Source organism: Lepidochelys olivacea (genome assembly GCF_965140295.1).
Source record: "Lepidochelys olivacea isolate rLepOli2 genome assembly, chromosome: 4".
NCBI lineage: Eukaryota > Metazoa > Chordata > Testudines > Cheloniidae > Lepidochelys > Lepidochelys olivacea.
The window spans coordinates 50,171,743-50,315,921 of record NC_140414.1 but is presented as its reverse complement, the minus strand read 5'-3'; the positions used below and the strand labels follow the sequence as shown (position 1 = coordinate 50,315,921).

General features: G+C 40.6%; 2 protein-coding genes across 5 annotated transcripts; both read right to left on the bottom strand.

Annotated features, from left to right (window-relative positions):
• Positions 1-1,786: 1,786 nt before the first annotated feature.
• On the bottom strand, positions 1,787-16,626 carry SLC25A31 (solute carrier family 25 member 31; the record flags this gene model as incomplete). The annotated part of the gene is made up of 6 exons (XM_084627495.1): positions 1,787-2,026; positions 4,077-4,202; positions 4,480-4,634; positions 7,143-7,260; positions 12,656-12,783; positions 16,410-16,626. 6 exons carry the CDS (start codon positions 16,624-16,626, stop codon positions 1,826-1,828), a joined length of 945 nt encoding a protein of 314 aa, XP_084483621.1. The 3' UTR covers positions 1,787-1,825.
• Positions 16,627-24,278: 7,652 nt separating this feature from the next.
• INTU (inturned planar cell polarity protein) lies at positions 24,279-136,920 on the bottom strand. 4 transcript variants are annotated; one of them, XM_084626363.1, is made up of 16 exons: positions 136,442-136,920; positions 118,421-119,013; positions 94,964-95,049; positions 84,172-84,375; positions 78,193-78,311; positions 68,893-68,982; positions 67,297-67,374; positions 63,500-63,689; positions 45,097-45,150; positions 43,362-43,424; positions 41,574-41,795; positions 40,449-40,940; positions 39,053-39,150; positions 35,495-35,684; positions 26,680-26,837; positions 24,279-24,681 (listed from the first exon to the last, which is right to left on the bottom strand). In XM_084626363.1, exons 1-16 carry the CDS (start codon positions 136,552-136,554, stop codon positions 24,570-24,572), a joined length of 2,862 nt encoding a protein of 953 aa, XP_084482489.1. In that variant the 5' UTR covers positions 136,555-136,920; the 3' UTR covers positions 24,279-24,569. The 4 variants fall into 4 exon arrangements, with proteins under 4 accessions (XP_084482489.1, XP_084482491.1, XP_084482488.1 ...); XM_084626365.1 differs by having other exon boundaries at positions 40,518-40,940; XM_084626362.1 differs by lacking the exon at positions 136,442-136,920 and adding an exon at positions 123,666-123,861.
• Between the last annotated feature and the right edge of the window lie 7,259 nt (positions 136,921-144,179).

The following is a 144,179-nucleotide window of genomic DNA, read 5'->3' as shown; positions in this document are numbered from 1 at the left end:
GACAACTCTTTACACAATGTGCATGACAATCAAGCTGGGCTATTTCCTGCATAAATCCAGGTTCTCACATCCCCCCACCCCCATACACACAGAAACTCACTCTCCTGCTGGTAATAGCTCATCCAAACTGACCACTCTTCAAGTTAAAATCCAAGTTAAACCAGAACATCTGGGGGGGGGGGGTAGGAAAAAACAAGAGGAAACAGGCTACCTTGCATAATGACTTAGCCACTCCAAGTCTCTATTTAAGCCTAAATTAATAGTATCCAATTTGCAAATGAATTCCAATTCAGCAGTTTCTCGCTGGAGTCTGGATTTGAAGTTTTTTTGTTTTAAGATAGCGACCTTCATGTCTGTGATCGCGTGACCAGAGAGATTGAAGTGTTCTCCGACTGGTTTATGAATGTTACAATTCTTGACATCTGATTTGTGTCCATTTATTCTTTTACGTAGAGACTGTCCAGTTTGACCAATGTACATGGCAGAGGGGCATTGCTGGCACATGATGGCATATATCACATTGGTGGATGTGCAGGTGAACGAGCCTCTGATAGTGTGGCTGATGTTATTAGGCCCTGTGATGGTGTCCCCTGAATAGATATGTGGGCACAGTTGGCAACGGGCTTTGTTGCAAGGATAAGTTCCTGGGTTAGTGGTTCTGTTGTGTGGTATGTGGTTGTTGGTGAGTATTTGCTTCAGGTTGCGGGGCTGTCTGTAGGCAAGGACTGGCCTGTCTCCCAAGATTTGTGAGAGTGTTGGGTCATCCTTTAGGATAGGTTGTAGATCCTTAATAATGCGTTGGAGGGGTTTTAGTTGGGGGCTGAAGGTGACGGCTAGTGGCGTTCTGTTATTTTCTTTGTTAGGCCTGTCCTGTAGTAGGTAACTTCTGGGAACTCTTCTGGCTCTATCAATCTGTTTCTTTACTTCTGCAGGTGGGTATTGTAGTTGTAAGAAAGTTTGACAGAGATCTTGTAGGTGTTTGTCTCTGTCTGAGGGGTTGGAGCAAATGCGGTTGTATCGCAGAGCTTGGCTGTAGACGATGGATCGTGTGGTGTGGTCAGGGTGAAAGCTGGAGGCATGCAGGTAGGAATAGCGGTCAGTAGGTTTCCGGTATAGGGTGGTGTTTATGTGACCATTGTTTATTAGCACTGTAGTGTCCAGGAAGTGGATCTCTTGTGTGGACTGGACCAGGCTGAGGTTGGTGGTGGGATGGAAATTGTTGAAATCATGGTGGAATTCCTCAAGGGCTTCTTTTCCATGGGTCCAGATGATGAAGATGTCATCAATATAGCGCAAGTAGAGTAGGGGCTTTAGGGGACGAGAGCTGTATCTCCTGTATGTCTCTCCACAATCCATTCCAGACAGCCCTGCCCACTTTGTTAGCTGTGCCAGCCAGCTCTGACACACGGGAGAGTATCAGATCTAGGGCTATTTGCACTGATGCAAACCCACTCCTCCCTTGGCAATCTTTCCTTTATTGGAGGCCTACAAGCTGAACCAGGGAGGCAACTAAGCTCATTAAATGTAGCATTTAATCTCAATAATTATTCTTTGATGACAAAGGGGCATCCTGAAATATCTATATTTCATAGGTGATTATCTTTTTTGTGTATCATGCATGTTTTATTTCTCATTATAAAAATTGAAAGTTCAGTATTTTAAATAAAAGAGCACAATATGCACAATGATTTGGGGGAAAACAAATAACTCTTCAGTTTTTATTACAGCATTAACGGGACAATAGTGAACTACTAACATGTAATCCAAATGATGAGACTTGAATCATTATATGTTATACAAGCAAAATAGATTCTTATCCATTAATTTAGTCAGATGATGAACTCTTCGAAACATCCAAATTGAAAAGTTCCTTAATTTTGTCATAAAGTACCAACACTAACGCACCTCCGGTTCCACGAAGGACATTGGAAAAGGCACCCCGAAAGAAAGCCTTAAGTCCCTCCTGTTTGTATATCTTGAAAAAGCAGTCAATGGTTCCTTTATATTGACGTTCAGCCTCTCCACTCTGCATTCAAATAATAAAAACAAAACATTCATGCAATACAGTGAGGAAAATGTTTATGCTTAGCACACTGCAAATGTGTTTTTTTCTTCCCTCAATAGTAATGAACGTTTAGGTATGATAGTTTGGGAACACCTTTTCCTCAGTTTGCTTCCTGTCAAATGCGAGAACTTGAATTACTAAATACTTCTTTGATGTAATGCTCATTTAGCTAGTTCTCCAAAGCTACATTTAGAAAGGCTGCAATCCTTCTTGTGATGCTTCATTTCAGGTTTAGTTGGCAAGTGGATAGCTTAGGAGTTAAATGAGCTCTCTCCTACCCTAAGGGTGCCTTGAACCACTCTGACACTATCAAAACTTCTGTATCACATCTTTTTTTCCTCCTTTAGTGCCACTGAATTCTTGTATAGCAAGAAGACCTCAATTCTCTATTAATTAACAGAGGTCATCCGGTGTATATACATTTACACAAAATTCCTTTAAAAGAGTGGTAAGGTTCTGACTCACATAAAAACCCAGAACCACAGGGTGGATGACGAGGAGTGGAATCTCTGCTCCTGTGGCTCAGTCTGTCAAAAGGTGGAGGATTGAGTCAATATATGTTCATCCTCCAACCCTACAAAAATCCCTCTGCACAAACTCAGTATGAGCAGGCTCCCATGAGTTTCAACGGGTGAGGGCATGGGTGGTGGAGCCAGAAAACAGCTGATTCAGTATCCCCTGAAAAGCCACAGGGATTTACTGGCCTAAGGGATAGACCCTATAGAGGGACAGTATTGGAAAAGTGTAATCTAAACATGAGTCATGCAGTACAGCTTCTTCTCTTCATAAAGGTGCTGTAACATATGAAAGTGAAGCAAAAAGGAAGACTTGTTAAAGGTTTGCAGAGGCCTCAGTGCCACATTCATTGGGGATAGTTATAAGTGATTACAGCTGAAGGAGAAAGCCTCTGAGCAGTGAAAGATTACATAAATTTGTCCGACTGCTTGTCCACCTGTCAGTAGTGACAAGCATAACTCTCTCTGTATCTTCTCTAAGTGTCGTCATAATGGAAAATCATAGAAGTTTACTGATCAAGAAAGCATACCATGCAGATGTTGTGCTTCTCCATCTGATTGAAATGTTAATATAAGTTGTGGACTGGCTGCTATTGTAGACTTGTATATTGCAATATGCAATATAATAGGTGTAGCAGGAGGCATAATAGAGTTGCAAACACTGTTACCCTATCTGTACAGGATCTGAATCTACTTCAATATATTCAAAGGATACTGGTGGAGGATATTGATGTTGAGGTAAGAATTCTTCTCATTTTTAATAAAACAACTAACTTGCATTGGAAGCAGTAACAGTACCGTCCCCTAGTTACTCCAGGAAGTTGCCTTCAGAGCCAAATTTATTACTGGCTGGAGAAACAGAAAGTATTGTATCAAATGCTTGGCATTAGTGGGGTATTCTGAAGTGCCCGAGCAGGTTAGGTGCCTAACTCCCATTGACTTTTGATGCATCAAAATTTTCTTTGATGCTATGAGAAGAGCAAGTACTTTTTAAACTTTTTGGAACTGCCATCCTCTGTTCTAATACCAGATGGTCAAAGCCTCCCCAAAGATCTAGGGAAGGAGTTCCTGTTTTGTCAGGAGCATATTTAACATTTTTACTTTTTGGTTGAGGATAATTCCTGATAGTGAGGATTTGTTCTCTGAAGCATTCTTAAGAAGTTACTTCAATATCTTAAAATACCTGGGCTCCAAGGAGGAAAGAGAACGAAGTTTACTAGAAAAAATTTAAAACTATCTCGAATGATAATATATATTTGCCTGGATAATCACAAGTACTTTGAAGGAATCAATCACTACGTATCAGGTAAGCTGTCAGTAAGAGGGAGTAGTCAGACTTTTTCTTCAGTTCTTTGGGAGCTGTCTCATTGACTGCAGCTGATGAGAGATTTTTTTACCTCAGATGAAGAGTGCAATAAAGTCATGTAATAGTGACATACCAGATTCTTTTAATCCAACATGATTTTCAAAAAAGAATAGCAAAATATATTGCTTACTTGCATCATCATACGCCTTCTGACAGTGTCAAAGGGATAAGACAGTATCCCAGAGAATGTAGTCACCGCTTGGGCAATGAGAAAGGACAATATGAATGGTGTTTGTTTTGGATTTGGCAATAGCCCCTATAAAGAAAGAGAAAACCAACAGATGACCATGTAATTTCTGATCATCTAAAGTTAATGTCAAAATCAGTAGGTGTAAAGTGTCATTTTCCTAGATTTCTTTTGTAATTACTGGAGAAAGATTATTTGAAATTTTATACATCCTTTGTAAATAAAAAATTAAATATAGTTTTGAGTATTTAAAATTAAAGACAAAGAAAAAAATTAACATTTTTATTAATTCCTGATGAATACTTAAAATATCTTATAAGCATGTGCTTTTATCCACAAGAGTTACCTTAATGGTGTCATAACATCCAAAATAGGAAGCTCGGTACACAATGATTCCCTGTACTGAAACACCAAACCCCTGGTACAGGCCGACAAGTCCGTCTGACTTTGCAATTTTAACAATACAGTCACCAAGGCCCTTGAACTGTCGCTCAGCAAGACCTAATATAAAATAAGTTTTCTATTAAACAACATGCATATTTGTGTCTTTGTCAGAACTGCTTTAAAAGAATAAAATTTTGCATCATTTTGGGCCAAAAGACATTGCTAGACAGGAGAATCCATTAAATTTCTCTTTCACACAGTAGAAAAACAGAGTGCTGACAGGGGAAGGAAAAAGTACTCCTCCTCTGCCAATATGCATCACTGTCCAGAAAATGGTACAATAATATCTTCAAATTATCCAAACTTCCCAAACATTAATTAAAGTTAGCTGATTCTAACTGTTTCTTCCACAAATTCAACATTTGATCAGGGCACACAGGAGAATGAAACACAGACCCAGGGATGGATTTAAAGCAGCAAGCAACAACTTTATTAACTTTTAAATTTAATGGGAAGAGGGCTATCCATCCTCTCCAAAAAAATCAGACATTGACTAGTGTACTGTGCAGTGTTAAATGGTCTTCATGCCAAATATCCAGTATTCAAGGTTGGCCCCTTTCAAGCTAACCCTTGGATTCAGCCCACTCTGAATCCTCTTGCCCTTTCCCTGCAAAGGGGAATGAGGGTGTACCTGCAGGGTACCTCTCTTTGCAAAAACTTAAGGCTTCCTATTCTCCCTCCAGGCTAAAAGGGCCCAACAGTTATCTCCTGATAGTCATATTTATCCTCAGAGCTTATCCCTTTCAGCCTTTAGCCTGCACTGGGTTATTGGATGTAGGTGGTGACAAAATGACAAACTCCGCTTTTTAATTCCTTCCTTCCTCCTAAAACCAGGCTCCCAGAATTCTGTAGGGAAGGTGAAAAACCCACCAGACAGGCCCATCATTCTCTCCTTAAGGAGGAAATTCCTTCCTGATCCCCAAAAACTCTCAATCTGGACAGACCAACAGCTTCCTGATAACATACCTCAACTATGGGCAGGGAGGGCACAGCAGCAATCGGGGCAAGATGGCTGCTGCATGCCCAAGAACCCAGAACACAGCATGGGGATGGGGGGGAGGGGCGGGGGGCACAAAAACCCAGGTTCCTCCACAGCTTGGTCAATGGACAACAGAGAAACGTCTTTTCCTCTTATGTCCCCCAGGCCAGACACAATTTCCATATATGTTATGAGCAGGGAGGGCCCCCTAGAGTGGCTGAGCCTGCTCTCTCTTTTTCTGGACGCCAGTACTTGCCTATTCCATGATGATACAATCAAACATTCCTCCCATTCACCCCACTGAGACATGGAGAGGCATTTTCAGCAAGTATAGAAACATGAAGCTATTTTACGATATAATATGCCTAGGCCCTTCTTTAACATAACTCTATTGTGTTTGTCAATCATTTTCCAGCCTTCAGGATACTGAATCCTCAGACAATTAAAAATAGCAGTTTGGACATTACTGATGTTTATTCTTAGAAATCTTGTTCTTTTTCCAGCTTAAATGGGAGCAGCAACCATTTAGCTCTCCACTAAACTGTAACATTTCACACACGCTGTCTACGCTGCCTTGCAGTTTGGACTCTATGGGGGTGTGAATAGCAGTGAACTCCCCCCTGTGGATGCGGCAGGTGTGAATTAAAAGATTCCTTGTTCACATTAAGGTAATACTCTTTAATCACATTAAGGTAATACTCTTTAATGAGAATGAGGAACCTTTTAGTTCTCGTCCACAGAGTCCACACGGAGGAGTTACAACTGTGCAGCACTTTTGGTGCGCACTGCTACTCACACTCCTGTAGCCATAACTGTGGAGCTTGGTAGACAAGCACATGGTCAGAACACCACTGCAGTCAATGGAGTGATGCTGATTTACATAAATTGTGAATCTGACCCTCTGATTCTAAGGGAACATTCTTGGCATTCTGTTGACCGTAGCCACATTACTGAAGAAAAGTAGCAATTTGGGACATAGTGATATGGCACCCCAGTGTCAGTTGTCCACTTTTCTTCTGGAGAATAAAATCTAAAGGGGTATGTGAGTATACATCAGAGCAGAACTTAAACATCTTTAATTTAGTCTTTTGAGAGACTTCTAAGACACATATCTAGGGACACATGCTACCCTTAATATATGTACAAAATTCCCATTGATATTCTTTGTGTGGACCAGAGGTGCCCTGTGAAGTCTATGCCATTAGAGTTATAGGATTACAAAAATAAGATCCTACAATTGTTGACATTTATATCTGGCAAAATCCAGTGGAGTAGCTTAATGTGAATGTGAAAAATTAAGCAATATATAAAGGCAAAACTGTTGAAATTTAAGAATTATGCTCTGTAGTTGTCTCCAAAGATTTCCCTCTCCACACACTTTCTCTCCCTCATTTTCAATAAAGACCATACTACCCTGAAATATATTTTTATGACTTTTTAACTGTTTGGGGCATTTTTCTAAGTAATGCAAAAAACTGTAATGCACACAGCTGAATAATGATTTGGTTGTAATATACAGATATATATAAATAATCTGAAACGCATCTAGGGAAGAATTAGAAGGGTAATTTAAGAGAATTCACTACCTTTCCCAATGTCAGCAGCTAATCGAGTTCGTGCAAAGTCTAGTGGATATACTACACACAAAGATGTTGCTCCAGCCGCTCCACCAGAAGCTAGGTTTGCAAAAAACCATTTCCAGAACTGAAATACAAAAATTACTGCATACAGTTATGAAACTATAGAATTAGAACCCCAGCATAGTGATCTCTCCTATGGCTATTTAAAGAATTAATGAAAATGATTAGGGCTGTCTGTGATGTTACACTCCATATGAAAATGGAAGCTTTATGAAAATATACTTGTAATGTGAATATAATGTAACTGGAATATACTTTATGCAAAAGGTCTCTTGTAAGGTATCATTCCAAAGCTTATAATCTACTGAGTGTGTTCATCCTGTTTGTATGAATGTATCATTCTTGTATCTAAAACTAGAAATAAGAAGTGTTACTCTGAAGTCCTATTGTAATTATGCAAAGTGTGGGCCATTAATAGTGGTTTAGAATCTTGATGGCTCCCATTAACCAGGACAATTGGTTGTAAATGGCTCTGTTTACTTGTAAGCATTCCTGTGTTCATGTGAGTCAGGCCAGAAAGAATGGAGGCTTAGGATCTCACAGGACATGTGACTGTGTCACCGGGTACTGGAATCCATCTCAAACCTGGTGCTTTTCCATTTAGAAGGAGGGGTGGGGACCCAGAGACAAAAGATTCCCGCCTTGTGTCAAAGCTATAAAAGGGGTTGGAACAGAACAAAGGGGGCTGCCTGTCATGAGAAATCCCCTAGTTACCACCTGAGCTGATACAAGGACTGTACCAGGGGAAAGGATTGGGCCCAGACTAAGAAGGAGTCTAGTCTGTGAAAGAAGCTTACTGGAACATCTCTGAGGGTGAGATTTACCTGTATTCAGTTTCTTAAATCTATTAGGCTTAGACTTACGTGCTTTGTTTTATTTTGCTTGGTAACTTACTTTGTCATGGATTGAGAACTGGTTAAAAGACAGGTTTCAGAGTAACAGCCGTGTTAGTCTGTATTCGCAAAAAGAAAAGGAGTACTTGTGGCACCTTAGAGACTAACCAATTTATTAGAGCATAAGCTTTCGTGAGCTACAGCTCACTTCCTCAGATGCATATCGTGGAAACTGCAGCAGGCTTTATATATACACAGAGAATATGAAACAATACCTCCTCCCACCCCACTGTCCTGCTGGTAATAGCTTATCTAAAGTGATCATCAGGTGGGCCATTTCCAGCACAAATCCAGGTTTTCTCACCCTCCATCCCCCCACACAAATTCACTCTCCTGCTGGTGACAGCCCATCCAAAGTGACAACTCTTTACACAATGTGCATGGCAATCAAGTTGGGCTATTTCCTGCACAAATCCAGGTTTTCTCACATCCCCCCCACCCTCACACACACACAAACTAAAAGACAGGGAACAAAGGGTAGGAATAAATGGTAAATTTTCAGAATGGAGAGGGGTAACTAGTGGTGTTCCCCAAGGGTCAGTCCTAGGACCAGTCCTATTCAACTTATTCATAAATGATCTGGAGAAAGGGGTAAACAGTGAGGTGGCAAAGTTTGTAGATGATAGTAAACTGCTCAAGATAGTCAAGACCAAAGCAGATTGTGAAGAACTTCAAAAAGATCTCACAAAACTAACTGATTGGGCAACAAAATGGAAAATTAAATTTAATGTGGATAAATGTAAAGTAATGCACACTGGAAAAAATAACCCCAACTATACATACAATATGATGGGGGCTAATTTAGCTACAACAAATCAGGAGAAAATGTTGGAGTCATTGTGGATAGGTCTCTGAAGATGTCCATGCAATGTGCAGCGGCAGTCAAAAAAGCAAACAGGATGTTAGGAATCATTAAAAAAAGGATAGAGAAAAAGATGGGGAATATCTTATTGCCCTTATATAAATCCATGGTACGCCCACATCTTGAATACTGCGTACAGATGTGGTCCCCTCATCTCAAAAAAGATATAATGGCATTAGAAAAGGTTTAGAGAAGGGCAACTAAAAAGATTAGGGGTTTGGAATGGGTCCCATATGAGGAGAGATTAAAGAGGATAGGTCTTTTCAGCTTGGAAAAGAGGAGACTAAAGGGGGATATGACAGAGGTATATAAAATCAGGAATGGTGTGGAGAAAGTGAATAAGGAAAAGTTATTTATTTGTTCCCATAATATAAGAACTAGGGGGCCACCAAATGAAATTAATGGGTAGCAAGCAGGTTTAAAACAACGAAAAAGAAGTTCTTCTTCACTCAGCGCACAGTCAACCTGTGGAACTCCTTGCTTGAGGAGGTTGTGAAGGCTAGGACTATAACAGGGTTTAAAAGAGAACTGGATAAATTCATGGAGGTTAAGTCCATTAATGGCTATTAGCCAGGATGGGCAAGGAATGGTATCCCTAGCCTCTGTTTGTCAGAGGGTGGACATGGATGACAGGAGAAAGATCATTTGATCATTACCTGTTAGGTTCACTCCCTCTGAGGCACCTGGCATTGGCCACTGTCGGTAGACAGGATACTGGGCTGGATGGACCTTTGGTCTGACCCAGTATGGCCATTCTTATGTTCTTATGTTCTGTCTGTTATTACTTGAAACCACTTAAATCTTACTTTTTATACTTAATAAAATCACTTTTGTTTATTAATTAACCCAGAGTAAGTGATTAATACCTGGGGGAGCAAACAGCTGTGCATATCTCTATATCAGTGTTGTAGAGGGCAGACAACTCATGAGTTTACCCTGTATAAGCTTTATATGGCATAAAACAGATTTATTTGGGGTTTGGATCCCATTGAGAACTGGGTGTCTGGGTGGTGAAGATAGGTAACCCGCTGAGTGGTTTTTGGTTAAAGTCTTTAGCTTTGGGGGCGTGGGCCAAACCTGGGTCTGTGTTGCAGCAGGCTAGTATGCCTGGCTCAACAAGGCAGGGTTCTGGAGTCCCAAGCTGGCAGGGAAAACGGGCTCAGAGGCAATTCCAGAACGTCAGGTGACAGTCCCAAGGGCATCTCTGTGACCAAACCCAGTTAATGAAAATTATTAGGGCTGTCAATTAATCACAGTTAACTCATGCGATTAACTCAAAAAAATTAATCACAATTAAAAAAATTAACCATGATTAACCACACTTATAACAATAGAATACCAATTGAAATTTATTAAATATTTTTGGATGTTTTTCTACATTTTCAATATTGATTTCAATTACAACACAGAATACAAAGTGCACAGTGCTCACTTTATATTATGATATTTGATTACAAATATATGCACTGTAAAAATGATAAACAAAAGAAATAGTATTTTTTCAATTCACCTCATATAAGTACTGAAGTGCAATCTCTTTATCGTGAAAGTGTAACTTACAAATGCAGATCTTTTTTGGTTACATAACTGTTCTCAAAAACAAAACGGTGTAAAACTTTAGAGCCTACAAGTCCACCCAGTCCTACTTCTTATTCTGCCAATCGCTAAGACAAACAAGTTTGTTTACACTGACGAGAGATACTGCTGTCTGCTTCTTATTTACCATGTCACCTGAAAGTGAAAACAGGCATTCACATGGCACTTTTTTGCAGCTGGCGTTGCAAGGTATTTACATGCCAGATATGCCAAACATTCGTATATCCCTTCCATGCTTCGGCCACCATTCCAGAGGACATGCTTCCATGCTGATGATACTCGTTAAAAAATAACGCATCAATTAAATTTGTGACACTACCTCTTGGGGGGAGAATTGTATGTCTCCTGCTCTGTTTTACCTGAATTCTGCATATATTTCATGTTATAGCAGTCTCGGATGATGACCCAGCACATGTTGTTTGATTTAAGAACACTTTCACAGCAGATTTGACAAAACGCAAAGAAGGTACTGATGTGAGGTTTCTAAAAATAGTTACAGCACCTGACCCAAGGTTTAAAAATCTGAAGTCCCGTCCAAAATCTGAGAGGGATGAGGTGTGGAGAATGCTTTTAGAAATTTTAAAAGAGCAACGCTCTGATGGGAAACTACAGAACCCAAACCACCAAAAAAGAAAATGAACCTTCTGCTGGTGGCATCTGACTCAGATGATGAAAATGAAAATGCGTCAGTCCGCACTGATTTGGATCATTATCAAATAGAACCCATCATTAGCATGGAAGCCCTAAAAATTATCTAAAGAATCAGATAATGTTACAAATTAACATATAATAAATGTTCATGCAAGGCTCAGAGAGTATGTGTAGTAGTATTTCATCCATATCAATTTGACAAGATTCCATTTCTGTCCTCCCATTCACTACAAAATATTTATCAGGTCTTCCCATGATTTATTTTTAAATTTTGAAGAGCTTTTGTTAATTCTCAAGAGCAAGCAAAAAAACACTTTATAATATATTAGAATACGGTTCTGGTCAATGATTCTCCAAACCCACATTACTGCTGGCTTGATGAGACTTTCTGATGACGGTACAACTGTGCACCAACTCCACTGGTGCTCAGTTGGTACCACAACAGAAAAAAGTCCCTATATCTCATGGGCCAAATTGAAGTCAATGGACTTACATCAATTTGGTTCAGAAAGTTTAAGAGGTGCAAGGAAAAAACTAACAGGCGGGGAACAGATTAAAACATTTTGCGTCAGATTGGTGAAAACTGGCTTAATTCCATTGATTTCTATGGAGCTACAGCTAACGATCTAGCACTTTAATTCCCACAACCTCTTTTATTGCTTTCAATATATATATACATATTTTAACAGGTTTTAGCTCGCAAGGGAACTATAGCTTGTAGTTCCTCTTTAGGTTTTCCCACAACACAAAACATATACAAGGGCATCCCAATGGACTGAGCTTCAAAAAAAGAACACACTGATTGTTTAAAAATGTGCTAATTTTTAGAGAACTGAATCCTGAGCATTGTTTCATTTATAGAAATGTTTGTAAAATTTGAGTCCCAAAAACATGAAAATGCATCCCAGCTGGGTACATTTTTATGAGAAGGAAAAGAGATTTAAAGAATTGTGAATTCAATATAATTTACACCAAGCATAGCTCAGATTTTTTCCATTGTAAAAAGGTGAACTTGCAAACTGAAATTTCTTATATATTTATTCATTTTGAACAAAAGGGACCAGATTAAGAATTACCATGCAATACAAAGAGACGAATCAGAGAATAGTGCATGTCCAGAGTTCTTTCAGGTCAGTACCAACAGGAAAGCCTGAAGCTGGAATTGTTGCTGGCACTGAAGAAAAAGCTGCCAGGAAGAGAAGCAGAGAACACCATATTTTTTTGAAATTACAGAAACCCACTACAGAAATCCTAAAAAGATAATGTAAGACAGATACAGATAAAAGGGATGTTTGAGCTATTTTTTTCACATGAAACAAATTAGATAACTAATTTCCTGTCAAACATTTAGATTTAATCAAATCAGCATTTTCCATTGGAAAATTTTCAATCCACTCTAGGCCATACCAAAACAGGTTTACTTATTAAAGTGATCAAATCTGCTAGAGCACATTCACCTGTTTGTCTTTATCCACTCCAGATAGGAAAATCTGTTTGTATTTGTCTTTAAAAGCAAAGTTTAGAGCCTGTGTTGGAAAATATCGGATAACATTTGCCAAATTGCCACGCCAGAAGCTCAAAAATCCTGTAGGAGAAAACAGATTATTAAATTACATTTACAAAGTTTGTATTATATCACCCTGAATAGATTATATTACATTACTGTTGTTTCTAGTTTATGATGAGTTGTAAAAGTGGCCAAAAAAATTCCGATGGCACTGGAAATCTGATTTTTTTTCTAACATTAACCAACAGATGTCTGTTTTAGTAGGCAACAATGAGAAATCTCAACTCTTGAGACCATAAGAGAAATGACAGTAACGCTCAGAAATGCTGAAGGTTCCTAACTTCCTTACCTCATAAATAAAATTTGGGATACATATTTTTAATGTATTTAAAAAAAATCTCATAACTCTTTACTGGGATATACATACCAATCATGTTCTTTATCTCATTTAAGTGTGGCTGCATGTGTATTTTAATCACCACAGAAGGAGCTCAGGCTCCATGTACATGGAATGGTGAAATGTTTATGAAACATAGTGGGAACTCAGCATGTACAATGACCTTTTATCATTAGATTCCTGAAAACATTAAAAAAATGATCCCTTTGGACAATATAATTAAGTTGTTAAGGAGACAGGCAAGTGTGTCAACTTACAGCACTACCAAGGTGCAAATCCTGTCCGGATGTGTGTAATTCTATTTGACATGTGGAGAAGTTTGCACGCAGTCCATTTGCACAACGAGTGCCTCTAACCAATGCTGTTAGTTTTCTCAGGGCAATGCTGCCAAAATGACCCCCACAATACCAAGATAGTGTCCAGCAGAATGAAGCTTAACGCTTTCCAGGAGGGATGGGGGAGGAGCGGGGAGCTGCGTGCTCAGGGGAGGAGGCGGAGAAGAGGCGGGGCAGGGGTGGGGATTTGGGGAAGGGGTTGAAATAGGGGCAGCTAGGGGACGGAGTTGGGGTGGGGACTTTGGGGAAGGGGTTGGAATGGGGGCAGGGGAAGGGGTGGAAAGAGGCTGGATGAGGTGGGGCCTCATGGAAGGGGTGGAGTGGGGGCGGGGCCGGGGGCAGCAGGGGCAGGTGGTGTCAGCGATGCAGCCCTTGGGCCAACGTACTAGTCCTCATGTGGCCCTCCTGGTGATTTGAGTTTGAGATCCCTGTTTTAAGTTTCTAACCTTCCAACGGTGAACTAAATGTCATTATTGTCTTGCTGGCAATCTGGATTACTCCTGACTGTTGCAGTTCCACAAAAAACTTTAGGGTGGAATGGGACAAGCCATCACAGTATTGCCAGCTTCAAGCATTCAAAAATCATGAGTCAAGACCCAAAATTTCATGAGATTGGCTTAAAAATCATGAGAATTTAAAAAATAGTAAGTTTGGGATTCTTTTTATTAGCCTTTTCAAGTCTTTAGATTTCATGCTTTTGTGCTTCTCTCTCCAAAGAGCAGGGTCAGGGACTTCCTTTTCAAATGAAAGTTGAGACTCACATAATTACATGACTCCAGGAGACACAGTTTCAAGAAAAAAAACAACAACAACATGAGAGTTGATGATCAGTTGGTCTCAATATGAAGTCAAAGGGACTACATACATATTTAAAAGTTAATCGTGTTCTTAAGTATTTTGTTGGACTGGAGCAAGAGTGCTCAGCACAGAAATGAGCCATAAAATTGAAAGCAATATGGATATAGGGACTGACAAATTTATCAGAGATCTGCCTGCTAGAATCTGCTCGGAAATATGAGGAGGTTGTGAGAAGGCCACTAACAAGAATCAGGTAAAACCTTCAGTGCTTTAGCTGTTGCTCCTGGCTTTCTTAATCACCAGCTGAACAGTGAAACTGAGGCTACGTTTACAGTGCGCAATTTACAACAGCATGGTTGTGCCCCTCCAGGTCTCCTGGCAACAAAAAAATCCTACCCCCAATGAAGGGTGGTAGTTCGTCGATGGGACAGCAGCTCCCACAGCCAAAACGCTGTCCACTCCGGTGCTCTTTGTCATTAAAAATGTTCTCATTCAGGGGTGTGTATTTTTCACACCCCTGAATGACAAAAGTTTTAACGACGAAAGTGCAGTGTAGACAAAGTCTGACATGCATCAATTCAGACTTGCCTCACTCATCTAGGTTGCTTTGGGATGGGTATGAAAGTCCATTCACAAAGGGGAACCCTCAAAGCTTTAGGCTTCCCAAATCCCTTTTTTAAAACGTTGTTTTTATGGGTATTAAGATTAGCATGCCAAATAGTTGCAACTATTGATAAGGGAAGAATATTAAAAATACCACCCAAACCTAAGATGTCTTATGCAACCCATATTTACGAACACACACTTTTGCTATCACACCATGTAAAGATGTGTCTGTAGATTAAATGAAGTGTCACTTCTGATTTTTTTATTACTTTTTTGATTTATAAAATACACTCAATTAAAATTGCTGAGCGTATGTACCTAATGTTATTGAAACATAACAGCGTTTCCTCAGAAAAATACAACAGCAGTGATCAATTGAAAAAGAAGAGTCAGTTAGGGAATCCTCAACTTCATTCCAGCAAGAAAAACAAAAGTTAGGGTAGGACACGGTGGACTGAGGCCTGGTGGACAAGGAAGTGGGAGGGGGCGGCAACAAAATGGGGGTGGGTTTGGTGAAGAAGTGCTTGGAGTGGGGGGATTGGTGGTGAAGTGGGTGAGGCGGACCCTGGAGCAGCAGGGAAGGACTGTCAGTGCTCTCTTCTTACCTTGTATTGTGGCTGCTGCCTGCTCCGCTCCTGCTAGCTGCAAGCCAGCAGGGGAGCAGAGGGAGAGAAGGCAGCCTGCACACCAGGCGTCACATCATCATCTAGTGACAGGAGGCTGAGCTACAAGGGAAACCCTGCCAGATGTCTTCAACTATGCTGGATGCATGAAATGCCAGTAATAGCATGATATGAGTGATAAATGCAGGAGTGTAATGCAGAAATAATAGCATAATATGAGTGATAAAAGCAGGAGTGTAATGCGAGATGCATGACTCCTGCAAACCCTAGAATTGGAGGAGGGTGTGGATCGAACAAGATTGGGCGTGAGGAATCTAGACAGTGCTCCATGTAGAATCACACAAAGTAGAGCACTATGGGGGCAGAGGGGTGTACATACCCTGCTCATTGGGGAGGTGCACAAAATGGGGTGGGGGGAGAAGGGTTGCTGGGGGTCCATACCCAGCTCCTTGGGGATGCGCACGAAGCAGGGGGCAGGGGATGCTGGGGGTCCATACCCTGCTCCTTGGGGATGCGCACGAAGCAGGGGGCAGGGGTTGCTGGGGGTCCATACCCCGCTCCTTGGGGATGCGCACGAAGCAGGGGGCAGGGGTTGCTGGGGGTCCATACCCCGCTCCTTGGGGATGCGCACGAAGCAGGGGGCAGGGGTTGCTGGGGGTCCATACCCCGCTCCTTGGGGATGCGCACGAAGCAGGGGGCAGGGGTTGCTGGGGGTCCATACCCTGCTCCTTGGGGATGCGCACGAAGCAGGGGGCAGGGGTTGCTGGGGGTCCATACCCCGCTCCTTGGGGATGCGCACGAAGCAGGGGGCAGGGGTTGCTGGGGGTCCATACCCCGCTCCTTGGGGATGCGCACGAAGCAGGGGGCAGGGGTTGCTGGGGGTCCATACCCCGCTCCTTGGGGATGCGCACGAAGCAGGGGGCAGGGGTTGCTGGGGGTCCATACCCTGCTCCTTGGGGATGCGCACGAAACAGTCTATCATGCCCTTGTACTGCTGGTCAGCGCGGATCTGCTTGGATGAGGCCTGCACCTGCAGCAGCAGCTTCACCCGCTCGATGGGCGCAACCGTGGTCTTGGAGACTGCGGCCGCGATGCCCCCAGCCATCAGGTCGGCCACGAAGGAGATGGGGTCGAAGAGCTGCTGGTTCTCCGAGGCCTGCATGGTGCAGAGAGGAGGGGGCAGCAGCACTGGCTGGGATGGGGCAGGAGCTCCAGACAGCAGGCTCCTCCCAGCAGGCCAAGGCCAACTGCCACAGCTCAGAACCCACCCCTGCAGGTCACATGAGCTAACCACACGGCAGCCAAGGGCTAGAGGCACAAAGGGAGGAGCCACGGAGAGGGACTGGAGCTAGGTGGCTGGGCCTGAGACCTGGAGCCTGGAAGTGAGGAATTGGAGCTGGGTTGGCCGCAGGCTGGACTAGGCAACAAGGACTGACTAAGGAACCAGGGTTGGGGAGCTCCTGAAATCATCATAGTCGTGCCGGGAAAACCTTTTCCTGCCCAGCAGAGAAAGCTTCAACCAATGATCAAAGGTTCCCTGGACAGCACAATGCTTCTCATGTGAAGCTGCAGGAGCCAGGCATCATGTTAACTCGGAGATTTACAAAGATCAAGCACCCAAGGAACCTTAACTCTGCTCCTGAATTCGTGTTCCTGTTTTAGTGCCTGATCCAATTCCCATTAAAATCAATGACTTTGACTTTACACTGCAGCAGTGTTTTTGTGGGGCACTCTGGAGCCTGCTGTGATAGTACAGTGACCTCACCAGTACCTAGATTAATAGAAAAACTCAGAAATAGATAGAGTGTAGGGAATTTGTCACCATTTTAAAAAGTTCTTAAATGCAGCAGAAGTGGAATGTGAAGCAGATTAAAGGGCAATTTGGGTGCCTATCTAGGCGCTCAAGTGGAAGTTGAACACACAGGAATTTTCAAAGCTGGTGTTTGTCTGCATCCATGTTGCCTGAGAAGAAGGGGCCAGATTTTTAAAGGTCCCTAAAGGCGCTGCTTTTGAAAACCCCATTAGGCACCTGTGTGCATTTTTAGGCACCTACATACCTTTTACAAATCTAGCCCCTTGTGCTCAGTGGGCGTTTCAGAAGCACCCATGCAAATTTCCTGGATGCTCTGAGCTGAGGAGCAATGCCAATTAAATGCATTTTAGCATAGGTAAAATAGCACTTTTATATGCTAATTAGATGTAGGTGCCCCGTAGTGAAAGGTGTAAAAGCAGGATATTTTCGGACACTATTGGGAGGTGAGCAAAGTCACCCTGTGAATATCAAGCATAATAATAATAATAATAATAATTGGTTGCTGTTGGAGCCAGGGTACTAGACAAGCTGGCCAGAATCCACAATGTTTGTATCACATGCTATTCTGAAAACTCAAGATCACTTTCTTAATGATCCGTAGGTTTTAGGCTTTTCAGATGTGATATTGTCACTATACCCACATGAAACCATAGTCCTTTTGTAGTGTTATAATTTTGCTCCTGAAAGGGCACCTATTTGTAAGGTACTTTCCTTGTGTTTCAAATGATAATTGGTTGGCTGCATTTTCATTGCAAGTCTCTGAATATAAGGGGCAGTTTGGGACGCTTTATATAATTCCTGACGTGTATGATCAATTTCTATTTTGCTATCAGTTGGTTATAACTATGAAACTTCTTAGGCTTATGTGTACTATCATCATTTGCACAGCTTGTGTAAGTAACTAAGCAACATTCTTAATGTTCTGAGGCTTTTCATGGAGGTATCCATAAGAGCTTTGAAGTGTATGACTGGATTAGAAAAATTCTAATTCTAATTCATCATACATCCTAATTCACTGATTAAAATTTGCATTAACTGGATCCACCCATGTTATGAATTGTCACTTTCCATAGCTTAGCATTGGCATACCACTATATTATTCAATGAGCTTTAATTAACTAAGCCTTATGTTCTTGCTTACAACAGTCTCAAATAGCATTAACATATACTTAGATGCCTTCATATTTATACCTTTCAATAGCATATCCTTCATTAGTTCTATGAAATATTTCAGTGCAGCACTGACACCAAATGATAATCTGTGGGAGGAAAAAACGTAATCAAATGGTATTTTGAATGTGTAAATCTTGACCCTTTGATTATTGAGCTTCAACTGCTAAAGCCACACAATGTCTCTCTTTCAGAAGTAACAAGCACCTGCCATTCCATTCACGGGCAGTATGTCTACAGCATGGCATGCTTTACAGACAAAGAAGGCAGAGCTGTACCCCAAGCAATTTGCAGTCCAAAAGCAACTCCTGCAAGGAATCGAAATGTGGAAGTTGCACAGTAGTCAGTGAGAGTTCCTGTGTGGAAGCTTTGCAGAAGCAGGCATCGCATCAGACAGCAAGGACTACCTCAGTAAAAAACTCTTATGTGTCATGCTCCTGTTACTCATACACCTTGATATCTTGTGTGTGTTTAAAGAATATTTAGCTGTGGTAGTCTGAAATGTTAATATGTTTGTAGAAGGATTAGAGTCCAGCAAGAGGGTGAGAATGGGAGACAGGGCAGCAATGGAAAGTGAGCCTTGTGGATGGTGGAGAGTGAGGTTATACGATACATAGGATGAGGATATGGTTAGTCCTGCACCTTAGGACCTTGGGTATGTACATGAGCAGCTGTCATGGCTTCATTGCTATTGTTACTCACTCTAGCTAGATCAAAGATAGATCCGGTATGTCTATACAGGCTGCAATCACCCCCCTTGATTGCTGTGTAGACATACTCTATCTCTGCTCTTCTCCCTGCTGCTCCTATGTGCTGATAATGTGACAGAAGACAAAGAAAATGGGCTCTCTCTCCCATCATGCCTCTGACCTGCTTGAAGTGAGGGTGGGGATGTAAGTAAATCCATTTATTCATGTCTGAACATTGGTGACATTATAACAGAATTTAACACTTTGCCTCTGTTCTGCCATATTTCTCATGGGAGAAAAGTACAGAGGGTGGTTTCCCATTGCCTTCCTCCGGTTGGTGGCTGCTATGCGTTAGATCCATTATTTAATTCTTTTGCCTTTTGATAGCATTTCCTCCATCAAGAGTTCCACTACCCTTCTCATCTGCCCAAAGCCATTGGCACTTCCTGAGGTTTGCTATGTTACTTGAACACCACGCAGCCAGTTGCAGGTGGTACCCTCTACTACCATTACAGTAGCAAGCTTCAATGTAGCCTACCCTGATATAGAGAAAGAGGATGCCAAATCCTCTGCTTGGTGGGAGAGAGAGAAGACAGGGACATACTACTGCATTTCCTCTCTCCTTCCTTGTAGTAGCACAAAAGGGTTGGCAGTGATGAGAGTAGAGGTAGATAGGCAGTCTTGGCAACAGGGTCAAGGGAACTAGAAAACCAGTACTTGGTGGCCCACTGATCTCTGCTGCAGAACTCTGCCCTATGAAGCATGAAAGAGAGACTGCAGTTGGGAACCTAAAGTTATAATTGAACAGGGAACAATGCAATGCTATGTGTATTGATCCACTAACAAATAATGCTGTGCTGAATAACGTGGAAGAAAGGCTGTTAAATCTCTCCCCCTATTCTTGGCTAGTCTATAATCATTTTAATCAGCAAGTGGACTTACCAGAAAGCAGGGAGTAACAGCCCAAAAAACGAATGTTGCTGTCTGAGCTGTTTCTCAGGTTCTTTCACAACAAGCTGCTCATGTAAACATTGCTTCAATTATGTCTATTTCATTTACAAGCCAGACATATCTATTCCTCTTAGGTTTACTACTAGTAAAGCAAGATTTTTAAAAGTGATTTTTACTACCTTTTCCCCAAGTTCCTGAAACTATTCTGGCTGATGAAGGTATCAACCAAAGAGGAACCACCATGTTTTTTTTACAGTCAAACATTTTGCTTGTTTATGGATTTAAATACTATTTCTAAATGCTGACAATTTCTTTTCTACTTCCTATAATTTCTTGAAATCTAATCATTTAGACCCTGGCACTTCACCAAATATGTTGCATACCTGCTCCCCTGTAAAGTTTTCTATAAGAAATTGTATAAAGGCAATGAGGGAGGATCACATTTCTATTGTGGCATGAAACTTGAGTTCTGACTCCTTTAGTAGCTACTTTCCATTTCTTTTCCTTTTGTCATCAACTTCATGTACCCTGATTCAAATCTATAAATTTCCCCAAAGTTACAAAAGACAAGAGCTGCACTGAACATATCTGATAAAGATCTTCCCTGCTGTGTTCTATATTATATCCTCCCCTCCTTTAGGGCCCTCCTTAAAACATGCTTCTAAAAAAATCTACAAAACCTAGTTCTGTACTCTGAGCAGTATTATCAAACAAGCAATAAAAACCCTCTAACAAAAATGGAGAATTTAACAAGTTCCATACTAATTTCAGCACTCAATCACATAATTGCTGTTGCTCCTCACCCCCCTTGTCTACGCAAGGTCTGTTTAGATTGTGCAGTCTTTAGAGCAGAAACTTTGTCGGAGTCTTGTTGAACACCTAGCATGCCTTGGGTACTATGAAATTATAAACGCCATCCTTCATAAGGGAGAGATATGATTAAATATCAGCTACAATTCCCTTGTTTAACTGCCATTTTCAGCTTCTTCTGAGTGTGCGGATGACTGAAAATGCCTTTTGACTTGTGATTGTACACAGGATGCTGGTTTTAATTTGTCAGATTCTTCACTGGTCCTGGAATAGGTAGAGATTTACTATCTGGTTCCGGTATGTTACCTAGGTAAACTATACTATTATCACCCTTACTTCTTTGCTGCAGAGACAAAGCTGAGTATTATCTACTGCAACACAGGAAGCACATCTATTCTTTAACTGGAATGTTGTAGCTAGGATTTAGCCATACTATTTCTTTTTGAATTTGTCTAAATGAGGTTGTAGGAAATGCCTATAACTAACTGGTATTTTCAAGAGGATAGACATTTTACATCAACAGTTTACACCAACAGCTTAGGGGTATCATAGTGCAGTTAATTATTATGCAATTATTAACACAGTTCAGAGCTCCATATGGCTTTCACTTCCATCTCCAACAGATACCAAAAGGCAATACATACCCCAACTTAAGCAAATTTTAGTATTAAAGCATTAAAGTAAAGCATTAAGTATTAAAGCAAAGTAATTTCCAAAATGCATGGAATGTGAAAAGCATATGAGGTCACAGTTAACGTTTCGCATTACAGTGCTCGGTTGTTGACGCTGGGGTATCTACTGCCTAGAAGTATCTGTTGGGGATGGAAGTGAAAGCCTTATGGAACACTGGAGTTCGGTATTGACAGTGCTGTAGCTAATATGAAGGTGGAAAGGAATGCAGTAGTCTTTCCCCTTAACTTCTTATTTCCATGCTTCTAAAGTATGGGTCGATGGGGTGTGTCCTGTTGAAGTCTTAACCTTAAATGTAGTTTTTGTTTGGTAATATGACATGGAACACACCACAAACGTGAACAGCAGTTTAAAAAGTTATTACACAGGCAGCCATCTAAAGGTAGCTCATTGTGTTGTTAAATGGAGATCAGATTGTGCTGTAAGCCTGGCTCTCTGTGCCTGGGCTAGCAGGGATTAGAAAGCAGCATGGCTAGCCTGAGGGTTTTTTCGGGAGTGACTTGCTTCATTTGTACAACTCTAACTATTATCCAAGTAATGGATTCCAAAGAGCTTTATGTCTAGTCTATGGCTGGAATGGGGGGGGATCCCCATGACATGGGTGGGGCTGGGTATATGGGGGGAACATCCCACACAGTAACTAAAAGGATAAGGCAAATGGAAACTGAGCTAATAGTTAAAAGGAGACCTTTTCTGTTTACATAAGTTTTATATGCAGCTACAGTTTGCAATAATCAACCAGATACTGAAGACTAATAAATATTTTCTGCACCTCTACAAAATGCTAAGATATGTATTATGAAGAATGTTTTATAGAAAAACACTGTTCCGTTTTCCAGCAGGACCCACAATATCAGCACATTTGAAAGAGTATGGATTATCATCATACCAGATGAAGAATTATATTTTAACTTTTATTTAGCTCAGGCACAGTCTTGTATACCAGCAAATAATTATGGAACTATTTGTCTTACTGAGCTAATACTTGAATTTTCCCTCTGTTTCCGTAGAGAGTATGTTTAAATTTATTCAGTACAACAAATGCAGCCAGATTTTAAAATGTATTTAGGTGCCTTTCTCCCATTGGTTTGGGAGTTAGGCACCTAAATACCTTTAAAAATTTTATGGATGGTCATCAACTGGGCTTCTTCAGCTGGAAGTAGTGCAGTAAAGATTGTTTTCCTTTTTTCTAAGCTCCTTCTTCCATGTGCAAAACAATCCCTCCAGTTTAACACTAAGTAGTTTTAAAGTAGTATTGAAGCATTTTGCCTTTCCAAAATGCTGTACACACATCAGTAATAGGATTATATGTACTTTATAAACAATAAAGTAGACCTCAGATCACGTCTGTGGCTATCATCATTCTGCAAATGGGGAACACAAATGCAGAGAGATTAAGACCAACATTTTCAAGATGGCCACTTTCATAAGTATCACCTGACTCTAACAAAGACATGCTTCTGTTTGTATCCCTCCTTTTATTTCAGCATACAAGTGCCTTATCTTGCCTAATATGAATCCATTTAGTTAAATTGGTACAATTTTCTCACGCAGACAAGACCCAAGAAATATATTTGATAGTGATAACCAACTGAAATTACCTTTGATTTCTTCAACATTTTTCTTCAGCTTGAGTTATCCAACTGTACTGCTTAAAATGCAACTTTAAGTTTAATCATACACTTTAATAGCTTGCTGGGCAAACCATGAGAAGCAACCAGCGATGACAGAACCAGAAAGAACAGTTCAACTGTTGACATGGAATGTGATGAGATGCTCCCCAAGAAGCCAGCACCAAGTGTTAGGGTTGGGGGGGAAAAAAAAAAGAGAAAAGGGGACTAAAAATATACATTCTAAATAAAACCAGCTTTTAAGAAATCTGTTGAAAATAGCAGGCCTGTGGATTACAAAACTTCCAACAGTTTGTAGGAAATATGGGCTTTGTAGAAGACATCTTGATTTTGCAAGAGTTTTGTTTCCATTTGCCTCATAGAAGCTTTTTTATAGGCTAGCCAATAGGTATATGAAGAAAAATATCCTACTGTAAACCATAACAAGGCTAACCAAATTAATATTGCCTAATGTGACAAACCAGAAAATGGATGAGTGTGTACAAGAAATATAGAAGGCACACTGTTTTCCCCCTACAAATATACAAATTTCTTTATTATAAAAGCATCAACATCATATAAAAATAGCTATGTTCGTGCCTAGCTTTCAGAAACAAAATTGCCAGTTAAAGCCTTTTTTCACATACTTTCGTACCTATTATACTTTCATAAGGATCAAAATTACTCTATAACAAATGTAGCACTTTGTTATTTACAATGCCATTCATGAAATCTATTAAAATATCAATATTATTATAGCCCTTGGCTGTATGAAAGATCACAATGGATAAAAAAGATAACATGCTAATTTTGTGTTTTGTAGCCCCTAATCCAGATGCTATTGGTTTCCCCTTCATTTTGATTAACAGAGGAGTACTAAAACCATCCAGCAATTGTTCATGCCATCAGAGCTTCATGTGCTTAATTACCAGGGAAAGTTATGTTTTTTCTACTGCTGACTGCCAAATATCTAGACAGTATATCAAGTGTAATATCTTGCAGTTGATATTAAACATTGGACATTACTGGAATGTACATGTTATGCTAATATTTTATGTAGTAAAGCTACACTCAGGATAAGTAATTCCATCTTTTTATTCATCATGATCCATTTGACTGTATCTAAAATTAATGTTTTTTGCTTCTCCCAAAAACATCGTCTCCCGTAGGTTGCTGCTGATGTAGTAAATCAGCAGTAACGTGTTACTTCAGTGTTTAACAGAGCTAGTCCACAAGGCAGATTTATTTTTTTAAAGCACTTCAAAATAACACACAGAAGGACATCATGATTTACTCAGTTTCTGTTTATATTTAAGTGCTTTAGATGGATTCCAGCAACTGTTCAGGACTGCTGCTTAGTCAGGAAGCACATCTATGTAGCTAAGCCAAAGGACAGTTTAAAAGCCAGTTCAACAGCAACTTCTGTGACTGAATCATGAAAACAGACATAAAACTCCTGAGGTTTTGGATGTAGGAAGAGTCTCCTGGAGAAAAACAAAAATCCAGTGTCAGAGGGAGGTGGTCACTGTTCTAGAAATTCTATTTGTGTTTGACAAGGTTTCAATAGCAAGTTGAAAGTAATTGCAAACAAAGACTAATAGCAGATTTCCACAGTTCTCCTGGAAATCTTTTAGTTCCCATTTATTAGATATTTAAAACAATTTAAATTTCACCTCTACACAGTTTTCTTCGAGACTCTGTCGGGCAAAAGTTCTTCATGTTCTCAATATTCATTCCCACGATACTGGGTTCTCTGCAGTATTTCAAATCTCAGTGCTCTCCAGCTACACTCACAAGAGTGCTTGAGAAGAAAACTATAGTATTCACGTCCTTTTAAATTTACTATTGTTTTAGAATTCCTACATGTCAGCTCTCTGGTTGCCTACCATGTGGGAACCAAAACCATGAAATTATTAATATGTGAGCACAGTAGTTTTCTCCACAAGTGGTACTGAGTTTCACTTGATGTCACACATTGAGCATGCTGAGACTGGAAAACTGAAGCTTTTCTTAACAGGGACAGCAACAGTTTAAACAGTACCCAGGATTTTAACCTGTTAAATCTTAATAGCATTACAGCTGCTCACACACTGTAGTTACATACACTTATTTGTCTTCAGTAGTATATAGGAGTTTTTCTTTTTTTTAAATATTTGAGTTGAAGGAAAATTGGCAGTACCATAAATTGACATACTTTGTAATAAAGATGAGAGTGGTTCAGGAGATATAAAGAATTTCTAAAATTATGATTCCAGACCAAATCCATTATTTATTAATTATTATTAATTATTATTATTTGGTTACATTCACCATAAATGCTTATAAACAAGAGTTTGTGCCACATACTGAAATGCGGTGTTGGGAAGATTATTCAGTGGTAAGTTGGTTTGTGGTCGTCTTCTCCCAAGCTAGCTGGACAAAAGTCTTTACTATTGGCTTTATAGCTCCACAATTGAGGACACAAATTCAGTGAGTCAATCAACTACAGTAAATAAACTCCAAGCCAGCCCCTTGCCCTTAATAATTAGCTGCTGGCATGCTGAAAGTATGGCTCAATGGGAACCTCAGTCTTCCTTCTTCTTCTTCTTTTTCTATCCTTCTAACAAGGACACCAAAGATAAAATGAAAGAGACAAAGAAGGAAAATTACTGTTGTTGATTAACAGATCGTGATCGTACTTTCTGAGTACTGAAGCTATAATGCTGACAAGTAAAGGCTGTGGCCTGCTAGGGTGGGAGAAGGAGGATATAGACAAGTGGTGGTTATAGAATATGGCCAAATGCCGAGGACCTAAACAATTATAAGATTTGCTATAGTCATAACTCTTTCAAGTTACACTATAATTATCTTCCCACTATAAAGTAGGTTTGATGTTTAATATTTACTTCACAAACTCTAGCACTATGTGGTGCCAGGCTATACAAATAAGCATGAGACAGTTGCGCAATAAGGACCATACCCACCAGAACTCAATTGGGGATCAATCTGAAAGATCACTTAAGAAAAAATAATTAACACTTAATATAACCAACAACAGAAAAGTAATTATAATCCATTTATAATGATAATGGCAGAGTTTAATTTCACGTGTTTGTATTTGAAAGCACATTGAAATAAAGACTGCTTTACAAAATGTTGCAAGTGGATTGGTAGTTTAATATCTCAAATATGTTCTCCCCAGTAATAGTTAAATTTGTTCACTTCTCTTTTCATCCCCTCTGAATTTTGTGCATTTCCATCGTTTGTTCCCCCACACCACTGAATAAGAGTTGTGTGCTGGAATAGGAGCACAGGTATGATTCACTTGCAAAGTGGGGACAGTGCACAGGTCTGAGAGGTTAGGAAGAGAACAAAGAATACACAAGATAGAGCAAGATACCAGAATATCAATACATAGCTACAATGGTGGTGGCTGCCATAGAAAACTCTACTATAGATAGATACATCTGAATTTAAACCTGAGTAAGTTTCTTTCTACTTACCCTACAACCCAGTAAGTCATAGTTGGTGGTGGTTTCTTCTGGTCAGTCCAGTTATCAGGAGAACACTCAAACAAAACCCCATGTTCTCTCACTAGATTGAGGTCAGAACTTGCCTTTCTGGAATCTGAATTGCTCCCACTGTCTGCATTTTTCTTTTTCTGTAAAATAGCAGTTTAAATGTTAATATAGTGTGAAATATTTTTTCTGCATAAACAGAAGGATAATGAACTGCAGTGTGATTCATTTGGGAGGAACAGGTAAGTTGCTGGTTCTGTGTAGGATGATCTTGATATCACAATTACTATATCCTGTAAAACAAGATTTGGAAGGTAAAATTAATTTCCTAATGTGTAATTTTATTTTCTCCAAGTGGCTACACACAGTTCTGTTAGCTTGACAGTGATAGTCTTTCAGACTTTGTTTCACATAGTGAGAAGGATACAAGCTCTGTTTTGTGATTGTTTTTCCTCTCAAAACTGAATGCTCACTCTCCCTGCTAGCGCATATGAGGTAATACAGCCACACTGAGAAGCAAGGCATGCTGCCAAAGCTAAGGAGAAGCAAGAACAACAACAAAAATGTGACAAAACAAATAATAAAACTAAACACTGCACCAGAAAAGGACATTTGAATGAACTTGCTTAGACAGGAGTTTCTTTTTTAAATAAACAATTGAAATAGGCAGCAGGTTTAAAAGGCAGCAGGTTTAAAACAAACAGGAAGTATTTTTTCACACAATGCACAGTCAACCTGTGGAACTCCTTGCCAGAGGATGTTGTGAAGGCCAAGACTATAATAGGGTTAAAAAAAGAACTAGATAAATTCATGGAGGATAGGTCCATCAATGGCTATTAGCCAGGATGGGCAGGGATTGTGTCCCTAGCCTCTGTTTGCCGGAAGCTGGGAATGAGCGACAGGGGATGGATCACTTGACGATTGCCTGTTCTGTTCATTCCCTGTGGGGCACCTGGCATTGGCCACTGTCAGAAGACAAGATACTGGGCTAGATGGACCTTTGGTCTGACCCAGTATGGCCATTCTTATGTTCTTAATACCTTGCTAAAAGCACTTTTTCTCTCTTGTTCCAAACATTCCATCAAAAAAGGGTATTCCTGTGCTCTGCCAAGTCAGTAAGAAAACCTTTGTAGAAGTGCAGGATGTTTTCTCATTGAATAGCTGGCACCCACATGGAGAAGATAAAATTATATGCAAGGAAACTAATTTTCTCTTTCTCCTGAGAGAAAGTACCCATTGTCCTGTTATTCCAATATAGATGATGGCTTCCCTCTCACAAAGGGGAGGCAAAACAGATCCCAGTGGGGATAAAACATTCAGGGTGGGAGTTTCAAAAGTGCTTAAAATGGCCTAACCCTGCTTCTGCTGAGGTTCCTGGGAGTTTTTAATAAGTAAAACTAGTGCTTAGTAAAGGAGTGCCCAAGGAGTGACTGAAGATCAAATTGTTACATGGCAGATCTCACTGTAAGATGCTCTGAGCTGCAATGCCCGTGAGGTAGACAAGAATCTGGTGAGTGGGCCCTTACTGTTGCAAAGAGTTTTAACTAGACCAGGAATAGGCAACCTATGGCACACATGCCAAAGGCGGCACGCAAGCTGATTTTCAGTGGCATTCACACTGCCTGGGTCCTGGCCACTGGTCCCAGGGGCCCCGCTGCTGTCCTGGGGTACCTGCTGCCAGCCCGCTGCCGGCTGCGGGTTCTGGCCACCGGTCTGGAGGGCTCTGCTGCCTGCCTGAGGTCCTGGCCACCGGCCCGGGGCTCTGCAGCTGCCGCCAGCTGTGGCCCACTGGCCCCAGCCTGGGGCAGTGAGGAGTGCAGACCGGGGCAAGAGGGGTCACAGCTCAGCACCCCCACCTTAAAAATTGTTCCAGCGCCACTGTACTGGGATATTTTTAAGTCCTGATTTGCTGCTTACATCACTCTCACGCCACGTGGAACAGTGCACTGCGTATGACGTTGAGATTAGAAATGTACATGAAAGAACTGGAATCAGAATTTTCTGACAGATTTCAAGATTTCCAGTGATTTGGCCCAATGCTTTCTTTTCCAATTAAACCTGAAAAGTTAAACGAAAATGACTTGGATTTGTCTGTATTTCAGTGGATGGGTGTTGAAGATTTTGAAATGCAGCTCACTCAGTTAAAAAGCTCAGAATTGTGAGCATCAAAGTTTGGAGATCTGCGGAGTGCACTTGAAACTACCGAGAGAGATCATGGGGCCTCTATTCTGACCTGCTGGACGTGCCTGCCAGTGAAATTTAAGTGTGAAGAAAATTGCGTTTGCAATGCTTTCAGCATTTGGATCCACATACCTGTGTGAACAGGTATTTTCACACATGAAATCTGTCCTCTGTCCCTCTTGGAGATCAGTTAACAACTGATCACTCAGAAGCCTGTGTGCAGCATAAGTATCCAAATACTTGCCAGACATTGGAAAACTCAGCAAGGAAAAGCAAGGATAAGGATCACACTAAACTGATAAGATCTGCACTTTAATTTAATTTTAAATGAAGCTTCTTAAACATTTTAAAAACCTTATTTACTTTACATACAACAATAGTTTAGTTATATATTATAGACTTATAGAAAGATACCCTCTAAAAATGTTAAAATGTATTACGGGTACTCAAAACCTTAAATTAGAGTGAACAAATGAAGACTTGGCACACCACTTCTGAAAGGTTGCCGACCCCTGAACTAGACAATCTGTAGGTCTTAAAATAAAAGTATAATGACATGAAGAGAAACTGAAGTGCATATTCCTCTGAACTGGGTTCTGCTTCAACAAGCAAGTAGTGTGGAGGAAATGCTAAGGTGGGGGGAATTCCCCAGTTCCCCTGGAATCTTGCAAAGACCTCTTCTCCTTCAGAGCTGTTGCTATGTTGAAGGCAGAGGAAAAGAGGCCTCCCTGGAAAGGAAAATATACAGAGGAAGCCCTGAGGAACTTCTGTTTATCTTAGGCAGAAATAGATGACAGGACTTTCAACTTGGCTGTAGTACTGCAAGTCTGCCAACAGGGGTGGAAGACATTTAACTTGCTGGGTGGGGCGGGGCTGGGGGGAAAAAGATTGCTGATGGAAAATATCAGAAGAGGAACCTCATATCTACCAGCAAAGGGAGGGACAAAGATGTAAAGTCCAACAGTACTGGATTAACAGAACAGTGGGTACCCATGTGGTCGAAAGGTTTTTAACTGCTCAAACTGTGCTGCTTTTCAAAGTTGATACAGTAAACTTCTGAAGCACTGCTCACTAATGCAATAGTGGAGAATGAAACAAAGAGTATGGGACGTCAAACGGTAGACACTCTAGGGAGGGGCTGCATTACTGCAGAGAAGAGCTGCCTCTCACAGTCTGGTCATGCTGATGTGCCAAGTCGAAGACCTAAGGTCACTAAAAAAGCTATAAATATATGTCATCTAGCATTCCAAATGCTTCTCTCAAATAAAAATGTGTAGTTGTCTTATCCAATTTTCCTTTTGACATTTGTCCACCATCCATAATTTAGCATCATTTACACTACTCATTCAGAAACTAACAAGGACAGGAAGAGCAGGGAACTTGTAAATCAGGAATAAGGCGCACTGGCAGAGCTATGTAGGCTATTAGTCCTGTACTTTCATGAGCATTAAAATTCCTTCCCCTTCACATTTATACACAGATCAGAACTGTGACACGCTATACCTCAAAGTAACACCCTAGAACCCCCATATTCAACACTGTGATATGATTATGATATGTTTTGTACAAAGTATGCCTTGTGAACCATCATTTAAGAAGTCTTGATTTGCTGAACATTAATACCCTGTTGGATTGTATGTACCATCATTGTATGTGAAGTTATGAAGTATTGCTATATGTATTACTGAAATATGTTGTGAGGTTGGAAAACACCCAGAGCTGGTCTTTCAATTGCAACAAAGGAGCAGCTATCACTGGCCAGACAGGCATTAATGGCCCACCAAGAAGAATCCACTCTCCCAGCGGCTCCTTAGAGGGGGCACTTATGCAACAGAGACTGCCTGACCAATGGGGACTGCCTGACCCCCACATCACAGCAAGGATCTTTCTAGCAGCTGGAAGAAGGTATAAAGAGGGACAGTGACATCATCACTTGGCCTCTCTCCCCTCCCATCTCAACACCTGGAAGATTGACTCTAGAAGACAAAGATTTTGAGCTAGGGAGATTGGTCCAGGCATAGAAGGGAGTCCAGTCTGTGTATTGAGGAACTGTGAGCTGCCTGTAATGTGTCTGTTAGGGTTAAGAGACTGCTTGATCCAAATCTTGCTTAGGGCAGGTCCACACTACAGCCTAAGTTGATATAACTTGCGTCGTTCAGGGGTGTGAAAAAGCTCCCCCCACAAAGCAATGCAAATTTCACACTGTCCACACCAGCGCTATATTGGCGGGGGACACGCTCCTGACAACACAGCTTCCGCTTCTCACTGAGGTGGAGTAATTATGACGACAGGAGAGCACTCTCCCGTTGGCATAGCATGTCTTCACCAGACGTGCAACAGCGGCGCAGCCTGTGCCGCTGTAGTGTAGACTTGCCCTAAGTCTGTTGAAGTCAGAATTTAGACTGCATTTCTATTTTACTTCTTAGGTAACCAATTTTGATCACTATGCCTGCTGCTTATAATCACTTAAAATCTATCTTTCTGTAGTTAATAAATCTGTTTTATACTTTACCTAAAAGTGTGTTTTTAGTTGAAGTGCTTGTGGAATCTCAGCTCAGGTTAACAAGGGCTGTTTCACATCCATTACCCTTTCGTCAGAGTGGCAAACTAGTTAATGAGTTTGTATTGCACAAGGGAGTCTTGAACAGTGTAAGACAGTATATTTCTGGGGTGCAAGGCTGGGGTGATTGACTGGTGCCTATCTCTGTATGATTCATGAATGGCTCAGGGAGCATTCATGCAATTTTGCTGGGTGTCAGACAGCCCAGGCTGGAGAGTTAAGGGAGCACAGCGGTCCCCCAGTTCCAGGTTGTACCCCAGGGATCCTGTACAAAAACACATTCATTTCAGATGCTGAAGAAAAACATCAGAATCTAAGTTGCCTGTCACCTACTGTACAGTATGTAGGGTTTCTAGTTTTCAGTGTTTATTTTTCCCCATTCCAGTGTTTATTTTGAATTTTTGCATACATTTAAAATAGTAAAAATCAGTGATTTTTCAGTGTTTAGAAAATGGCCCAAAATTCATTATTAATCAATTTTATTACCATCATTTTGGTCCAATATTGTGCATCTCTATAATATTCCAAACACACAGCAATATTTTGTTGATCTAAAAATCATACAATGTGAATACATATTTCTGTGTATCTTAGTTATCCATTTATCATGCACTGTAAACTAAAAAGTCACAGCTTCCAAATGCCAAGCAGACAGCTACAGCGTATGTTGCTGGACCAAATTCACAAAAACTGTCTGTAAATTTTCTCACAGGAATAGTCCAGTCCCAAAATGTTATAAAACTGGGTTACACGTGTGCCTGATTCTCCTCAACAAGAAAATCTTTGTTCTCCATAGCATATTCATCAGTTCTTTTTGACCTACAGGGCGTTGGGAGCTCAGCTGGTGTCCACTGTAATGACATGTGCGTGAAACAGGCAGGAAGGGTGCATGCTGATGTGGCTGTGGCCATAACAGATGTTTTCACTTTCAGACGCGTGTATCCAATTTTTATTGGTTACACCTGGAAATGCCTACGCATGTGTCAGTGGTTTCTTTATCCAGGTATTTTTGGTGTAAACTAAAAATTGGAAACCTCATGTACTTGTTAGTTGTGACCAAAGGCAATCTGAACTTAAAAGAAAAGGTTTTTCAACTTGTGTTATTTTAACTACTTATATGCAAAACCAACATTCTCCTTTTTTCAGCTACATTTTCTGCTTGCTTTTGGATTTCTGTACCTCCCTATAGAAGTGTCAAAGGTATAAACTAATTTGCAGCCAAGATTCCAGTCAACAGAGCATCAATTTATGTACAGTTGATGAAAAAATTCTCACTATTCAAGTATTATTCTAAGTATTAAGCAATCCTAACAGATTTATGTCTGGGTAACAGTCCAATCTGAAAAGACCTCTTAGGTACACACACCTCACACCTCCAAACTACAAACAAACTTGAAGGAAGACTTCACTGCTGTTTGCAAACTGTATTCATTCACTCTGTACAAGTGCTTTCCATTCCTCACCATTTGTGAGAATTAAAGTACAGTTTTGCCTACAGGCAGCATGGTGAGGAAATGCCACCTGGTCAATAGCTTGGGATTACTTCTTTCTCACTAACTGCTCTGTCTGCTACTTCTAAGAGCTTAAAAAAATGGTACACAACATCCATGTATATTTATGTCAAAATGTAAAGTTTTTGCCCCCAAAGGAGCTGGAGAGTTCAAGGAATTAGTCATGGATTATCAGCTATTTGGTTCAAATCAGTAATGACTGACAGTTGCTACAAACAAACCAGGACTGTAGAAAAAAATTGTACTGCACACACATCAGTGGATCTATTTATAATCCAAGTCTCTAAAGATGTGACATTCATTTATTTAGTTTTTTTGTGTGTGCATCGACTATTATCTTGCATCTAGGTGAATTATATACAAAGTAAACTAGGACTGTCAAGCAATTAAAAATATTAATCATAATTGTGCGATTAATCTTATTAAAGAATAACAGAATATCATTTATTTTAAATATTTTTGGATGTTTACTATATTTTCAAATATATTAATTTCAATTAAAACACAAAATACAAAGTGTACAGTGCTCACTTTATATTTATTTATTACAAATATTTGCACTGTAAAAAACAAAAGAAATAGTATTTTTCAATTTACCTCATACAAGTACTGTATATCAGTCACAAATTTAATTAATGCATTATTTTTGTAACGAGCGTCATCAGCATGGAAGCATATCCTCTGGAATGGTGGCCAAAGCATGAAGGGGCACACAAATGTTTAGTTTCAGAGTAACAGCCGTGTTAGTCTGTATTCGCAAAAAGAAAAGGAGGACTTGTGACACCTTAGAGACTAACCAATTTATTTGAGCACAAGCTTTCGTGAGCTACAGCTCACTTCATCAGATGCAACATGATGCATCCGATGAAGTGAGCTGTAGCTCACGAAAGCTTATGCTCAAATAAACTGGTTTGTCTCTAAGGTGTCACAAGTACTCCTTTTCTTTTTACAAATGTTTAGGATATCTGGCATGTAAATACCTTGCAATGCTGGCTAAAAAAAATGCCATGCAAATGCCTGTTCCCACTTTCAGGTGACATTGTAAATAAGAAGCAGGCAGCAGTATGTCCCATAAATGTAAACATACTTGTTTGTCTTAGCGATTGGCTGAACAAGAAGTAGGACTGAGTGGACTTGTAGGCTCTAAAGTTTTACTCTGTTTTATTTTTTGAATACAGTTATGTAATAAAAAAATCTACATTTGTAAGCTGCACTTTCACGATAAAGAGATTGCAGTTGAGTACTTGTATTAGGTGAACTGAAAAATACTATTTCTTTGTTTATCATGTTTACAGTGCAAATATTTGTAATAAAAATAATAATATAAAATGAGCATTGTACCCTTTGTATGCTGTGTTGTAATTGAAATCAGTATATTTGAAATTGTAAAAAAAATCCACAAATATTTAATAAATTGCAATTGGTATTCTATTGTTTAACAGTGCAATTAGAAGTGCGATTAATCGATACATTTTTTTAATCACGATTAATTTTTTTGAGTTAATTGTGTGAGTTAACTGTGATTAATTGACAGCCCTAAGTAAAACAAATAATTTGGCACCAGATTCCACCCAGATAAAGCTTGCAGTGACTCAGATAATCACAACTGCCACGATTTCACAGGGCAGAGAGACAATGTCTCAAGTGGACGAGGCCCATATGCACACAATACGATCAATGACAGTTGGTGCAATGATATATAAATCTCTAGGAGTGTGTTAAAAAGTCTCATGAAGGGGAAAAAAAATCCTATTAGAGTCGTAATAAATGCTGCTTGCAAGAAATTGGAAGAGCATACACCTTGTGTGCCTTTCTCACACCTAGAAGAGATTACTTGGCAACATGCCTGAAAGGAATTGGTAGTGGCAATGTGTTTTTTACTGGACAGATGTCCACATTAAAAACTCACCATAACAAACATTAGTGGCTGGCCAATTTGTTGGCAGTTTTAACAGGAAGGCCAAAGAGATTGAGAATGAGCTACCCTCTCACCTTCAGAGATAGTCTCTTCAGATGAGGGTTGAAACACAGTGGCGGGGAGGGAGGGGGGGAGCTTAAACTGTCACTGCACATGCCATACACTTTCTGTGAAGAAACAGAGAACTTAAATCTCCCGTGTTGTCAAGCTAGCATCCTTCAAAAGCACTACATTAACAACAAAAAAACCTGTTTTTGTAGAAGGCAGGAGAGGGTAAATGATTTTAGTTCCTATCTTGCCATTCTCTCCTAGAGGCCTTCTGTGAAACTCTTTGCTAAATTATAGACAGTACAGGAGTCATAACACCACATCCCACCGAGCAATCTAATTTTCTGATTCTCAGAGCACTGTCTTGTGGAGGTGAAGCCCTTGTGATATGCATGATTGGTTGGACAGTCTGCCCATATAAGTAAAACACTTAGTAAATTAAAAAGAAAGTTCACAAAGAATCTTCTACTGGGGGACTATTTAAATGCTGAAGTGATAGTAGTCTTGAAAATATTAAGTAGGAGATTAAGTAAAGAAAAAAGTAGAAGAAAACAATTCTGTTAGGAAGACAAAGTTTCTTACTTCTTTCATCACGGTCTGCTGGAAAATGGAGCGAATCGAAAGACAGCAACGATGAAAATTCTTGATTAGCTGAGGGTGGATGGAGCCACTAAGCTGTTGTACTTCTTTATGCGTTGGAGTAATAAAGATTCCTTGCATTGTTTCTAAAGAAATATAGTGGAAGAGGGTGTTCTCAGGACCAGACGTCAACCTTCAAAAATTAGAATAAGTGATTTTGAATTAACCCTTGTCTAGACAACACACTCTCTTACACTTGATTGCTTTCTGCTGGTGGTAACATGGTATGAGAATGGAAACAGACATTGTCAAGATTTTCCTATTTCTACACAAGATACATTTCCTTCTAATTAAAACTGTTAACACTGATTATTTAAAAAAAACAGTGATCATGGAAGTAAACTGGGGGTTACTGCCCTACTCCAAAGAGGTAGTATTATCCAAAACAAAAAAGAAAGCATAAATAAGTAGCTCACTCAAAATAGAAAAGACGTTTAAGAAGGACATATTAGTCACAAAGTCACCTCTGTGCTGTGGGTTATAAAGAACAAAGCTGTTCTTTAAACCAAACTACTGTTCTTGTTCTGTTTTTAAAGCTTGAAGACAACTGCACTTCTAATGTTATTCTCTAATATCACTTCTAATGTTATTTTCCATTAAGTATTTTCCCCACTAATACCCTGGGTTAGCACCCATTTTATTTTCATATACAAGTTTCAGTTTTGGTAAGCGAGACCATAGTCATACTTTCCTTGTCATACTATATTGACTGAAAACAGTGAGTTACTAGTATATATCCAACCATCTTAATTAAAAGAAACTGAGTGTGATATGTTTATATAAAATAATATTTATATATAAATGTGTACATTTGATGTTACAGTGGTTTTTTTAGTCATACAGAATAAAGGAGATGAATAGAATGCTGCAAACAGCCAGGAGGTTTCCAAGAACAAGTGAAAATGAATGAGGGAGGTGGGTGGATAGGACGGTAACATTTGCAAATAATCTGTTGACAGCGGTTATATTAAGCCTGAGGTAACATGAGAGACTAACAGAATAGGAGTTAAGAAACAAGACAGTGGTTACAAAGGAAAAATGTAATAGTTCCTCTGTCAGTCAGAACTTCTAACTCCTCAAGAGAGTCATCAGGAAGTGCCTTAATGGAAAAAATAAAATAAGATAAAAAAACCCTCCAAAACGCGGAGGCTGAGGCTGGATTTCCAGACAGAAGGCCAGATCTTCAGTTGACATAAACTGATGTAAGTCCACTAATGTAAATAAGAGCTACATTGATTTATGCCAACAGGGAATATGATGCAGAGATTCAGTTATAGTTACATTGTTAATTAGTAAAAGTACACACACAATTTAAATTATTAAATACACTTGGTCAAATTCTCTAAGCACAGACACAAAATTGAAAATATTGTGTTAAACATACTGTTTCATATTTACATTAAAATTGAAGATTATTTTAGATGCAAAACATCACTTATGACTTTTTTGTTTTTTTAAAGACTACATTTTCCTGATCTCCCCTTTTCACCAGGACACTCTTAGGCCAAAAGCATAGCACTAATGATATAGCATGGATTAAAAAATCATTGGAAGATGAGTAAATGGAATGTACACACTTCCTTGCAATTTTACATTTTACTGATGGACCTTCTTAACTAGAGTGGCAGAAGAGAGACGCTACCTGCAGTTTGGAGTTTGGACTCACCTATGGGATGGAATAATCATCACAGGAGAAATTAGTCTCTGTGGAAAAGGCCAGCACAAAGCCAGTGCACCACTTATGTTTTATTTTTGAGGGTGAGACTTAAGTGGGATACTGGCATTGTGCTTGGCCTCTGCACAGAGGTGAAATTCACTCTATCAAAGGCTAGTATTCAGACTGTAAAAAATTAATGTAAGAGGTGTGGCTAAATCCCCTGCACTGCTTTGAAAACTGGGGAGGGCTGTGATGAAATACACAAAAATTCAGAGATTCACAGAGTTTAAGGCCAGAGGGGACACTAGTCTGGTCTCCTGCATATCAATGGTCATTTAATTTAATCCAGTAACCCCTGCATTGAGCCCAGTAATTTGTGTGAACTCAGGCTTGTTTGTTCCACAGGCTTGATTTTTTTTGAGAAACTGTGCCAAATACTGGCATACAATAAGTAGCCCACTATTAATTTTGAAACATTCCTCTAGTGTGACAACTTGATTAGTTGACTCCAAAATCCCTCACAATAAGAATGCCCTCCTCACTTCTGCAGCTTCAGAGGTGGGGAGGCTTTGTCTGGGCCAGAAGGGAAAAGAAAACCTTGAGGTCTCTTTAAGGATTGTCCCCCTCTAGTGAGAACTCCGTTTCCTCATCAGTTTGAGGAGCAAGAGTGTGGAGGGAGAAGGGGAGCTTCCTAGCTCAGTGGCTGGATTGAAGGGTGCAGCAGGATTAGGGGAGGGTATCACCTAAAGAAGGTAGGGAGCTGGGCTGCAGCGCCTAATGTCTGGTAGGGGCCAACACCTCTCCCCTCATACCCTTAACCCTCAGATGAGGCGAGGGAAGTGGGGTCACAGCAGTGGTGTTGGGATCAGTGTAAAGGTGTGGAAGGAAGTGGTTAGGGCAGCCTTCCCCCAGATGGCAGGAATTACAGAAGGAAGAACAACCAGCACTAGATAAGTTATTGCCAGGTAATTTCTCAGAAATGTTAATAAAGTTGCAGCCTAGTTAAAATACATTCCTAGTGTCTTATCCCTATATGTGTGGGGTTCAGAATAATGCATTATGGGAGAGGTAGTGTTCATCACTAAGCATATTTAGATATATTGTAGGAAGTAAGGAAAACTGGTTACACAGTAATGTAAAAAAAACCCCCAAACCTTGGCTCTTACTTCAACTGTTCTCCTGCTTGACCACAGCGACTGTGTGTCCTCTATGTCTACGAATATGTCACAGAAGTTGCGGAAGTCATGGATTCTGTGACTTTCTGCAATCTCCATGACATTGGGGCTCTGCAGCAGCCTGGCCGCCACAGCAGCAGAGGACCTCCATAGCTCCAAGCCACTGTGGTGCCCGCCCCCCCCCAGCTCCCAGCCCTGCAGGGCAGCGGGGGATCCCCGAGAGCTTCCCAGCTGGCAGCGGCATCAGGGACCCTGCAGAGCCCAGCCCTACTGGTGGCAGGAGATTCACAGTTCCCAGTCATTTCAGGTGGTGGGGGGACCCTTTCCCCAGCTCCCAGCCCTGCTAGGCGGCAGGGGATCCCTCGCAGGTCCTAGCCTTGCGGTCAGGGGTCCCTCTCAACTCCTGCCACTGCATGCAGTGGGGCAGGGTGCTGGACCCTCCTTTCTCCCCATTTTGTCAGGGATGTTTTCAGTAAAAGTTAGGGATTGGTCACGGCTTCTGTGAATTTTTGGTCATTGCCCATGACCTGTCCATGACTTTTACTAAAAATATCCATGACAAAATTGTAGCCTTACATAGAACCTTTGGTGATTTGCATATGTCTTTGGACAAAAATGGTGAATGTGGTCTGAAAAATAAAATATTTAATAAAACCAATAATCTCTTACTTGACAGCATTATAGAGTTCCATATCTTTCTCTGAAAGATTCTTTTTCAGGTTTCCTAAATGAAAAGGATTTGGAAGGGTATGTTTCTTTTTAGTGACCTAAAAAAAAAAAAAAAGGCACAGTAAACTAACAATAAGGACATCTAATCAAGGACCAAAATCCAGCCAATGATATCATTTATTTAAAATGGAAGTATTAAAAAAAATTAAATAGTTTCAGCAATTTGTAGAATGTACTTTATAGGGTAAAGTCTATTTCAGGCTAAAACCAATTGGTAGCATTTGTTCAATGTATAACAAGTTTCCTTGGTCAATATTGCTTATGCTTTTATAATCTTTGGAAAAATTCTCCAATTACTTTTGTAGTTTTCAACACAGCTGTGCCCAATTTAGTCATCAGAAGGCCAAATATTTAGAAGAGATGATGATCCAGATGAAAAAAACAGGTGCTAATTGTGGTCCTCATCCAAAGCTCACTGAAGTCAAGGAGAGTCTTTCAACTGACTTCAGCATGCTTTGGATCAGGCCCTTACGCCCCCAATTAAGCAAGGTGCTTAAATGGCTGCCTAACTTTAAACATCTGAGTAGTCTCATTGATAATTTTAGTTCTAGTTTTAGTTAAGAACTGAAAGTATCCTAATGAAACTCAGGAAAACCAACACTGACTTCTTAAGCACCAGGAGTTGCATTATATAAATCCAAAACAAATAAATACATAATTATAGCACTAAACTAACTTTAAAGTAATCAAGCATAATTTATAAAAAATACAAAGAATTATCCTGTTTCCATTTATACAGAAAAAATAATTCCCAATGAATGAGTGAAATGCGTCAGTTTTTGTTCATTTTTTCATAGCTGTCTCCACGGTCACAGAATGCAACTAGAATCCGCAACCTTACCGTACATTTCTTAGGCTATTTCTACACTATGCACCTTTTAGTAACACAGCTCTGCCACTACAGCCATGCCGTTAAAAGGCATGCAGTGTAACTGCTGTTTGTCAGCAGGAGAGAGCTCTCCCACCTACAAAATACTTCCACCTCCAATGAGCGGCGGTAGCTTTGTCGGCAGGACAGCTCTCCTGCTGACAAAGCGCTGTTCACACTGGTGCTTTTAGTCGGCAAAACTTTTGTCATTCGGGGTGTGTGTGTATGTTTTTTTTCACACCCCTGAATGACAAAAGTTTTGTGATTCAGGTTCCAGTATAGAAAAAGCCTTATTAATAACTCTTTTTTCCTCAGTGAATATCAGTCCGCCTCACATTTATTAAAACATTTACCATAAGAGGCAAACATCCAGAATAGCACTGGTTAATTTCTGAACATTCCGTTGGCTGTACCTACCTTCAAAAGTTAAATAGTTTAATACATAACACATTGTAATAACAATAATACCTTGAACAAGCTACCACTTCCCTCAGACCCGCCAAAACCTTGGGATTCTTTTCGTTCGTGCTTTCGGACCTGATCTAGTGTAGCAAGTGGGTTAAGGCCTCCACCTTCTTCAGGACCTTCACTGCCATTGTCAGATCCTCCGCTGCTCCTTGAGGGACTGGGCTTACGTGTCCTTAAGGAGGAGTCAGTGAAGAGTGTTCTCTTGCTTGTTGTAGAGGTCGCAGATTTGGAAGTATTTTGCAGTTTACTAAGGATGGGTGGGGTTGTAAAGCTTTCCAGTTTGTCACGTGATGCAGGAAGGAACCAGTCAGCACAAGATAGACATGGAATGGAAGGAGATTCTAATCTTTCCTCTATGCTAGAATCTATGCCTTCCAACTGAAGTATAGTTGCTTTGATCTGATCAACGTATATACAATCTGGTCCTGGATTCCCAATGGCTTTGGAAGTGCAACCCCCTGTCTCCAGCAAAACACACAGCATAAAGTGTCTCTGTAAAACAAATGGGTATAAAAAATTAATCTTTGATTTAAAATACTGCATACTGTAGAATCCATTCTATATTACACTCCCTATCAAATCTAATATGGTATCTCAGCAAATTACAAAGATTTGCAAAACTGGACAGGTCCCCTGCCCTCCAACAAGAGCCACTTTATGTCAAAATCATTCCTTAGGGCTTTTTTTCCCCCGCATTACAATTCTCATGCAAATGAATGTTTATTTAATCACAAGTTATGAAAATTAAATTACTGTGCATATGAGAAACTGCCTCTTAAATAGTTATTTGCTGGTTATTTTTAAAATAATTTCCGCTCAAAATGGATGAAGTATCTGAAAAACATCAGATTATAAAAGCAAAAATTTCAACTTAAGTGAACAAAAGAGCATCAAAACCATGACAATTTTATTTATGCTTAATTTTATAAGCTTTATGAATATTAATAATAATTGTATTCCCCAGCTGAAAAATTCTACATCAATTCACAGCTGCAATAAGGATGTTTTTTAAATGATGAAATCAGTGCATGCTTAGTACTGGAAATATGTAATAACATTTTACAATGTAAAGGCAACAGCAGAACAGACAATCAAACCATGGGTGCTCTGGAAATTGTAACTTACCAAACCAACTATTAGTAAAAAGTATCTTGCTTCAGGCTCTCTGTATCCTGTAACACCTGAAGCTTCACTTGGTTGGAGGTGATTGTGTGGAAATACTTCTCGCCATATCACTAACTGGCCAATCCTCTGTTCTGCTGCCAAGGGTAACAGGCAATAGTGTCGACTATATAAAGCTATATCAATAAGATCCTCCTTTGGTAAGTGATTGCCAATCAAATAGCCCTTAATTAAATCACAAAAAAGAATGCACATTCAATAAAAATAACAATACTTTTCACTATATAGTGTCTTTTAATCTAAAGATCTCAGTGTTTTACATATTAAAATCATGAGCTCTTTGGGGCAAGCAGTGGGGATTATCTTTTATATTGTGTGTGTATAGTACCTGGTCCATGACTGGGGTTTTTAGGTGCTATGATAAAACAAGAACAAACCAACAAATAAGCAACACTCCTGTAAATTATTATTCCAGTTTTACAGAGGTGTAAAACTGAGGCATACAGAAGTGAAGTGGCTTGCCAAACACCTAGTTGCAGAATCAGTAATGAACCAAAGAGTTTTAATTCCCAGTCCCCTGTGTAACTACCACAAAACACTAGCTCTTTGACTGAAATTAATATGTTTCCCAGACAAGGACAAGAACTGAATATTACCAAAACAAGGATTTAAAATATGACCCTCATAACTGTACATCATAAAAATTACATAGTATTAATTAAGTCCTGCTATATTTCCCTTTAGAACAATAGCTTAAAAGTATTGCCGCCTGAAGGCTTTATTCTGCTAGCTACTGAGCACTTCCTGCAAGGTACTGAATATCTCAACTCCTAGGTGCCTATCACCTCATAAGATTGGACTGGAGTTTGAATGGTCACTAGCTTTTCACCCAAAACAGAGTTGAGATTTGTTGGCAGGCGAAGTCTTCTGCTAACACTGCCCTTTCTGTACCTCTTTTGATTTTCCACATTACATTAAAAAACACGCACACAGGAAACCAGCTGCATGAGTTTTTCTAGAGCAGGTCTGCATGACATGATGGTAAAAATGCCAATGGATGGTCTGCACTAGAGTTTCCATTATTGCTAGCATTTTGCTGGTATTGCACCAGTCTCAGTGTAGACAGGCCTTAGCCTTGTACTTTAGTCATGCAAGTAGACCTAATCCATGGGACTACCTGCATAAGTAAGGATTGGATGACTGAGACCTTAGAACACAAGCTCTGTAGAGAAGGAGTTGTATATTACTTTTTGTTTTGTATGGTTCTGAATATACTGACAATGCTCAATAAATAACATGTTTACAAATACCAGAGGCCAAACTGAAAGAAAGTTATTGATTCAGTTTCTCAAGTCTTATCTATCTGGATAACAGTTACAACCAGAGGCCTTCAGTTAGTGACAGGGATGGGCAAAGAACAATGGTATCAGAATACCACACAATTATTCTCTTATCAATTAATGTGGTAATTCATCACTGACTCCTGTACCTCTTCATTCATCTCTTCACACACACCACATTTTGCAAGATTGTTGTTACTGGTTTCATAAAGATATTTTAGTGCTACATATCATACAGTAAGAATTGTTTTAAGACTTTAAATATTTTATTTGCATCTGTGAAGTAAATGGTTTTGTTCTATTCTGTGAGTTCACTTATGTCTGTTAAACAGACAAAATGACCACACATTGTTCATATTTGTCAAGCTCAGGCAAGTGTCAATTCATGCTTGGCTTATGTTTCTGCTTGGTGCATTTTTCAAAACTCCATGCTGTACTCAAATGGTCTCACCTTATAGAAGAGACAAGATCCCAGAATCATATACAACCGTCTCATGTCATAGTAATCTTCAGACTGCAAACAAAAATATAGTACATTTATAACTCCTGATTGTTACATGAATGAGTGAAGGCAAGTGATACTAATTTCAATAAATAACAGTCAGTGTTATTTAATACTTCAATTTTTTGGAGTACCTTCTTTAAATATTAATTTATTAGCAGCTGAGCATCAGAGGGGTGAAGTTAGAACAAACAGCTAAATAAAATATGACACTTAGACTTTATTGTTGGTTTTCAAGTCACTGCAGAGTCATTTTTATAGTTATTTCCAGCACAGCATAACAGGTACTCAGATTTCCTACTCAGTTCTAATCTATCTGTAAAGCAGATGGCTTTTTTATAGGGTTCTCTAAGTTTCACAGGTCATAACAGCCAGCTAGCTGTTGCATAGCTCTTGCCACCAGAGGGACCTCATATAGCAAATCTAGGAAGACATACCAGTCCTTTTTCACAGTACCTGGAAATATGTTACCCAACATTAACTCGTTCCATTCACCTTTTAATTTAATTGACAAATGCTCTCACAATCACAACACAGATCTCAACTGGGCAGCTTTAATTTTAAATGTAGTGGATACATATAGCTCTGCTCATAAAACAGTATTTATAAATATAATTTTCAATAATCATTAGGAAATTATTTTATTTAAGAAACGAATGGCTTGGTTCCTATTAGACACAAACAGTAAAGTTTAACAAGAAGTGAGACTATAGACATCCATCTGCCTTGTATTTATAGTCCCGGACATTTTATTAGTTAAAAAAAAAAGACAAACCCCAAAATGTTCAGTATTATATATATTCAATAATATTTTCTTTACATGTGCGCATAACAGATCCAGCTATGACTTCATTTTTAAAAAAGTTTCTTCTGAAGCAAGAATTTAAAGAGGGACTTTCATACTGAGGAGAAAACTTTCAAAAGTATAAACATATTTACCTCTCACCATTTGATATGTAGTAAAGGAAATATACAAAAAATGATGCTTGAATGACTTGCTTCTTTCAAGTTTGTTCCAAGATAAAACTTATTGAAAACTGTGAATGTGTATAATTGTACTGTGTAGAGAAAAGCAGCCAGTTCTGTACACACACAGTCACACAATTTTATGCCAATGATATATTATATCATCATTCTCTAACAAGTATTAGGCTTACATCATTAAGTGTTAACACAAATGTGGTAAGAACAATGTCTTAAATTGCACCATATAGCTTTCTAGACTTTCTGTTACTGAGACTTTTAGTTGCTTTCTTATGATTGGTGAGTTTTGTTCTTAATGCTGTACAGCAATTTTAAGGACTATCCGTAACTACTTGAAAGAAAGAGAAAAAGGTGATTTTTACTATTAACTGAAAAAGAAAATATCCCTGTTACAGCAAAGAGTGGCTTTTTAGCTGAGCTAAGCATCAGTCAAGCTTGCAATTATATCAGATCTAGTTTCCACTCAGTGTCCCTATAGTTACTGGTGTAACTGCAAAAAGAAATTCATGAAAAAAGGAAAGTTCTTTAAACTTTTACTACAAATCAAGAAAAAATATGGATGACTGTTACACCATTGTGACATAGCTTTGCTTTGACTTTCAGTTGGTTAAGAAAACTTATGGGCTTTGATCTAAGATTTCTTCAAACTACTGAATGTGAACAGCACAAAGCGCCTGCCCTATAAAAACATGCTCCTTACCAGCTCTGCAAAATCAGCTGCCTCCAAATCACTCAGTGCTGTGTCAATTTCCATCTGAAATATTGAAATGGTGGATATGAACATATTTTTCCAAAAAATATACGGACAATTACAATAACATATATGACATAGTACTAGTAGTCTCACAAGATTAAGAGTAATTATTCGTTACTTTATAGGGAAATGGTAAAAAATTGTACATACTTTTTGCATTAATAATATCAAACATCACGAACATCTGAATTCTCCAAAAGATTAAAGAAAAATCTTTTCCGATTTCTGCATATTTCCCTCACTCTGCTTGTCTGTCTCCTGAACCCACTGTTTTATATAAAGGAGATGTCAATCTTACTTTCTTCATGGACTAAAACTTGAAGGCAGGAGGCTCCCCTGAAAGCTGGCAAAGCTTTAGTATCCAACTGAGTTATTAGAAAAATCTTTTTCACTTTGGATTTACTTTTTGTCTCTATGGAAGTTTCCAAAACTTTCTCACACTTTACCTTTGTTCTACTCAAACAGCAATAAGCTTGCATATTTTTTAGCTTCAGGAGCTGTTGATTAATATAAGTTTTACTAAAAATACTTTTAATTAAAGAACATAATAGCAGCCACCCAAGTTCATGACAAATATGCTACTTAATGAAAAGAATTTTTGAAAGGCCATGGCACCCCTTTTGGGCTCTGTAAACAAGCTGCCTCTTACTGAGATATAGTAAATTTTTCAGATTTATAGAAATGTTAACCATGCTGTTGTCAGTCAAGAAATAATCATGCCTCTCAAGTTCTCCCTTGGTTTAGAACTAAATTATACATCTATCCCACACAGAACTGATATTCTTATTTTTATTATTAAGGAGGATTGCCAGTCCTTCCCTAATTAAGGTTGAAACTAGCTTCCAAATATAAACCCAATTTTTAACCCACTCCCAACTTCACCAAAACCAATCCCCCAGAAATTTCAACTTGTTACACAGTATCACTTTTCTCAAAAATGTGGGCACAAAGAATTTCAGAAGCATGGGGGTTTAAAAATATCCTTGTATACTTTTGAAAGATTTTCCTGCTACTTTCTTGGCTCTCTCTCTCCAGAACAGAGTCACATAGAAAGTTCATATTTCACTTTCCCAAGAGTGTCAAACTCACAGAAATGCCTTTCATATATTTTCTTCAGGGAGACAGATGTCAGAATTAGAGATTAACATGAGAATAAAAAAACCACAGCTATATATACAGTGCTTGAAAAGTCTGTGGTAAGCAGAAAGCTTTCCCAAGTAAGCGCCTTCATTTCTGCAGAATCCAAGCTTTTCTTTAAAAAACAAAACACAACAAAATAAAACCCCAACAAACTCAAATTTCTAGCCCTTACAGTTGCAAAGATAACCTTCCAAATATGAACTGAATGTAAGTACTGCTATCTTCCTTAATTTTCAGATAGAGAACTACACAATATGTCTGCTGCTAGTCAGAGGTTTCACAAGTTGCAGGAGAAAGAAAACTGACCAGTATATTGCCAGTTTTCACTATTGATAATGGGAACCCAACCGGTAGCAGTGAAATTGGGAAGAATCAGGTCAGGTAAATTTCATTCTGTTGCAACAGAGACTGGCACTGAGCTTTTCACAGTGGAGGAGTACTGTCATAAATATAAAGGGAAGGGTAAACACCTTTAACTCCCTCCTGGCCAGAGGCAAAACTCTTTCACCTGTAAAGGGTTAAGAAGCTAAGATAACCTCGCTGGCACCTGACCAAAATGACCAATGAGGAGCCAAGATATTTTCAAAGCTGTGGGGGGGGGAACAAAGGGTTCTCTCTGTCTGTGTGATGCTTTTGCTGGGACCAGAGCAGGAATGCAGGTCAGAACTCCTGTAAAAAGTCAGTAAGCAATCTAGGTAGCTATGCGTTAGATTCTGTTTAAATGGCTGATAAAATAAGCTGTGCTGAATGGAATGTATATTCCTGTTTTTGTATCTTTTTGTAACTTAAGGTTTTGCCTAGAGGGATTCTCTATGTTTTGAATCTGATTACCCTGCAAGGTATTTACCATCCTGATTTTACAGAGGTGATTCTTTTACTTTTTCTTTAATTAAAATTCTTCTTTTAAGAACCTGATTGCTTTTCATTGTTCTTAAGATCCAAGGGTTTGGGTCTGTGTTCACCTATGCAAATTGGTGAGGAATTTTTATCAAGCCTTCCCCAGGAAAGTGGGTGTAGTGTTTGGGGGGATTTTGGAGGGGAGACATTTCCAAGTGGGCACTTCCCCTGATCTTTGTGTAACACTTTAGTGGTGGAAGCCTTTAACCTAAGCTGGTAAGAATAAGTTTAGGTGGTTTTCATGCAGGTCCCCACATCTGTACCCTAGAGTTCAGAGTGGGGAAGGAACAAATAGAGAGGCTGGGGGAGAGGTTGAATACTGGAGACACTCCTTCCAGGAGCCAGGAGAAAAGTAATAGAAATGCCCCCCACAACTGCAGCAGTCAGGACTAGCAGAAACATCCCACCTTGGCTGCAGCCAGAAGGCTCTTGTGGGGGAGAGAGGAGGCAAACAGAGACGTCTCCCTTTCAGAACCCATGGAGTCTTAGGTAGGAATTCCAGCAACTGGGAAGTGGTGGAGATTGGCTTTTTACTTAAATATTGCTCCTGGATGGTGGATCTCCCTACTCTTTTATCAGTCTTAACTAGTAGGTTTAGTCCTCTGAGTTTTAGACATCTGAAACATTTCCAACCCTTATGTATTTCTAAGGGGGTGGTTGAGAGAGTTGATGCAGGTGTGTGTTTGGGTTATGAGGATGGGAGAGAGAGAGAGAGAGAGAGAGACTGATGGGAGACATGAGGAAAGAAGAAAGGAAGAGAGATTTTTGGGGAGAAGAAGGAGATAAGATATAAGGGGATGCAGAGAACACAGTGAAGAGAAAGAAAAAAGAGTAAACAGGCCCTGAAAACAGCAGAAAAAATACATCTTTGTTTATTAGAGAGACGAAGTGGGTGAGGTCATATTTTTTAGGTTACGTCTACACTTGAGACCTTACAGCAGCACATCTGCACCGATACAGCTGTGGTCTATAAGGTCTCCTGTCTAGCTGCTCTATGCAGATGGGAGAGAGCTCTCTCGTCAGCATAATTAAACCACCTACAACGAGCAGCAACAGCTATGTCAGCGGGAAAGTGTCTCCCACTGACATGGCGCAATCCACACCGTTATGTCAGTCAGGGTGTATTTTATCGACAAAAGTGCTAGTAGTAAACACAGCCTTATTGACTAAACTTCTGTAAATGAAAGAGACAAGCTTTCAAGCTTTACAGAGTTGTTCTTCAGGTCTGGTAAATGTACTCAGAGTGTCACAGCTAAATAGTGGGTGGAACAGATAAGGAGTAACTATTCAAGGTGAAGTGGGCAGTTAACACCTATATCGTTATGGATCACTTAATTCACAGATCTAGTAACCACCCCAAACACATCAAGAAATCTGTTATCTACAGACAGGCACTCAGACATCACAGAACATCCTCTGAGGAGAAAATCTGGGTTACACACCTTAACACACTTAAAGTTACCTTCACCAAACAAAGACACTCCACTGAAGATGGAGATTGCATATGCCAGGAGTGGCCAAATTTACTGACCCTCCGAGCTGCATACAACAATCTTCAGAAGTTTGAGAGCTTGGGCACACTTGCCAGGACTCTGGCTTCAGCCCCGTGGGAGGTGCCTGACAGGGCTTGGGGCTTCATACCTGCTCCTGCTGAAGCCCTGATCCCCAGCAGGTGTGCCCCACAGAGCTGAAGCCCTGAGACTCCTCCCCACTCCACACTGGGCAGAAGCCCCAAGGCCCATGCTCCCCACTGAGCAGAAGCCCCTACCGACCACCCTGCTGCATGGCAGAGGTCACAAGCGCTCTCCCTCCTATCAATCTGGTAGGTGGAGAATGGGGGGGGAGGTGTAGGGGGCTTCGCAAGCCGCACTTTAAAGGTAAAAGAGCTGCATGTGGCTCACAAGCCACAGTTTGGCCACCCCTGGCATATGCAATGGGTCACCCAAATACTATGAGAGACCCTTTTCAAAAAGGGGGAAAAAAACCCCCTAAGACCATACATACCCCTCATTATCACCTACCACTCACGCTGGAACCCATATGTATCGTTAAACAGTTTCAACCATACTCAGTGGAGACCACAACTTGCAAGAAGTCTTTCCTGAACCCCCTTTTCTGGTCTTCAAACAACCCCCCAACCTCTCTAAGCTCACTGTCAGAAGCAAGCTGCCCACAGACCAAGACACATCAACTCAAAGAGGCTCCAGCCCCTACCAGAACAACAGATGCAAAACCTGCAGACATATCTTCAGTGCTACAATGATCAATATGCGCCCCAACGTGCCCTTCAAGATCCCTGGGTCCTACATATGCCTATCACAACATGGGGTGCACCTCATCCGGTGCACTAAATGCCCCAATAACAACTATGTGGGTGAAACAGAACAATCACTACACTTTTGAATGAACTCTATACCAAAAAATGATAAAAGACAAAGACCACCCTATCACACGTGGTTTTCATCTTGCAACATGTGTTAACATCTTATCGGTTCCACCCTTGTGACACATTTGAGTGCCTTTCCCAGACCTGAACAAGAGCTTTGTGTAAGCTTGAATGATTGTGTCTTTTACCAACAGAAGCTAGTTCAATAAAAAGACATTACCTCACCCACCTTGTCTCTCCAATATCCTGGGACCAACAGGGCTACAACAACACTGCAAATAACCATTATTTATTACAGAAAAGAAAGAAAAAGTGGTGTGAAGCCCAGAAAGGAAAGATTATAAAAACAAAAGAGATTCAATAAATTACCTTTCAAAATGTGTATTAGGTCGCTGATTGACCATGTGCTAGAACTGAATATACTACACTGCCCAGCATATAACTATTCTTTCCCTTTAAATTACAGGGGCATGGCTTTCGGAAGTGGGGTAGAGGGCAAAGGTGTGCAGCAGTACATATATTTTTCATTCTGGTTAACACGTATAGTTCTTGGTGTAGAACGTGTCAGATAAATTTTTCATGACCTGTATATATACACACTTCAAAAGATAACCCTGTATATATTATGTGAAGTGAAATGAACAAAAAAAGGGGGAAAAAATCAAATAGGTCCACTAAGCCTTACAGCTGTGCTTGGCTCATGGTATCAGACACTTCTTAAATCAAAATACAATGTAAAAATTATTACAGCATACCAAGTCCAGTAAAATGTGCACATTGATGAAGGTTATTTCAAGATTTTTTTCAACTGGAAATTGAACAGAGATAATTTTTCTACTAGCTGTAAAAAGACTGCTCCAAATTTGAGTTATTTTACTTAAAAATTATGTCTGTCTTTTAAAAAAAAACATTTAATTTATTTAATAGCCAGCTGCTTATGTGGCCATATTTTTGACTCCCTGGGTCTTGACATTCTTCCTACCAAAACAAAACCTTCAAGGTCTGCTTGTAAAAGTTAAGAATTTTTAAATAGGTGCTAAAAGAGGATGAGTGGGCTAGAAATATGCCCTTTTGTAAACATCAGAACAGGAGTTTTATTGAATTCACGCAATAAAGACCAAAAACAACAATCTTGATCTTTTGAAGTCAACATGCCATTTTCCAAGGTAGCAATCACCCTTCATTCTCCATTACAAAGGCTCTGTTTTGTCAATCTGATTCAGTGCAAGCTGCTGATTTCTTGTGGGCAGCTACAATGTTTAGGATCCTACAGGGATTCAGTGTCTTTAGAGCTTCATTCTAGAACCACAGTAAATACTCACATTTAAGCCTTCAATTCATTTCCCTAACAACATTTTTGGAAATTAGTGTCCAGTTGTATAAACTGAAACCCCGCACTCCAAGTTCACATAAGATTGTGTACGTGCGGCTGGTACACATCTTATCTATGAGCAGATCTAATAGGTAAATTCAAGTCATAATAAATTTTAAGGCCAGAAGGGATTATTATGAACAAATGCAGTATATAGTGGTAATAATATCTCCCTATTTCTACTTCATATTCCCCTGCTTATCCATCCACGGATCACATTTTTATTTGTTAGCCACTGCATCGTACAGGTAGTGCATATTTGGCTGGTTATTCATCATGACCCCTATGTCTCTGATTTCCAAAATACAGTCCCCATCCTATACGTGTGACCTGCATTCTTGGTTCCTGGATGAACAACCTTGCAGTTAGCTGTATTAAAGCAGATGTTGTTCCAATGAGCCTAGATCATGTGATCTAGAAAGATCACTCTGTAGAACAGATATGTCCTAATTAACTCTACCAATGTTAGTAGCACTGGCAAACTACCAGTAAAGATTTTTTATTTCCTTACGGATAACTGATAAAGATTTTGATATTGCATTTGTTCAAGAACAGATTCCTGTAAAATCCCATCAGAAATGCCCCACAGTATGATGACTCTCTATTTACAATTAGTTTGAGATCTATCAGTTAACTAAGTTTGACTTCATTTTATATGAAGTATACTGATTTTTTGCAGTGATAACTTTTTAATCAGAATTTTGTATGGTACTAAATCTTATGAACAGCACAAGCTACAAGATACACCTTAAGATCAGCCTCTTTAGTCTATGTCCCAGGCAGTGGATCTGCTTCTTGACCCAGGTAGGGACTGACAACTCCTCTCTTCCTTCTCAACCAGGGAACTTAAACACGTGTTCTGGTGGATGGGGATAAAAGACTGGCAGCTCTCAGCCTCATTTGTACACTGATCCCCTGACTCCTACAGAAAGCTGCCTTTAAATTTTGGCATAAGTTCCACTGCACATAAACAAGAAAGTGGTATATTAAAAATAATAAGGATATATCTCATTCAAATTTTCCCTACTACCTTTTCCTTTGTTTTCATAAGCCTATGGTTAAGTGGTAAAATAATATGCTTAATGGTTCCTGACATGTGTCTAATGCTGAATTAATTCCATGGTCCAAAACCTGTCAACTAATCAGATTCTCCTTTAATCTAGGTTATTTTAGAAATGCTTATAATATATATGGTAGATAGTGGAAATAATTGTTGAATAAGACATCCTGGAAGCCATAATCAAGGGGTTTAATACTATAATTCCATTGATCTGACATCAGACTGGATTATAATTTTTTTTAAACTGAGTAGGATTTTCAAAATCAAAACAATTAAAAGTCATAGCAATAATAATGCTCGGCATGATCAAGAATAAAGCCATTAAATGTATGAGTGTGTTAGTAAAGCTACATGTCTGGTACAGTACTCCTGCAGCCCTCATTGTTCAATTAAATAGACATTTGTTCAGTTTAACATTTCAGATAAAAGGTTAAAATACTAAATTAGATGAAGTGCTTTTAAAAATTAATGAGTTTCCCTGCTGTCAGGGATACTGCTTTATAGGCTAGCAATGTTATAGATGAAATATAGGAACTGAGATGCTTTAAGAGGTTATATGGTACAGTATGCAATTTTCACAGGTTTAAACAAGACTAAATTTATTGCTAAAAGTATCTCTATCATTTGGCATCATTATACTAAAAGAGAATCCATATTACTTCATCCACCAAGCCATAAAATCCCCTACAGCACAGGTGGGCCGTAAGCATCCTTATCAGAAGCTAGGGGTTAATGACTTGTGTAGAGCAGGAATGTCTTTATGACACAGGATCATTTTAGACCACAACATAGGATCATTTTAGACCATGTTCAATACAAGAAGTGTTCCTGTAGGTGGCAATGTACTGAAACACAAAAAAGATCTGCTTCTTCTCACTTGCATTCACGATGTGATAACTGCTCCAAAATAGCCTGCTTTTCGTCATGTAATAAGAATCTTTTAAAGTGTTTGATTATGTATTTCTGTATAATGAGTTTCTTCATATTTTAAGGATATACAGTCTAAACTGGCTTTATTTTGGAGATGCAAGTTATTTGACTGAAGATTTAGTAAATATTACATCCACAAAAATCAGTGAAACAAGACATTTTAAACTAAAGTGGAGACAGTCTCTTCTGTAAAGTACATGTTTTGGTTTGGTTTTTAATACAATTAAATTGTATTAATTGTTTTTAATACTTTAGTTCATAGATAGTAGTGTGTGAAGGAGCGCAAAGGAAAGAGGCTATAGCCCACAGAAGATATGCATGTCTTGCCATTACAGCACACCTATTTGATTGGATACAAAAGCGTTACATATTTAAAAATAAACATTTCCTACTTTACATATCTAGATATTCATTATTCAGGCTCTGAATTTGGTAGATATTTGTAGTTCATCTATACAATATTGGATTTTTTCTTCTTACAATTGGAATCTTTCCTTTGCATAACAGAATCTAAGAAAAGGTACAAAACATGAGAAAAAAGTGCAGCAGGCTGACGGGGGACAGAACATGACATATCTCTTCAGGGAGAGAGGCTGGGATTAGTGCTGGCAGGGAAAATGCAGTGGCTGTGCCTGTTAACTATGTAGAACCCAGTGATTCAAGGGAAATCTTGTCACCAACCCCACAGATGCTGGGGCATTATATGCAGTGTGCTAGCTCCTTGCACATTGTCCGGATCTCCCTCTAGTCCTATGGTAGCATGACTGGCTCTATGGACAGGGTGACATTGGTTCTTTGTCTGCTGATACATGCTATCACCTATACCTTCTTGCTGGGAGTAGAAACCAGACACTGCAAATTCATGCTACAAGGAGCAGATTTAACTCAATGGGGACTTAGATAGATTTCCAAGGGGAGCATGTGATCTCTAGAGTAACTGTTCCTCAGCTCTGCCAGGTCATCCCATCCCTGCCATTGAATCATGTATAATCTGGAATACCCTGTGGTCATGCAGAGGAACTGCTGCCATTCCAGGAGGAAGGAGAAGAATGACATATGGGCTTGTCTTTTCCATTATTGCTGCTCCATTGGCTTCTCTCCTCACTAGGAATGGGCAGTGGGTAGAGCCCCCCTTTGGGGAGGCTAGCCCCTGGCTCTACCCCTTCCACCCGCGCCCTCCCCACAGCTGGAGCCCCGAGACCCCCTGCCGCCCCTCCAGCAGATCCACAAGCCTGCCCCCCACCGGGAGTCCCCCCCTGAAGCACCCCCCCTTGGCTGGTGAAGCCAGGGCTAGCCACTGCCCAGAGTACCCCCCGCCCTGGCTGGCCGAAGTCCTGAGCTCCACCAGGAGGCCCGGGCTGGCCAAAGCCACGCCGTGCCTCCCCTCCTCTCCCCAGACCCAACCCACCTTGGGGAAAAGCTTCTGTTACCTAAAAGACGCTTTTGATATGCCCCATGCAGGTTCCGGGATGGCCGAGGAAGCGGTATGTGCCTCCTAAACCACCCTGGAACTTGCATGGGGCATAATAAAACAAAAACTTCACCGCCAAACCCTGCAGCCGGAGGTCCGGGTGCCGCAGCTGCGCCAGGGGAGGCAAAGCCTCCCCTGGCCTACTATACCCGCTGCCCATGTCACTAGACATGAGAGGCCCCCTGTTTATTAGTAATATATTCTTTCTATTGGTGTCTTTTTCTCTACTTGTTAAATTTAACCCCGTCTCCTGCCCCACACCTGTAGAATCAACAAGGCGCAATAGTGAATGTCTTCCCCCGGCTTGAAGTGGTTTATATCATGTACAGGGTTTAGTTTAGTTCAATGGCTCTCAGCACCTCCACTATACAAATTGTTCCAGCACCCCAGCTACATTGACTTGCTAAGGTAGCAGGGGGAAAAAATAGAACAGAGCCATGATCTTGGGCCTCTGCTCCTGGCAGAAACTAACAAGAATTCCTGGAGTTAAGATTCTTAAAGCCACTGAGACTGATTCCCCAGCAGGGAGTACAACATAGCACGCATTTCGTGAAACTACATGGGTCTCTTACCATCAGCTTCTTTTGAGTGAATATATAAAAATACAGCCAAATCAAGCTTTACAACTCCATGAGGTAATTAGGTAGGTGAGCATGGATCTGTAATTAAATACCTTCACGGGGGCAGACTGATAAGGGACTTTTTTTTCCAAATATGTAGTCAACATGTAGTCAAGCTCACTACTGTAGGGAAATGTGCTCTAGCATGGGAGAGCGTACAGGGTTGAAAGTCAGAATACCTGTGTTCCATACCCAGCTTTGCCACTTAGTTGCTATATAACCATTTGGCATTCATTTAACCGCTCTCTGCTTCCATGTTCCCATTTACAGATTGGGTATAATCATGCTTACCCATCTTTCAAAAACATTTTGAGGTCTGTGGAAGAAGAGAGGCATGTGCAAAATATTTTATTATTTATTATCTTCACAATGCTACCCCAAGCTGATTAGCAACACAACCATTTTATCCAGATTAATCTTAAACCATCTGTTTTAGGGCTTGCTGGCGAAGTGCATTAGAGGGTTGTGATTTGTAAAGTGCTCTAATTGGCCTGTTAGACCCTCTTGGCACATTCTAAAATGTGTTAACAGGACAATCAGAGTGCAACATGTTAGGGTATGTTACAAATCACACCCCTCTGGCATGCTTTGCTGTGCCATGTAGACAAGGCAATAGAATCAAAAGCTCCAGGAATGCTGCTGTGCGAAAGAGGTGCAGATACTAAAAGAAACCTTTGAAGAAGGCAGAAAGAAGCAGCTATTGATCCAATAAAGTGAGGAAGCACCTTGCATTGAAGCTAAAAAATAATTAGAAAAAACAATACAAACTCTAAAGGAAGGAAAAATTGGAAGCATTATTAAAAAACACCAAGCTAGCCTAAGAAGAAGGAAAAAATACACCCACGGGCCATAGAATTAGGGCATTTTCTGTAACACCAGTAAGCCACATTTAGGGTATGTCTACACTGCAATGTAAGCCTGGGCTCAGAGTCAGGCTCCTTCTGTCTATACACAAATCTCTCAGACTCAGGCTTGCACTGAGAGTTCTAGGGCCTCACAGAGGTGGAGGGTCTGAGCTCAAGTCCAGCCAGTACCCCAAGTTCAAGCCCTATTGTTTTGCCGTGTGGATGCAGCCACATTGGACTTGGGCCCTGGGAGTCTGCCAATGCTATCCCACAATCCCACAGGATGGTGTTATTTGTCCTCTCTATCCCACTTCCTATTCCAGGAAATGCAGACAACCTGCCTTTGCTGAAGAACAGCTCAGTGTTTAGGCACTTCCATTTTATTTTGGCAGCTGAGCTGCAAACATTTTGAGATCTGTGGAAGAAGAGAGGCATGTGCAAAACATTTTATTATTTATTATCCTCAGAATGCCTCTCTATGCCGATTAGCAACACAACCATTTTATCCAGATTAATCTTAAACTGACTGTTTTAGGGTTTGTTTGAACCTTTTCCTGAGTTTGCAATGGCCACTGACCAGAAGTCCTTTGCCAAGCATACAGATTCCTGGTTGAGGGAGCATAGTGCGATTTTGGTGACTCTCTGGTGTGAGGTGAGCAAAACATTTGATATTAGTAAGAGTGCCATGAATGATTATGCCTAACAGCAAATAGAGAAGAAACTGGTAGCATTGGAAATTTACCAGACTAGTGACCAGTGCAGGGAGCAATTAAGTGGCTCAAGACAGAAAGCTGCAAAGTCAGGGACCAGAATTGCATTTCTGGGAACTCATCATCATCAAGCCAGTTTTACAAGGACTTTGGCAGTGCTGGGTACTGCACTTCAGTACATCATCAGTACATCATCACAACAGTGATGTATGATGACCTAGTCAGCCAGGATGGTGACCTGCTGACCCCAGAATCTAACATGGGAAGAGATGGGATCCAGCAGCAAGAGCCGGATGAGGCCACCAAAGTGACTCTGGTGATGAAACTGGTCCCTGAGGAGGCTTTGCTGCAGGAACAGCTGCAGCACATCCTGGGCCATACTTGAAGGAACTTTCTGATGGCTCACTGGAAGAGCAGTGCACCGTGGAACTGGCAGCAGAAAAGGAAGAGGCAGAAGTTTCCCTGGATCTGGTAAGTTTTTGGCTCAGTTTTTGTGTTTATTCATATAGTTACAGTATGAACCAATGCAAAAAGTTATCACAAGCCCTAGGTAGCAGTGTGTATCTGCTAATGGCAGATTGCATACCAGCGCCTTGGTGTTCCCTCCCCGACCCACCAAATGGAATTCAAAATCGAAACACGCGAACAATGAAATAAGCCTCTAAAAGTGAAGTTTTACTTGAAAAGCACAATTTTAGCAAGGAGATTCCGGTTTGTTAAAAATAAGAACCTTATACTGCCTTTCTTGTTAGCACGGTGCTCCATACCTACTTAATGGTGTAATAAGCCACCAGTGAACTGGGGGAGGGAGGTTGAAATGTAGTCCATTTATAACTGTACAGTAGTCCATTTCAGTTAACTGTAGTCCATGTGGTTGATGTGTGATGAAATCATTTGTCTGAAATACATCTGGGGGTTTGAATACAGTCCAGAAATGTGCCAGAAATGGGGGCTTGGGGATGGGGGGAGGAAGGGAGTTGCCAGCGGAGTTCTATATGTTTGCATGCAGTCATAACAGTATATACCAGAAGCTGTGGAGAGGCACCAACCCACATGGATGCTAAAGCAACATCTTGTTGATTCCCTCATGAATTTTGCCCCAATCCCAGGTACTGATAGCTGCAAACTTTTCCTGTAGCGGAACCTCCAGATAAGTAGTCACATTTCAGGGAAGGGCATATTTTTCAGGGCCACCTCGGTAGCTGACCAGCTCTCTCCACTCATAGCAGTGCTGTTCACTCACCACATGTTTGAATGTTTCAGTGGCATACCTGGCTGTCTTCCTACTGGCAGATTTGAATAAAACCTCTTTTTGCCAATTGGGAACCCAAGAACTGTTACATCTTCCAAAATGTGGAATGCCTGAAATGATAGAGGAGGCTTATGTAGAACACCATGGCAACCGCTCTCCCCCAAATCGGACTGCAATTAAAAAAAAGAGAAAAAAAAGCAGCTGTGATTTTTAACTTACCATTATCTGTGCACGTCTTTCACTGCTATTAACTCGATAGTGTCCAGGGAACTTCTGTGGTTTGACGTGTAAGTCTAACCATATAAAGTACATTTTTACAAAAGTAACGTTCTGTGTCCTTCAAGTTTCAAAAGGAATTTTTCTGAGACAATAACCTTCTGTGTCTTGTCTGCTTCCAGGACCATTGACTTTTACAGACCATAGTACCCTGACAGCTTGCCCATGCTCCAGTAGAAGCCTGAGTCATTGTACTGTTGTGGATTGGTCCTAGAGGAAGTGTTTCCTTGATGAACTTATGGTTGACATTCTGTACAGAGCCAAGAAGCAGGTCCAATACCGAAGAGCAAGGGACTTAAAGCAAGTGGAAAGGAAAGAGAGGCAAGCAGAAAGGCTCAGGCTGGCTGCACAGGATTTCAGTGCAGGAGCAGACACTTGCTTCACAATTCCTAGAATAGGAATGACAGATGAGGAAGGAAGATAGAGCACAGCAGAAAGAACTGTTTGAGGGGCTGCTTTTGCTAACAGCCACAATGACTGTAGCCTCCTGCTGTGCCCACCCCAAGGGCCTGAGTCTCCTCCTCTGTACAAAGTGCTACAGATGAGGAACAGTTTGGACAGTTCTATGGGTGGGCCATGCAATCAAGCCCTAACAGCAGACAGATAGGCCAAATGTACCCCATGCAGTCCCACACACTGAACCCCTCCACCCTGCTGTCCTGGTGCCCAGAGTGCGATAAATGTGTAAGGAAGGGAAAGGAGAATGAGAGGCCAGGGGACACGCAACAGTAGGGGATTTCCATCTTGGAAACTGTTTCACTGTTTGCTCTTGTTCATGCACTTTGTTTATGATTTTGTTAAAAGTTTTGGTGTTATTGGTGTGTTTTGGTGTCCTAATAGCAGGTGACTTGCCTGGCAATGGTTTAATATTGTGGTTTTCTAATAAATGTTTGAAAACAAAGGTTTTTATTCTAATACAAAATGTTATTACCACCACAGCATCACTTCATATGTGTATTTCAAATAATAAAGACAAACACTTGATAAGGGACAACTTGGAAGTTGTATGCAAACACTATTTATTTCTCAATACAGATATCTACATGAATCCGTAAGTGTAAATCCAAAGTTCTTCCCCTCTCCTGCCCCCATTTCATAAATGGTCATGTCTTTCAGAAGTACAATGTATGACAATCAACCCCCCACATCTTTTCTAATGCAAGCATTGCACAAAGCACATTCATAAACGTACTATTCTCCCTCTGCCATTGGCCCATGGATATCCATGATGTGGGAGCACAAAGCATCTGTAATTTGTGTTGCCTGGATACTTTCTGGCTGAGTGTACCAGTTCAGCAGTCTATCACTATCACAGGTTAATCTGGAGGAAAATGGCTCACCTTTGGCTTCATAAAGATTGTGAAGAGCAGAGCAAGCCATAGTAATGCGGACAGCATTGATGACACGGGAATCCAAACTGTCAGTAGGCAGTGCGAGCGGGATTTCAATCTGCCAAACACACATTCAGCCAGCATTCTACTCCCACTTAGAGTGTAATTAAACCTTCTTTTGTTTCTGAGATCATAAGCCAAGGGAAAAGGGAGTACATGAGGTCTCCAAAAACAACAGTGGGTGGGAACAGTAACTCCATTTATGAACAATGTGATTTGGTGGAAGACAGTCCCAGCCTTTCCATTAATATAGACTTCTGACTGGCAGAAAATCCTGGTATCATGAACTTCTCCAGTGCAGCCTCTGTGGTCCTCTAGGGCCTGCATCACAATGGAGTAATACCCCTTGTAGTTTATGTACTCACGTGCTCTTTGAGGAGGACAACTAACGGGCATGAATCCCATTGATGGCTCAGGCACAGTTTGGAAACCTCATTCTCTCAAAGCCAGCAATTACTTCAGGTACATCTTTTATGCCTACCACCTTGGGGTAAACTGCACACCTGATTGCCTCAGAAGCCTCTGCCATTACTTTACCCACATATGATTTTACAGCACCAAACTGGTTGGCAATGGACCTGTATCAGTTTGCGGTAACCACTTCCTGATGGCTATAGTAACCTGCATGGCCACCCTCATGCGTATCTTGTTGCTGCAGGGTCAGGACAAGCTGCTCACAAAGCTCTGGAAATATAGCTTTCTTCATGCAAAAGTTCTGGACCCGCTGCTGGCCATTCCAGGTCTGCATGACTATATGGTCCCAGCAGTCTGTTCTTGTGGCCCTGTTCAAGAACCACCTGTCTATTCAGGGGGCATCAGCGGCTGGACTGTGTCATGAGCAGCACCAGCCAGTTCGAGTCTACCATGTCTGTGTCCTCCCCCATCATTAGTTCTGTCAGGTGTCATTGGTGGGTCAGCAAACACAGCTGGAACGTCTACCAGCGACTCATGGAAGCTTTGCCTGTTTCCTCAAACAAGAGTGAAAGTGCAAGCAAGGCAAGTTCTTCTACTCGCAACGCCTCCAGGTTGCTGGCTCCGGTTGCTTGGAGCATGCAGACCAAAATGACGGCTTTGCAGGATGTACTGGTGTGCTGCTCAAACTTCCTGTGACGCACGGGGATGGACAGTCAAGTTTTCCCACACTGTGCCATGAATAAAGGGCAGCAGCAGTCACATTTTGGGAGGGTGCTTGGAAGTCTGAGATATGATTGGTTGGACTTGGATGTGTATACTGTGGTGTGGATGTTGGTACCCGGCATTGAAAATTTCTCAACCTAGGGTCAGCAATCAGTGTAGACACTCAAGCCCTGGATTCTCAAACCCAAGGTTTGCTGACTTAAGTTCCAATAATCCTGGGCTTTCATTGCAATGTGGATATACCCTTAGACTCTTGCTTTAGTGCTTTGTCAAAGAACTTCTTGTGGCTGCCCTTCATACCTTCAGGACAGGAACAGAGCAGTGTCTGGCCACAGCTACTGACGTTCATTTGACAGAATATGCCTTATCAGGACCTTGGGGTTGTAGGCCTGATAGATAGCAGCTATGAAAGATGAAGTCCAACAGTCACAGTGCATATATATATACATATAATCAATGGATATGTCAGTCAAGAAAATCAAAATTTACACAGGACATAAAGATCAAAACATATTGTAGTACTGCCTGTGATGGGATACTTAGACTTCTGTAATGCATTTGACTTAGTATTGCATAACATTTTGATTAACAAAAATAGAATGATATAAAATTAACAGGGCACACCTGAAATGGATTAAAAGCTGGCTAGCTGATAGGTCTCAACATGTAATTGCAAATGGGGAATCATCCTTGAGTTGAGTGTTTACTTGTGGATTCCTGCAGGAATCTATTCTTGGCCCTATGCTATTTACATTTTTATCAATGACCTGGAAGAAAACATAAAATCATCACTGATAAAGTTTGCAGATGACAACAAAAATTGGGGAATGGTAAATAATGAAGATGACAAGTTCCTAATGCACAGCAATCTGGATTGCTTGCTAAACTGGGAACTAGCAAACAATATGTAGTTTATTATAGCTAAATGTAAATGTTTACATCTAGGAACAAAGATTGTAGGCCATATTTACAGGATGGGAGACTCTATCCTGGGAAACAATTTACCTAGGGTTGTGGTGGATTCTCTATCACTAACAATTTTTAAATCAAGATTGGATGTTTTTCTAAAAGATATTCTCTAGGAATTATTTTGGGGAAGTTCTATGGCCTGTGGTATACAGGAGATCAGACTAGATGATCACAATGTTCCCTTCTGGCCTTGGAATCTACAAAACCAAATAAAGAAGAAGAAGAAAAAGATGGTAGCCCAAATAAGAAACATTTGTTTTTGTTTTTTTGTTTTTAAAGATCCACTCTACTGTTTTCTTTTAACAAATATTTTTATTTTATACCCTAATTAGTCAGACCCTTGCCTGCTTTTAGAGGCCTAAAGAAAGGTTGCTCATAACAAAGGAAATTGGTCTTTTACTTTTAGAGAGAAAATGTAATAAAATGTATACTGCCATCAAACAGGGGTTATTTCATTTGTTTTAGTGCTCAGATATAAAGTTGGGCTTCCTGACCTCTGTAAAATCAGATTAGAATGTTTCTCTCCTTCCTTAGTTACAGTTCCATAGTTAACAGCAGACGCAAGATGAGGTAAAACAGAAACAAATTAGTTAGTCTAATGTAAAACTATGAGCTAAGTTTATACAAAAACAAGTGTTTATTCAAAAAAACAAAACAAGAGCTGACCTATATACACACAATATAAAGAAAAACATATGTCAGGAATCTCTTTTCTCACCAAAACACAATTACTCATCTTTACCCTAAATGCGCTTCCATAAAATGTCTTCCCAAAACTCTCTCCAAATATTAGGTTCTTTCTACACTGCAAAATTTACTATGTTGGAGCAAGATTGTGTGCCAACTACATTACAGCACAGTTTTGACTTCATATGTAGGAAGAACCAAATCATGTTGGGACCATATTACAGAACCTGCGCACCCACAAAGGCGAGACAAAACGGTTGTGTTCCTGATGTATTATAACACATTGCTCCAGCACAGTAAATTCTGCAGTGTAGACAGGAGGCAAGCTGTAGAAAAGGTGATGGTGGGGCTTATGGAAATAGATTAAGGTCTAGTAATTGGCTTTTGATTACAAAGTTATTCTTGAAGTTCTTTTTCTTTATATAGTGATTTTCCTTCTGTTTTGGGGGAATTTCCAATATCCCCCACTTAAATCTTTCAGATCGTTTCAGGAAGAAGAGGTTCAGATGTAAGACTCCAAGCTCTCTATGCTATACAGAATATTTCACCTTTTCTCTTCTACCCTCCACCACCTTGCAGTTTAGTACAGAAAACCAAAAATCCTTTCTGTGTAGCTCTCGACTCCTGCCTGAATCTGGGGGGAATTAGATACAGAAAAATGATGCATTGAAGCTGCACCAGTGTGTTGCCACACAAATGTCATGTGGCCATCTCTTCAGATTCTACAGCAGCTGGCTGCAACTCTCCTGCAACACAAGCTGCTCAAATAAAAATATGACATTAAAGATTAGAAGACTGCCTACTGGAAAAATGTTTAAATGGTAGAACGAAACAAACACATGTACCATCAATTGTTTTTTCTACTATAATTGCTACATATTGCAGATGTTTTTGTTAAACAAGGCCTTAACTCCTTTTTAGTTCATCTTCTCTTCCTACCTGATTCTTGAGTGAAGACACTAAGCTGTTGATTATGAAAATGTATGTGGGGTTCCAAATTCAGCATTACTGCTCCATAGAAGGATCTGGTAGAAAGAAATGATGGCCTGGAACAGGGGAAGCCTTTGTTTAAATTACATCTTAGAAATAACAGCAAAAGCTACCTTGGAAAGGAACACAGAAAATGGTGTGTAAAGAAATTGCTTTTGTCAAATGTTTACCCTGTCCCGTAAAAGACCTTCTTAAGAGATTTGTAAAGGAGATTACCTTGATTTCTTGTGGCAGCGTTAACCAGCGTACCCCTGGGAGATTGTCTAAAAGCAATGCACTGCAGCCATCATACTGCTGAGCACTGGGGCTGGCGTTCGAGTTGAGTCTGGCAGGCTGAATTGCTCGCTGGAAGAACAGGTTGAAAAAATGATCCAAGCGGGAAATGTTTTCCACCTGGCAAAAAGCACTGAACAAATATGAACTGGAAGTTAGAATAACATCGAGAGACTGGTACCTTGTTTGTATAATTGTCTATGTTATAGCAGATGCTTCAAAGCAGGATACTCCATTTGGATTAAAACAAAACAAACAAACAAAAACCACTCAGTGTTAAACAACAAAAAACACAAGGTTGTTACCCAGAATAAAAATAGGTTTGCTTGGAAAACAACTGGTACTTCTTAATACCAATAGTTCTGCAGTTTACATCTTACAGCAAATTGCAGATTTTGAAATAAGGCTCTAAAATACATTCATCTCTTTGGTGACCTGGATGACTCTACCTGCTCCTTTTCTTTAGACATTTAATTATTTTTAGTGTACCTGCCATTGTTGACTATTGTTTAATTGATGTCAACCAAAACAATTTTAAATAAAAAAGTTACTATAGCATGTTCTTCATATTACCTTCAGAAAATGAGAAAAAAATTCTATTCCAAATGTCTACTAAAGTTGTACAAAAATAAACTGATTTATCCATCATATTCAGTGTTTGATTCTTTTCGGAGATACATGTACATAGCTGCCAGTATATCTTTGAAAATTGCCAATGTATAAGAAGTGGTGTGTACATGCTTATTGGAGTAAACAGGAGACCCGATGTCATGTCAAATTATTCTGCCTAGAACACAACACATATATTTTTTTGCTATTTAACACAGGAATAGAAATAACGATTATGATTTTCACACTGAAATTAATACAGTTAATACTAACAGTTAATTAATACAGTTAATACTAACATCAGCCCTTGGCATTTTTATTGAAAACTGAAGTAGTATTCAAAATGTGCTAGGTGATTCTGAACACAGAGGAAGACAGTCCCTGTCTTAAATAAAGTTAAAAATTATGGACTGTACATTATAACAACAATCTAATAATGTGATCCACCTAAAAGTCTAGAAGAATAGGTCCCAGTAGCTGCAATGGACCTTCTGACATGTCTAAAGTTAAGCACACGTATAAGTCTTTGCATGATCGGGACCAAAGCTGTTTAAAAAAAATACTGCTTATCAAAGAAGGTTAAAAGAATTGTATTAGTGTAAGGCTGAAACAAAAACAGACAACAACATACAGACATCAGGCTTCCAGTGCAATAGAATCCCCAGTGCAAAGCCATGTAAATACAAAAAGCAAAACACTTGGTATAAAAGCTTGCTCTGTCTGAGACCTCAGCTCTTGCCTCCTAATGCCCCTGCTCTACTTGCGCTACATTGATGACACCTTCATCATCTGGACCCATGGAAAAGAAGCCCTTGAGGAATTCCACCATGATTTCAACAATTTCGATCCCACCATCAACCTCAGCCTGGACCAGCCCACACAAGAGATCCACTTCCTGGACACTATGGTGCTAATAAGCGATGGTCACATAAACACCACTGTCATAAATATAAAGGGAAGGGTAAACCCCTTTGAAATCCCTCCTGGCCAGGGGAAAGCTCCTCTCACCTGTAAAGGGTTAAGAAGCTAAAGGTAACCTCGCTGGCACCTGACCAAAATGACCAATGAGGAGACAAGATACTTTCAAAAGCTGGGAGGAGGGAGAGAAACAAAGGGTCTGTGTCTGTCTGTATGCTGGGTCTTTGCCGGGGATAGACCAGGAATGGAGTCTTAGAACTTTTAGTAAGTAATCTAGCTAGGTATGTGTTAGATTATGATTTCTTTAAATGGCTGAGAAAAGAATTGTGCTGAATAGAATAACTATTTCTGTCTGTGTATCTTTTTTGTAACTTAAGGTTTTGCCTAGAGGGGTTCTCTATGTTTTTGAATCTAATTACCCTGTACGATATCTACCATCCTGATTTTACAGGGGGGATTTCTTTATTTCTATTTACTTCTATTTTTTATTAAAAGTCTTCTTGTAAAAAACTGAATGCTTTTTCATTGTTCTCAGATCCAAGGGTTTGGGTCTGTGGTCATCTATGCAAATTGGTGAGGCTTTTTATCCAACATTTCCCAGGAAAGGGGGGGTGCGAGTGTTGGGAGGATTGTTCATTGTTCTTAAGATCCAAGGGTCTGGGTCTGTAGTCACTAGGCAAATTGGTGAGGCTTTTTACCAAACCTTGTCCAGGAAGTGGGGTGCAAGGTTTTGGGAAGTATTTTGGGGGGAAGGACGCGTCCAAACAGCTCTTCCCCAGTAACCAGTATTAGTTTGGTGGTGGTAGCGGCCAGTCCAAGGACAACGGGTGGAATATTTTGTACCTTGGGGAAGTTTTGACCTAAGCTGGTAAAGATAAGCTTAGGAGGTTTTTCATGCAGGTCCCCACATCTGTACCCTAGAGTTCAGAGTGGGGGAGGAACCTTGACAACCACCCTATACCGGAAACCTACTGACCACTATACTTACCTACATGCCTCAGCTTTCATCCAGACCACACCACATGATCCATTGTCTACAGCCAAGCTCTACGATACAACCGCATTTGCTCCAACCCCTCAGACAGAGACAAACACCTACAAGATCTCTATCAAGCATTCTTACAACTACAATACCCACCTGCTGAAGTGAAGAAACAGATTGACAGAGCCAGAAGAGTACCCGGAAGTTACCTACTACAGGACAGGCCCAACAAAGAAAATAACAAAACACCACTAGCCATCACCTTCAGCCCCCAACTAAAACCTCTCCAGTGCATCAGCAAGGATCTACAACCTATTTTGAAGGACGACCCATCACTCCCACAGTTCTTGGGAGACAGGCCAGCCCTTGCTTACAGACAGCCCCCCAACCTGAAGCAAATACTCACCAGCAACCACATGCCATACAACAAAAATAGTAACCCAGGAACCTATCTTTGCAACAAAGCCCGTTGCCAACTGTGTCCACATATCTATTCAAGGCACACCATCATAGGGCATAATCACATCAGCCACACTATCAGAGGCTCGTTCACCTGCACATCTACCAATGTGATATATGCCATCATGTGCCAGCAATGCCCCTCTGCCCTGTACATTGGCCAAATCAGACAGTCTGTACATAAAAGAATAAATGGACACAAATCAGACATCAGGAATTATAACATTCAAAAACCAGTCGGAGAACACTTCAATCTCTCTGGTCATTTGATTACAGACCTAAAAGGTGCAATTCTTCAACAAAAAAACTTCAAAACCAGACTCCAGCGAGAGACTGCTGAACTGGAATTAATTTGCAAACTGGACACCATTACATTAGGCTTGAATAATGACTGGGAGTGGATGTGTCATTACACAAAGTAAAACTATTTCCCCATGTTTATTCCCCCCCTCCACTGTTCCTCACATGTTCTTGTCAACTGCTGGAAATGGCCTACCTTGATTATCACTACAGAAGGTTTTTCTCTCCTGCTGTTAATAGCTCACCTGATCACTCTGGTTACAGTGTGTTTGGTAACACCCACTGTTTCATGTTCTCTGTGTATATAAAATCTCCCCACTGTATTTTCCACTGCATGCATCCGATGAAGTGAGCTGTAGCTCATGAAAGCTTACGCTCAAATAAATTTGTCAGTCTCTAAGGTGCCACAAGTACTCCTTCTCTTTTAACCTCAAAATTAGTTATTAAAAATAAATCCTTTGGAAGCACTTACCTGTCCAAAGAACCATACATAAATTTTAAGGTTCTGACAACATCTGTAATCATGTTCCTTAGCTGAGAAAGAGGCACACTAGCAAAACAAAACAAAATAAAAAAACAGTTTAAACTGTGTTTACAATATGATGAAATGCATCACGGATAAAGAGAGGGTGAATTTCTTTTTTGCTGCTGGCCTCACTGATGCACAATTTCTAACCCGCACACAAAATAGAATAGCAGGGTCTGCTCTGGGAGCAGGGTCAGACCCACCTCCGGGAACCTCTCCTGGTTGTAGGAAGCTCTGCTGTTGTTGTCTGGGAGAGACCCCAATTATCATCCCCTCCCCAGCACATGGAGAGGCTGCGGCCCCAGCTGTCAGCCCATAACCCAGGCGGAAAGGCTGCGACCCCAGCTGTCACACCCCCATTCTCCCAAGTGGAGAGGCTGCAGCCCCAGCTGTCAGCCCCCAGCCTGGGTGGAGAGGCTGCGGCCCAAATTGTCACCCCCTTCCCCTGCACAAAGAGACTACAGCTCACACTGTCTCCCCTCCCTCCAATGCATAAAGGCTGCGGCTTGAGCTGTCACCCCTACCCCGCGTGGAAAGACTGTGGCTCGAGCTGTCACCCCACATTGCAGAGAGGCTGCGGGTCTAACTGTCAGTCCCAGACCCAGGTGGGAAGCTTCCAGGAAAACATGGACGTATGGTAACCCACCTTTCCATACCCTGAGACCTTCACTTCTGCACAGCTGCTGGTGGTGGCGCTGACTTTAAAGCTTGGTGCCCAGCCAGCAGCCACTGCTCTCTGGCTGCCCAGCTCTGAAGGCAGTGCCCTAGCCAGCAGCAGCGCAGAAGTAGGGATGGCAATCCCACAATCCCCCTACATAACCTTACAGCCCCCCAAAAACCCTCTTTTGGGTCAGGACCCCCATGGTTACGACACTGTGAAATTTCAGATGTAAACATCTGAAACTGTGAAACGGACTATTTTAAAAATCCAATGACCATAAAATTGACCAAAATGGACTGTGAATTTGGTAGGGCCCTACACATACGCTACATACTTAAATAGTAATATACAGTAGTTTTCCTTTAAGTGGCTTACTCCTGGTCACACAAAGATCGGTGGTGGAGCTGGGAAAAAGAACTTGGGAGTTCCTGCCTCCCAGACAATGCACTCACTATTATTGTTATTTGTATAGCAGTAGCACCTACAGACCCCAATCAGGATTGCAGCCCCGTTGTGCTAAACTCTGTATACTTAGATAAAGAATAGAATCCCTGCTGTAAAGAGATTACAATCCAAATCAGATACATCACATTAACTATAATTTTTTTCCACACAAATAGCAGTTTTTGTTCAGGGGATTTCAAATATTCATAAAAGTCACAATTTTTTTCAGTGATAAACTAGTTCTGTCAAGTTCTTGGCAGTGATTTTCCATACACCGCAAGCTGAATAATTCCTACATAGGTGCAGAGTTACCAGCCATACAACTGAAAACATAGCTTTATACATATATTAAAGTGATATAAGAAAGTTACTATTCCCAGGTCTTTGCACATTTCAATAATCTTCTAAAAAATAAACATGCTATGTTTAAAACTCACCTTTCTGCAGGAAGGCCAATCACAAGCAACTTGTCAGATTCTTTCCAGTAAACCACCTGAACCAGTTTCCCACACAAAAACAGGGATGAGCTAGAAAAATAAAGCCAGAAAAAAATGTTTACTTAGGCTTTATGAAGGGTCATCATTTATTCTGAATGTTAATATATAAAGCTTTATGCTCACTTAAATACTGAGTATTCAGCTGGGTCACACAATTGCATTTATAATTATGGAATTTGAAGTGCACACTCTACAAGTTATTTGTAAGGTAATCATCTGCTGTTCAATAGATTTTTTAAACAAATTGATAGGGATAATGGGAAAACATAACAATAAGATCTATTTCTTAACATTTCCACAAACGGTTACTGAAAAAACTGCTAGATATCTTTCCTTTTTTTCTAAATACAGCAGAATACTGGAACACACTAAAGAAAAGGCAGCGAAAAAAATTTCTGGAGAGTGCAAACAAATTAGAAATATTGTCCAGTTTTAAATTAAGATGTATTTATACCAATGATTTTTGCAAAACACACCCAGATTAGTCCGGTGAGCACTGGGAACAGTGAAAATTCTCTACCACGTGGGAGCTCCAAAAGGCTCTGTCCCCTTTTAGGTTAGAAAAATGCATTCTTGAACTACAAGGAGAGCATCCACTGAACCACCCTTTAACAGCTTTCCTCCGGTCCTTGCCTCTTTATTGCCTTTTCCTGATTTCTTTGGAGTGGCTACTGATAAGAGGGATGCTAGCTTTGCACTGCCAAACTGGGCCAGGAATAGACCACCAGATCTGGCACCAAGAGTATAAATATCTGAAGAAAAATGTGTCACTGCACATTAAGATGTAGAGCATGCTGTTAATAGTAATGAGCTTACAGACAGCAGCATTTCACATCCAACATATCTTATAAACTTCCATATAAACCATAACTTTGTATGAGCTGTATGTACAGGGATTGGTTCTTCAACCACTGAAATACAGTCATTTGTATTTAATGGTACAAAGCAATACTACAGTACGTAAAAGAGTGTCAGATAAGAAATGCAGAATATTTTTTCCAGTGGAAACTAAAGAGAGAATTTAGCCAGGCCAAGTATAATGTCCAAGACACTAGGGTTAAAGCCCCTATTGTTACAAAATTGGCCTTGGGACAAACTACCACAAAGGAGAGGACTTGCTTTATGTTCCAACCAAAAGACTCCTGAAGTAACTCCATGCCCCATGTGGGAACCAGGTACTATGTCACAGAGATGAATGCAATCATCTCTTTCTGAGCCACTAAGGTGTTCTTTAGAGGTCTTCCACTTAGCTTACAAAATTAACAGGATTTCAACAGAAAGTGGTACGGCTATAGACTCTAGGCAACATTTTCAGTGGTCAAACCCTTGGTTATATTCTCATATGAGAGACCCCACCTCTTTTGAAAATAGGACTTCAGCACTTTCAAAATTTTTTAGCTGAAATAATGACAAAGGTAAGCCTGAACCATTACAGTATTCAGTGTATTAATCACAGAAATATATGGAGAATGTACATATTTTAAATGGAGAGTGAAGTGGGACAAAAAAAGAGGGTTGGAATCCAATAATCTAGCTACCAGACTATCTCAGATTAAATAGAACACTAACAGATTGAGTTTGTTGGTTGCTGCTAAACTTCAAGATGTTTTAGAAGACTATAAATATCTCTCCACCTAAATTGAAAAGACTGAGGAAGGTGGTCTTTGTCATTAAAGTACTACTGTATTGGGACTCAAGAAGTCTGGGTTCAATTTCTGGCTCTGCCACAGACTTGCTGTGCAACTTTGAGCAAATTATTTAATCTCCCTCTGCCTCAGTTCCTGATCTGTAAAATTTGAGTAACAATATTTTCTAAATCATGTAATTGCTGTGACAATTAATTCATTAACGTTTATGAGATGCTGAAATACTACCCTAATGGGGAACATGAAGCCATAAACAGTGGGTATTAGTGGGTGTAACATCCTGCAGTCATAATGGTACTGAAATTTTCACAGACCACAGTTTCCAAGTATTACTTTCCCCACCATTCCTATTACAGCCTTAGACATTTTAAATAGCAACTTAAGATATCATTGTATCAAAGTGAAATAAAGTTATAAAGAGTTCAGTTTAAAATTTAAAAAAGCAAATAATTTCAGTTTTCAAGCTCTCTTTCTAGGATTAAATCACTCTATTTGGTTCCAATATTTATATTGTATAATAGTCAGTAATGAGTTATTATAGAATTAAAGATCATTGCCATTCACCAGCACAAGAGTGACCACCTTAGTCTTCTCCAACTTAAGGTATTCTAATGTTCTTTACAAACAAAAAGTTAGACACTAGCAGTGAAGTAAATATGAATAGAAAATAGAAAACACAGCAATTCATTATATACTCAGCAACGATTCATACATGAACAGAGATGAAAATCAAAAGCTATTTTTCTGACTGAGGAAATGTTGGACAGAATACTGGTATTTTCTATTACATTTTTCAAACAATATGTAACAGCCTCTAGAAGCCATAAGAAATGATTTTACACTTTAATTTTTCATCTAAATTTGGGAAATATAGTTCTTTACCAGCAAAAGTCAGTCTAAGTGTTCATGGATTTTGTAACCTTTTCTTGAGGGTACAAGAATAGAGAATGTGTAGGACATCTAGAAATAGGTTGCCTTGTTTTAAGGTATTTTTTAGACAGTTTGGAGCTGTCAGAAAATGCCTCTGTGGGAGAATCTCCATTCAGCATCCATAAGGATTTACAAGAAAATCATATAATTACTGGCTATGACGGATGAAGTGTGAGTCAAAGTACTGATACCTATATGGAATGTAAGAGGATGCAAGGGAGAACATATGTGCAAGTCCAAGAATTAGTGGAGGTAAGTGTCTGGTGCCTAAAATATGCAGACTAGGTATATACTAATGGTTTGTGAATAAATGAAGCAAGAAAGCAGCGTACACTAGAAAAGAGAAGCTATAGTAAAGGGAGAAGCATTTTCACAGCTTTTATAGGCTAGACTGTTATATCATGGTTAGAGCAGGAGGCTGCAATTCCTCAACCCAACGGCAGAACACCCAGTTGCATCAAGGAAGCAAGATTGGAACTGAAAAAACCCAACAAATATTAAATCAATCAAAACTAGCAAATATTAACTGTTTTGTAAGCACGAAGTGCCAGAAGCACTTTCAACAACATAGGACAGGAGGAAAACTTAACCGAGATGTGCTGAGATTGCCTCAAAAAAGGAAAGAGGTTGTCATTATTCTTTATCGCTTGTATTGCGTTAGTGCTAGACACTGCACAAACACAGAACAAAAAGACATTTCCTGCCCCAAAGAGCTTACACTGCAGGACATAATCTTCATGTTGCTTTAAAAAGCAAAAACAACTCTCCTCCTCCCTTAGCTCCAAACAAATTAACTTTAAAGAAACGTTGTTAAGTAAATTCAGATTTTAAGTGGAGGACTTAGTCTCAGTCTGGCACATGCTGCTGATGTTCAGCATGAATAAACTATACTTCAATTGAATCAATAATTGCCAGAGCATTAGAATGCATTCACACAATGTAGGGAGAGACAAAGAAGAGGCAGTGAAGATAAAGTAACATAAAAATATTAAAAACAATGCTAGCTGTTCTCCGCAGTTTAATGTTGTGATGCTTAAAAAAAAAAAAAGCACTCTATAATGCTTAGAGCAAAATGGAAGGGTACAGTGCCCAATATCTTTACTATTTACACTACATCAACGACAAAGTGACAATGTATTTACATTTTGATATGTTTCAGAGTAGCAGCCGTGTTAGTCTGTACTCGCACAGACACACCCCTGGAATCCCGACCTGGGATATTCTGTCTACTACCCAAGAGCCATAAACCTGGAAATCCTGGGTGCCCCATCATCTCAGGCATTGGCACCCTGAGAGCAGGATTGTCTGGTTATGTAGACTGCCTCCTCAGGCCCTACGCTACCAGCACTCCCACCTATCTTCGAGACACCACTGACTTCCTGAGGAAACTAGAATCCATCGGTGATCTTCCTGATAACACCATCCTGGCCACTATGGATGTAGAAGCCCTCTACACCAACATTCCACCCAAAGATGGACTACAAGCCGTCAAGAACACTATCCCCGATAATGTCACGGCAAACCTGGTGGCTGAACTTTGTGCCTTTGTCCTCACCCATAACTATTTCACATTTGGGGACAATGTATACCTTCAAATCAGCGGCACTGCTATGGGTACCCGCATGGCCGCACAGTATGCCAACATTTTTATGGCTGACTTAGAACAACGCTTCCTCAGCTCTCGTCCCCAAAGCCCCTACTATACTTGCGCTATATTGATGACATCTTCATCATCTGGACCCATGGAAAAGAAGCCCTTGAGGAATTCCACCATGATTTCAACAATTTCCATCCCACCATCAACCTCAGCCTGGACCAGTCCACACAAGAGATCCACTTCCTGGACACTATGGTGCTAATAAGCAATGGTCACATAAACACCACCCTATACCGGAAACCTACTGACCGCTATTCCTACCTACATGCCTCCAGCTTTCACCCAGACCACACCACATGATCCATTGTCTACAGTCAAGCTCTGCAATACAACCGCATTAGCTCCAACCCCTCAGACAGAGACAAACACCTACAAGAACTCTATCAAGCATTCTTACAACTACAATACCCACCTGCTGAAGTGAAGAAACAGATTGACAGAGCCAGAAGAGTACCTAGAAGTCACCTACTACAGGACAGGCCTAACAAAGAAAATAACAGAAAGCCACTAGTCGTCACCTTCAGCCCCCAACTAAAACCTCTCCAACACATTATCAAGGATCTACAACCTATCCTGAAGGACGACCCATCACTCTCACAAATCTTGGGAGACAGGCCAGTCCTTGCCTACAGACAGCCTCCCAACTTGAAGCAAATACTCACCAGCAACTACATACCACACAACAGAACCACTAACCCAGGAACCTATCCTTGCAACAAAGCCCATTGCCAACTGTGCCCACATATCTATTCAGGGGACACCATCACAGGGCCTAATCACATCAGCCACACTATCAGAGGCTCGTTCACCTGCACATATACCAATGTGATATATGCCATCATGTGCCAGCAATGCCCCTCTGCCATGTACATTGGTCAAACTGGACAGTCTCTACGTAAAAGAATAAATGGACACAAATCAGATGTCAAGAATTATAACATTCATAAACCAGTCGGAGAACACTTCAATCTCTCTGGTCACGCAATTACAGACATGAAAGTTGCAATATTACAACAGAAAAACTTCAAAACCAGACTCCAGCGAGAGACTGCTGAATTGGAATTCATTTGCAAATTGGATACAATTAACTTAGGCTTGAATAGAGACTGGGAGTGGCTAAGTCATTATGCAAGGTAACCTATTTCCCCTTGTTTTTTCCTCCCTCCCACCCCCCACAGTTCCTCAGACGCTCTTGTTAAACCCTGGATTTGTGCTGGAAATGGCCCACCTTGATCATCATACACATTGTAAGGAGAGTGATCACTTTAGATAAGCTATTACCAGCAGGAGAGTGGGGTGGGGGGAGAAAACCTTTTGAAGTGATAAACACCCATTTTTTCATGGTCTGTGTGTACAAAACATTCTCACTGCATTTTCCACTTCATGCATCCGATGAAGTGAGCTGTAGCTCACGAAAGCTTATGCTCAATTAAATTGGTTAGTCTCTAAGGTGCCACAAGTACTCCTTTTCTTTTTATATGTGTATATAAACACAAATACAAAGCACCAGTAGTAGCTCCAAAGATAAGGCTCACAGCACAATTTACTTTCATATCTATTTTCTATGAAGAAGATTTTTGATATGAATAAGTTACTTATTTTAGTATCAGGTCAATACAGAAACTAATGCTTTCCACAATTTCTCTAACAATGACCCATGACTACCTGATAAAATAGAAACCAATATTTAAATAAAGTAAAAGGAAGAAGGGCAATTAGCATTATGTTAAATGCTCCATCTTAGGTACTGAAGTTCATGTCTCGTTGAAGAAGCAGAATTCAGACCTTTATTTCTATTTTTTTGGCAGGAGTCAGTTTTCTGTAAGACTTAACAAGGTATCAGCATATCTATTTTTAGGTAGCTGTGCCTAGTCTACTGAAAAAGGTAGAAACCTACATTTTTTATTAAATGAAATCTTAGAATTTTCAGAATGTAGTAAACACTTTGGAGTCCCTATAAAATCGCTAATTCTACCAGTTTTGTATTTAAACAACAACAAGACTTTCTCCTTTTGGTGCTAAGGGCAGGTGGCGTGGTGTTGTTGTGATTTTTGAGCACTCCATTGCGGGTTTTCAGTTAGGCCTTTACAGTCTCCACCATGGAAGATGTTCCAGAAGTGACTTGAGACTAACAGCCCACTATCCGTGTCCAGCTCTCTGTGCTGGGATAGCTGTAGTCTGCATCTGTCAAACTGGGCAAGGGGATATATACTGCATAGTCAGAAATGAATTATTTTCAGACACTTCCACCTTCTTAAAAACAAAAATTACCCTTTAGTTTAGACCAAGCATAGAACATTTCAACCCAAAAGGAGAATTTTTCAGAATTCAGAGTGACCGCGGTCACAGAGGATGCTCCCTCACCCTGGATTTCTCTTTGCAAGTAGACTTCACACCCTCTTACCTAAGTTCACCACAATGTACTTTATTTACCATAAGGTTTTCCCCAAATTTCACTGTAGCTCTAGGCACAGGGGAAGAGGGTGGAGAGAGAGATCTCAACCTCTCTGAAATCCTAGGTTTCTTTGCCTTTCCTTCCAGCCTTCCCTTCTCCCTTCCTATCTTCCATTTAACAGTCCCCAGCTGACGAGCTGAATCTCTTTGTTAACTGGTTAATCACCCAGTCCTAATCAATTATCTCCCAGTTTGGCCCATGTGGGAGCTGTTACAAAGTGCAAAGAGTGATGAGCTAGCCCTAAGATACCCCAACTCTGTCACACCCTCACTTAGGTACATCAGGCATCTGACATGGACATCCAATGTCAGGAAGGCCACTGTACATGATGCATACCTCTTAAACCTGGCTCTCTTTGGATTCCCTATGAAGCTGGTAGATGAGTTTAATTGCTAAGCATACAAACAATAAAAACAATAGCCTAAACAACTAGATTATTTTATTCTAATTATGCTGTCTATACTAACTATATTACTTGTTAAACTAAGGCACTCAATATTTATTTTGAGAGAAGGATCCGGAGAGGTTCACATCCATGGGCTGCAGCAGATGAAAGGAACTAAGGTGGCAGAGGGCCCCATGCCCCCTTTAATAGCTTTGCCCTCATAATGTTTGGGAATGCTGAGGAAAGAGGTAAGTGGGATGCACCAGTGCTCTAATGGGCGCTGCTATGAGAAGGTTCCAACATCTGAACTGCACCAGCTGGTGCTTCCCTGGAGTGGGAATATGCAGAGGACACTCAAAGAAGTAATAATGAGTTGCATAAACTGGAAAAGGTCATAGCCTTTCCATCACACTTAAGTCTTATCTACATAGGAAAGATTTTTCTGTGTAACATCAGGTGTAAATTTCAATGAATGTAGTTACACTAGCATAACCATCCCCCACCCCAAGAAGATACATTTATTTTGGTACAACAGTGACTTTTTTTAATTTAGCTTATGTTGCTTTGGAAGGGTTTTAACCTGAACTAGAAAAAGGCACTCACACCAGAATAAGAGTGTCCACACTGGGGATTATATGAGTATAACTATATACCTGTATAGCGGGTAAAACTTTCCAATGCTTCCTTAGAAAATGGCTGACAACAGCAGTTCTTGTGCTAAATGCTTTTTTTGTGCACATGTGGATATATTCTACCATCCAGTACATATCCACGTTATAGACCAGGAACATCAGTCACTGAAGATTACCACTTATCACCAGTTCACTGTGACAGGTTTGATACTTAGACACTTACCGACTGATGTGACTGGCACAGAACATATAAATCAGGGGTCAGGAGGGAGTAACATGAAGTAAAAATGGAACCTACTTCTAGTTTGTGAAGATGGCTGATCCTCATTATCCCTCCTTTTCCTTCACTGGCTTCCTATTCCCAAAGATTTCTTCTTCCCATTTTTATACAGCTTCATTAACTTCTCTCTACCTTACATATAACCAGGGCCCCATGTATTCTCTGGCCACATCTACATTTGGAGGTAGGGGCGTGATTCCCAGCTCATGTAGACATACTTTCAGTAGCTCTCATTGAACTAGCGGGATAACAGTAATAGTGCAGTCATGGTAGCATTGGCAGCAGTGGCATGGGCCAACCACCCTGAGTATGTACCCAAGAGGTCCAGGCTGATTTGTACTTAGGGTAGTTAGCTCATGCTGCTGCTTGCCATGGCTGGTGCTACCATGACTATACAACTATTTTTAGCTATGTAAGCTAGTCTGAGTATGTCTATATGAGCCAGAAATCACACCCCCAGTTCCACGTGTAGACATACTCTCAGATTCTAAGGCTGTGGAATTTGCCAAGCAAATGTGTTCTACAGTTTAAGCTTTCATTTTTTAAAACTATTATGCCTCAGATTTTATGGCTGAGAAGAAAATCTTGAACTTGAAATGTGAACTAAGTTTAAAACTGTTGCAATCTCATCTTCTTGAGTCTGCAAACAGACTTAAAATAATGGGTGAGATTCTGTGCTGCACCTCCAAAGATGATGTAGTTACGTGCTGAGAATACAAAAATCTTTGACAAATCAAAAACACACAAAAATTTGGGAAATAAAATAAATTTAATATCAAAATTAATAAATAGGAGTTTATGTACTGACTATCACTCATTTTAATATGTAACTGAGTTAAAATCTTAGTTTTTTAATTTAAATTAAGCTGCTACAGAATGTCCAGTCTGCCTTACTAAAATGATACAGAATCCAGGAATCTTGCTAAAGAATTTAGATCAAGCTTGACTGGGAGTTCATAAGACCAGATTCTGTGATACGTTACATAGTATACTAAATTTCTAGCCACCGAGACCGAAAGCAAAGAAACAGACCAGTATCACATAACCATTCACAGTACAGCCACATTAGGCAGACCAACTTCAAGCAGGCTATACCAAATAAAACAGTACTGATTAAAAGGTATTACTGATTCTTGTTTTGACTAGGCATAATTACAAAGCCTTATGTACAGATGTTTTCTTCAGTATAAATAAAAAGAAAGGGAAGTTAAAAAATAAATAAAAAGGTTTTGTATTAAATTGAAAATACTGTTACCTGATAATGTGGGCTCCAGTCACATTTTCCAGCATATCACAGAGAGTGAGAAATATTCCTCTCACACTTTTCAGCTTTTGGGATGCTTCTGATATGGGGTATTGGTAAAGAATTTCTTGCTGTCAGGATACCAAATTATTAGTCAGTTAAGCAAAGGAAAAGATTGCTAAAGAAAAAGTATATCCGCAACATCAGTTATTTTAGACCTGAAAACTTTTATCACATACCTTCCCAGTATATTATCTAGCACTGGTTTGTCAGGGCATTTCCAGACCTTGCTACAAACTTGCAAAGTTTTTAAGCATGTATGTTTGGAAAAAAGGTTTTTGTAAAACTTTACTATGAGGGAAAATATATTCAAAAATTAAAAACAACATTTTGCAGAATTTCACATCTTAAAAATATTTTTGTCATTTTAAAAGACGACAGTCCCGTGGAATCTGATTTGTTCGTGTTTGTACAGCAATCTGAACATGTAATCTATCCCCTAAATGGAAATCTGTGAACCCCTTACTCACAATGGCAAGCATTTACTCATACTAATAGAACCATGGTGTTATTCATTTTTCAGTTATGAGCTGTGGGTTCACAGCCCCTCTAAAGATCAGGCCCTAAACTACAACATAAATACACAGCCTTTCTACACAAACATCACTGATGATATATTTACTTATAAACCAAGATATTAGTAGGTACATACTGAAAAAATTCATAGGTCATTAACTAATATGGTGTTGAGCATGCAATTGTTTACACATGGGTGCACAGGAACAGAAGTCTGCCTGAGGGCAAGAAATTGCAGAATCAGTAATTGTAGGGGTAATAAATCTTTAGGTAAATTATTTTACCTGATTCTTTCCACTCTTTTAAATTCCTAGGTTCTTTAAGGGAAATCCTGTAGTTACCTATTTTACATAACAGTTATATTAATTACTTCAGAAACCTTTAACTTAAAGCACTTTTGTGTGGGAATAATAAACTAAATAAAGGATAATGTCCACATACTTGGTGCAGTTTGTCAACCCATGAAATGTTCAGAGCTAATAACTGATACCTATAGAGATATGGCAACCTATACAGTGTTTTCAATCTTTACTAGATGGCCTGGAAATAATCTAATTGAAATAGCAAGTCTACCCAAGATAGAGAGGTCAGGAGATACTATTAAAAATTAAATTATCTTTCTTAACAAATAAAAGCAACAGTGAAGTCATTAACTTTTTTATTTCATATGACAAAGCACATCCAGACAGTGCCAAAAGTTTGTTGGGAAATTTTATTTTCAATCAGACTAAAAGAATTTCAAGTCTCACTGTTGAGAGAACTGGCAAGCTCTGCCACTCTCATTCAATTTAATTTGCTCTATTTTTAAATACTTATTTGTAACAAGGATTTTCTGCATCAACCTCTCATTAAGAAAAAAAGCCTTTTCTAATTACAGCATTGCAATGAGTTAGAAAAAAAGTCTTTTCTTTCCCAATGAACAGGGACCTTTACACTGTTCATTTGAGAAATAACTATACACTTTCCCAGGGAAAGAAAAGACAAACATAACAAAAGATCCAGCAGCACCATCTATATATTAATGAGTTAGTAAGGTTTAGTACCTATCACCACACAAGCAGATCAGTTGTCTTCCAAGCAAGTTGAAAAGTGTCATTTTGTCTAAATGGTGCAAAGGCCAAAGACAACTGAATTAATAAATTACAAAGTAGTTAATCTTAAAAGAATACAATATTTTGTGAACCGAACACTAAAATATTGCATGGAAATATTTTTTGTCAGTAAATCCCACCTCTTCTATTTCCAGTATCCTTACTTCTCATATAATGAACTGCAAAGAAACAGTTTGCTTTAATCAGAACAGTCTTGGCACCAAGAAAGATGGCTGAAAGGACTCCTGTCAAAATAGAGCTGACCACCTAAAAACCTCCCACCACCTTCCAACACAGGACACTGACAAAGGATGTTTTAAGTTGTTCTTACACCGCAGTGAAAGGAGACAACAGTCTTCTGCTTTGCTGTACACAAGAAGACTGTGAGCCCTGCAAGATTCATTCAAAAGCTATTAAAATAGGAACTATTACTGCCAAATTTACATGGTAAGTATTTGGAAAGGCCAACAGGGTCTCATTAGTTGCTCAATAATGCTTGCTTTACATAGAAACTAAACAAATTCTTCCAATACTGATATCAATCATTTAGAAAAGACATGAATAACATTATTCTCTTAAAACATGACGTCACTGGAAGACTGTCCAAGTACAGAAATCTGTTACAGTGGAATAAAATATTTACTCTGTTCTAAAAAGCCCAACTGAGACCCAGCCTGCCAGCTGAATCCGTGATTACATGGAAGACTAATTTCCTTGTAGGGAGATGACTTTTACATTATGATACAACAGCCAGAGCTCTGTGAGGCTTAGGATTCTTTAATTCTGCTTTTGAGTGCCCAGGGCTCATAACTGGGAAAACCTAGTATAAATTGCCATTATTTACTAATGAGGCTAAGATGTGGTCTGCACACCAAACCAGCCACAAGATAGAGATGAAAAGCCCAGTAACAGATCACTTATAGAAGACAGATAGACAAGTTTCTTCAATTCTAATCCAAACTACTGTAAACTCTGGAGTCTGGAACAGCATATCCTTATTCATTCATTGTTAATAGGATAACATTAAGGACAATTTTCTCCAAAAGGCATGGTGTTCTTTTGGTAAAGTTTGTGTTTTTATGAATTCAACTGTGCCATTTAAGCACAGGACGGCATTAGTGGCTGTTTAAGATTGCACTGCCTCTGGGGTTGCTCAGAGAAGAATTTATCCCTGGAATGTAGGGGGAGCAGGCCAGCTGCAACCTCTTTTTCAAAGGTGTAGTGTACTACTCCTTACGCTGTGCCAGTCCTGCCACACAGAAAAGTGTGGAGAAGGGATAGGACAATGGTGCCATGTGGGGTAGCGAGGGAGTGGCCCTCACATACCCAAGTGCAGGGACTGTAACTGTGCCACATCTAACAACCTCCTAATGAGGAAACTAGTAGCTCTGAAACGAGATAAGCCTTGGTTATCCTTGTATTTTTCACTATTTTAGTAATATTAAGTTTATGTTTTTCACCTAGACAATGCTGCCTCTTTCTTTATAAGACAACCGTCTCTAGCCTTATCATATTGGATGAACGGGGACAAGGAGCTGCAGCATACGATTTTGAAAAGAAAAATTAACCATTTGCAACATGTTATAAGTGAACTTTGATTAAGCTTCTTATTTTTATTTCATTGCCAGTTGAGAGTACCTTATACATTCTTATTGTGGGAAAATACCAAAGTGAGAAATGTTCTGAAATTTTCTGTACATTAATGGGAGAAGTCTTAGGTTGCAAAAAACAGAAGAAAGTGAACTAGAGTGGTCCTGAGGATTTATAAAAGACATTTGTATAAACTACTTTGTACCATAGCCACCTCTGATAGTGAAAGTGTAGTCCCCTAAATGATATGATAGAGGCTTGAAAAGCAAAGCTTACAGCAGGGGCTCTCAAACTTCATTGCACCACGACCCCCCTTCTGACAATAAAGTTACGACATGACCTTGGGGCGGGGGGGGGGAGGGGAGGGTGCATCGGAGCTTGAGCTGTGCCGCTCCAGGTGGGGAGAAAGGAGGCCACAGGCCAAGCCTAATGCTGGCCCTGGTGACCCCATTAAAATCCTGACCCACAGTTTGAGAACTGCTGGCTTACAGTATTATAATGTAGCCTTTATCCCAATGCGGGGTGGGAGGGTAAGAATGTGTGTGTTTTCAAAGAACATTACTAGGGTTGAAAAGTTAGGAAATGCCATATTTATAGTTGCCTGTGTAGCGTTAATTCTGCCCCCTGTCTGTCCATCCTGAACACTGACTGAAGCAGGAGTCCTGCAGAAAAAAATAATATGAGACAGTATCATAAGGCATACACACAAGGGGCTGAATTAAGTAGTTGTAAATCTGACATATCCTAACTTTCAAGAGTTTGATTTTGCAAACTAAACAATATTCTTTAATGTAGGAGGAAGGAACAGCGGTTAAAGTAATTTCTTAAGTTACCTTCCTCTCCCTCACAAAGAAAAACGGTAAAAACAAATTCCTTTATGTGCACCTGTAACACTCTCCACTCCGTAATGCATTATCAGAAGAGTTTGAACCCTAACCGTCATCATTGCAGTGAAGACATCTGCCACTTAAACTACAGGACAAATTGCATTAGTTGGCAACTGGAGAAAGTTGTTATCCCAGCAGAGGGATGGACCACTAGAGATTAGTCAGCAGCAGGAGAGGAAAAGAACATAGCCCGTCCCAGCTCTTTCTCTCACCTGCTACCCTGGGAGTTTGGAAAGCTCCTGCTCTATATAGTGCCCCAGAGTGAGTGAGGGGAAATAGGCTCCTTGGATCAAGTGTTGAGTCCAGGGGCAATTTAGGGTAGGGAGCCTGGTTGCTGCCCCACGTGATGCTCCTAAAGCAGCCCTGGAGTCATGTTGGGTCCAGGGCAGGGATAGAAGCCCAGCCCAGCTCAACTATCTCTCCCTACCTGCTACAGCAGTTCTGATAATTCCCAGTCATTCCTCAGGCAGCGTGTGCTGCGGCTGCTTTGTTTACAGAATGAACCCAACCTTAGAATGTTCGTGTCTTCAGTTATACTTGCACTCTGAAAACATATTCCTGACAAACGTAAGTGAGAGAAAGGAAATAGCAATTCTCAACAGTTAATATTTCAGCAAAAACTGAATGGAATTTCATAGGACAAAGAAAGGGCATTTCTGGAGCATGAGGGTGTTGTCTGTGCCTAATATCAATGGCCTGCTACAAACAATGGAAATGTTAATGTTTTTCAAAGAAAAGGTCCCATTAATCCTTTATAATGGAAAGTGCTAGGTAACTTAAATATAGGGTTTGCTACCAGCTTCTCCCATAAAAAAAATTCTGATGAGTTGGGATGCTTTGTACTTGTATAGTGCTTTACATTTATAAAGTGATGTTCAAAGCAGCATGATAAGAATATGGCAGGTAATTGTTAAAACCTGAAGATAATCCTTCTCACTTTATTTCTATGGGCCTATGGTAATGTTCTTTATGGAGGGACTGTCAGCAGTGCTTCAAAATGCAATTAAAGATTGTAAGATGGACTCCTAACTTTTTCCTGGAATTTCAGGCCTGATTTCTATAATAGACATAATAATTTTGCAGACACTTTGACCATAAGAGGGAATCACTTACAAAAGTATTAGTAAACATGAGGTACCTTTATTTAAAGTCACAGCAATTGACATCATTATAATTAGACTCAGCAGAATCTAATTTTTAACTTTTTGCAATTTAGACTAATATCAATTTGTATTTTTAACTTTTTATTTTTTAAGTATTTTAATTTTTAGTTGCAGGAAATTAAGATGAGGTAGGATAGGGGTTAGGGCAGCGCTGACAGTGGGTATGCAGCGGCTGTGCAAGGGGCTCTCTCAGCAAAGCAGAGACCCCTACCCAGGTCTACAAGGAGGAGGAAGAGCCCCCACCTGGGGAGGCCACCTTGTTACTGTACATTTCCTGCACAGGACAGACCTTTTCAGAAGTGGAGTGGCCTCCCCTGCAACTGAGAGCTTGTCCTCCTCCTCCTTGCAGCCCTGGCCAGGGGTCTTCTGCTCTGCCACACCAGAACTGCAGCCTTCCCAGCACCTTGCACCCACATGGATCCAGCATCTTTGGCTCTGTGGCTGCACCCTCTGTGGCTCCACTGTCACGGCTCAGCTCACTCAATCCCATGACAGCAGAGCTGCAGAGGGCGTTCTGCACTACTACAGGGCTGGTGACACCACATCCCTGCAGGTGCTGCACTGACTGTTATCGATGGGTTTTTTTAATCGATTTGAGTGTGTTATCTGAAATCAACATTTACTGCCATCTATTGACTAAATTGAATCTTGCCTGTCTTTTGCTTCATTTGGTTGACCACATACCTCATCCTTAGATGTTTCAGAGTCCAATTTTAGTGTGAGGTACATAACAATATGAGGCATGCCTTGGATAGCCAGCTGAAGGTCCATATTATCTTCTCCCCATAGAAGCTTGACGAGATTGTTCATAGCTGACTGTGCCTGTTTATACCTTTGATGAGATGTTCCTTCATTCTCAAAGACTGAAGTTTCAAATGTAAGTTTCACCTATTAAAATAATTAAATATATTATAAAAATGGTGCTGTTCTTAAAGTCATGTTTAATGTCAAATAAATAAAAATATATTTTGGCTTTAAGAAGAGCTGTAATCTCCTCTATCCTTTTTTATGGTTGAGAGAGTTCTCTAAAAAGAAATTTTTAAACACATATAAAAGACATAAGCATTGAAAAACCCCTGTGGTTTGAAGAAAGCCACTTATACATTCAACATTATATAACCATGTATTACCAATGACAAAGCCAGCTATTAAACACTTTATAAAACGTGTGAACTAGGCATGTGGCCTGATATGTTTTCATACTTGATTTTTATGGTTTTAAAAACAGAAAAATACAGTTCCTGCTCTGGATTTATTTGAGCACCCAATCTAGCACCACCATTTTGAAACATTATTACATAACTTGTTTCAAAATGGCATCATTTACACATTTACATGTTCTTAAGGTTCTTTTTCAAAAGTATTTCCTTAACATTTTAAACTCATCAGTTTAGAAAGGTACATTAGTACAATGTAACCTACCTTGGTTGGACCATAAACCACCAACAACCTTTTAGTAAATTTTTAGAACTCAGTGGCCACTGAATTCTTCACCACAAACTAACTTGCCAGTACATTTTCATTGTTCCTTGCCATATCAATTTTTTAAAAAAATTAACCAGGAAAAGAAGTGCTGTGCTGATTTATGATTGGATGTTAACAACTGTCTTTTATATACCATCAGTAGAAAGCACAAACATATGTTGTGTTACCTGATGTCCCAATTCTTCCAACAATCAAAGCACGACCAACTTGCTCTCGATAGCATGTGACACTCATTTATAAAAAGACAAAATGATTAAATTCATTTTACAAAAAATTGTACAGTTGACAACTATTTTAGACTACTTTCTTTAAAAATAAGTATAATTTTTAGCTTTGGGTATATACACTGGAATTTTAAACAACATAAAATCAAAGCATAAGTTTGGTTTGGAACTGGATTCTTCATTTTTCAAAATTTATTTTTAAATCTGCATCTTTATGTACAGTAGGTTTCTGAAAGTAATTTTATTATTTTAAAAATGATGAAATTAATGAATAAAATTCTTACTTTTAATGACAACTGCACATTAAGTATGGGAGAGGGAAAACAAAGGAATTTTTATTTCTTGTCTGAGCCTAAAATTGTACCTTTCAGAAAGGGGAAATAAAATGTTTTACCTTCTTGGATGAAGACTTGTTTGCCCATTTGGAAATTAACTTCAAAATATCTGATCAGACAAATGTTCCAAAGGCCGTATACTACATGCTAAAATGCTGTCTCCATTTAAAGCCAATGGGAGCTTTGTCATTGACTTTACTGGAACCTTGATTCTGTCCAGTGAACTAGAGTAACTGATGTGAGAAAAAACGCTTATGCTTCCCCAATAGCAATTAAGCTTAAGAAGCCTGAACAAAAGCAAGTAGTGTGTGTGAAAAAAAAAATTCAAAAGAAAATCTAGCAAGCGATATGGACAGTATACAATATTCATGCTTGTCAACAAAGAGCAGAAAAGAAGACTATCAGGTACTGCAACCATTTCTACATCTGACCCTCCACCTCCCCATCCCAGCTTACTCCCTTTCTACCTGATGAGCTTCTCTTCTCCCATTCCTGCCACTTCCAACCTCTTCCTCTTTCCCCTTGCCCCTTTCTCCTCTTTTGGGCAGCACTGCATCCAACTCTTCTTCTTCTCCCCCTCCATGCTGCTGTCAATTCCTACCCATCCAGCTCCTCCCCATCACTCTTCCCTTCTCTCTGATTTCAACTCGTGGCTCTCCCTCTTCCTCTCAATATCCCACTGATATCTTCAGTGGCTTCAAAGTTCCATTTTGATGACCCACCCACCCTTTAGTGACCCATCTTCTCACCCTGACTTCCTCATTTGACCTTGAGCCTTGGTTCAACTCACCCACTCACCAAATGTACATTCACTTGAATAATCTTCATCAAGCACTACTTTCATCTCTGATCCATCACTCTCTGACCATCTGACCATCACCCATCTGCCCCCTCCCTCTCACAGACCCTTCAGTTACTTCTAGTACAGGAATGGTGATGACTTCTCTTCTGCTTTCTATGTCTCTTCCCTTTCTCCCATTGATATGGTTGTTGATTCTCTCCACACTTAACTATCCTTCACCTTTGTCTCTTTAGCCCTCTGTTCTGTCACTGTCACCCACAGCTCTGGCTCTCCCCTAACACCTGCTTCTTTCATTCCTGCTAAGTGTATCTTGTGGAAAACCTGTGCCCATGCTAACAACCTTCACTACATATATGTTCTCTCCTCTTTCAGTTCTGCCATTTTCCTAGCCAACGGATACTCCCACCCTACCTATCCTCTCTCAAACACTGAGATGTTGACTCCCCCCTCCACTCTGCCAGCGATGCCACCCTCCAGCAACCATTTGTTATATTTTCAAATAACACTGTGATTTCTCCAGTGCTGCCCCTCATACATGTGAGCTCCGCATAAACATCCACAAAACCACCTCATTGTCCTCCTTCAAATCTCCCATTTAAAACTCCGCTTTGCTGTGAGGTCTACAAAAAACTTGATAACAGAGATGCAGCTGATGTGCTGTGACCACTGTTTATCATGCTCTCATTGTTTCTCTGGACTCCCCCATTTGTCTGTGTCTACCTCTCATCTCTTATCATACATAGAATGTACATTCTTTGCGGCATGGACAATTTTTTTGTTCAGCATCTAGCACAATGGGGCCCTCATTCATGACTGGGGCTCCTGGATGCTACAAGTAATACAAAAACAACATGGAGTCTGGGGACAGGACAAAATGATGCCACAAAGTTGGTGGTCGTGCATGATCTTTCCATCCTTCCATATGGGAAAGTGGAAAATCCTATAAGACACTCTTGGCCATTCCCTTTTCCAGCTCCAGTAGAGTTTCTGGTTAAAGAAGACAGAGCCATCATGAAAAAATCATATTAAGAAAAGGATAAGCTGAATACCAAGAATGCCAAATATCCAGAAAGATGGCTTTTATTATGGGCAGAGATGGCAGTGTCACCTAGTTAAAGTTACCTGACACCTCCCTGTCATAAAACCCTGTTTTCAGTAGCTTATAACTTGCCAAACTTTAACTGTTCAGGCTGAAGACACCATGCCAGGTGTCTGCCTCTGACTGAATATTTTTGGAAAGTTTCAGCTAAAATGGTTCAGTGATTTCCAAGAATGCAGTTAGGGAAAAATATGTTGTTTTGCCCACTTTAAAAATTCTTACAACTATTTCATTGAGAAACTCTAGAATTTCTATGCTGTTGGAGCAGGGACTATGCCTTTTGCTTTTCTCATGAAAAGCCATCCAAATTTGGCCAAGTTATAAGACTCTGAAAATCACAGTATGCACAAAGTAGAAGTTTATTAGACGCTGGCAACATTCTCCAAAGAGTCCATCTGTACTGAGCATGCACCACCCCAAGGATGCAGGCACTGAGTAGAACTTTCCCTATAATTGCTCCACCCAGCTGCCAGGGGCTGCTGTGATGCTGGGCAGCGGAACTGAGGGAGACAATCTTTTTTGGAAAAAAGAAAAGGAGTACTTGTGGCACCTTAGAGACTAACAAATTTATTTGTCTCTAAGGGGCCACAAGTACTCCTTTTCTTTTTGCAGATACAGACTAACATGGCTGCTACTCTGAAATCTTTTTTGTGCTCTCAATGCTCCTGCTGCTGGTATCCAGGCAGCATGCAGGAGGAGGATGAAGACCTCTAACTCAAATGCAGAGGGGTGAGATACAGAAATGGGGATAGGAGCACAAGCCAGACACAGCAGGTTAATGGGAGCAAAGGGGGCAGGGAGAGAAGGATTCATAATCACTCCAGCACCACTCTACTCCAGCACTGAACTCACAATTCCTAAGACTTAAGAAATATGAATTCATCCAGCTCATTCAGTGAGCACCATTCATCCTGTGCACTGAATGAGGCAAGAGTCCTGTGGAAAAATGGTATGTGATCAATTACAGCCTGTATCAAAATGCACAAGGGGACCACATTAAAGTTGCACAGGCAACCTGCATTATGGCCTTTCCTAACTTTTGAGCGCTTGACTTTGCAACCTAAATAATATTTTTTTCACATAGTTTATTTGTATGTAATATCTACGTATGGTGATAATCACTTACTTTGAAATCATTCATATATACAGTACTCTAAGCAGCAGGTAGTACCATGCATCCAAAATTCTGCATCATCAATTCTATATACCAGTTACAGGGACAAATTCACTGCTCGTGTACAACAGGTGTGTTGTATTCTTTTGTGAGAACATGGCTGTAAGCCTCAGGTCATGGCTAAATTCTGACATTCTGTCTACTTAAGATTTCTCTGTCATTTCAAATATTCTTCACTCTCTCCTGAGTGGAGGAAAGCTGCCACCTTTACCTGAGAAGTGGTTACCTTTCAGTGATACATGACATAATCTCCAGCCAGTGATACATGACATAATCTCCATGACACAATCTCCGGTGAAATGACTGGTGGACCCCTACCTCCACAAGCACAACTTCAAACTGGCCCTCCACTACACAAGCTGGAAGTGGCCTTCTTCCCATGTCTTGAACCACCTTTTGTCATCCACAATTACCCCTTTACCTTCAATCATTAGCTTTCCTATCATCCTGTCATCTGGGAATGGGGAGCAGACTAGAAGTTTAGCTGCTCCTAACTCTGGGTTGTAAGGATAGGGGTAGTCCAAAAGCAGCGCTGGAACATGTGGGACTACAACATCAGTGCTCAGGGAATCATCCATTTAAAAAAAGGTCATTTTAATGGTCACCCATTTAAAAAACAACAATACTTTTTCTCACTTCTCCCACTTAAATCAGGGTGAAGGAAGCCCAAAGTCTGTATATATATTCTGTAAAGTTTGCCAAGTGCTTTGGGATCTTTGGCTGAAAGACACTCCAGAAATGTCAGTTACATTCACTTAACTGAATGTTTTCAAATTATTTGGTTAAAATAGATCCTGGAGAAAGTAAGAGATTTTTTTCTTATTGTTACCCTTATGACTAGGGTATGGTAGAGCCTGTGTGTCTTGCAATAATTTCATGGGACATGAAGAAACATAGTCAGCCAAGCTGAACTCAATTAAGTAAATCACTGTATTTACTTAAGCCTGTTCTAATATAGGGTCTGGTTTTCTTTTCTAAACAGTGGTAAAAGAAAAGAAACCTTGGGTCCAGACTCATCAATATTCTTATGAGCAAAGCTAAGCAGAAGTGGGTCAACACTAGCAGTGATCTGTGTCAAATTAAGTAGCAGCTGATTTGGTTACAGCAAGTTAAAATGTAGGTCCTGTATGGAACTAACAATGTAAATATTCAGGATTCTCTCAAATCCTTCTGAGGCTGGGATACTCTGTAGTCTCTAGATCATGTTCAAAGACTGCTATAAAACCTTCAGATATTCAATGATAATCTGGGTTTGTTAAAATGAGGATATTTTTGTTTAGTTTTTTATTTACTTCTGCATCTCTCTACCTATTTTATTATTTGCATTGTGATAGTACCCAAACGCTTCAGAATCTGGGCATGATTGTGCTAGGTGTTGTGGAAGCAGACAGGTAGATGTGGTTCTTGCCTTGAAAAAATACAGTCTGATGTAGCAACTGTTTGTGGTGCTGGGTGGGCGTTTGTGGTGCTGGGTGAGTATATTTTACAAATATGCTAAACTGGGCGTTATCTATCCAAAAATTGATATTTGTGTAAGATAAGCACAATCCTAGAAGTATTACTTGCAGGCAAGATAAACTATATTCACATTCACTGGGGCTAAGAGAAGTTATAGAATTTTTTTCTGAAAAGGCAGATAGCAAAAAGTTATATATATTTTTTGTATGTATAAGTTATGTATACTCACAAAAGAGCAGTGGCAACTTATTATGGAAATAACTGACTTAGAACATTACAGTTTGTCTTAACGCAGCTGCAAACTTCTTATATCCAATGTCTTTTGCAATGCTTAGTGAATGATAATACTCTAACTACTCAGTTTGTGAACAAGCACTCTTTCTTACTAAAGCTTGCAAGCAACGAAACTTCTGTTTCTGCTGTGGCATGAACAGAATGTTTTCAATTGCAAAAAACCAGAACTATATATTAAAATTCTCCAACGGTCTATTTAGGGAATCACTCTTCTGGCTTGATTTAAGCTGGTTCGGTTACTAGGGAATAATTGCACTTTAATAAAAGGTTTTGGAAAGCCAACATGAGAAACAGTTATACATTTCAAGCAATCACTGTCTGCTTGACAGATTAACCGACAAATGGGAATGTTAAGGCTGCATTAACATTAACTACTATAAAAAAGTATATATGGGATGTTTGAGCAACAATATATATGCTCTAATTGAACAAGGATACAGTTAATTAAGCAACATTTTCTGCTTTTCACATTCAGTAAACAATAGTAGCTACAGCAACTACCTATTTGGTCAAAAGCAGAATGCAACAGGATTCTTCTACAGTGGAGTTCTGCCAATACTTGACCACAACTTCACTAGTTTAGTCAAGCTCCATGGTGTCAGATATCTTGGAAACCTTCCTAAACTGACACACTAGCACTTAGACTTACTGCAACTGCAGATATACAACCCACAAACACTAGCACCAACTTTGCTGTAAATGGCAGTGTTGTTCATCTGAGTGTAATGACCTAGAAATCAAAAATTCTAGTTGCTGTTCACCTTCTGAATGGTAAACATATCTTCACTATTATTACTTATTTTTATATAGCATTAGAAGAAAACAGTCAGGTTCCCAATACACTAGAAAAGTTTATTTTATAGGAAATGTTTATCTGTAGGAGTTGGATTAAATCTTGAACTATTTGATCAGCATTAAGAATAGTGTACACACACTGGGACATATTCTGTGATGAGAAAAAAGTTTAGCTTTTAATTTCCATCTCTCATCTCACATTATAAATATGTACAATGTCCCTTTTGAGGTAGATTTAACAAAGTAACTTGAAATATTTAATTATCTGGAACATGGTAACATGAAAATTAATAATTTCTAAGATAAAATAATTGTTTTAATAGTATATACATTTGTATCGGCTCAGTGGCTCCTAGAAACATGGTCAATTTCAACAGTCTCAGAAGTAATGCATACTGCTTGTTGTTTTGGGGAAAGCTATCTTTGTCAAAACAGCATGCATGGGTTCATCACACATTAGAGAATTACGGTGTGCACATGTAACTGGGGTGCTATTCACTGCTGTAAACCCTAACTAGCTATAGTGTGTCAGACAAGAGTTATAGTTTACAATTTGAATATAAACACTAATGTTAATGTTAAAAAATTAACCTTAAAATGAAAAAAATAAGGCTTGCAATATTGTTGTTAGAAAGATTTACAAAAACAAATAAATACAGATCAATGCATCCTGTGCACAACATTAAAAGGGAAATGCAAACTGCACTGTGACAATAGCACTTCACCACTGCGAGACCACAGCAAAATTTTGTTAGCTGTGGATAAAAGCCTCTGAAGGTATCTACCTTGCGAAAAACAAACAAAAACCCCACAGCAGTGAGTGTCAGAGACTGGGTCTACAGACTTGGGCTTGTGCTACAGTGTTAAAAACAGCCATGTAGATGTTCCAGCTCAGGCTGGTGCTCGGGCTCTGAAGCCTAAGGAGGCGGGTAGGCCAACTTTCTAATCGCACAAAACTGAACACCATCCCCTTGCCCCATCCCCTTCCCCATCCCTGAGGCCCCACCTTACTCCGCCCCTTCTCCAAGGCCCCACCTCCCTCGCACTCCTTCCCCCCTCCCTCTGTCACTCGCTCTCCCCCACCCTCACTCACTTTCGCCAGGATGGGGCAGGGGGATGGGGTGCAGGAGGAGGTGATAGCTTTGGCTGGGAGTGCAGGCTCTGGGTGGGCCAGAAATGAGGGGTTCAGGGTACGGAAGGGTGCTCTGAGCTGGGGCAGGGGGTTGGGGTGCGGGAGTGGGTCACGGCTCCGGCTGTGGGAGCGGGCTGTGGGGTGAGGCTGGGGATGAGGGGGTTGAGGTGCAGGAGGGGGCAGGGTGTGGGAGGGGGTGCGGGCTCCGGCTGGGGGTGTGGGCTCTGAGGTGGGGCCGGATGAGGGGTTTGGGGTGTGGAAGAGGTGCAGGGTGCAGGCTCCGGGAGGGAGTTAGTTTGCGGGAGAGGGCTCCGACATGGGGCAGGGTGTTGGGGTGTAGGATGGGGTGAGGGATGTGGGCTTTGGGGGACACTTATACCTCAGGCGGCTCCCAGAAGCGGCCGCCATGTCCGGCTCCCAGGTGGAAGGGCGGCCAGGGGGATCTGCATGCTGCCCACACCCATAGGTGCCACCCTCACAGCTCCCATTGGCTGCGGTTCCCAAATAATGGGAGCTGCGGAGCTGGTGCTCGGGCCAGGGGCGTGCAGAGCCCCTGTGGCCGCCCCTGTGTCTAGGAGCCAGATATGCCAGCTGCTTCTGGGAGCTGCGTGGAGCCAGGGCAAGTAAGGAGTCTGCCTTAGCCCTGCAGTGCCACCAACCAGACTTTTAGCACCTCAGTCAGCAGCGCTGAGCGAAGTCACCAGGGTCCCATTTCGACCAGGCGCTCCAGTCAAAAAACGGATGCCTGGCAACCCTAGTGGGCTTCAGAGCCTGAGCTCCAGCCTGAGCCAGAAGTCTACACGGCTATTTTTAATGTTGCAGTGTGAGCCCCACAAGCCCAAGTCTGTAGCACTAGGCTCTGAGACTCACTGCCATGTTTTTTTGTTTGTCTGTTTTGCAGTGTAGACATATCCTTAGCCTCAAACATAAGGCCAGATTCTCTGTGCTTTGTACCACACCACCTACACAGTCAGGCCTAAAACTGGCATAAGAAGCCCAAGGAAGATTACCCAGTACAAAAGGTAATCCCTGCTGACATAGAGCTGATGTAAGGGCTCTTATGCCACCTTCTCTCCCTGTTGCTGGTATAGTAGGGGAAAGGGGGCATGGCTGGGGTGCCCCTAAATCATTCTGATCCTTAGTTGTAATTTCATTCCCTTCGGGGGAATCTGCAGAAAACATAAATTAAAGTAATCCTCGGAAAACTCTAATTCAATTCAAAGGGGATGGCATTGGGATCATGGAAATGCATATGTGAACTTTAAGCCACCTTTTTACCATTCCTGATTGTGCTGGTCTGTCACACTCCAGAAACTGGCCCCAAGTCCATATGAAGCCACTCACTTAACCACTGATTTAAAAATAGAGATACAGAGCACATGGAATCAAATGTTTGTATAGAGATTTTCCAGCAGCAAAACCGAGTGCCATAAGGGAATAGAAATAAACCATAATAGACCACATATGTAACATTACAGTATGTAAGCAAACTACAGAAATTTAACAGATATATACATAATAAATAACATTGGTACAGGAAAGGAATATCAGCAAAGTCTGAGAGGTTTTCCAGAGCTCTCACTGCCTCAATCTTGTCTAACTATTTACAGATATAGTAATTTTTATTTTCCTCAAACCTTAACTTCACTGAGTAAAGGAAGATGCTTTCAGATTGTTAGTTATGAACTCTTTTTTCTGCTTACCAGAGGAAAACAGACCCAGATTGGGATAGATATAATTGAACTGTTATGTCTATAGATCTCTGTTGTAGGCAGCATAGAGGCTGCCTACAAACAAACAAAAACCCCACAGAGGTCAGAGGTCGAAAAGTCTACTTGCTGTTTTCCCAGTACCAGAATCTATAAACTTGTTATCTTGACTCCAGGATCCTTGTTCAGCTAGAAGAGCAAGTATGGGGGGGAAAGGATGACATCCTACATCTTAATCAGGGGCAATAACTTTAATATATATTTTAAACAAAAAGTTGTTGGATTTGTCATTTGTGCCTTCTGGGAGTCCAAGATCTCAATTTGATTTCACAGAGATCTCAACAGCATTCCATCTAAATGCTCTTATGGTTAACAGGCAAGTTGTTTTTCCCCAGATGTGACTTTGTGGCCATCATTTAGATTGACAAAAATTATTTTAAGTCATCTATCTAGATAGTTACATGATTCCCATTACCACAATAAAGAGCATCTTGCCAAAACAGCCTATAATTAAAAAATCCTCTTCATCACTCTTCATCATATATATGCCCAATGTGGATTACAAACAAACAAACTCCCCATTATTCACCCACCACTTCTGATCAATAGTTTACTTGTCCATTATCGTTAGCAAGACAGTGATATTTTGCCTCATACCTAACATCTACAGACCAGACACCCAATCTTCCCCATCTCAACTAACCAGTATGATCAAGACACCACCACATTTCATATATTATCCTCTATTTACACAGATCATAGAGTTCAGAGTTGCAGTTTTCACAGCAACTATAACTTGCTTCTTTGCATACAGGTAATATTTATTTCTGTGATATTAATGGTTAAAAGTTAATGTGTTCCAATGATGAGTTAAGACCCTGTCATCATCAGGGAGAATAAAATTAATATTGATGGATAGTGGTAAATATATAAAAAACACAGTATACATTTCTTGCAAAAGTACTATACCTGCATAGGGCCTGGAATGCAAGACAAAACCCTTTCTATATTCTCAGTGTTCACATCAACATCATTTACAGCAACAAGGGCATCTCCTGGAAACAAAAACAAAACAAATAAATACAGGGTGTATGCAAACACCATACAAAATTCAACAGTATGTTCTCTTCAAATTTAAAATATCATTCAGTACTCTCAGATGATTTTCCTTAAATATAAGTAGGCTCTTCTTAAATACATCATTTACACAAGCCTAAGAAAAGCCAAAGATTAATAGCCTGATCCTCTAAGCCTTTACTACTAAGCTAGGGTTTACTACTGCATATTGATGTCACTTTTTATAGACAACACTCAAAGCTCTTTCTCTTTATCCAGGCTTATATCATTGCATGTCTTTTGATGTCTCATCATGAATGTCCCATAATTTCTTCAAATCAAACATGTCCAAAACTGAACTTTTTCCTGAACCATCTCTGCTCATCTTCAGCTCCCTCTCCACTAACAAATGCACACTACTCCTCTCTGCTATCCTCTTAGTCATGCAACCCTGCAACCTCAGACTCTTGGACTCCTTCCTCTTCTTAGACCAGACTCTTGCCAAATTGTGAGGCTGCTTTGACAAGGTCTTCAAAATTCACTTCTGTATACCTACTGCCAAAACTGAAGCCAATCACTCATTATCTGCAATCTCCTCCTGTCCAGTTTGCTGCCTCTCCACTCTCCAATCTATTCAATATGCTGCAACTAAAGGTATGTTTCTTGCTGCTGCTTCAGTCATATTATGCCCACCTCATTTCAGTCTCCACATTTGCTTTTAGTCTCATTCCACCTCAAGGTTTAACTCATCATTCTTTTTTCAAGGCCCTGCATAATGCTGTCTTGCCTACCTCACTTATTTCTTACTACACTCCCCATCATGCGCTAATCTACTAACTCCTCCTACCTAACCACATGCTTTATTTCTTCCCACTTGTGACTTGCCTATTCCCACTCCTGGAACAGCCAAATATACCCTCAAGTTCCTAGTAAAGACTCTTTTTTTTATCCTTTAGTATATATGCTACAACATCTTTTCACTCTCTCCCCACATCCTCCTTTCAGAAGATTCTTTCTGTAAATGGAAAATAAATTAGAATTACAAGTTCAGCTCCTAAAAAGGTTTTTGTTTTTTAAAAAGGAAGAAGCTGGAAATAACAAAAACCCTCACACTAGACAACTTTTCCAAATTAGTTGGACCAGTGTGTGCTGTCTGCCTGGAGCCAAGACATTATAGATAGTCTGCAGAGGCTCATTTGTCCCTACTGACCACTATTCCATGCTGCTCATCCACATGGGCACTAATGATATCGCCAGGTATGGCCCTGAGCAAATCAGCAGTGACTACAAAGGTTTGGGAGCAAGCGTCAAGGGCACAAATTATGAGTGGAATAGAGAAAGTAAATAAGGAAGTGTTATTTACTCCTTCTCATAATACAAGAACAAGGGGCCCCCAAATGAAATTAAAAGGTAGCAGGTTTAAAACAAATACAAGAAAGTATTTTTTCACGCAGTGCACTGTCAACCTCTGGAACTCTTTGCCAGAGGGTGTTGTGAAGGCCAATACTACAACAGGGTTCAAAAGGGAGCTAGATAGATTCTTGGAAGATAGCTCCATCAATGGCTATTAGCCAGGATGCACAGGAATGATGTCCCTAGCCTCTGTTTTCCAGAAGCTGGGATTGAGTGACAGGGCATGGATCACTTGATGATAACTTGTCTGTTCATTCCCTTTGGAGCACCTGCCAGTGTCCTGTCAGAGGACAGGACACTGGGCTTGATGGACCTTTGGTCTGACCCAGTATGGCCATTCTTATGTAAATTTTCCTCTCATCTATTCTCCCATTGAGGATAAGGGCCCAGGCAGGGACATCCAACTCCTGGAGATGAATGCATGGCTGTGCTGATAGTGTCAAGAGGAGGGCTTTGGCTTCCTCAACCATGAGATCCTGTTCCAGGAAGAAGAACTGTTGGGAAGAGATAAGGCCTGCCTGACTAAGAAGGGGAAGAGCATCTTTGGGTACTGACTTGCCAACCTAGTGAGGAAGGCTTTAAACTAGGTTCAAAGGGGGACAGGTGACAAAAGACTACAGGTAAGCATCAAATAACAGAGGGCTAGGTGGGGTGAGGGGAAGACATGGAAATTTACAATAGGGACATAGAAGCAACAGCAAGAAAATCAGTGGAAGAATCTGCTCAATGTCTATATGCAACTGCAAGGAATATGGGGAATAAACAGGAAGAAATGGAAGTATTAGTACATAAGCTAAATTATGAATTCATGAGATAAGTTGCATGACCGGAATATTGGTACAGAGGATATAGCTTGTTCAGGAGGGACAGGCAGGGTAAATAGGGAGGAGGTGTTGCATTATACATCAAGAATATATACACTTGTTCTGAGGTCCAGAAGAAGATGTGAGTCCCTGGATAAAGATAAAAGGGGTAAAAATAGGGTTAATGTCATGGTAGGTATCTACTATAGACCACTAAATCAGGAAGAAGAGGTGGACGAGGCATTTCTAAAACAAATAACAGAAATATCCAAAACACAAGACTTGGTAGTAATGGGGGACTTTAACTACCCAGATACATATTAGAAAAGCAATACAGCAAACAACAAAATTTCGAGAAAGTTCTTGGAATGTATTGGGTACAATTTTTTGGTTTCAGAAAGAGGAGGAAGTATCAAGGGGGACAGCTATTTTAGACTTGATTGTGTCTAATAGGGAGAAACTGGTGGCAAATATGCAGGTGGAAGGCAAGTTGGGTGAAAGTGATCATGAAATGATAGACTTTGTCATTCAAAGGAAAGGAGAGAGAGAGCAGCAAAATAAGGATAATGGACTTCAAAAAAGCAGACTTTAACAGACCCAGAGAACTGGTAGGTAAGGTCCCATGGGAAGAAAATCTAAGGGAAAAAATTTCAGGAGAGCTGGCAGTTTCCAAAGAGACAATATTAAAGGCAAAACTGTAAACTATCCTGAAGTGAAGGAAAGATTGGAAGACTAGTAAGAGGCCCATATGGCTCCATCAGGAGTGCTTTTAATTACCTGAAAATCAAAAAGGAATTCTAAAAAAAGTGGAAACATGAACTATTTGTTATGAAGGAGCACCAAAAAATAGCATAAGCATGTAGAAAAAAATCAGAAAGTCTAACAAAATGAGTTAAACTTAGAATGGGACATAAAATGCAATGAGAAGAGGTTCTTCAAATAAATTAGGAGCAAGAAAAAGATGAAGGAAAGCATAGGTCCTTTACTAAGCATGGAAGGAGAGCTAATAACTGATGACATCACAAAGGCTGAGACGTTTAATACTTATTTTGCTTCGAACTTCTCTAAAAAGGTTAATGGTGACCAGATACTCAACACAGTTATTATTAACAACAAGCGGCAAGGAATTCAAGCTGAAATGGAGGAGAACAAGTTAAAGGATATTTACACAAGTTAAATGTATTCAAATCAGCAGGGTCTGATGAAATTCATCCTAGAATACTTAGGGAACTAGTTGAAGCAATCTCAGAACTATTAACAATTATTATCAAGAACTCATGGAGGATGGGTTACATCCCAGAGGACTGGAGAAGGGCCTATCTTTAAAAAGGGGAACAAAGAGGACCAAGGGAATTATAGACCAGTCAGCCTAACTTTGATACTTGGAAAGATACTGGAACAAATTAACAACCAATTAATTTTTAAGCACCTAGAGCAGTGGTTCCCAAACTGTAGGTCACAACCCCAAGGGCAGTCTCTCCATTAGCAGATGGGGTTGCAGAAATCCCATGTGTGCGAAGGATGTTATTTTACAAAATGACATCCTCCAGACAGCATGACTTCACATTCACTGCATGTGTGCAAGGTTATGCTGTGTGGAGGATGCCATTTTGTAAAGCAAAATAGCATCCTCCATGCAGCATGACCTTGCACATATGGTGCATGTGAGGTCACGCTGCATAGAGGATCCATTTTTCAAAGGTTGTCTGGGGTCACAGGAAGCAATATATCTAAAACTGGGGTCATGTATGGGAAATGTTTGGGAACTGCTAACCTAGAGGATAATAGGGTTATAAGGAATAGCTGGCATGGATATGTCAAGACTAAATCATGGCAAATCAAATTAAATTTCCTTCTTTGACAGGATCACTGGCTTAGTGGATGCGGGGAAGAAGTAGACATGATATAGCTTGATTTTACTAAGACTTTTGACACACGACATTCTCATAAGCAAACTAGAGAAATGCAGTCTAAATGAAGTTACTATAAGTGGGTGCACAACTGGCTGAAAGACCATACTGAAAGAGTAGTTATCAATAGTTCACTGTCAAACTGGGAGGGTGTATCCACTAGTGGGGTCCCAGAATGGCCAGTCATGGGTCTGGTACTATTCCATATTTTTATGAATTACTTGGATATTGGAATAAAGATTATGCTTATTAAAATTTGCAGATGACACCAATCTTGGAGGGGTTGCAAGGACTTTGAAGGACATGATTAGAATTCAAAATAACCTTGAATTGGAGAACTGGTCTGAATTCAACAAGATGAAACTCAATAAAGAAAAGTGCAAAGTATTTCACATAGAAGGAAAAATCAAATGCACAACTACAAAATGGAAATAACTGGCTAGGTGGTAGTATTGCTGAAAAGGATCCGGGGGTTATGGTAGATCACAAATTGAATCTGAGTCAACCGTGTGATGCAATTGCAAAAATGGCTAATATTCTGGTGCGTTGTATGTAAGATACAGCAGGTAATTGTCTTGCTCTACCTGCCATTGATGAGGTCTCAGCGGGAGTACTTTGTCCAACTCTGGGTGCCACAGTTTAGGAAATATGTGGACAAATTGGAGTGTTTTAGAAAATTGTAAAGATTTAGAAAATCTGATCTACGAGGAAAGATTAAAAAAACTGGGCATGTTTAGTCTTGAGCAAAGAAGACCTGATGGCAGTCTTCAAGAGTGTTAAGGGCTGTAATAAAGAGGATGGTGATCAATTGTTCTCTATGTCCACCGAAAGTAGGACAAGAAATAATAGGACTCAATCTGAAGCAAGGTATATTTAAGTTAGAACATTTTTCGTAATATCTAACTATAAAGGTGGTTAAACTCTGGAACAGGTTTCCAAGGGAAGCCATGGAATCCCCATCACTGTAGGTTTTTAAGAACAGGTTGAATAAACACCTATCATAGATGTTCTAGGTTTACTTGGTTCTGCCACAGCACAAGGAGCTGCACTTTTTTGCTTCTTGAGGTCCCTTTCTGCCTTACATTTCTATGATCCTATATCTTAGTATTTATGTTACCACCATGTTACCTTGGTATCAGTGTGCCCCCTAAGTATTCAAAAACAGAAAATAATAGATTCATATATTTTAAGACCAGACAAAAAAAGTATAATGATCTACAGCTAGATTTATAAAATAACTTGGGCATCTGAGTCCAATATTTAGGTGCCATTGAGATCCTCAAAATCACTACGGAGTTGCTGCCTAAGTCTGTGGGTGCTTAAGTTTCTATCAGTAACCATGTACACTGCCATCTCAGTGTTGGCTGCTTGCCTCATACATAAGCCCCAGGAGGATTCTCAATCCAGACATTCCCTCTCCTATCTTGCCTGCGGGGTGTGATCCAGAATGTGTGCTCAGAGCATGCTCAAACCCACACAAAATGGCCAGAGGAAGTGGTGGTTATTCCCCATAACACCTTATCATTTTAGGGCACTGGTTAGAACGCTCACCAGGATGTGGAATACCTGGGTTCAATTCTCCCCTCCGCCTCATATGGAGAGGGGATTTGAACTCATGTCTCCTACCTTTCAGGTGAGTGCCCTAACCACTGGGCTATTCAGAAGCATGTCTTTCATAAGCTCTCCTGTTGAAGTCATTCCATTGTGGAATGTGTATAAATGTATACAAATAATTAAATTAGACCACTCATTCGGGGCTAGAAATTAGATGGGTGGGTGGTACTGCCACCCACTTCCTCTTCTGTTTCTTGCCTATGCACCTAACTCCAGAAGAGGGTTCACAACTGAGAATACCAAGCAGAGATAAGTGCCTAACTTCCTTTGAGGAGCAAGCTGTAGGCCACACCTCCCTTCCGGGCAGTTCCTAATGGCTAGTTTAGGGCTTGTTTATACAAACACTTAGTTCATGGCAAGCTAGAATGTAAATTTACTGCCCTGCACTGTAGGTGTCTGTGTGGACCATGCTGCTGCACACTAAAAATTCCTTAGTGTGGTTTAATCTACCTCAATTTCAAAATGGGCTAGATTAAAGACCTGTTAGCTTACAACAGCAGAATTCATATGGTGTGGGATTTAAACTCATAGTTCCTACCTCTCAGGAGAGTGCCCTAACCACTGGGCTATGAGGTATTCAGACACAGGGCTTTCTCAAACTCTCCTGTTGAAGTCATTCCATTGTGGAATGTGTATAAATGTATGGACAGGGTAACATGGAGTGGATTTACACCCTGGTTTGCCTCAAACAAAGTGTTTGTATATACAAGTCCTTAGGCAGCTCCCCACTCAGCTTGCTGGCTTTTGTGGATCCCATCCTTAGATGCCCTTCTCTCCACATACATTGTATAGGGAGTGTAAGCATGTATCTTGGGGCTGTAGATTGCACTGGGTGGCATGACCTCTAAAAGTTAGGCACTGCAACACCTAATTCTTTGCAGATTTAGTCCCTTGTCTGACCACTTCTATAATAGAGGCTACTGAACTGGATCAAGTAATGCCAGCATTGAACCCTGTAACTTGTGGCTGAACTAGATCTCTTTGGGGAAGATGTGCTTGATTTAAAATTATCTTCTCTATTTAAAGCCGTCAAGTGATGGGGAATCCTCTACAAGCTGTTCCACTGGCTAATTATCCTCCCTTAAAAAATTTGTGCTTTATTTCCAGTTTCAGTTTTTCAGGCTATGGTTCTGATAACACTTTCTTTCAACAGACAGGAAAAATAGCTCAATTAGTTGATAATTTACATGGTTGTCTATGCTTTCTGTCTATAGAAAATGAAGGCAAACTAAGATGAAAAAATTAGTTTCTCATTTAATTTTCAAAGTGATTAGTTGCATGGCCATTCTTATTTCTTGTGGGAGTGAGTTGAAAATCCTAAATTCTGCACTTAATAATCACATTGAAAAGCAAGAGAAATTTCCTTGTGCCTTATATAGCACCTCTATGATGTATAAAGATTACCTCAAAAAAGTTCACACCTATCACCTGCAAAATGAACTAATGCCCAGCCAAAGTCAATGGAGAGAGCATGTCTATTATTGATCAGAATTGTTAATGTCTTTGAGACACTAAGTTGCCTAGCAAGAGATAATTATATCTTCTTTACAGAGAAGAACTGGTTTACAAATCTTCCAGTTTTAAACTGAGCATTTTCTTCTGAGCACATTTGAGGCAGATAAGCTGATGCTTAACAGGTCAAATCTTCTCATTAGCATTCTCAATTTTTGTTCTGTCTTTAATCTTCCCTTTTATTTATTTATTGAGAAGAATAGAGTAAATCAACGTCAATAACAGTGACAACTTCTACTTTTGAGGTTCTTTATCAGTAAACAAACTCTGTGATTCTCTAGAGTAGCTGCATTCTTCATTTTTTGGGAGGACCTTGGAGGACCTGGGCAAATTTTCATCTCAGGAGCTTCCTCAGTTTTCGGTCCTGGGGCCGGTTTTGTTCAATATCTTCATTAATGATATGGAAGATGGCGTGGATTGCACCCTCAGCAAGTTTGCAGATGACACGAAACTGGGAGGAGTAGATACGCTGGAGGGTAGAGATAAGATACAGAGGTACCTAGACAAATTAGAGGATTGGGCCAAAAGATATCTGATGAGGTTCAACAAGGACAAGTGCAGAGTCCTGCACTTAGGACGGAAGTATTCCATGCACTGCTACTGTCATAAATATAAAGGGAAGGGTAAACACCTTTAAAACCCCTCCTGGCCAGAGGAAAAATCCTCTCACCTGTGAAGGGTTAAGAAGCTAAAGGTAACCTCGCTGGCACCTGACCAAAATGACCAATGAGGAGACAAGATACTTTCAAAAGCTGGGAGGAGGGAGAGAAACGAAGGGTCTGTGTCTGTCGGTATGCTGCTTTTGCCGGAGATAGACCAGGAATGGAGTCTTAGAACTTTAGTAAGTAATCTAGCTAGGTATGTGTTAGATTATGATTTCTTTAAATGGCTGAGAAAAGAACTGTGCTGAATAGAATGACTATTCCTGTCTGTGTCTCCTTTTTGTAACTTAAGGTTTTGCCTAGAGGGATTCTCTATGTTTTGAATCTAATTACCCTGTAAGGTATCTACCATCCTGATTTTACAGAGGTGATTTCTTTACTTCTATTAAAAGTCTTCCTGTAAGAAAACGGAATGCTTTTTCATTGTTCTCAGATCCAAGGGTTTGGGTCTGTGGTCACCTATGCAAATTGGTGAGGATTTTTACCAAACCGTCCCCAGGAAGTGGGGTGCAAGGGTTGGGAGGATTTTGGGGGGAAAGATGTGTCCAAACTACGTTTCCCAGTAAACCCAGTTAGAGTTTGGTGGTGGCAGTGGAGATCCAGGGACAAAGGATAAAATTACTTTGTACCTTGGGGAAGTTTTAACCTAAGCTGGTGAAAGTAAGCTTAGGAGGTTTTCATGCAGGTCCCCACATCTGTACCCTAGCGTTCAGAGTGGGGGAGGAACCTTGACAGCTACAGACTAGGGACAGAGTGGCTAGGTAGAATTTCTGTGGAAAAGGACATAGGGGTTACAGTGGACGAGAATATGAGTCAATAGTGTGCCCTTGTTGCCAAAAAGGCTAACAGTATTTTGGGCTGTATAAGTAGGAGCATTGCCAGCAGATCGAGGGACATGATTGTTCCTCTCTATTCGGCATTGGTGTGGCCTCATCTGGAGTACTGTGTCCAGTTTTGGGCCCTACACTACAAGAAGGATGTGGAAAAATTGGAAAGAGTCCAGCAGAGGGCAACAAAAATGATTAGGGGGCTGGAGCACATAACTTATGAGGAGAGGCTGAGGGAACTGGGATTGTTTAGTCGGCAGAAGAGAAGAATGAGGAGGGATTTGATAGCTGCTTTCAACTACCTGAAAAGGGGTTCCAAAGAGGATGGATCTAGACTGTTCTGAGTGGTACCATATGACAGAACAAGGAGTAATGGTCTCAAGTTGCAATGGGGGAGGTTTAGGTTGGATATTAGGAAAAACTTTTTCACTAGGAAGGTGGTGAAGCACTGGAATGGGTTACTTAGGGAGGTGGTGGAATCTCCTTCTTTAGAGGTTTTTAAGATCAGGCTTGACAAAGCCCTGGCTGGGATGATTTAGTTGGGGATTGGTCCTGCTTTGAGCAGGGGGTTGGACAAGATGACATCCTGAGGTCCCTTCCAACCCTGAGATTCTATGATTCTAATAGGGTTCAGGCTTCACAACCCTCCTATTAAGTGCACATGCAAACTGTCTAGGGAGATTGTGAGATTTTTGAGCTAGGCAACACCTCAAGATACTAACGATATTCAACTTTACTTCTCATTTCCACATAACCTAGATTCTGCTCTCTCTTTGTTCTCTCATTAGCTAACAGAGATAGCAGTTCTCCCATAATGCTGGGTTCATATGAGTCCAAAGAAGGCTGAAATAATTTTGGTAGGAAGTAGAATAAATTTGGAGAGGATTGTAAATGTTCCCACAGTGGTAGGGTATATTTCTACCCTTCAGTTCAGTGGTTTAAAGATCTTGGAATCTGATTGAAACCCTTCCCCTTTGACAGTGGCACGCTTATCATTTTTGGCTAGATGTTTATTTAAAGTAATTGAAAAGGAAACAGAAAGGGACTGAAGATTATATAAAAGATTGTTCTATGGAATAAAGACAGGGACCTCAAACTTTCTTAGTAACAGTTGATAGATTTTGAAGCACGATCCCCTCTAATTAATACCCCCCAAAAAGGAAGTGTGTTACAAACAGCACTGATAAAATCCCTTTTTATTATAATAGCTAAATGTCATGGGTTTCCTTAGGATAACATCCCATAGAAAACCCTTCCTTTCAAATAATGGTCTCTACCATTCTCTCTCCAGTCTGTATTTCTTTTGATTTACACCACAGGAAAGTCTTTGGCCTGCTCAGTCTTTGACATGAGCATCACTTCTTCCCAATGAACAAAAAATCTCTCCCCCACATTCAGGCTGCAACATATGGTCCCTTAGTTTTGTCCCCTTCTAACTCCAAAGGTTCATCTCACCTACCCATTTAATGCGATGCACATATGGACTTTTCTTTTATGGGATTTAGTGATTATACCAGCTGTGCACTATTGGACTCTGGTATGCAGAATTGGACTTTAGCCAATCACAGCTTAATTTTCCAGAGGTGTTGAGCACTTGCAGCTGCCCCTGAAGTCAATGGAACCTGTGGGTATTCAGCAGCTCCCTAAAACCCACCCAACAGTTTCTAGGGGTAGAAGTAATTACATTTATTTTATTTCACATTTTTAATGTTTTAAAGTTACATAAGATGTCCTCATCAGCCCCTCAGGTATTGTAGATATTACCCCTCTTTTAAAGATGGGGACATTGAGGCAGAGTTAAATGGCTTGCCCAAAGCGACCAAGGGGAATCCATACCAGCCAACAGAAATCTTGGGTTCCTGAATCTGGATGCAGTGTCCACACTACGATAGTACAGACAGACATCACCAACATTGTATGTTAAGAGGTTATGTTATCAAGAAATGTTTTTTTGTGTGAACATAGTTGGCAGAATAGAATTAGTGAAGTGCCATGCTATGCAATAATTTAGTACTAGATGTTTAAGACTATCATTTAGCAGGGGTTCTCAAACTGGGGGTTATGACCTCTGAGGGGGTTGCGAGGTTATTGCATGGGGGGCGGGGGACGCAAGCTGTCAGCCTCCACCCCCCAAACCTCACTTCGCCTCCAGCATTTATAATGGTGTTAAATATATAAATACATGTTTTTAATTTATAGGGGCGGGGGATCGCACTCATAGGCTTGCTGTGTGAAAGGGGTCACCAGTACAAAAGTTTGAGAACCCCTGAATTACAGGCACTAGAGGAAATATAGAAACTTGTTCCAGATTACTGGCATTGCTTAACAAAACAAATTTGTTTACTAGGGAATTCAAAATTTTTAGACCACTGTCTCCACAACAGTAATCGTTTAATCCTCTGCCAAGTGAGAAAGTTCAAACCAGCTGCCCACATTTTAGTGGGAAAGTAAACACCTTAATATTTTGAAGTGAAAGGAAGACTTTCATACTTCCCATGAGATGTTTAAATTTCCTGAAGCGGAAAATTTTCAACTGCCTTTTAAAAGCAATATTTACGCTTCATGTACTCAAAGTGTTTTATCATTTGATGCCTAACAGTTCATGTATTTAAAACTTCCATTCTTGCAGTAAATATTTATTCTATTCAATTTGTAAAAATGTAAGCATACACTATAAATAAGTGAGCTTTTCAGAGACTCCAAGCAGTCCTACAGGTGGTTCCCATTTTTCAAAAATGCCTTATCTTTATAGATCACTCATGGTATAGTTGAGAAAAGCTACATTTATCAGAGTGATCCTCCAAGGATATACGGAAAGCATAAGAGCAACCAAATGGATAGAGAACCTTAATCCAGTAAATGAAAATAATAATCATTGGGGGAGAAGAGGTTACTAAATCTGGTATGAACATGGACTTATTTAGTAAATATGATTACCATTTCTTAAAAGACAATGTCACTTTGAAATCTAGTCCATTTAAAAAATATGAATTAAGAATAGCGGATGGATATAAGACCTGCAAAAGCTCCCCTACCAATTTTTTTGTGGTTTTACAACCACATTTGCCTATTTAAGGTAATATCCCCTCCCCTTTGTTGCATAGGAAACACTCAAAAAACAACAGAAATTGACTAACTAGTATAGGGTCTGAAATATAAGGTGGGCTGTATGTACTTCTCTAGCACCCCTAGGACCCGGAGTGTAGAAAATTGTGTCTGCTGCTGGGGCATATGTATTCTTGTTGCTCTAGAGGCACAGAGAGGGTGGAGTGCTGTGCTGAGGAAGGAGGGCACAAGAGACATAACAGGCAGGCAGGAGAAAAGGTGAGAGGGAATAACAGAAAGCAGCCGGAGCTGCAGGGAGAGAGAGGAGGAGGAGCCTCTTATGTACCTCTCTAGTACCCCCAGGAGCCTGGACTGATTAACAGCAGCTTCTCAGGGAGCTTCCTGCTGCTTCCCTGAACCCACTTGAGGAGAACAGGCAGCTAACTGAAGTCATAGGAGCCAGTTAGGCCCTTAAGATGCCAATATCTTCCTCACTTAGGCCCTGCTACCAGCCTGCTTATTTGTCCATTTCAACTGAGTGTTGAGAGCCACTATAGCTGGCACAGAACAGCAATCATGAGTGAAAGAAGAAAAAGCCCCTCTGGGGCAGCATTCAGAAAAAGCAAGCAAGCAAAGGAAGCTTTTATATCTAAGCAGGAAGCAGCTCTCCTGAGATACACAGACACAAATGTTCACAGTAAACCTTCTGGGCCCAGTGAGGATGTGAGTGGTGAGGAGATGCCTGATCTTCCAATTAGTCAGAGTGCAGGTAACCTGGCAGCTACTGCAGCATCCAAGTCTCCATCTCAAATGGATGTAACCATGTACTTTCCTGAAGAAAAGTTTAGATCAGAGAAGAGTGTGGTGGAGGTGCAAGAAACAGCTGCTGCTGAGTTTGGTTCCTTAAGTCTAGATGATCCAAGACTGTGGACCCACTTGAGCAGTAGCCTGAGGGACTTCCTTGTACTGCATGGGCCACAGCAAGTGAAAAACTTCCCCAAAGACAAAATAGAAGTTTCCATCCAACACATTACTGGCGTGAAATCCCCAATGGTGACAAAGTGGAGAGGCCATGGCTTATGTACTCAAAAACCCAGAATGCCGCATACTGTTTTTGTTGCAAACTCTTCCAGTCTAATGTTCCAACCACATTGGGTTCTACACGAACAAAGGACTGAAAAAATCTGGCTAGAAATCTGGCATGCCAAGAGAAGGCAGCAAATAAACAGAGAGCATTCCATAGGTGGAAAGAGCTTGAGATGAGACTAAGGTTAAAGGCCACCATAGATGATCAGCATCAAGAGAAGATTGCATCAGAGTCTCTTTACTGGCAAAATGTTCTGAAAAGCCTCATGGCCATTGTGAGACTGCTTGCTACTCAAAACCTAGCACTGTGTAGCACTTCAGATCAGCTGTATGTGCCAAGCAATGGAAACTTCCTTAAAATTGTGGAGCTTATGGCTAAGTTTGGTGCTGTACTCCAGGAGATCTAAGAAGAGTCACCACCCAAGAAATGGAGGACTTGTGGCACCTTAAAGACAAGTCATTACATCTGATGAAGTGAGCTGTAGCTCAAGAAAGCTTATGCTCAAATAAATTTGTTAGTCTCTAAGGTGCCACAAGTCCTCCTTTTCTTTTTGCGGATACAGACTAACACAGCTGCTACTCTGACACCCAAGAAATGTACACACACCACTACCTTGGAAAAATAATTCAAAATAAGATCATACAGTTACTGTCAACAAAAGTCAAACAGAAGATTGTGGCAGATCTCAAGTCAGCAAGATATTACTCAATTATTCTGGACTGCACACCTGACATCAGCCATATGGAACAAATGACTTTAATGGTGTGTTTTGTAACAACAACAGAATCTAGTGAAAATGTCCCTGCAATGGTGATGGTCAGAGAGCATTTTCTAGAATTTATTGACACTGATGATACTACAGGAGCTAGTATGACAAATGTGCTTCTTAAAAAGCTGGAAGATTCAGGAATTGCGATAGCTGACATGAGTGGTCAGGGCTACGATAATGGTGCTAACATGAGAGGAAAGAACAGAGGAGTGCAGACACGGATCCGAGAATTAAACCCTCGAGCTTTTTTTGTCCCATGCTGTTCTCACGCATTGAACTTGGTGGTCAGTAATGTAGCGTCAGCTTCTAGTGAGGCTACTGAATTTTTTAATGTAATTCAAAGCATCTATGTATTTTTCTCTGCATCAACTCATCGATGGCAAATTTTGAAGCAACATCTGGGAACATCCTTGCTGACACTGAAACCCCTGAGTGCCACACAATGGCTAAGTCGAGTGGTGACGATAAAACCTAATTTTAAAAACACCAAATTAGGAAGATAGATGATGTCATAGTTGCCATTGTGGGGCATAATGCTTTGGCAGGAACTGTTCAAGGGAGAACAGTGGCAGAGGGAAATGGAATCACCAGAAACATACATAACTTCAAATTTCTGCGTGGCTTAGTGTTGTGGCATGACATACTGTTTGAAATAAATGTTGTAAGCAAGAGACTCCAAGGTATTCACCTTGATATATCTGGAACAATGGAACAACTGGACAAAGCAAAGTCACACCTACAGTCTTACCGGTCAGATGGGGGATTTCAAAATGTTCTGAAGAGTGCACATATGTTGGCAGAGGAACTTCACACTGAAGCTATTTTCCCACCCATTCAAGAATACAAGAGTCACCAAAGAAGAGGATGACATTTTGATTACGAGGCACAGGATAATCCCTTAAGAGACCCCCAAAACAATTCAAAGTTGAATTATTTAACCAGGTGCTAGATTGTGCAATACAGTCAGTTGAAGAATGTTTCATGCAGCTCAAGGAACACAGCAGTATATTTGGGATGTTGTATGATATTCCAAAACTCCTCACTGTACCTGAAGAAGACCTACACCAGCAATGCAGGGCACACACATGACATGCGCGATATTGATGCGAGTGATTTAGGTGATGAACTGAAAGCCCTTTCAAGATACATTTCAGCAGGATCAACTCCAAAGGCTGTTCTGGAATATATGTGCATAAATAAGATCACCCTCTTTCCAAATGCTTTTGTTACTCTGCGCATACTTCTAACACTTCCTGTAACAGCTGCTAGTGGAGAATGCGGCTTCTCCAAGCTGAAGTTAATAAAAACACATCTACACTCCACAATGACACAGGAGAGGCTGGTCGACCTTGCAACCATCTCAGTAGAGCATGAGCTAGCCCAGACTGTGGACCTTCAGCAGGAAGCAGTTCAAATCTTTGCAACCAAGAACGCACAGAAAGCACCACTTTCATTATTCAAACAGTAAGTGCCAGTGTTTACTATGCAGACAAGAAAAGTTACATTTGCTCTTCAGGCATTTGAAAGTTAAGTGTTACTTAAAATTTTTGAACAAGGCATTTTCAGTTGTTAGTTCTCCTTTTTGGGGTAGGTAGTAGAGCAGTATTATGAGAGGAGTAGAACAGGAAGAAGGCAGAATTGAGACCTTTCAAAGTTTTGGCCCAAGCAAGGGAGTATGGGGGTGTCATTTGAGCTCCCCGCCTCAGGTGCCAAAATGTTGTGGGCCGGCCCTGAAGAGGAGGCTGAAATATAAGCTGCATCTCAAACTCCATCATGAAAATTGAGACATGGCAATGCTTATGCAAATACCCTATCGCTAGCTCTGGCTTCTAAACTTTTTCCTTGTTTTATATAACCCTTTCACTGAGTACAATCTCGCTCTCTCTCGGGAAGAAAAAAATATCAGATCCCTTAAAGTACTTTGGAGCTCTCAAAGGAATTCTTTCATTGACAGGAATCCTAGCTGTGTGTTAGTTCCATTAGGACAGACACAGATAGCTGCCTTGCAGGTACGTGCCTCTGAGTCACCTGTCTTTATGCAATGGTTACTGTTTCACAACTAGTGAAAGTTAGGCGGATTCCATGTTTGGTGGTATCCTTGCGTATGGCCCTGTCTCTTTCAATAACTGTCCATACCCATGGATTGGTGAAGTTTTAGGATTGTATATTTATTTTTAAAATATTACACACAAAACTTGACATGAGGATCTCCACCAATGATGTTTTATGTTTTTATTAGGGCTGTCAAATTATTAAAAAAATTAATCATGCGATTAAATAATCACAATTAATTGCACTGCAATTGTTAAATAAAACATTTCAATATTTTTGATGTTTTCTATATTTTCAAATATATTGATTTCAGTTGGAACAGAATAAAGTGTACAGCCCTCATTTATATTGTTATAACAAATTTTTGCACTGTAAAAAATAGTATTTTTCAATTTACCTCATACAAATTTTGTAGTGTAGTTTAATCTCTTTATCGTGAAAGTACAACTTCAAAATGTAGAATTTTATTTTTTTACACAACTGCACTCAAAATAAAACACTGTTAAGCTTTAGAGCCTACAGCTCCACTCTGTCTTACTACTTATTCAGCTAATTGCTAAGACAAACATGTTTGTTTACATTTATGAGAGAGAATGCTGCCCGCTTCTTATTTACAATGTCACCTGAAAGTGAGAACAGGCGTTCCCATGACACTGTTGTAGCCGGCATTGCAAGGTACTGACGCGCCAGATATGCTAAATATTTGTATGCCCCTTTGACCACCATTCCACTGTACACTTTGACATAAATATTTGAAAATCCAGAAAAACATCCACAAATATTTATAATTTTAAATTGGTAGTCTATTATTGTTTAACAGTGCAATTAAAATGGCAATTTTTTTTAATCGAGTTAATTTGTTGAGTTAACCATCAAGTGCGATTAATTGACAGCCCTAGCTTTTATTGTTCAAATGCAGGAGGAAATTGTTTCACAAGCATGATGGACCATATTTTCTCTACAATAGAAATTCTCTGTGCAAGGAAACCAACACCATCCTTCATTGGTTCTTGGGAGTGAGAGGCGGAAATAAGATGAAGTTTCCCTTCCTTAGAGGGCAAAACCTTAAAGATCAGTTTGCCATTAAAAGAGGACATAGGACTGTCTTCCAGCATAGCTTCTAGTGTTCATTCAGGCTTGGACAGGGACTGAGCATCTGCAATGTTACATGCAACTGATAATTATGACCCAGCTTTGCATTCTTTAGAATTACAGTAATCCTGAATATACTTAGGCTATGTCTACACTACAGCCTTGCTGCTAAAAGGCACGCAGTGTAGCCATTGTTTGTCAGCAGGAGAGAGCTCTCCTGCCAACAAAATACTTCCACCCACAACGAGTAGTGTTTCCTTTGTCGGAAGGAGAGTGCTCCTGCTGACAAAGCACTGTTCATTCCAGAGCTTGTCGTCAGCAAAACCTTTGTCTGTCCGGGGTGTGTTTTTTTTTTTTTTTAAAAACACCCCGAAAGACAAAAGTTTTGCCATTCAGTTGCCAGTGTAGACTTAGCCTTAGTCTCTCTCAAGTTCTTATATCGTGTTAGGAGACAAAAGTACCTTGTGTTCTCTGAGGGAGTAAAGGAAGCCATAAACGGCAATCAGATACCATAGTGATGAGTGCAGTAACAGAACGAATGGAAGTCAATAGGTGGGTCAATATTGGAATGATTGTGTAGCTATAGCACAGAAAGCACTGTGTAGTACTAAGAAACTAGGATGCCACAGTGTTAACCTTTCAGTCTCTGCAAGGATTTCCCTCCCCATGCATGCTTCTTCTAACCTTTCGGCCATTGTGAGACTTCCAGTAGCATCACTTAAGTAACACCCTTCCCACAAGATACGGACACAGTTCTCTACTCTCTCTAATCAACTCAATTTGAAGAGAAAGAACCAATGTTACTGGCATCTCCTATCACAAGCCTCATCTGCTTTTAGAGGCCAGTTTTTTCTTCAACTTGTTTTGGTGGGCCTTTTAAAATCTGTATTAGCTCTTTTACCAGAACAGAAAAAACTGGAACAAGAAAAACTCAGCACTGGAGAAAAGAGAACGATGTACAGTTTTATAAAATTAAATGAATAATTAGACCACTTATCAGAAGATTTTATAAAATACTGAACATGTTCAAAGTTCCAAGTTTTGATCATCTTTACTAGAATTTTTGCAGGATCACCTCAATGTACAAAAGTCTACTTTAAAATGAGCTTTGTTTTGAAAGTTCAGATTTGCATCTTTGCACCTAATGGACCTGCTCAAAACAAAAAGGAGTGTATGAGGTTTCCTTTTGTATCTTGAGAAAAGTGAGAGATTGAGATTCAGTAACAAACAGATGTTTCAACCAGCATCTCCAGTAGAAAAGGAGACTCTTTACATTACAGCTCTACTTTCTTTACACATGCAACCAATAGGCATCCTAGACACAGAAATTAAGGAATGATGAGTCAGGCAGCAACTACTGAGTGTGTATGAAGAGTGCCATCAAACTCACTTACTCCATTACCCCCATCGAATACTAGAGAAGACCTAGACTCATATGTCTCAACAAAGATAGCAAAGAATAGGGAAATCTTAGAAAAAGAGTGACACTGAACAGATACTAAATGGAGAATATAGTTAATAGTTTCTTGGAATGACTGATAAAGCAGAAAAAGTAAAACAAGATTATTCATGATCCTTAAGAATGAAGCTGGGCAAGCAAAAGTGGTTTTGCAAAAATATGAAAGGGCTTACATTTGCAAAGAGGATCTCAAATAAGAGCCATTACAAACACAATATACCTAGCTACTTTTTACTTTGAGCAGAAAAATAAAAAGTACATTCAGAGCAACAATGAAAAAACCCCACAACTTTTTTGGACCATTGAAGACCGGAAGGGTTTGTTTGTTTGAATTCTGTCTGGGATGGTGAACTATGACAGACCTCTGTGATGATTTGAGGATCTGTCTTTACAGCGAATTCTGTGTGAGATTACGAACTTTGTATGTATCCTTATCAAGCTGCAAATTCCATTTTTAGTGTGGAAGCTAGTTGCTTTCTCTGTGCGCTTTGGTATTTCAGTCCAGCCTGGAGCAAAACGGGCAAACCAAAATGGGTTGTTGACTTGAGTGCTCGATCATTATAGAGTAACAGCTGTAGACAAGAGTGACTCCCCTGAGAGACCAATTCTCCTAGCTGGGAGAGGTGACCTGACAATGAAGTCACCAGATCGGACTCAGCAGTCAACTGTTGAGGCTGACTAGGAAATCATCTGATAAAGGAGAAAGGAAGGCTACAAAGGGCAGAAACTGCTCTATTCTTCTCTTTGGCCACTTCTCACCAACTTAAGATGAGAGAAGTTGCTGCAGGAGATGGATGAGACAGAAGGGTGGACCCTATGTATTTGAACACAGATTGTTCCCCCAAGACTGCCAAGGTGAGGGGAAATGCATGTAGTAGTAGTGTTGTTTTTTTTAAATGGATGGGTGTATTTCCTAGGTTATTAAATAAAGAGCAAAGTATCACAGAACAAAAGTGTCTGTTATATGCTACACCTACCACATGCCTCTTGAGAGAATCTGCAGCCCAGAAAGATCAGACCTTTGCTGGGATTCTAGGAGAAGGGTTTACATAAGCTACTGGGGTATCCTGGGGGTGCTGGAAGTTGGGGCCTACACAAGTAGCTTGAAGGGCTTCATTTCTGTGAAGGAGTAAGAGAGTTAGTGCCCTGGAAATGTGCCAGACAGAGCACAAGGGAAGAAACAGTGCTGCAGCCTGCTAAGACCCAGGAAGGCTTAAAACACTTGGAGATCCAGATGTGCTAAGTGGCCAACTGAGGACTACTCCACTGGAGCTGTCACAATATACAGAAAGATTTAGTTTTAGAACATCTTTTAGTAAATAGCTTAACAGACTTGGATAAAGTATTTTTGTTTTGTTTTGGAAAACACACAGGGCTATTAGACAGCAATTTTTGGTGCCAAAAATGGTGTATTTCTTCTCAGAATAGAAAATGTAACCATGATTCTGACCATCTATATGGTTAAGTATTGCAAGAAAACTTATGACTTCCATATGCAACCTTTGATATTTTTAAATGTGTGGTGCACAAATAGACAAATGTTCAATCTTAAGTGTTAAGATATAGTGATACAAATTTCAGAATGAACAGGACAAGATACCTTAAGGCACTATTTTAAGGAACTATGTAAAAAATTTCCATTAAAGTTAGTAAGTAACTGCCTTGTCCACCTTTTTTGTTAGCCCATTTGGTTGTAAAACAAAGTGCTTAATTTGCAGTATTAATCTGCAATATTATTAAACATTGACAGCTACTGAAAGAGCTACCATACTTCTCATTGAGAATGGAATCTCAGAGCTGTATGAGATTACTTTAAATCAGGTATTCTGTCTGCCAGGGATACAAAACTAAAATCTACAGAGTTCTTATTTAGAAATCAAATTAGAAAATTAAATTAGATATGCCAAGTGTCCCAAGACTGTTACTAATATAGCCAAAGAACAGCACTTCAAAATGTTCATGTTCAGAGGGAAGAGTTGTTTAATGCCTGGTTCTCGAGGTTAAGACTACCAGCAAGATCACACCATGTTATACAGAGTAACAAATGCATATAGGCAAAGTAGTGTATTGTTCTGCAGGCCCTTATTGGTAAGAGATGAGAGAAGTAGAATTCTAGCAACATTGGTTAACCTGAACCATACCATGTTGATTAGCTTAACAACTGATAAACTAGTAATTCTCGTGAGTATTTAGATCAACTTAAACTTGAAGTACATCTTAATAAAGAACTGCTCAATTCAGGACACGATTCTTGAATCTCATCTTAAGCTTTTTCTTTTAAGTGATATTTTAGACCATAAGAAACTTCCATTCTCTTCATATTAGTACCATCTATGTATCTAAAATTAAACTGCACTTCTGGTTTTAACCAGAGTTTGGGTGTACACTCAAAAGGCCTGGCTATCTTGCCATCTGATATACAATACAGCAACGCTAAACCAGAAGGGTTTGACTGGAACAAACTAAATTAAAAGTGGTTTACAAAAAAAATTTAAGTGTTTGGGTTTTTAACAGTACATCCCTTATGCCAACTGCATTAAAATCCAAGCATTTAGTTTATGCAAAATATCCCTGGTGCTAGATACCACATACAGATTTCAGAGTACCCAATGTTCACTGCACATATATAATTTAGAGTATTTTTATATGTAAATTATACTTTTTATGCCACTTGGCACAGGATATAGCACATTTTCCCTGTTCAAAGCGGAATGATGGCAGTATGCTTTAACGTATTTTGTTTCCAACATGTAAAAATAAGGTTACATTGGTTGATGGTAGCTCAGGACATGTAATAAACTACCAGCCTCTGAGGTTTAAGTAACTGTCCCCATTTAAAACAAAACAAAGATTTCATTTCTCCACACCCTCTTAACATACTATTGCCTCCTTAGCTCTGTAAAGGATAAATGCAATACTGCTATACCTGCCATGGAAACAGAAACAGTTAAAGAGTTAATCTAATCTCCTAGGCCTGCTACTTGTCATAGTGATCTGCCTGTATGTCCATTCTTGTAGACAAAAATCAGGAGAGAAAAGAATACTACTTTAACTGAGGACTAGTGTGACCAGATGTCCCAAAGATATTCAGGGTTTGTGTCTCATATAGGCGGCTATTACCCATTACCGCCTGTCCCTCTCTTTCACACTTGCTCTCTGGTCACCTTAACTGTGACCCAAGAGAAGGAATTACGTTGTTAGTGTGGTGGTAGGCATTTACAAACTGTTTTGTCAACGAAATGTATGCATATAAACCAGGGCCTATCTCCCTTCAGACTTATTTATATATTAACCCTTTCCCCTTTTGTGGAACAACTTGAAGGTTATTCATTTTTTTACAAGGGAGTATTATTTAATACTCTTATCCAAAACATGCACTCGTGAGTCAATGTGTGATCTGTCTTTATGTATACAATGTGGAATTTTCAAGAGTGCTTATGTGATTTGACTTTCAAATAGGACTTGTGCTCCTAAATTATTCAGGAGTTTTTGAAAATCCCATCCAGAGCATACATCTTCACTCTCTTCTCTCCAGAGAACAATCTTAAGGCTAATATCACCAGTCCTTTACAGATAAGAGGCTTTGTGCAATATGTATCTGTTCTTAAAATACATTTAGACCTTTATACTTAGATTGTTTCCCCTTGAGCATTTAAGGTAATTGCAGAGTTTCTACCAAGACCCTGTAAAATGGTGGCCTAAGACTTTCATTTCCACACCTCCCCCTAATGCTTCCCTTACCCAACGTTTCCCTCCCACACTTTAATTTAGTTTCAGAATACACACATATATATACACATTTCAAAGCTTCATACTTTGGAGCACACAGTGATTGTCTTATTGGATTACCCCAAAATGGCCACAGGGATAACTGCATCTCTGATCCCTTTGTAGTCTCCTTGAGGGCACTCCTGCTCAGATCTTGGGCCCCTTTTTCAGAGTGGGATTTCATATCCTTCTCCCTCCAGACTGTGGATTTAGGCTGTAATTTCCTTGCAAGTTACAGTTAGGGTTGCCAGTCCTCCAGAACTGTCCTGGAGTCTCCAGGAATAAAAGATTAATCTTTAATTAAAGACTATGTCATGCGATGAAACCTCCAGGAATACATCCAACGAAAATTGGGAACCCTAATTACAGTGCTTCTCCAAGCAAGTCTCACTTTAGTCCAGCACCTGCAGTTCTACTATCTACCAGAAACTATGACAGGTTTACCAGTGACCAATCAATTTTCACAAACCACAGTACATTTATTTAGGACAAAAAGACTACACAGAAAAAATGTATTACCAAACAAAAAGTCGACATGCAGGCTAATTTTACCAGACACTACTTATCATCTGCATGGAATTCTCGTAGGCCCATACACTAGTTATCAGTTCTTTGTTCCACAGTACCTCACACTCTGAATCAGCTCAGGCTGACCCTTTACACAGTTTGGGGTCTTTGTTTGCTGCTCCTCTTGAACCTAGTCAAAACTAGTATATACAGGCCCACTCCTGCCCCCTCCAACCATGTTACGCCTACAGACTTCTTCAACTGCTTAGAGAGTTGCATTAACTTCCCCCAGTGATCCAAGACCCAACAGAAAACCACAGCAGCACGCCAGGAGCACAAAGATACATTCATTGCTTGTTGGTAATCTATGAATAGCCTATGTGCCTGTAGCTCAATGTGGATAAAAATTTTAATAAAAACGTTAGATTTTTTTTATTGAAATCCACATTTTTTTTCAAATTACAATGGTTTTCTTTTAGAAGATAAATCTGTTTAAAATGAAAGCTGAATTTAATACAAAATTTGTTGGGTCCTAAACTACTTATAAGATAGCTGTAAATGTGAATCATATTTTGATAAGAGAAGTTTATGTATCCAAAACATATGGCTGTTTTGTTTAATAAAAATAAGTTATATATGCCATTTTGTGTTCAACTAAATTCCAGTTACAGTAGAACCTCAGTTATGAGCTGACCAGCTCAAATATATTTAAAATCTCAGAAATATTTAAGTTATCCCTCTACTGAAAATGCTTGTTAGTCTAGGTTTTGCTACAGTTTGAAGAGTAAATCAGTATCTGTATTGGTTTTAATGGGAGTAAGCACATGTCAGTGTTCATTGGGTTACTTACCAATCAAGATTTGACCTGTTTTTATGGCTGAGCTGCCTGGGACCAAGCCATGAACTACAAGCTTCTCTTCATTGATCCCTTTGTTGCTTCTGTCTTGTTCTCCTTGCTTTTCAGCTCTTCTGCTGCTCCATGAAGACTGATGAACAATCCCTACCAATGCCTCCAGAAGCTTGAGTTTTCCCCCTGCTCCAGCACTGGGTAGTCTTTTTGGATTTACATAGACACAAACATCTTTATACCGTTGCTGGACTATGACTCCCACCTTCTGAGTGGATTGGTGTTTCAGTATGGAGGTTGGGCCGGAAGGATGCCCATCACTACCACCAGTTCCTTTCTTACCAGAATGCTTTGGTAAAAGGCTTTTCTTTTTTAAAATTTTGGTGATTTTTTTCAGTCTGGGTTCATACTTTCTTTCTTTTCGTGATCCCTCTTGAATAACCTCAGCTTCATTTTCACGGAACCTGACATGATTCCCTGCAGCCACCTCCAAAGAGATGTCTTGAAGAAGAGTTTCTTCTTCACCTTCACTCAGTTCTAGATAAAATAATTCCCCATTTTTCTGCACACTGTCCAACCATTCAGGCTCAAGGTCGCTGAGAGAGAGAAAGAGAGAATTAAATGCTAATGCAGACAAGGAAGACAGCAATACCAACTACATTTGTTTACTTCGGGGAGGGGGTGAGAAAAAGTCTGCCTCTTGAAATTCTATGGCATTGGTGCTCTAGATCATGTTGAATATAAAAATCCTTACAGGGAGAAAGGAATAAAAAAAAGCGGGCAGTGGGGGCAGAAAACCACAACTGCCCTTCTAGAGTCTGAAGTAGCTTTTCATAGTGTCTTACTGTTCATCCATTGCAAAAGCATCATTCACAGAAGCCAATTTCATTGAATTGTTCCTTTCAAAGCCATGTCTGAATAAGTAACCATTATCCATCAGAGTGAGGGATTTTCTTTTAGTCAAACAAGAATGACATCCTGTCCATTCTCTCCCATGTTCATCCCTTAAGCCATCAGAAAGAACAGTTGTATTGATGGCATTTATGAACAGCATACCAATAAAAACTGAGTTAGTAAAGTGTACTTTAGCAATAAAATAACAGACTATTAATGCTTTGTTTATGGGTAGATTTCTACCTCCCTTCCCTATCCCAACTGGGTTTATTTTTAAGTGTCAATAAAATAAGCTTCCATTTAGAACTGATAACAGTACAATCTTAGTTCCACAGTCAGTCTAAATTAAGAGTACTCTTATGGTAATATAGGTTTCCATGGGTTTAGGTGAGTAAAGCACATTATATACAGTCAGCTATATAACTGAAGGTTTAAGGGACAATTAAGGTGACTCCATCTGGACAAATTTCCGATAGAATGCTTATGAAGGAACTCCATGATACTATTTTTCCTTCCTGAGACCCCATAAGAGCCCTTCTGAGGGAGATTCACAGTTTTGGTTACTTAGGGCTAGTCTACACTGGCAACGCTAAAGCACTGCCATGGCAGCGCTTTAACATGGCTTGTGTAGTCACAGCAGAGGGCTGGGAAAGAGAGAGCGCTCTCCCAGCAGTCTAAAAAACTCCCCTCCACGAGAGACTTAGCTCCCAGTGCTGGTGCACTGTTTACACTGGCACTTTACAGTGCTGAAATTTGCTGCGCTCAGGGTAGCGTTTTTTCACCCCCCTGAGCAAGAAAGTTGCAGCGCTGTGAAGTGCCAGCGTAGACAAGCCCTTAGACTGTAACGACTTGGAAGCAGGGAATATATTTTTTCTGTGTTTGTACAGCCCCCTACCCTAATGGGGTCCTAGCCTATAGCTGGACTCCTAATTGCTAATATAAATAACTTGGTGGCAGAAGGAGTCATTCTGCACAGCATTCGCCATCTGTAGTCAAACAAACATCTGCACACAAGTTCATGCTGCTTGGGGGAAAAATTAACTGAGTCTCCAAGTCTTTCCCACCCTCATACCCCCAGCTTCCACAGGAACACTGCAACTGGGGAGAGAGTAGCAAGCAGAGCAGAAGCACAGAGGGATCAAATTTGTATAGGCCTGGGAGTTTCCTTCCCCATGAATCTACAAGATGATGGGGCCACACGACCTACACAGCCTCACCCATCCACTAAGGCTCTTCCTTCCTGGGTAAAGATTTGAAAGAAACTGTATAAGCTGAACATAGGAAGTTATTCTTCCTCCCCCTCAATATAATATGGCCTCAAGAAATGAAATTTGTTAGAGAAGTAGGCATGAACATGAATGTCCTTGGTTCATTAGTAGGGATTTTGACACTGAAGTAGTTGGGACAATATACTGATTAGAGCAGGATATCAGTTTTCATACAAATTTACACTTTGAAACCTATGAATTACATCTAACTAGCATTGCTGTGCTTTCAGAGTCAGCTACAAAACGTCTGTCCAGGTATCTTGGTAAAAATATGAATAAAGATGTACTAGAATGGATGTATGTATAATCCGTGCTCTGATCTTACAGCCAAACAAAAAACTTTGAAAACAATAGAGGCAGACAGAAATAGGACTGCTTTTAAAAATAGTCTGTATTCTAAAATTACAAATTAAGAACATAGGTCAGCTATGCAACATACTGAAGTACTTCAACCTCCAACCATTAGTCCGCATATTGTGCAAAAACTAACTCTCTTCTCCCTCTGCTGAAACCAAATCTAGAACTATTATAGAAATATTTCCAATAATTGTCTAGCCACACACATATTTGTTACTTTCTAAACAAAAAGAAATCTATACTAACAGATTAAGGTTTTAACAGAATTTTACCCACACAATGACAAATGCGGAAAGGAGAACAGAGGTGCATATGCATATGCATAGTGCATATGAATCACAACCAAAACATGGCAACTACAGCTGGTATGGAATTTCCTGATGAAACAGGTTTTTGGCAGAAAATGCTAATTTGTTGAAATGTTTTGTGGAAACGTGTTGTTTTTGATAAACTTCTTATGAAACAGGCAGGGTTTCCTCAGAACCCTGCCTGGTTTTCTGCCAGCTTGCCTGGTGGGCTGCTGGGGAGACCAGTACCCAGGGCTTTTAGGATCTATGCTGAAGAGCTGGGGAGCCCTGGCTCTGCAGCAGGGAGCCTGGAAGCTCCAAGAGCTCCAGCTTGAAAAAGGCTCTCAGTGCTTCCAGGCTGATTGCCACCGAGCCATGAGGTCTGGCTCCCAAACTCTGATGTGGCCTGTCAAGGAGATGGATTAACTAAGCTGATGGGAGAGGCTCGCTCCTATTGGCTCAGAGCAGTGGTGGGCTGTGTGCAGGCCACAGGTTGCCCACCAGTGGCTTAAAGCATCTTCATTAAAGCGCTACAGGGGCACAACTACATCAGCGAAGCTGCAGTGACGCAGCACTTTAAGCTTAGACCTGCCCTTAGTTACAAGATTATCATCTGCAGGGAACAGGATTTGCCTCCAGAAGAACCATACACTGTTTCTATGCATCTCATTAGAGTGTTAACTGTGAATCTTACTGATGTTTCTGGAAGAGAAGAAATCCTACACATACTTCCAGACCATACTGTAGTAGCAAAACTACTCTGAGGCTGCTACTCCAGCCTTAAGCTAAAATAGTCACTAAAACAGAGGCTGGAGTAGTATAATCAAAAGGAAGGTTAGACAACAGTAGCAAGGATATTTCAGGATTCTGATGCCAGGGAAAGGATCAGGACGCAGGTTAGCTGTGCAGAAGTAACAGGTTTCTGTAGATTTCAAGGTGTTTGCTACTTCTGTGGACTGAGGCCCTTACTCATTCCACCAAACATAGCAAGGAGTCACAGAAAACTCAAGCCACATTTACACTACGTAACTGTACAGGCACATCATGTCTACACTACAAATTTATGTTGACCTAACTTATGTCAGCATACAGCCATCACAGTTATTAAATCGCTTGTGTGCACGCACACGTGGCTCCTTGTGTTCGTGGTGTGCATCCTCACCAGAAGTGCTTGTATCAACTGTATTGTCAGTGTGGGACATTATGAGGCTGCTCCTCAAAGCCAGTAACAGTCGATGTAAGCCACGAAGTGTCTACACTGACATTGCATTGACCATGACTGTATGTCACTCAGGAAGGTGAGGTTACTAAATCAGCACTCACTTACATCACCGGGAGTCAAATTAAGTGAAGACACTCTCACAGCTAGGTTGATGCAAGGCAGCTTAAATCGACCTAACCTTGTAGTGTACGGTAGGCCACAGTCTACATCAAACAATAGTAGCTAAGTCAACAGAGGCATTTTTTCATCAATCTAGCTGCATCTACACTGGGGTTAGGTCAGCATGGCTACAGAGTTCAGGCATGTGGATTTTTCACATATCTGTGATGTAGCTACGTCGACCTAAATTTTAAGCGTAGACCAGGCTTTACCCTACCACCAGCATAAAATGAACAATGTTTTGGAAACAGAGTAAAAAATAAATAAATCAGTTTTCTGCCCAAAACTTGTGGAAGGGGGGAATGAACATGTTTTAGCTAGGGGAACGGACAACAGTGTAACCCTAAAATAACAAAAGTTGTAGCCATCTGAAATTAACAGAAGCTCCTAGGAGCAAATTACACCACTTATCTAGGTATCTAAATATGGACTTAAGAGCCTAACTTTAGGTTTTCAGATCCCAGCTGCCACAATCTAAGGAAATACATAATACTTGGCACATTCATATTTATGCATGAATAGTTATTTTAAACATAATATTTGTAACAGTTTTGTTATTACAGTTAAACAGCCAAGTCCCCTTCTGGGAGCTATTTAAATTATTAATAAGACTAACAGAAATTGACTAACTGAACCACCCTATATGGACTCAAATATAAGGGCTGAAACTGTCCTGAGACCATTTCCCCTTTTACAGTACCTTCCGCCCCAAAGTACTTTCTGACAGGACACCAGTGCAGGAGGTCCTTCCTATCCCTTTTCTACGGTGGAAAACAGAGGCACACAGAGTGAAGCTATTTGCCCGAGTTCTCACAACTGACGAGTGGAAAAGGGGAGCGTGAAATCCAAGCTCTCCTGAATGGAGCTGGGCGTCAGGAGCCTTAGGATGCCGAGGTGCGCTGTCTCACACCTGGCGCCCTGGACGCCAGCCACCCTGGCTGGCTGCAGCGCCTGACCCCAGGGGACGGCGCACGCTGGCCAGATCCGAGTCCTTCCCTCCCGAGGGCCAGAGAACACGGTCACTCTCTGCCCCAGGCCCACGGGGGTGGGGGCGCCCTTACTCAGAGCCCCCGGAGAACGATGCAGAGCAGGAGCCGGTCTCGCTGCTGTCGCCGCCGCCCGCAGCTTCTTCCCCCTCCTGCCGCGGTGCCAGCCCCCGAGGCATCTCGAGGAACAGCGGCTCTTCCATGCCGGGGGGGAGGGGGCACGATGTCGCCTCACCACTACGAAGCCAAGCAGCCCCCAGCCGCCATGATACCAGCCCCCGGAAGCACGAGGGGGGCACGTGATGCCCGCCCCGCCCTTCTATTGGTGCGGCCGGCCGGGTGCCATGGAGACGGGAGAAGCCCAGTTGAGAGAGAGCGGCCGGTGGCTGCGAGGCTGCTCCTGCTGCAGCAGCGACCGGCTAGCGCCGGCGGGTTCGGGCCCCTACCGGCCTGAGCGCCCCCCCCCGGCCCCGCAGCAGGCGGCACAGGGTCCGGGACTGCGGAACAGCGCGGGGGGCTCCCCGCTAGGCGCGGGCTCCGACTCGGCCTCAGCCCGGGAGCGCTCCCGCCGGGCGCTGTGCGATCAGAAGAGGCGCGGGCAGCCGGGGCCGGAGCGACAGACACAACCCTTGTGCCCTAATGGCGCCCGTGGCCGCATGCCAGGGCGAGGGTACCGATTCCCATCTCCCCAGCCCACGGCTCAGCCTGACGAGCGGACTGCACCTTCGTTTGCGAGGGATCAGGCAGAAAAGCGTGGGATAGACCCCGGCACCAGCCGTGAAAAGACTCAGGGCTGCGGTGTATTTCACACCATACCAATAAGCCCTAGCTCTTTTCCAAGGCTTTTCACCAGTCGATCTCTTACCGCTTTGCAAAAGGAGTCAGTATTGTTATCCCCACTTTACTGGTAGGGAAACTGAGGCACAGTGATTTGCCTAAAGTCACCCAGCAGAACTGGTGACAGAGCCAAGAACAGAACCTAGGTGTTTTGAGTCTCTGTTCACTTTCTATCCACCAGGCCCCACTCCCTGCCCCAGAACTGAACTAAGATAAGACAGAAGCTGAACATAACCTTCTGGGTTTATTTCCAGTAGTGATTCCCCATTACACCTGCTATCCCAAAAGCAAGCATGTGTTCAAATACAACCAATATTTGGGATTAACTGATGGCTTGCTTATTGCTAGAAGGCACATAATACATCAATATGGTTAGCTCAGTAGAAGCAAATGTTTACATGGAATCAGCTTTAATTTTACAAATTGCTTCATGTGAAATTATAGTTTTCAAAAAACAAACAAACAACATTAAAAGGGTCACTTTGGGATGTTCATGTGGCCTGTAACAGTTTTCAAACATTTTTGGGATCCAGCTCATTTTTAAGGAACTCTAAACCTTTCCCAAACCGTAGATCTTGTTCCAGTAATAAAAAAAAAAAAAGCAGATGTTAAAACCTTGAAATTATTTTCAATTCAGATCTAATGCAATTACTAGTTAATAATGTACTTTAAAGCCCTATCCACACCACAGTTTTGAATTTTCTTTGTAACACATTACTGGTATGGGGAGTCCGGTGGAACCTTAAAGACAAACAGATTTATTTGGGCATGGGTTTTTTTACCCATGAACTGAAGAACTGGGGTTTTTACCCACGAAAGCTTATACCCAAATAAATCTGTTTGTCTTTAACGTGCCACCGGACTCCTTGTTGTTTTTGCGGATACAGACTAACACGGCTACCCCTCTGATTACTGGTATGGTTAGCTGTAAACATGGTTCAAGTCTACACACTACAAGGTTAAAGCTTATTGATTAGTTGCCACAGCAGCAGTTTAACCTTTGGCAGAGGCTTTGGCTGGTTCATGGTAGTTTTTCATTATGGCCTTATCTAGATTAGAATTTAAGAAGTGTAGACAAAACTACTGCCTTTAACCTGCTAGATTGGCTGAGTTGAAGCCTTGGGGAAATCCTAGGCTTTGAATTGACCAATTTAGCACCTGTTAAAAGCAGTGTGCCATTACAGTATACTTAAAATGTACTAGTTAGCTAGTTAGCATGTGAAAGTTAACATGTTAATATCACAACTTTAAATCCCAGTCCAGACGATGCATGAGGCCTTTTATTAGGAGGGGGAAAAAGGGTATTTTTAACATGTTAGATAATTGTTGAAATTCCATTGCAGACAAGGCAAGTTGTAGTTTTAACATGTTATCTGGCTGAGTTTCAGTAATCTAAAATTCTCTGAACACATCAGGATAGTAGTGGATAAAGGAGAACTAGCTGACAATTTATTGAGAATTCCAAAAGGCCTTTGACAAGGTCCTGCACAAGAGGCTCCTAAAGAAGCTAAGTAGGCACTTGGTGAGAAGCAAAATGATCACCATATATCAAAAACTGGCTTGCAGACAGAAAGCGTGGGATTAAATAGACAGTTTCCACCATGGCAAAAAAAGGTTAACAGCAGAGTGCCTCAAGGTTTCATACATTTATTAAATGATCTGAAAGGCGGGTGAGTAGTGAGGTAGTAAGTTTGCAGATGACACAAAGTTATTTAGGTTAGTCTGAACCACGGAGGAGTGAAGAACTTCAGAGACCTAAATGAGCAACACATTGTAAATGAAATTCAATGTCAACAAGTGCAGAGTAATACACATCAGAGGAAAAAAATTAAGGCATCCAATAGGATTCTATCAACTCAAAAGCTGGGTGTCACAGTAGACAGTTCAATGAAAACCTATGCTGGATGCGCAGCTACAGTCAATAAATGCAACAGGATGTTAGGGTACATGCAGAATGGGATGGAAAATACTTGTTGGAACATTTCTAAAACTGTGGAATTGATCTGTGTTCTGAAGATCTAGACGTTACACTGCTGGAGCTTGAGCTGTAGCTCACGAAAGCTTATGCTCTAATAAATTGGTTAGTCTCTAAGGTGCCACAAGTACTCCTTTTCTTTTTGCGAATACAGACTAACACGGCTGTTACTCTGAAACCTAAGATTCTAGTGTGAAACTTCCGTACTTGAGACAGTCTCAGAAAATGTTAACTAGCGAACAAAGGATTCTAAGTGAATTAACAGACAAAGGAGTGCTTTGGACACATGTCCTTAGCTACACAACTAACTTTTCAACTGGAACTGTTACAGAAATCTCAGACTAGAACTTTGTGGTCCCTCTGAAGTAGGCTCTAGGCAAGAGTTGTGCTTTTGCTCCTAAAAGTAAAAGCCTGTTATCTACTGAATGCAAGTATATGGGTTTTTGTCATACCACTCCATCCACATATAGGGAAGGATACATGTATATATGCTCTTATGGAAGAAAATAAGAGAAAATTAAGAAAACATAGTAGTACAAGTTTCAGAGTAACAGCCGTGCTAGTCTGTATTCGCAAAAAGAAAAGGAGTACTTGTGGCACCTTAGAGACTAACCAATTTATTTGAGCATAAGCTTTCGTGAGCTACAGCTCACGTCATCGGATGCATACTGTGGAAACTGCGGAAGACATTATATACACAGAGACCATGAAACAATACCTCCTCCCACCCCACTCTCCTGCTGGTAATAGCTTATCTAAAGTGATCACTCTCCTTACAATGTGTATGATAATCAAGTTGGGCCATTTCCAGCACAAATCCAGGTCCTCTCACCCCACCCCCCCCTTTTCCAAAAACCACACACACAAACTCACTCTCCTGCTGGTAACAGCCCATCCAAAGTGACCACTCTCCTTACAATGTGTATGAAAATCAAGGTGGGCCATTTCCAGCACAAATCCAGGTTTTCTCACAACCCCCCCCCCACCCCAAACATACACACACAAACTCACTCTCCTGCTCGTAATAGCTTATCCAAAGTGACCACTCTCCCTACAATGTGCATGATAATCAAGGTGGGCCATTTCCAGCACAAATCCAAGTTTAACCAGAACGTCTGGGGGAGGGGGGTAGGAAAAAACAAGGGGAAATAGGCTACCTTGCATAATGACTTAGCCACTCCCAGTCTCTATTTAAGCCTAAATTAATAGTATCCAATTTGCAAATGAATTCCAATTCAGCAGTTTCTCGCTGGAGTCTGGATTTGAAGTTTTTTTGTTTTAAGATAGCGACCTTCATGTCTGTGATTGCGTGACCAGAGAGATTGAAGTGTTCTCCGACTGGTTTATGAATGTTATAATTCTTGACATCTGATTTGTGTCCATTTATTCTTTTATGTAGAGACTGTCCAGTTTGACCAATGTACATGGCAGAGAGGCATTGCTGGCACATGATGGCATGTATCACATTGGTGGATGTGCAGGTGAACGAGCCTCTGATAGTGTGGCTGATGTTATTAGGCCCTGTGATGGTGTCCCCGAATAGATATGTGGGCACAGTTGGCAACGGGCTTTGTTGCAAGGATAGGTTCCTGGGTTAGTGGTTCTGTTGTGTGGTATGTGGTTGTTGGTGAGTACTTGCTTCAGGTTGGGGGGCTATCTGTAGGCAAGGACTGGCCTGTCTTCCAAGATATGTGAGAGTGTTGGGTCATCCTTCAGGATAGGTTGTAGATCCTTAATAATGCGTTGGAGGGATCACCTGATCAACATCCTCTACAGCAAACAGGGAAAGATTAAGAATGAGCTCTCAGAACTGGATACTCTCATAAAAAACCAACCTTCCACACAAACTTCCTCGTGGCTGGAATTTACTAAAACTAGACAAGCCATTTACAATGCACACTTTGCTTCTCTACAAAAGAAAAAGGACACTAAACTTTCTAAACTACTACATGCTTCAAGGAGCCACAGCAATGGTTCCCTCAACCCACCCAGCAATATTGTTAACCTATCCAACTATACTCTCAGCCCAGCAGAAGAAGCTGTCCTATCTCGGGGCCTCTCCTTCTGCTCCTCCACCCCCACGAACATGATACAGTTCTGTGGTGACCTAGAATCCTATTTTCAACGTCTCCGACTCAAGGAATATTTCCAAAATACCTCTGAACAACATACTAATCCACAGAGGCCTCCCTACCAACATTACAAAAAGAAGGATTCTAGGTGGACTCCTCCTGAAGGTCGAAACAGCAGACTGGACTTCTACATAGAATGCTTCCGCCGACGTGCACGGGCTGAAATTGTAGAAAAGCAGCATCACTTGCCCCGTAACCTCAGCCGTGCAGAACACAATGCCATCCACAGCCTCAGAAACAACTCTGACATCATAATCAAAAAGGCTGACAAAGGAGGTGCTGTTGTCATCATGAATAGGTCGGAATATGAAGAAGAGGCTGCTCGACAGCTCTCCAACACCACTTTCTACAAGCCATTACCCTATAATCCCACTGAGAGTTACCAAAAGCAACTACAGCATTTGCTCAAGAAACTTCCTGAAAAAGCACAAGATCAAATCCGCACAGACGCACCCCTGGAACCCCGACCTGGGATATTCTATCTACTACCCAAGATCCATAAACCTGGAAATCCTGGGTGCCCCATCATCTCAGGCATTGGCACCCTGATAGCAGGATTGTCTGGCTATGTAGACTCCCTCCTCAGGCCCTACGCTACCAGCACTCCCAGCTACCTTCGAGACAACACTGACTTCCTGAGGAAACTACAGTCCATCGGTGATCTTCCTGAAAACACCATCCTGGCCACTATGGATGTAGAAGCCCTCTACACCAACATTCCACACAAAGATGGACTACAAGCCGTCAGGAACACTATCCCCGATAATGTCACGGCTAACCTGGTGGCTGAACTTTGTGACTTTGTCCTTACCCATAACTATTTTACAGTTGGGGACAATGTATACCTTCAGATCAGCGGCACTGCTATGGGTACCCGCATGGCCCCACAGTATGCCAACATTTTTATGGCTGATTTAGGACAACGCTTCCTCAGCTCTCGTCCCCTAACGCCCCTACTCTACTTGCACTATATTGATGACATCTTCATCATCTGGACCCATGGAAAAGAAGCCCTTGAGGAATTCCACCATGATTTCAACAATTTCCATCCCACCATCAACCTCAGCCTGGTCCAGTCCACACAAGAGATCCACTTCCTGGACACTACAGTGCTAATAAACAATGGTCACATATACACCACCCTATACCGGAAACCTACTGACCGCTATTCCTACCTACATGCCTCCAGCTTTCACCCTGACCACACCACACGATCCATCGTCTACAGCCAAGCTCTGCGATACAACCGCATTTGCTCCAACCCCTCAGACAGAGACAAACACCTACAAGATCTCTATCAAGCATTCTTACAACTACAATACCCACCTGCGGAAGTGAAGAAACAGATTGATAGAGACAGAAGAGTTCCCAGAAGTCACCTACTACAGGACAGGCCTAAAAAAGAAAATAACAGAACGCCACTAGCCGTCACCTTCAGCCCCCAACTAAAACCCCTCCAACGCATTATTAACGATCTACAACCTATCCTGAAGGATGACCCAACACTCTCACAAATCTTGGGAGACAGGCCAGTCCTTGCCTACAGACAGCCCCGCAACCTGAAGCAAATACTCACCAACAACCACATACCACACAACAGAACCACTAACCCAGGAACCTATCCTTGCAACAAAGCACGTTGCCAACTATGCCCACATATCTATTCAGGGGACACCATCACAGGGCCTAACAACATCATCCACACTATCAGAGGCTCGTTCACCTGCACATCCACCAATGTGATATATGCCCTCATGTGCCAGCAATGCCCCTCTGCCATGTACATTGGTCAAACTGGACAGTCTCTACGTAAAAGAATAAATGGACACAAATCAGATGTCAAGAATTATAACATTCATAAACCACTCGGAGAACACTTCAATCTCTCTGGTCACGCAATTATAGACATGAAGGTCGCTATCTTAAAACAGAAAAACTTCAAATCCAGACTCCAGCGAGAAACTGCTGAATTGGAATTCATTTGCAAATTGGATACTATTAATTTAGACTTAAATAGAGACTGGGAGTGGCTAAGTCATTATGCAAGGTAGCCTATTTCCCCTTGTTTTTTCCTCCCCTCCCCTCCCCCCCCCCCCCCGATGTTCTAGTTAAACTTGGATTTGTGCTGGAAATGGCCCACCTCGATTATCATGCACATTGTAGGGAGAGTGGTCACTTTGGATAAGCTATTACGAGCAGGAGAGTGAGTTTGTGTGTGTGTGTTTTGGGTGGGGGGTGAGAAAACCTGGATTTGTGCTGGAAATGGCCCACCTTGATTTTCATACACATTGTAAGGAGAAAAAGAGTACTTGTGGCCCCTTAGAGACTAACCAATTTATTTGAGCATGAGCTTTCGTGAGCTACAGCTCACTTCATCGGATGCATAAGGAGAGTGGTCACTTTGGATAAGCTATTACCAGCAGGAGAGTGAGTTTGTGTGTGTGGTTTTTGGAAAAAGGCAGGGGGGGGGGTGAGAAAACCTGAATTTGTGCTGTAAATGGCCCACCTTGATTATCATACACATTGTAAAGAGAGTGGTCACTTTGGATGGGCTATTACCAGCAGGAGAGTGAGTTTGTGTGTGGGGAGGAGGGGGGGAGGGAGGGTGAGAGAACCTGGATTTGTGCTGGAAATGGCCCAACTTGATTATCATACACATTGTAAGGAGAGTGATCACTTTAGATAAGCTATTACCAGCAGGAGAGTGGGGTGAGAGGAGGTATTGTTTCATGGTCTCTGTGTATATGTCTTCTGCAGTTTCCACAGTATGCATCCGATGAAGTGAGCTGTAGCTCACGAAAGCTTATGCTCAAATAAATTGGTTAGTCTCTAAGGTGCCACAAGTACTCCTTTTCTTTTTATAGTAGTACAAAAAACCCTAATTGTTCCATTCAGCTTCAGGATAGGAAGTGATAGGCTTTTCCTATCTTAGGTGACATAAAAATTTCACTCGAAGTATACCAATCTTAATTGTGGAGAATTCTTAAACAAATTCAGACCTATGACTTCTATTTTAGACTAGCAATTGGTCATTTTAAGACATGGCGTAAAGGCAAGATATACTCTGACTTGCCTTCTTTTATTACTTCCAAAGAAGCAGGAGGGGAAACTCTCCCACCCCAACTTCTCAAGCAATTCACCTCCTCAAAACAAAACAGTTTGGATAAACAGGAGACACATGAACGCTTCCAAATTACCCAATGTCTAGTGATTTTCTAAATGGAATATTACACAAGAAATCAGGATTTAATAATGAGATGGAGGTGAGATATTCAATCCCTCCCTGCTTAATTCCATTTATATTTGCTAGCACCTTTAATGCAGTGAACAGCGCATGAAAATGTCTCTGTTGAGAAGTGATAGTCTATGCCAGATGGTTCCGTTATGTTAAATTTCACTGAGTTCAAGGGTTGGTTAATTGTTTCCAGTTGTTAATTCAACAAGTGAGAAGTACAGGCTTCCCCCCGCAAAAGAAGGAAAGCCCATGTTCTGCTGTTTTACAGGGTTAACCGTATTAGGGAGCAAAGCACCATAGAACATTGGTCTACTGAAAGCAGTAGTGGCAAATCTCCCAAGTATGTTTTCTGAAACATTTATGACTTTTGCTGCTGTGGAAACAACCAAGGAAAGGCACTGTCTCTCACAGCAGGATGTTTTTTGAATAAAGACAGAATTTCCCATAAGATCTCTGTAGAAGGGAAAACGCTGCCACCATTCCCTATACAGAAAAATTATAAGCAGCTTTGAAATAATCATTCATATGGAAGACCCTTTATATTTAACATGATTAGCTGGACTGGAACTCTTGACTTGGAAGTCTAGTGAACCTTCTCTCCAGTGCTTCCTGCATTAACAACAAACAGATGGCAAGAGTTCTGCCACGGGCTGTCATTGGTACTGATATAATAACTATCTCCTATTAGACAACTGGTTAATGTATTACTTTATATAAATGAAGATAGAGATAGTTATTGACTAAATTGAAAATTAAACTATTCCTTTTGAGTATTATTTTCTCCACTAAGAAAAGGAGTACTTGTGGCACCTTAGAGACTAACAAATTTATTTTCTCCACTGTTATTCATTGGTAATTGGCTCTTCCAATGGGAAGTTGCAAAAGGAAAGTCTGGCATTTGCAGAAAATGTGTTCTCTTTTGTAGTAGAAGGATAAAGACTGGTTGTTTTGCTTTTATAAATATGGAAGTGCCCACACTCTCTTATAGCACAGTCTGGTCTTGTGTCAAAAGGCCCAATCTTAACACCTTATCTAGGAACCATGATTAAACATAATTTGCTAGAAAGATGCCAGCATGATTTCTTTGGCTATTATAGACAAGACACACGCCTGGGTCTTGGGTGTGGCTGAATTCCGCTCCATGCAGGACTGAAAGTGATGACATGGTGGCTGCATGCCACCTTTGCACCTCCTGTATTTGGGGCCAGCCAGGGTTGCTTTAACTCATGGCTGTTACCTATGAGCCTGAAGGACCATTGCAGGAATAGCTAGAGCTCAGAGAGTTTTCAGCTACACCCTTTCCCCTCCATCTACACCCCCAATGTCAGAGGCTGGGGGGGATCGAGAGGGGAAATGTTGCATAGATCTGTTGTGCTGCTGGCTCTATACCATGTAGAGATTCCCTCAAGCCAGGACAATTTCCTGGTGGCTGGATCTGCCAGCTCTATGTCCCCTTTACATAATATAGCCAGCATAAATAGACCATAGCAAACAATGAATGTGCTTTGACTACAACAGAATGTGCCTTTCTTAACTGCCAACACTTAACAACATTTTAAATGGTCTCCAGCTTTCTCCCTCTCCCCCATTTTCCACTGGACTTTGAAGTTACAAGTTTTGTTTCTTTAAAGATAAGGGAGAAGACATAAATAAAAGCAGCAAAAAAATCTTGTAACATCTGAAATTCAGGTCTGTTCTACTTGTTTTTCTCCTGGAAGACTCTATGGTCAACTAGAGAACTAGTAGGAATATGATATTATAAATACCAAGCAAGTAAAACCACAGTGGAGCGGGGAAGTGATTTTCATTTTAGTTTGAGATTCTGTTTGTTTTTGTTAACGCCTACTTTGCTCAAATAACTGAAACAAAGTTGGAAGAAAAAACAACAACCCTCTTTTGTTAAAGATTCACTACCCTGGCCCTTTCAATGTAGGGGTACATTTGTGTTCTCCATGGGACATCTTCAGCAAAACAGGAAAGGGAAGACATACAAATATGAAAAAAAATGTAAGGTTAAAAACAAACAGAAAAAAAGCTTGTGTTTGAAAGGTGAGTGGCATGGACTTTCAGGTCTTTAATACTTTATAAAAGCAAAGAAACAAGCATCATAAAACCTTTTGTTCACAACTTTGCTGCTAGTATTGTGTGGGGACAGTTTACTGCCAGGCAAGGTGAATTTAACAGGGAAACTGTGTTCATTTTAAATTAGTGTATTTAAATTAAGATAACCTAAAGCCAGAGTGAAGGCTGCCTTTGTGACAGAAAATAATAGAAAGTTTGAGGAAAACGCCTTCACGTTTGCAAATACCACATACAAAATAAGTAAATGCAGATTTCACCTTTTTTTTTTTGCCTCTTTCCCTTTCCTCTGTCATTGGTGTCCTCAGTGAAGTAAGAGGTAAGAAGAACAACAAAATATTGGAAGACAGATATGAAAAAAAAATCAGGAAGACCACACCAACCTATGTGACTCCTTTGGGGGAGTATTTTATGGAGACACCAACTACTTTAATTTCCAGCAACCATTGCCTATTAGCATTTAAAGTAGTAATAATTTGAAATAGTTATTTTCCACAACTTGCTTTTTTTTGGGTTAAATTCCACAGCCTTTATTAGGATCACTTAGTTATGGCATATAGGTTAAGCACAAAGAATATAATTATTCTTTGCAGTCAGTCAAAATGTAAATGTAAGTACAAATAGTACTCCAGTGCATGGAAAGTAAATTAAAATAAGAAATACTACTGGGCAGCATTTTGCTACTGTGGCTTAAAAAAAACCCACAACACCCACTCAGCTTTACAGTCACTGACAAATGCATCCATACCGTTCAGATTTCAGAGGGTCCCCAGTTGCATATGGGAGCATTTATCTGTAATTCAGATAAAGTTGCTTCACAATGCGATATGAGGGCAGATCTATTCCAGAATTCCCTATCTACTTATTTCCAGGGTAGTATTTGTCTCTATTTTCATAGCTACAATTTTGTAGATATTGATTTTAAACTTTTTTCAGTTTCATAGATTTGTCTTTTGGGCTACAGAGCTGCTGTATTAATAATTAGGTTTCAGTTTCAGTAGCTATATCTATTTGGAGCTGGCACTGTCATGACAGATTGCAGCATTTTATTTGCAATAGCAAATAAAGTCATTGAGCAGAAAGTGTGTTTTGAGAAACAGATGCTCTATTAGACACAGGCTACTTATGAGCTTTTATTAAATACTGCTCAATAGAATCATTTTCCTATTGTAACGTGTGGTTTAGTCAAGAGCCTTTTCTAGTTAGTGCTGGGAAATGGTCTTTGGAATCTCTTTTAGCGTCCTTTCTTTACGGGCCCCTTTGATAAGGTCTCATTGTGAGTGCTTCTTTCGGGAAAACTGGAAAATCGCATTTTAGGGATGGTGAGAGCGGGGGGCGGGGAAGGGGGAAAAGAAGCAATTTCTTTTCAACGTTCCTCCTGCACTCTCACTTAAAAGGTGCAGACGATTTCCCATCTGGCATAGCTTTGTGCTTTTTTTTTAAAGCAAAAAAATTCAAGATGATCATGTAAGTGATTCCTCTTGTCCCCCTCCCCGCCAACATTTCTATTAAGTGTAAGCCTGTATATTGCCCCGGCATCCCTTAAATTGTATTGTTTAGATTTTTATAGTACCCTTACAAAGTGTATCAATACAGCGTTCATTCCATCTCTATGTGGCAACTACAGGAAATGCCAGTTCCCTTAAAACAGGGAGCTAAACAAAAGAATGATTAATTATTCTAAAATCAGCCAGCCCTTTTATTTAGTTTTAGCATTAAGAAGGTAAAAATTCTTCCCATCCTCTTGGTTACCCGACACAAACAGCCCCGGCTCAATATTCTCTGCATCCAATCCATTTTACCCCCATGTCTCCAAATCGCACAGCTCCTATAATGCTGAGAAAGTTTGGGTTTCTTATCGAGCATGTTTCTTTTGTATGTCAGACATTAAACATTTCCCCACCCTCGACTGAATAACAGAAAAAGGGGGAAACAGCACATTCTCATTTCCTGTCTGAACAACAAAAGACTCTCTGCCCACAAATCACCCTCCTGGAGAAAGCGGAAAGTTAATAACTGCATCTCCCAGTTTTAATGTTTTCCTTGTTCTGAGAGCGGTAGTAGTTACTGCACTGAACTGCTGCCTCTTGTAAGTATCAAGTGTCTGTTACAGCACAGCCACAGCGTGCCATGCACAGGAGTAGGGTCTGTAAACTAAGCAATGAGTACAGTGAGAGATGATCTCTTTCTTTACCTTTCTCTATAATGGAAGCTCGTTGCTCAGTGGCTGAGGGTGTCACACAGTAGTTCTTAGCCCTTCCAGATTTTTTTTAAGTTTAGCATACACCCCTTTCCGGGGTGCCTATAGAGCTGGGGTTGGATAAGTTCCCTTTATCACAGCATATTAGTGGAATTACAGGAGATCCTATTGCCTGTGTGTGTGTACGGGGGTCAGAGGGGACATCAGATCCGGCTGCTCCTGTCCCAGAGGAAGCAGCTAGAAAAAAAGTGGAAAACAAGAATTGCCAATGCCTTTTAGTTACATTAAAAAACAAAACAGCTCTTCACCAGTCTGAACTGAGTGCCTGGTGGGAAAGGGAGGGTCTGTGAGCTCCCTCGCCTGCCTTTCAACTCCCCTCCCCCTCACACTAACCTGTGCAGCAGGATACTTTGCACTGAGTCCAGATCCTCCAGATTCCTGGTGACAGGTCTCGGGATGCTGTACCTGCCAACGCTGAACATGCTGCACAGGAAAGGCCACTTCATTGCAGACACAGAACTGCCCGCCAGGTTTCACGCAAGCCCCTCTCCCCAAGTGCTAGTGATCAATTGCATGACTGCACCGGTACGGGTTAGCTATTTCAGAGCAATGAGCAAGCTTGTCATTTCAGGAGAAGCAGAGAGGAAGGATTGAATGTTCCCTCAGAGCAATTCTTCTATGATCCAAAGAAAACATGAGTCGAACAGCTTCTGCCTCCAGAGAGCAGGAGAATCTCTCCTCCTTCCCCCAAAAGCCGATGCTTGCAGATACCAGCGCTCACTTAAGAGCTTTCCTGAATGTTTCGAGGAAGGGCCCGGTGTCTACCTGAAGGAGAGAGTCACTTGCGGCTGAGGCTACTGCTCCAACCTCCAAGGCAAACTTTTAATCTGCAGATGAAACTTCGAAGGCAATTCAAACCGAGCAGGTGGGAGCTGTTCAATTCTCCTGCTTCCTCTCGGACTTCCCCTGGTCCTAAAGTCCTCCATACATCATCTGCTAGGGATCAAGGTGACTTTTGAGGGTCAGAGTCCAAAACGGCTGGGCTGGAATCAATTATTTGTTCCATGAAAAAAAGGGTACTAACTTTTAGGTTCTAAGGACATAATGACTCCTTATCTTCCGAATCTTGTGAACCTAAAGGAACTGAAATTATGAACTGCTTCACAGTCTGTTGTCAGCTATAGCAACAGGCCTCCGTTGTAAAGTAGCCAGGAATTGAAGAATGCTGTTAATATGGTATGATGCTGCTGTCAGTCTATCCCCCCCAAACGAAAAAATAGATATGGGCCTGTGGAAATGAACTCAAGTTTCGTATAAAGGAAAACAATTCTTTACTGGCTGCTCTAGATCCTTCAGGTAACAACTTTTTCAACTCAGCCAGGGCTCCTGCAATGTCAGAAAATCTTTTTTTGACATATTTTACTAGCAGTTGCAATAGTGAATACTCTTACACCCACCAGTTTTATTCTTCCTCATTACAAATTTATATGAAAAATGAAAAATAATAGAAGATACAGAATCTCATCCAACCTAGGGTGTTGTTGGCTGTGTTGTGAATACAAAAACAAACAAAAAATTAAAAAACTGAATACTCCTCCTCAATATCTTCATTCATGATCTGAAGGATGGCGTGGATTGCACCCTCAGTAAGTTTGCAGTTGTCACTAAACTGGGAGGAGTGGTAGATGCACTGGAGGGTAGGGATAGGATACAGAGGGACCTAGACAAATTAGAGGATTGGGCCAAAAGAAAGCTGATGAGGTTCAACAAGGACAAGTGCAGAGTCCTGCACTTAGGACGGAAAATCCCATGCACTACTACAGACTAGGAACCAAGTAGCTGGGCAGCAGTTCTGCAGAAAAGGACCTAGAAGTTACAGTGGACGAGAAGCTGGATATGAGTCAACAGTGTGCCCTTGTTGCCAAGAAGGCTAACGGCATTTTGGGCTGTAAAAGTAGGAGCATTGCCAGCATATCGAGGGACATGATCATTCCCCTCTATTCGGCATTAGTGAGGCCTTATCTAGAGTACTGTGTCCAGTTTTGGGTCCCACACTACAAGAAGGATGTGGAAAAATTGGAAAGAGTCCAACAAAAATGGTTAGGGGGCTGGAGCACATGATTTATGAGGAGAAGCTGAGGGAACTGGGATTATTTAGTCTTTTTTTGACAGCCGCTTTCAACTACCTGAAAGGGGGTTCCAAAGAGGATGGATCTAGACTGTTCTAAGTGGTACCAGATGACCGAACAAGGAGTAATGGTCTCAAGTTGCAGTGGGGGAGGTTTAGGTTGGATATTAGGAAAATCTTTTTCACTAGGGGTGTGGTGAAGAACTGGAATGGGTTACCTAGGGAGGTGGTGGAATCTCCTTCCTTAGGGGTTTTTAAGGTCAGGCTTGACAAAGCCCTGGCTGGGATGATTTAGTTGGGGATTGGTCCTGCTTTGAGCAGGGGGTTGGACTAGATTACCTCCTGAGGTCCCTTCCAATGATTCTATGAAAGAATCTAGTTGCTTTTACATGGTTATTGAATCACAGAATGCAATGCTTCCTTTACATCAAACACAGCTCCATTTAAGTAAATGGTAAATCTGGATTGAGGACCATCTCCTCTGCCATTCTCATTTCCTGCTTATAAATTATAGTCTTTCATATGATGGAAGCCAGGTTTTTCTTCTGCTTAATTCTTTGCGAAATGTCTTCATGAGGAGATGAGTTTTGCATCATTTCCAGAACTTAACAAGACTTGGGTTTATCCCAATTTCCAGTGATAGGTAGTTCCACAGTTCCACAGTTTGTGACCATGAGCTGATAAGATCCTTGCTATTGTCTCTTTAGTCTTTCTCAGCCATAGTATGCAAGATAATCATAGTAAATACAGCACAGCACTGAAAAAGGAGTGATTCCTAAGACAGTCCAATAGGTCCTTAAAGACCAGGACTACTACCATGAAACAGATCTGATAATGAACAGGAACTCAGTGAAAGTTGTGGAGAACTGATGTTAGCTGCTCTGCTGTCTTCAACATGGCCTCTTGGGAGGTAGGCCATCATGTAGCGGAAAAGCTGTACTTTTCTTGGAGTCTTTGCCTTCAGCTCCAGACTGACTGAGTAGCAGTAGTCCAGCCTGGAGGTGATGAATGCAGAATCACTATTGCTAGGTGGTTAGAGTTAATGTCATATTAATTTGGAGTGAGATATCTCTAATGTCTGAGTGCCTAACTTCTTTCTCTGGTAAGGGTCAGAAATTCTGACAGAGAGACAGTCTCCTCAGAATTCTACTATTACAAAGTATATAATTAGATATTTTTGTATATGTATCTTTCATCTTCATGCCCATAAAGGCTTTATTGTGATCTTTAAAGCCAGGTCTGTATTGCTAGGGAGGTGGAGGGTTATGCAGAAGTGTGGTGCCCAAGTAGCAGTTGCTGGAGGCATGATGAAAGTATGGTACTAACTTCCAGGGCTACTTAGCTGAGCACGCTTAGAAGAGACTCTTGCGCTCCCCACCACACTGGCTTTGGAAGGTGTGCAGGGCAGAGCACTGGTCACATCCCCATCTTGCCAAGACACACCCACTTTAAGGTGTAGCACACCTGATTGCACTATGGTGTCTCCTGCACTAGGTGTGCATCAGGGAGAAATGGAAAGGTCATGAGTTTTGTTCCCCTCTTTCATGTAGCTGCTTCAGTCTCCTTACAAAATATTTGCCACAGCCAAGGGGCTATTCAGAAAAAGAGAGTAGGAAGGAGTTGGGAAATAGCTGTTCTAAGTGGTACATTCCATCTCCTGTGTGGATTACAATGGACAGAAAAAACAGAGATTAACTAATACTGCTCAGAGCAGCAGCATCTAATCCTAAAACATTTTGTTACTCACCTTAAAGGAGTCAAAGAGCACAACCAGTGCTTAGTTGCCAATGGTAGCATAAGCAGGAGCCAGCCATGCTGCCATTGTATGTATAAGCTCTGAGGAGCGCTGAGGGAATAGTCCCTTCATAAGACAAGACAGGATCTAAAAAGTTTAGAATAGGATATCTTTTGGATTCTCGGCTTCAGCAGTTTATCTGCCCTCCCTACATTCCTACTGGCCTTGCAAAGTGGAGGAATGGGAACAATATTGTATAATAGCAACACATAAAAAGCTGCAGAAGTTTTGTATTTCTTTGTTCCCTTCCATTTTTTATGCCTTACGGAAACATAGGTGTTACAGTCATTTTGGACTCAGAAGGCTGTGTATTTTCCCAATTTACTTAGGACAATGTAAAACCTAGTTCTGGTACTAGCGTTTGCTGGTGAAGCACAACAGCAGAGTGACACATTGAACATTAAAATCAGATTGTGTTGCCAGTAGACTTTCCATGCAACTTGTTAGCTTTTCTCCATCCTTCAGCTACTTCTCCCAAGAGACCATTTATTACTTTTCCTTTAGTTATGCACCTAATTCTATTCTTAATGATATTATCTGCTGTGAGAAATATTACATTTTGAACACACTCATTAAAAAATGTGTGTGAAAAATCTTTGTTAGAATCTTTTATGCCTCAGGAAAAAAAGAGCTTGTAAAATAAATTAAAATTTTTTAAAGCCCCAAAGCTTGCCAAAATGTGAAAATGTAAAATATTTGGTTTAGGATTACTTTGAATTATGAGGCACAATAACAAAAGATCCAACAGGGCCTTGCTGTTGACAAACTGATAAAATCACAAAGTTTAAAGGCCAATAAAATGTATTGCTACACACTAATTTGTACATTTTTCAAGGTCACTACACCTCAGATCAATACATGCAGATAACAGAAGTGGCAAAAAGAAAGAAGAGGAACAATCCAACCGTGATGCAGTGAATACATTCAAGAAAGTATATTTTCTTTCCTGGATCTATTTATGTTCCTGCAGCTGTAGACAAGTTCCTCACAGCTAAAGAGAAAGCTCCAAGCAAGTGGGACTAATCCTCAAACATGATTTCTGCAAATCCTTAACCTTTGACATTTACAAGAATTATTTTAGTTGAGTCTTGAACATGTAAGTTTGAGATCACTAAGCTACAGAGAGCTATTTTATTGTAATTAATAAAATACAGGATTTTACAGAGTACCCCAGAAGTAGCTATTTATATATGTTAGGGAGGAAAGAATGTTAGGGATCACTATATTTGAAATCTGTCCACTTTTATTACTTAGCTCTTATTACAAGAAACAGTTTTGAAAGGGATGGGGTTTCAAGATCCAGGATGTAACTTTAACCTATTGAAACGCATTGAGCTAGAGAGAGTTTATGGAAGCACCGCAATGTATCATTAAAAAAATTAAGAAGACAAGGAAAAAGAAGCAAACTCTTTAAAGTGGCACCCTGCCTGACAGAAAAATTCTAGTGCATCTGGTCCCACTCTCCACCTGAAAAGCTTTACTACCAGATCCTTTAAAAGGGCTCCCCACTTTTGACTGTGTTGATTATTGTTTATAATGTAAGAGAGATTGGGAAGGATTGTTATGTTATGTTTATGAAAGAAATTTTTGCCTAAGACTGTACACTGTGTAAGGTTATTGGCACTTGTCCTTGGCCTGACATGCTATCCTGACCTCTGTGGTACATCTAGTTGGTCCTCTGAAGTGCGTGATCCAGTGGAGCTAGGGAGTAATATCATGAGGAGATTTTCAATCCCTAAGCTTTGAAGGAAATGTTGATGACTTCTTTTAAAGACACAGTTATTAGGCCTCAGAGTAACAGCCGTGTTAGTCTGTATTCGCAAAAAGAAAAGGAGTACTTGTGGCACCTTAGAGACTAACCAATTTATTTGAGCATGAGCTTTCCTGAGCTACAGCTCACTTCATCGGATGCATACCGTGGAAACTGCAGCAGACTTTATATACACACAGAGAATATGAAACAATACCTCCTCCCAGCCCACTGTCCTGCTGGTAATAGCTTATCTAAAGTGATCATCAGGTTGGGCCATTTCCAGCACAAATCCAGGTTTTCTCACCCTCCACCCCCCCACACAAATTCACTCTCCTGCTGGTGATAGCCCATCCAAAGTGACAACTCTTTAAACAATGTGCATGATAATCAAGTTGGGCCATTTCCTGCACAAATCCAGGTTCTCTCACCCCCTCACCTCCCTCCCAAAAACCACACACACAAACTCACTCTCCTGCTGGTAATAGCTCATCCAAACTGACCACTCTCCAAGTTTAAATCCAAGTTAAACCAGAACATCTGGGGGGGGGGGGAGTAGGAAAAAACAAGGGGAAATAGGCTACCTTGCATAATGACTTAGCCACTCCCAGTCTCTATTTAAGCCTAAATTAATAGTATCCAATTTGCAAATGAATTCCAATTCAGCAGTTTCTCGCTGGAGTCTGGATTTGAAGTTTTTTTGTTTTAAGATAGCGACCTTCATGTCTGTAATTGCGTGACCAGAGAGATTGAAGTGTTCTCCGACTGGTTTATGAATGTTATAATTCTTGACATCTGATTTGTGTCCATTTATTCTTTTACGTAGAGACTGTCCAGTTTGACCAATGTAAATGGCAGAGGGGCATTGCTGGCACATGATGGCATATATCACATTGGTGGATGTGCAGGTGAACGAGCCTCTGATAGTGTGGCTGATGTTATTAGGCCCTGTGATGGTGTCCCCTGAATAGATATGTGGGCACAATTGGCAACGGGCTTTGTTGCAAGGATAAGTTCCTGGGTTAGTGGTTCTGTTGTGTGGTATGTGGTTGTTGGTGAGTATTTGCTTCAGGTTGCGGGGCTGTCTGTAGGCAAGGACTGGCCTGTCTCCCAAGATTTGTGAGAGTGTTGGGTCATCCTTTAGGATAGGTTGTAGATCCTTAATAATGCGTTGGAGGGGTTTTAGTTGGGGGCTGAAGGTGACGGCTAGTGGCGTTCTGTTATTTTCTTTGTTAGGCCTGTCCTGTAGTAGGTAACTTCTGGGAACTCTCTCTTGACAGTGTTTCTGTAACCTTCCTTTCTGGAGGAAGATCAGGAAGAAGGTGGTATTGAATCAACTTTTGCCATATCTGGAGTATTCAGATTTCCTTGACTGGCTGATTGGGTTTTTAGGCCTGGATATTGCCAAAAACTACATTGCTTTAACTGGTTATTGATCTCTTTCTGGCAATGGATAAAAATCAACTGATCATTCTTTTAGATCTATTGCTTGCCATTGATACCTTAATCACAAGGTGTTAATACTATTATAGATCTTGGTAGGGATAGATCAAGTCATACTCAAGTGGCTCTGTTCTTGTCCTTCAGAGAGTATGCAAAGGGAAATGTAGGATAATTGCTTATTGGCCATAAATGTTTTATAATGGGAGGTTTATTTTGTCACTCCTCCTGAGGGAGCATGGACTGGTGCATATGTCCAATATTGAGATGATAAACAACTTTACATTTCTATTTCATTGGACCTGGCTAATGTGGTTGACTGACTAACCCACTCACTATCTTGCTGGAATCTGGGCTTGGATGAGAGTGAGATGGCTGTCATTCCATCTGGCTAAGACTGAACTTATGATGGTAGTTTGAAGGAATTCAATAGGATTTGAGGAGTTGGCAGAAACCTTTTTTTTTTTTTAAAGGATCAGCCCTTTAGGTCAGATTTTTGATTTATAGTTATAGTGACAAGCAAATCCACAACAGCAGCTTTTTGCCTATATTAAGTGGATTTTAGTTACAGCCCTGAGTATGGGTTTACCTGCTTGGTTGTTATAACCAGGTTAGTAACCAATTCTCAGCAGGCACTGACAATAGAGAGATTTTCTTTTCTGATTATGTCACCTGTACACCCTTTCTTTTTTTTAATCTGAGGAATAGATTCCTCAGCTGTAGATGCTAAGCAGGAGCTCTACATTACCACATGAATGTAGAAAACTGCTAAACTAGCACTGTTGTGTTATCCATCTATTTAGAATGTGACTGTTTTCCTCAATGTCTTCATACAGAGTGCCAAACATTCTACCAGTGCTTAATAAACAGTCATAACAATTCTGCAGCTGTGGCAATTGCTGCACAATTAAGGGGTGGCTGCATAAATTAGTATAAAATCAGCCATTTTCATTAGTGAAGTTAGCCTTGCAGTATCTCAAGCTACAAAGTAGGTCCCTGTAGAAAATGATCCTTCTTT

What these genes read in the sequence shown, in the direction of transcription:
- INTU (XM_084626362.1), bottom strand. Translation starts at nt 123,793, where the DNA reads ATGGAAGAGCCGCTGTTCCTCGAGATGCCTCGGGGGCTGGCACCGCGG. An exon ending in GCATTCCAGGCCCTATGCAG is followed by an intron (nt 84,376 to 94,963) that starts GTATAGTACTTT and finishes TTATTTTAATAG; the next exon opens with GTGAAACTTACATTTGAAAC. An exon ending in CAGCTGATTTTGCAGAGCTG is followed by an intron (nt 43,425 to 45,096) that starts GTAAGGAGCATG and finishes TTTTGTTTGCAG; the next exon opens with TCTGAAGATTACTATGACAT.